We start from the raw sequence: 144,179 nt of genomic DNA, 5'->3' as shown, positions 1-144,179 counted from the left end.
TTTTTCTGTGATTTTATCAAAACTCTACTCCAAGACCTTTTCTGTTTTCTATTTTTTGCAGCAATTTTGCATGAATTGAATCAAAATGGAATGCTTTGTATTTGTTAGAATCACAAAAAAATTGCATTTTTATCAATATTAGAAAAGCTATTGCCGTCATTATTATTAGTATTATCATGTAAAAGCAAAATTTATTGGAGTTAAAATGATTCAAGTAAGAAGAAACCTTAAAATGAGTCAATCTCAAACCTAAAGAGAAGTATTTACACCCTCAAATCAACCTTTATGTGAGAATTATAGGCAAGCATGTTGGCCTTGAAGCAAACATAAATGTCCTTGGAGCAGAAGCAAAAAAAATACTTAGATTAAAACATTAAACAAATAAACGCACTATTGGATTTATTTCAAAATAAGTAATATTTATATGATAAACAGAGAAAGATTTTTTTGGATTTAACTAAATATGTCAGCTCGAAACAATGTTGGCAGTTTCGATCAAACTATTTTTTTAGTTATCTTGTTTTGTTTGTTAATGACTGTTTTTTTATTATTTGGTTTAGTAGCACTTTTATCATTAGTAGCTCTTGTAATGATTGTGGCCTCTAGAAGACGTCTTGGTTTCAACTGCTTTTTGCAAACACATATTGAACGCTGAAGGATTTTGAAATGCTTTTACAAAAAAAAAAAGAAGAAGAAGAAAGAAAGAAAAAAACGTTTTTCAGAAAGTTTTACACCCAGTTGGTTAAATGAATAATGCATTTGAAGCAACAGGGGAATAAATATCCCTTTGAACACACATTATAGAGGCACGGCCTGACAAGTAATTTTTTTTATTTATTTTATTTTACGTTGCCTGCATGAAACTGATAAAATCTCCCCCTCAAGACATTTAAATCGGTAATCACCACACGGCCCTAACATCATACAGACAATAAATTATTTAGACACATGTCCATTCAGCATCATTTTACTAATCATCTCTCAAATCACTATTTATTTACATTCTGTCCATACTTTCAGTGGTTTAATTCAGGGATGTTAAATATCATTAGATCATAACTATAGCAATAACGCCTGTTATGTAGGTTAGATCAAAGGCAGGAAGAGCATCACTACGTTTTGTATAGACATAGCTGTATTTGGGCCAATTCCTTTTGGAGTCCTCACAGTGTGGAGGTGTATTCAAAATCAAAGAACCCTTTTTCTCACGATAGAAAATATATTCAAGTCAGAATAATTAAAATAACAATAACTAATACATCACTACCATATTGTTAGAATTGTATTTCATTTCAACTTGGAGATCAGTACACAGTTAGAGCTGAACCAAACTAAAGACTCCCTTCAGCAGAGCATTCACACAGCATGCCTAATAGTGTGGTTGAGTTTGCTATGATCACAAAATTTGTCTGACAGTTCTGTTGGAGCTGTACACAACCCAATGCAACACTGTTTACCATTTGTGCATTTGTATTTAGCACTGTCCAAACATTGGGGCATTTTACGCCACTCTTGCATCAGTGAGCTTTGAATTGAAAATGTTTGTCTTCTCTCCTGCGCATTTTTGAGCTGCCAGTGAAGTCAAGAAGTGAGTTTCTGTCCTGACCAAACATCCTGCTTCCTGGAGTATCTTTATCTGGAGAGGCTGTTTTTCCGAAGAAGCCTCTGGCCAAACTATCACCAAAAGTAATTGGGGGTTCTGCCCGAATCCCAGCCCCTTTGGCTGGAATCAGAAGTGAAAGGAAAGTCACTGCAGGAAGAAAAAGTCCATCATGTTAGATCGAATCAAGTCTCTAGCCACATGAGTCAAGAATCAACATAAAAAATGTCAATGTTTGGGCTGAGAGAGAAAAAAAAAGATCTTAAAATATACATTTATTCAGAACCAGAGGAAGATCAAACAGCAAAATTGATCTGCTCTTCCTTCAACCTCTGCTCTCTGCCTCAGTGCCCTATCTCACCACTAAATCGACTTTCTGCTGAGGCCGTCTTCATAATAACCCCAGACTTTGCTGTCACCTCTCGTATGGACTCAACCCCGCCTGCTATGGCTTCTTTAAACTCTCCAGACAAAGATGTTTGTGGAGTGTCATTCAATCAAACTGTCACGGTTTTAGTTCCTTTGCTTTTGTGTTCTGGTTCTCTTTTGTTTCTGTCATGTTTTGAGTTCAGTTCCTGTTTTATTTTGAAAGGTTTCCAGTTTTGTTGTGGTTTCAAGTTTTGCTTTTGGTCCCCATCTATATTTGAGTCCTGTCTTTCCCTTCCTCTTGTGCTGGCCCATATTTTGCTCTTCCCCTGTTTTGAGTGTTATGAGTTTTGGTTTGCCTGCTTAAGCAGTGGTTTTTGGTTTGTAGTTTTGTCTACTTTATTAAACATTTCGTTCACCTGGAACTCCTGTCTCCTCCTCTCTGCCTCTGGGTACTCCCTCAACCTCCCGGCGGAACACAAACATTATTACAAATGTAGACACGGATTCTTTTTCACTCAACGCTGAGGCCTTCCGAGCACAACCTGCAGAGATCTGAAGCATGTGTGACTCATGTCACTGCTACAGGTCTGCTGAATGATAACATTTTATTTTGACTAAATGTAATCTGGTACAGTAATTCCATGCTGAGAATGTATTTGGCTTAACCCAAAAAACCACACTTATTGAAATAATGCACAGAAATTTGATTTTTGGCGAAATAAGATATTTTTTAGCCTTTTGATGAAATCCACAAAATTTTTTTTGCAATATCTTCATAAACAGTAAAGTTTATAAATAAATTACCTCGTCCAAAATGCATTTTTAAAATATGCAAGACTAGAGTATGAGATATTGTTTTGCATATGTAAAAACTTTGTTCCAGTTAATAAAATAGCAGTAATTTTTTGGAAAAGGTTGCTAATGCTACTTACAGTAATATGTTAACATCCTTATCATTCTTATTATCTTGTTAATTATTATCCAAAAACAAAAACATTGTTATGTGAAAATAACCAGGGGATTGCTTGCAGCCAAATAAAAACTGTCCATATATTTCAAGACCATTAAAACAAATAATTTCTTTGCTCTGTTTCCATCTTTTCATATGTTTCAAAGCATTTGCTTCAATTATTTTTATGCTGCACTTTATAGTTGACTATTTTCAGCCATTTGAGAATCTAAAAATGCAACTTCCCCTGTCCCAAGGAAATAGGAGCTGTGTGGTCACAGAAGAAAACATGGAGTTTGGTCCAGTGGTGCAGACAAAAGCAGCAGCTCGTGTAAAGGCAGACCTCAAATTGGTAGAGAGGAAGATCGATATCAGCAGGAAGAGATGGAGAGAATGATGGGCATCCCTGGTAACCAACTGAAGAAAATTACATTACAAACTCAAACACTGATTCATGGGGGAAAAAAAGTAGAGAAGAGGATACAAAACAGCCAAAGGGTCTGTTTATTTTTATTTTCAGAAGACAGCTAATTTAAAGGAGTCTAAGCTACATTGTTTAAATTTAGTGGAAATAATCAAGAATTGCATGTGTTCCTTGGATCTAAAGATTGTGAAAATTAAATGTGATATTTCCATACAAAAGAAAAACTGATGCTTTGCCTCCGTAAAGATAATAAAAACCTCATAATATAAAAAGATTAACATTATTTAAAAGAAATCAAGAGAAAGGACAGAGTGATGCTACTTAAGTGTTGTTTTTCTGACACCATAAGGTACACTTAAAACCTAATTTTATTTTAAAAATGTAATTAACATTAGGTACTTACATTATGAATTACTTTTTTAGTGAGGTTGAAGCGTTTTTGAGAGGTAGCTCCTCTGTCAAAATGACCGTCTGGTTTTGTTGCAAACCAGGTTGGGTGTGTAATGTGAATACGCTAACAAGGCTAACGTCTAGCAGTGTTAGACTGTGTTTCATTTCATTTTTAACGTGTTACAAGAGTTTGCATAGACAGTAATCCGTTAGTTGTATCAGTTTGTTTTTTAAGTGTTTAAACAAAGTTGAGAGTTACAGTATTGTCAATATGCTGAAGGGGCCAACGCTTCTAACATGGCTAATGTCAAGTGTGTCACAAAAAAGTTCTAGAATTACTGTGTATGCAGTTAAGAACTAATGGATTATGTCTTACTCTTTTATCCCACTCAATGCACCGTATAACTCAGTGGGTTTATATGTAATAATAGACCATTTATTGATGGTACACCTTATAACTTAGTCCACTTATAGTGCGGAAAATGCACAAAACTACAGCAATTTTCTTTGTTACTGTCCATGAAAATGTGCTTTGAAAGTTGTTTGTAGATCAGAGATTTTTAAAAGCAGAAAAAATTTCTGCTCTAATTCTGTGACCTAAGCTCCTCCTCTGGCCAGAGCCAGTCAGCGTTCCATTTCATTTAAAAAAATGCCTGCTGGCGAGTCTAATCTCTGCCTCTCCGTAGTTAATCATGTACGTTATCCATTCCGAGCCCCTTGTGCATGTGGCAGTACAGAAGCAGGTGACCAGTGGGTGGCCCCCGCGAGAGGCAGCCCAGAGGTCAGCCGGTCACTGTCCCTACGAGGCAGCCCCGCCGCGGGTCACCTGCTGCCCGCTTTCCTTGCTTTATTTATCTCTCTCTGACAGTTCATTCTTCTTTCTGTCAAAGCCCCTCCTCTTCCATCTCCCATTTTCTTCCCTCTTCTGCTGAGTTTGGCACCGGTCCTCCAGTCCCTTCGCCAAGGCTGGCTACCAAGGCCAAAGCAGAGTCGACCTCGTTGCTGCTCTACCATCCAGGTCACATGAAATCCCATTCAGGGGCTTTTCTAACAACGAGGGCCGGGCCATGAGCTTCAGCAAGGTGGTCCACAGAGTGCATGTGTTGCTCCGTGGTCCACCAGAGGGGTAATTAACTCCCTACACTGGGCTGGAAACTAGACTTCTTGGCCCCTTCAGTCTCTGTGGACTGACCAGGACACGGCATTCGCTTTCATTAGGACACCAACTTATGGAGGGAAAGCCTCAAAAACAGACAAAATGAAGGCCCTTCCTTGGCCAGTGATAAATTGTTTTGCCTCACAAAAGGGTTGGGGGTGTAAAGTATGACACTCAGAGGACATAAAGAGGATGAGGAAGTCACAAATAGAGCACAGCAGAGGAGAGGATTCTGAGATAAAAATATCTTAATGCGAAGGTACAGAAAGGCTGCTTTTGCAGCCATGTGGGTCTGCTCGGGATATATCATCAGGGGAGTTCACTTCAAGGACTTACAAAGAATTAACACTCATAAAATACAATATCCTTACAGGGAGATACTTGCTTTTTCCCTCACTTGGTCACTAGCAGAAACCAGAGTTTCTGAAGTGTGATTTCTTGCAACTCAGTTTAATCGAGGGCTTTAGAAAGTGACATGCTGAGGAGAAAAAAGATTGAAGTGAAAGTGCAATTAGGGAGCAGTATTATATAAGTTCTGTTTGATTTATAATTCAGCATTGCAGGAACCCCTGCTACTCAGGGCTAGTGCTCCTCTGAAGCAGCCTTGTGAGCAGGAGAGGCAACAGAAAAACATAGAGCGCAACATAAGGTGGATTTTTAAAAAGAAGAGGAGACTCAATTTCTCCATTTGAAATTTTGTAGGGACCTAAAATTGTACATAATAATGTCTGACTTCTAAAAAAGTGGGAAGCATGACATTTTTAAATATTGACATGAACTTTATCAAAAAAAGAAAACTGGATGAAAGTCTAGTACTTTTGTTAGAAAATGTGAGTATTGTATGTTTAAAATGAGGGAGTTTAAAGGAACTGAGCCATGACAAGATGAGTTTCCAGACAAAATGATGTTATTTTACATGGGAATAGAGCAACACTATTCTATTCCCACTCATATGCGGCTTTGATAAAGGAGGCTTTTCTGTCAGCATTGGCCTAATTTCTCCCCTTCTTCAGCTTGGTACATACTGGATTATCTTCCCGTTGGGCCAATGATCCCCTATATTCTGATGCCCTTATAAAGCTAATGTGCTGATTTTACGTTTTCAACCTGCCATGATCCTCCGCAATCCCCTCTGTTCCCCCCGATTCCTCTTTCACACTCAAGTGAGGATATGCTGACGCTTTGATCACAGTCCCCAGTTAAAGGTTTAAAACGTCTCAATTCCTGATGATTGTTGGGGCCTCTGTGGTCTACTTTGAGCATCTCCCTATGCCCCCTGTCCAAATTCAGCACTCCTAAATGAGGGGCCCTCTCTCCCAGTTTCCCATGGCACTGCTGCTTTCAAGTTCCCCTGATCGGGTGCAGCAGCTGTAAGCCCTAGATTTTGTCTCCTCCATCTTTGTCAAGCCCATTTGCCAAAGACAAAAAAGACCAAATAAGCTAGGTCTTCATCGCTGCTCTCCAAAGTAATCCCAAGATCTCCTACTTCTCTCGAAAATCAATGCAAAGGTTGGGATGAGGTGAAACTCCCTTCTTAACTCATCGTGCTCGGAAGTGATGGGGCCTTATCCCATTACTTTTTTGTAATCGTTGTGGCTCCATGATGAAACAAATTGTCCTATTTCATGCAGCCCTTTAAACCGCCGTTCAGCACAACACCCAAACACAGAGGCATCGGAGAAGATGCTGGTGGAGTTGGATTTCAAAAGCTGAATTTATTCATGACAGTTTTAAGCTTCCTCGCTGGGGACAATACATGTTTGCTGGTGTGTAAATGCATTAGCATAAATGTCCACAAAACAATCATGAGTAGAAAATTTGGAATTAAAGGGACTCATTTGGCTTTTTATAGCCCTTTCACTCTCAAACCCCATATGTGCATTTACTCTGGATCAGGTGTGTTCAGTCAAGACCTGAATTTGATGATGCCGGTCAGCAGCCACTGATCTATTGATGACTGGAAAACAAGCCCAGTATGTGGGTTGTTTTCCCTTTTCCTAACAACTTTATGTTGCTAACGCACTCGAAGGTCTCACTTGTCACCTGACTACTGCAAATCCGTGAACTTTGTCAACAAAATAGTCCAAACTGGCAATGATTACACATTGGTACAATTTAGCATGAAAACTAACATTGCACTCTCACTGAAGGCAAAAACGACAAAAATTTAGATATTTTTAAGACCATTCATACCCACTCCAATGAAAATTGTGTTTTTGTTGTTTTTAGATGTCAGGAGCAGAAAAAGAAAATGCTATTTTAAAAAGCTTGTAGCTGTGGGGTGAAAGCTACAATTGGCAGGCCACAAGCTCCCTGCCCCATTGATGCATTTTGTTGTACCCACTTGACGACAAATCGATGCATATACGTCTTTGTTTTTTCTTGTCTTAGCTCACAACTCAGATGTGAATTTCTAATGAACTCCTGCGGCTCTGGAGAAACAATGTCCTAGAAAATGACAGAATTTTAGATTTTGGCATAATCATAATCAAAAAAAAAGGCCAAAACTTTCTTTTAAAGTAATTTTTTTTAATTGAAAGAGGGAATGGTTTTGCAATAGATAAAAGATGAGTAAAATTCACAACAGCGTAGAGACAGACATTTAAATATCTTGAAGAGCACACTTCACATAAGGTCAACTTAAGAGTTTTCAGTCAAGTTAATTTTGTCACATAAGAGGAGATGAGCAAACACGCTAACAGAAATGCTAAAAGATGAGCACACCAACATCTTGTATAAAGTAAAGACTAAGTCTTTGAAAAATAACCTCACACTGTAATTACTACATACAACAAAAAAGCTAAAAGGTAAACCAAGACATGCCAACTGTCATCATGCTATTAACAGAAAAAGTTGTTTTTTGTGTGTGAATATTTCCAATGTTTGCAGTGTAAGGGGTTTACGCCGACACTTTGCTGAAATGCAAAACAAGATAGTAATGGTAAAATAGTAGTCTACACTACAAACCGTTTCTGACAGGTCTGCTGTGGTTAACCCAATCCCAACCGATCCCTCTGTGCTAACAAGGTCTGGTTAAAAAGTGGGTTAGTGCTGGGACAGCAATAATTCTGCCAGCCCGTCTTGGCTCATGTCAGCCTAATTGAGACTCCCAACCAGTGGGGTGGGATGTTCCACTACAACCCTCTGCCCTATGGTCTACCCTTATAATTAATATGTTTTTGTATCAAAGTTGAAGCATTTGCCTCCAAAATGTCCTGCGCTCAGCCCCCTTATTAAAGACCTGACCTCCAAGCAGCTGAAGGTTGCTCGACAAACTTGGCACACCCCCGAATGAAAACATCTGCTTTCCTCACAGGCAGGACCGTCATGGACCCCATGTCTCAGCTGGTTCCCACAGCCCAGCGAGAGAGAGCCCTTCCCCTGTCCTCACACACTGACCCACACATTTATAACCCCACCCCCTCTGCCGCTGAGACCTCCTTAAGGCTGTGGGCCTGCGCCTCTCCATCACCTTACCCCTGTCCACATGCAGCACTGAGCCAGTGTGGTCACTTTACTGCTGTGAGGACTGCCCCTGTCTTGTTATCCCCACATCACGGCCTGTCGAGAGGAAGAGAGAGATGAGAGGGAGGGGAGAGGAGGCATCTGCGCTGCTGCCCACAAAGCGGCGACCATTGAAACCCTGACAGAAGCATCTGTCATGCCCTGATTCCACACACTCACCTGCTGTCCGAGGGCCTGACTTGGTCTTTCCAGCTCTGTCACTCCCTCCCGCTTTCTCTTGCAGCTCCCAGCGATGCGACGGTGGGAAGCTCTTGGACGCCTCCTTTAGAAATCTTTCACAACTTGCACATTTTTTTCACCTTTACAGCAACAAACCCCCCCATCAGAACCTTTGACCTGTCTCTGTGACTACATTTTCCAGTGGCACTTCTGTCCATTTCTCAAACACGCTGAATTGTTGCCAGCAGAAAGGGGAAGGATGCCAATCCACGTGTAGGACACACTCATAAAACACACACACTCAAGGACACCATCACTCACAGGAGCCCAGAGAAGGTGCCCTTCAGGTGAAGCAGACTGGGAAACCAAACTTTTTTAGAGAAACTCAATTATTCATATTTAAACATAATTTTGACTTCTATTTTTTCCTATATGAGCCAAAAACAAATATACCAATCCATACTTTATGTTGCTAAAGTTATCTTGACTGTTCAATTTTAACAAGTGACCAATGCAGCACAATTACTGATCCGTTCAAATGGCACTGGTCCCACCAAAAGTCGCAGCGTGAACTTGGGCTCTGAAAAATGAACAAATTAGGAAGACTGATAGCAGGCAGGACTTTTTGGATCTTGGAGACAGAAGGGGTTGGGATGTTCAGACGTAACCTCGTCTGCCAGGCTGAAGGATGCCCCTTGGTAGCCATGCACACACTGTCATCTCTCTGCAGCTCTTGTCCCTGGCCTCTGCTGTACCTTTGTGTCTGAGCAGACAAACCTCTGAGCTGGCTGGATTCCAACACTGAGGTCTCTCACCTCACAGGCTGGGCAGGGGGCCTGTGGAGCTTGTGTGAGCTATTCCTGGCCGTGAACTATATTTCTCTCTTTTGTCTCTTCCGCCTCCTCTGGCCGAGTCTGACCTCTTCTTACTGATCCCTCTTCTCCGGGACTCTGCGGAGAGTGCAGCTGTCCTTCAGCTGTCAGCGTCTTTGCAGCAGACACACATCAGTGTGACAAAAGAGGCTAAATCACCTTCATTTGTATTTGTATTTTTTTTGTCTTTCATGTATGTGTATACAGCTGGCAATGACATGAAGAAGACTGCAGTGTCAATATAAACTACATCTCTATCCTTCCACTAATGAAATAAAGAAAGAAAAAAAGACTACATACAAACATTATGTTGTTAACCAGCATAGATGAAGTGGGATTGCCACCAGTTTCTGGTTGATCTATAATCAGGCTTCTCAATTTAAAATATCACCAGGCTGCAAGGTTTGTTGGTTCTCTTTTCCTTCAAGGCTTTGAAATTCTGCGGCGACTGATGAGAAGTCAACACTACATGTTCCTGTTGAACCTTCACACTTGCAGAGCTTTTTTGAGGGAGGCTTAGCACTTTGAAGCTCTCCACTCTTTAGTAAAAGTGAAACCTTTGGGTGAAGTCAAGACATGTTTGTCAAAACATACAACTTCAGCCAATCCCCACCACCAAGTTATACACAGAGATTTCTTATCTAACACAAGTTTATTATCTATCTAAGGCAGCACACCTTCAGGAAGTCTTTATTTGCAATACCTCTTTGTGCCACGAGAGGTCCCTCTACACCAACTACTCAACCTGTTTACAGAATGAAAGGATGTAAGAGCTCCAACATTTTTTCCCCAAAAGTTTTCTTTATTCAGAATCCTTTTTGGGTTTCCCATTTCATTGCAGCAATAATCAAATCCAGCCATGGGGTTCCTTTGAATAAAACTCCTCTTTAAATCTTGAGAAAAGTGTTCAAAAGAACACCCAGACAGGGCCCCAGAGAAAAAGAGGAAGAAAACCATCATGTCATCTGAAAAACAACACTCAACATGCTGCATTTCTCCATACAGGAATCCGACTAAATGTAAAATGGATGGTGTCTGTTTTGCAGTACAGGGCCATCGGATTCTTCCAGATAAGATTCTGAATGTTTGAGTGCTTGAGGTGGGCTCTAGCATTTCATGCTAATCCACATTGAGAAGTTCCATGATAGAAAAGAACTGAAAGAGCCACCGTTTTCACAGAGTCAAAGCTTCACAATTAATCTGCCAATAGAAGAGAGTTGCACACACAACATACAATCATTAACAATATTAGTATTTTATCTAGCTGCAGCCTCATAAATAGACCTGCTTTCACAGTCTTCCTCATTTCCAAAAACGTTTTTTGATTAGGATTTCTCTATTACAGCAGACTATAAGGTTATGAAACTCTGCAAAGTAAATACATCTACGGGAAAATAAAATAAAATAAATTGTTGGGAGACTTCAAGAGAAAAACGATAGAGATTTTTTTTATACAAACCAAGACAAGATCAATGTCTGGAATGTATTCAAAGCCATTGTAAAAAATGAAATTGTTAATAAAAAATAAAAACCTGAAATATTAAATGAGAAAATTAAATAAATAAAAAATACCAACTCCAAGAAAATTTGGTTTACAGTTGTTAGCTGAAAATGATCATTGCAATGATGCTCCAACATGTAATTATTAAAAAATGTATTTTTGTTATAGGAGATGATTGATCAAAATAAAAACGGTTTAAAAGCTATGTGGAAATGTTTGCTTTTAAAGTACACAGGATGTCTTTTTTGCCATTCTCATTTCTTAAAGAACAGAGGTGTTTGATAACTAAAATAAAAATAGCTTACAGCCCCTCACAACCACAACTTAATATTACCGGTGCAACAAGTATATTATGGGCAATATAGGAGCTATCCAGCCGTACCGTTTTAGCCTGATGCCAGCTCAGACGAGGAAATCAAAGATCCCAGCCAGCAATGTCACGTGGGCCCCAACTGGGAAAAAGGTGGGCTATGTGGGTACTGACTGGGCATGGGTTTATTTTGGGTAAACTTTGAAGGCCCCATTAGGGTTTAGCCTACATTGGCCCCACATTGGCCCCCCACATGGGTTACCTGTTAGGGCCCTACAAAGGATCCATGTGGGCTAGAACCCATGTAGGTCAGCCAAGTAAGGCCCATATGGGTTGCATCTGGGCCATAAAGACTTGGGCTGTAACTGGGAAACTGTATGTGGGACCCAATTGGTTTGGCCCACATGAGTCCCACGCGTGGAGCCCTCATGGGCTAACCATATAGGCTTGATAAAGTGCCTGGGTGGGCGAAGAAGACCTGGTCTGTAACTGGGCCACTGTATGTAGGGCCCATGTGGTATAACTTACATGGGTCCCGTATGAGGAGCCCTCATGGGCTAACCATATAGGCCCGCCAAAGGATCTAGGTGGGTGAAGAAGACCTGGTCTGTAACTGGGCCACTGTATGTAGGACCCATGTGGTATAACTTACATTAGTCCCACATGAGGAGCCCTCATGGGCTAACCATATAGGCCTGATAAAGAGCCAGGGTGGGCAAAGAACACCTGGTCTGCAACTGGGACACTGTATGTGGGACCCATATGGTTTGGCCCACATGGATCCCACGCGTGGAGCCCTCATGGGCTAACCATATAGGCCCGATAAAAGATCTAGGTGGGTGAAGAAGACCTGGTCTGTAACTGGGACACTATATGTGGGACCCATATGGTTTGTCCCACATGAGTCACACGCGTGGAGCCCTCATGGGCTAACCATATAGGCCTGATAAAGTGCCTGGGTGGGCGAAGAAGACCTGGTCTGTAACTGGGCCACTGTATGTAGGGCCCATGTGGTATAACTTACATGGGTCCCGCATGAGGAGCCCTCATGGGCTAACCATATAGGCCCGCCAAAGGATCTAGGTGGGTGAAGACGACCTGGTCTGTAACTGGGCCACTGTATGTAGGACCCATGTGGTATAACTTACATTGGTCCCACATGAGGAGCCCTCATGGGCTAACCATATAGGCCTGATAAAGAGCCAGGGTGGGCAAAGAACACCTGGTCTGCAACTGGGACACTGTATGTGGGACCCATATGGTTTGGCCCACATGAATCCCACGCGTGGAGCCCTCATGGGCTAACCATATAGGCCCGATAAAGGATCTAGGTGGGTGAAGAAGAACTGGTCTGTAACTGGGACACTGTATGTGGGACCCATGTGGTATAACTTACATGGGTCCCACATGTGGAGCCCTCATGGGCTAACCAAATAGGCTCAATAAAGGATCTAGGTGGGCGAAGAAGACCTGGTCTGTAACTGGGCTACTGTATGTAGGACCCATGTGGTATAACTTACATGGGTTCAACATGAGGAGCCCTCATGGGCTAACCAAATAGGCTCAATAAAGGATCTAGGTGGGTGAAGAAGACCTGGTCTGTAACTGGGCCACTGTATGTAGGACCCACATGGTTTGCTATAAATGAGTACCACATTAAGAGTGCTAATGGGTTAACCATATAGGCAGGTATTTTAAAAGGTTATTTTTGTATTCTGTTACTAGACATATGCTTAAAATCCAAGAAGATGAGTAAAATGACAGAACCCCTGAAGACTCTTTCCAAATTGAATATGAATCACAGCTTTTCTAATTCTGATCAGTCCGGATGTTAACATTGGCTAAATTGATGAACCACAAATAGACGTACATTTTAATGTTTTACCATGTTTTACCCAGAGCAACCTGCATTTGCAATATTGGACAATTATGACATTTATTTTTTACTGTCCAGAGTTTTGGTAGTTTGTAGAGGAGGTGCTGAGATTTTGAGGATGGAGCAAGTCGCAATTAGATACAAGTAGGGTGACCACTTGTCCCACTTTTGGCACCATACAATCATGTAGTCTTCTGTCTGGCATTCCTATTTATTAAAAATATTTACTTTTTTCAATGGTGCTCAGTGGATCTAACACAGATTCAAGTTTTTAACAACACAGTTTAAAATGAAGTGGTAACTTTGTTTGAACATAACACATTTGTTGTGTTCCTGTCCTATTCAGTACAAGCCTGGCTTCAAGGTTCAAGATTTTTTTATTGGCCATGTATGCATGTGCAAAGGTGCAAAGGTCTCAAGGTAACGTTTTGAAAAAGAAGAATCATTGTAAAAGTTTAAACAATAAGATCAAAGAAATATTCAATCTGGTAAATGTACATAAGCATACAAGAGAGCTAGAGAGTGCAAGAACAAAAGAATAGAGGGAGATATACACTAATTTGGAGCACATTTTTTAATTACAGCAGTCCAGTGTAGGTACCAAAACTATTCGGCCTGCAATTACCTTTTGGGATCCTTTCAACTGAGGTTAACGTCACACTACGGTAACCCCACTTGGACAAACTACGTTGCGTCAAGATCTGCTCAAGCTCTATAATATTCATTTTATGTTTCCTTTTGTAACCTAAAGTTATTTTCCTTCATAAGTTGTGTGTGACATTATTCTTTGTAATGTTTAAAGAGAGGTTTTGCCACAACCCACTTTGTAAAAAGATCTGTGGCTGTTAGAATGTACCTGCTGCTCCACAAAGAGAACCGTGTCTCTGAGCAGAGCAGCTGGAGTCTCATAACTTTGTTTTTGCAGGCAGGGAAGGTGCAAGTTTAAAAGATAATGTTGCTCTGTCAGATCTCTGTATGTTCACAGGGCCCCTCATTATATCTTCTTCTATGGTAGTATGGGGCGGCCGTGGTGCAGCGGTAGGTTGTTGACCTCTGATCGGAAGATTTCAGATTTTGCATTGCCCCGCTCATGTGTCGAAGTGTCCTTGGGCAAGACACTGAACCCCACCGTAACTCTGTTTTTTAAGGTTGACGCCAGTGTTCGGCAGCGGAGCCACCACCAGTCTGTGAATGTGTGTGTGAAAGGGTGAATGGAACTGTGACTGTAAAGCACTTTGGGCCTTCAAGGAAGGTAGAAAAGCTCTGTATCCGTGTATGACATTTACCATTTACCAGTATTGTAATTTGTCCTATCACATTCTGACACGTCACCGGACCAACGGACAGCCAATCAAAAAAATGTGACGTCAGTATTAGTCCCAGGACCCTGAAGGACCTCAAACGGTAATTGCAGGCTGAATAGTTTTGGTACCTACACCTACCATACCCTACCTTAAATTCTAAAACACAGAAAACTAATGCTATATACAGTATGTTTTGTGAAACATAGCAGTTTTTAACCTTTTTTAATCCACCCAGTTTTAGTGCATACAAAATGAACCAAGACTTTTATTCCCTGTAACTTGCAATCAACAAACAACACAGATTTAATCTCAGGGCCCTGCAGAAGGGCACTTGCAACTCATCAGTGGGCTCAGGCCAGCGGAATAAGAATTGCAGGCAATTAGATTGCAGATTACAAGACATTAGACATTTATTTGGTCTTTGGTTGCATTTCAATTATTAATTTTTGACATTAGTTTAACTGTGGCTGGCTAGCTGTGGAAAAGGTGAATGTGTCATGATGCTGTCCTCTGCGCTGTGTCTCACGCTTTACAGTGTTTCTGTCTTAACAGAGTGAGCTGGGTCAGGTGAATATCTAATAATTCCCTTAGTTCATCTAATTTAGTGCATGCAATTTTAATTAATTTTTTTGGAATTATGTTTGAAAGTGTTTAAATGTGAAATTGGTTGGAACACAGCAGAATATTCCCCTTTGTAGTAACACCTTTGTGTAACAAGTGTTAAGTTTATTAGTTTAATTCCACCAAATCCATGGTAAACTGCCGTTTTCATACATTTGCACCAGAGTATTTCATCTGTCTGAGGGTACTTGAACTCACCACGAGCACGCTAGCAGGTGCTAATGAGCATGCGCATTTAAAAAAATCACACAGAAGAAACTCCAGACAGCATTCTGAATTTGTATTTTCTGTTAACCAGGTACAGATTAAGAGTGGGTTCAGATGGTAGAGCTTTTTCTGTCTAAGAAAGAATTTCCAGTTCAACAACAGAAAACTGAAGTTTTAACTAAGTTGTTGGGAAAAGCTAGAGATGTAGTGACAGTGACTTTACGTAATCTTCCATTGACTGACGACTCTCAAACACCTGCTGTTATATTCGACTTATTAAAGCAGCACTTTGGTGAGCTAGCCTACTCTGCTATGCCCATGGCTGACTTTTATGACACCAAGCCACTCCCCACCGAAAGTGTGATGGACTACTGGATCAGGCTGAACAAGGCCATCGACGTTGCTGATGAATGCCTGCGGAGACAAGGTAGAAGTGTGGTGGACCCAGGCAGGGAGGTGTCTATGATGTTCATTAAGTATTGCCCAGACCCAGTCCTTGCAAACAGGCTGAGTTTTAAATCTGCAGAAGAATGGACAACTAGTGAGGTTCAGGAGCGTATCACCATGTTCCAGCGGGAGAGTCGGGCTAGAAACCGCCAGTTCTCCACCTCGCCAAGGGTTGTGACTAGTTACCCCCAATCTGCAGCTGCTGGTGAACATGCATGTGGACCAACAGAAAAAGCAAACATAACTTCCAGTGCTCAACTGTCAAGCATGCAGGCTCTGCAGCAGTCAGTCCCTTTGCTGCCGTCATCTGCCCCACCCACACCACAGTTTTCTTCTGACCCAACAATGAATGCTTCTACCCCTGTCTTGAACCAATCTTTGCATTTGGAGGGTGTACGCTCTCTGACACGGTTATTGGACTGTTTGGTCGCTCACCACACTCCAGCATCATCAGGTTCAGGTCAGCATGCAGCCCCTGATCGCTTTCCAAGATCCTGCAAAATATGCGGTGATGCGGCTCACTCGACTCTTTCACACTGTAGAAGAAACAATCTTTGTCTGGCATGCTTCTCTCCTGGACACTGGAAAAAGAACTGCCCAAGACGGAACCAACTGCCTTTACAGAACCGTACTCAGACCTGTGCTAACCAGACCCAGCCTTCGGGAAACTAGGACACTCACGCTCGGAGAGGGGCAGTGTGAGTGATGAACCAAAAACCCTCATTGCTGAAACAGATCTTGAGCTTGTCTATGTCAACGCATGCTCCATCGCTCCAGAGGGATACCAAGTTGTAGTTCAAAAGACAACAGAAGTTCCAGCCTTTAGCGAGTTATTCTATGCCCAGGTTCAGGTTGACAATGTTGAACTGAGAGGCATGATTGATTCAGGGTCTATGGCTTGCACAGTGAGTGAAGGAGCAGTACACAAACTGTTGGAGGCAGGAGCAAAGATTGGAGATCCAAAGTCGGCAGAGCAAGTTCTTCTGGTCGGTTGTGGCGGTAAGCAGACTCATCCAAGGTGTATATATGACTTTACGCTCACTATCTATGGGATGAGGTGCATTGTTCCTGTCTTGGTTGTTCCTGGCCAGAGAGATGACCTCATTATTGGTTCAAACGTTCTGAAGAAGTTGATGAGTGTTCTTAAGAATGACAGTGGGTTTTGGAAACATGTTTCCAACGACTGCAAACACTCTCTTCCTGAATATGAACATTTCCTTGACATGATGTCCTGTTCAGTGAGATGGAGGGGGGCGGACGCTCCTTCCCTCATTGGAACAGTAAGGTTGCCTCGTGCAGTTACTCTTCTTCCACAAAAGGAACATTTGGTGTGGGGGAAACTCCCAACCTTCTCTCCTGTTTCACCAGGCAGCACCATCCTGGTAGAGCCCTGCTCTTCTAGAGCCAGACCCAGGAACATGTTGGTGGGACGTCTCGTCACCTCCATGTATGGGGACAGATGGGTTCCTTTGAAGATTACCAACCCTCTTACCAGACCGGTCATTCTCAGACGAAATTCCAAAGTTGCTGATGTCTCGACATGTGTTGCCATTGAGGATTTCAGCCTGAGCCAGAATCATTGCACCAGTGAGGTTCGAGATTCAGAATCCCAACCTAGGCCATCTGTCTCACAAAATGACCTTAAAGCCAAGCTGAATGAACTGGGATTGAGTGAGCTTGACATCGACTCCTGTCAGGCTAGCTCTCGCTCAAAGGAGAAACTCGTGGAACTGATAGAGCAGTATGAAGACATCTTCTCGCGTCACCCCCTGGATTGTGGTGAGGCAGAGGGTTTTGTTCATCGCATCCACCTGACGGACGAACGACCCTTTCGCATGCCATATCGCAGGGTGCCTCCAGCTCATTACCAAAAGCTACGTCAGGTCCTGACAGATATGGAAGAGAAGGGAATCATCCGCAAATCAGTTAGCGAATATGCATCTCCTCTGGTTATGGTCTGGAAGAAAGATGGAAACGTACGTATCTGTACGGATTTCAGATGGTTGAACGCACGGACACTAAAGGATGCACACCCGCTCCCTCACCAGGCTGACTGTCTAGCAGCTCTAGGCGGCAATACGTTTTTTAGCACAATGGACCTGACATCAGGGTTTTATAACATCCCCATGTGTGAAGAAGACAAGCACTACACCGCTTTCACTACCCCTGTTGGGCTGTACGAGTACAACAGAATGCCCCAAGGACTCTGTAATAGCCCTGCATCATTCATGCGCATGATGTTGAATATCTTTGGAGACCTCAACTTTACCAGTCTACTCTGTTATTTAGATGATCTGCTAGTTTTTGCTCCAACTGAGGAAGAAGCTCTTCAAAGACTGCATGTTGTTTTCCAGAAGCTGAGGGATAACCATCTCAAGCTGAGTCCAAAGAAATGCCATCTTCTGCGCAGGTCTGTCAAATTCTTGGGACATTTTATTGACCAAGAGGGAGTATCTGTGGATCCTTCCAGAGTGGCTATGATCTCCAACATGCCCAAAGAGTCTCTGATGGATGTTGATGGTTCTACCCCCTCCGTAAAAAAACTGAAGTCCTTCTTAGGGATGGTGTTTTTTTATCAGAGTTTCATCCCTCGGTGTTCAGCTATTGCAAAACCTCTGTTCGCTCTCACGGCTGGACAGAAGCGGAAGAGCAAACACCCTCAAATGAGAAGAGGAGTCGGGACATTCAGGAAATTGACTGAAGCGGACTGGACTCCAGCTTGTGATGAGGCTTTTGAGAAGCTAAAGAGTGCTCTCTTGAACTGTGCTGTGATGGCCCACCCAGATTTCAACAGGCCCTTTATTCTCTCTGTTGATGCATCCTTAGACGGCCTTGGTGCAGTTTTATCTCAGCTCCCTGTTGGTGAAGATAAAGCCCGTCCAGTTGCATTTGCTAGTAAAACCTTAAGCAAATCGCAACAACGATACCCTGCTCACAGACTCGAGTTCATGGCCCTGAAGTGGAGCATCACAGAGAAATTCAGTCACTGGCTTAAGGGGCACAAATTCACAGTATGGACCGATAACAATCCTTTGGTCCACGTGCTCACCAAACCAAAGTTGGATGCTTACGAACAACGGTGGGTGGCGAAGCTTTCAGCCTACGACTTTGACCTGAAATACATCCCAGGTCCTAAAAATGTTGTGGCTGATGCTTTAAGCCGTGAACCTTGTGCCTCACCCGTCAGTGACAGACTCTTGAAGGAACCATACAGCAGATTGATCCAGGAAGCTGATGGGGCTGAGGTTAACATGGTGCAAGATGCTTTCAGACTCGGTCTCCAACATAACCAGGAAGTTCAGCTCTTGCACACCACCATCGTTCCCACCCCAAACTCAGTTCATTCTCCGGAGGTTAAGGCAGTTTTCCAGCACTATGATCACTGGCAAAGAGGTGCAGAAACTCAAGCTGTTTGTCTCCTTCAACATGTGCAATCACTGCAGCACACCGATCCTGAGCCTCTGCCGTCTTTCACCTTGAGTGAAATGGAGGACAGTCAACGACGGGATGTCACAGTCTCAAAGCTGCTGCCATTTCTCATCCGCAAAGTGCGCCCCTCGAGACGTGAAAGGTCTGGATTTAATCCCAGCCAACTAACTCTGTTGAAATCCTGGGAGAGACTCGTGGTCAGAGATGGACTTCTGTATAGGGAAACTAAAGATCCAGCAACCAAGATGAAGAGGCTCCAGTTTGTCCTACCCACTGATCTCAGGAAGAAGGCCTTGGAAGGTGTCCATGATTTAGCTGGTCATCAGGGCCAGGCTAGGACTCTCCATCTTTCTAGGCAGCGGTTCTTTTGGCCATATATGGAAAGAGACGTCTCTGAATATGTCCGGTGTTGCCCACGTTGTGTTCTTGCCAAGACTCCAGAACCAGCCGCGCGTGCTCCGCTAGAGAGCATAAGGACCACTGCTCCTATGGAGCTAGTCTGTATTGACTTTTGGTCAGCGGAGGACAAGAACAAGCGTTCTGTGGAAGTGTTAGTTGTAACCGATCACTTCACGAAGATGGCCCATGCTTTTCCTTGTCGCAACCAGTCAGTGAAACAAGTTGCCAAAAAGCTCTGGGATAATGTGTTTTGCATTTATGGCTTCCCTGAGCGCATCCATTCTGACCAGGGGGCCAATTTTGAAAGCGAACTGTTGTCTGAACTCCTGCGTCTGTCAGGTGTGGCTAAGTCTCACACCACTGCCTACCACCCTATGGGCAACGGAGGAACAGAGCGTTTCAACCGCACATTAGGCAACATGATCAGAGCACTCCCTTTAAGAACAAAGCAGGAGTGGGCTCAGCAAATCCAGACATTGACGTTTGCTTATAATGCCACTGTCCATGAGACTACAGGGTTTGCCCCTTTTTATCTAATGTTTGGTCGTGTTCCCCGTCTTCCTGTTGATATAGTGTTCCGGTCAGTTCTTCATGACTCTGATGTGACTGATTTCACCACCTATTCAGCCACACTTCTCACAAACCTTGCAGAGGCTGCAAAAGTGGCACAGCAGCACGCCGTGCATCAGCAAAAACATCAGGCAAAGGGGTACAACAAAAAAATCAAGGGTGTTGCCCTCCAGATTGGCGACAGAGTGCTCCTAGCCAATAGAGGTGAACGTGGCAAGAAGAAACTGGCTGACAAATGGGAACCTACAGTCTACACTGTTGTGGCCTGTCAACCACAAATTCATGTCTACAAAATACAGGATTCGAACGGACGCTGCAAAGTTGTCCACAGGAATCTGCTGCTTGATGTAAGCTTCCTTCCTGTTGTTGAGTCACAACATCTTGGTGTTGGAGCAACTTCGGAGGGGTGTAACACAGAAAGCGTGGATCTGAGTGACCTGAATAGCCTCCTACATGATTCTCCGGAAGAGCGGACCGCTACTTGGGTTTCGTCTGGGTGTGACAACAGCATCATCGGTGGTTCAGTGAAAACTAGTCTGGGATCAGATGCGTCTGGTTCCCACAGTGTTTTGGGGGACTTTGAAGAGGATATTACCCCTGATCTCCCACCAGTCGTTGCCGGTGCTGATGGTGACTCACCAAGAGCTGATGTGACCAGTCCTCTGACTGACACTAGTCCCTTACTTGACTCATGACACAAAGAATCCAACAGTGACTATAGATCTGTACCACCAGTGAGTTCAGCCCATGTTCCAGGGTACTTTGTATCTAGAACGGGTCGCGTAGTTAAACCTGTGACCAGATTTATAGAAGTCATGATGCAGGAACCTGTGTGGGTGTGACCTACAGTTTAGTTGGGTCTTTTTCTTTTCATCTGCTGTCGATGTTTGTGTTTTATGACATTTGGTTAGTAGTTTATTTTGACCAGTGTAATTAGGGATGTAGGCTGCATCTCTGTATTCTAAAAGGGTTAACGGACTTGATCAACCTGTTTACTTCTTTTAATCTGTTAAATCAGATAGTTTTTCTATACTGATTCAAGAATTTGATTCTTGCGAAATTGGTCTCTGTTTCTTTGCACGAACCTGGTTCTCTGCCGATGTGTTGTGAATATTTGGTGGAATTCTAGGAGGGGTGAATGTAACGAGTGTTAAGTTTATTAGTTTAATTCCACCAAATCCATGGTAAACTGCCGTTTTCATACATTTGCACCAGAGTATTTCATCTGTCTGAGGGTACTTGAACTCACCACGAGCACGCTAGCAGGTGCTAATGAACATGCGCACTTAGACTGCTGGGAGCCGTGGCTGAGGTAAGACGTGAATCGCCGAGTGTCCACCCTTATTAGTTTTATTTCTTTGTAAATTGTTCATTAGTGTGTTACACTCATAACTCACAAAGTTGGGAATCGTGTGGTGTCAATTTTACGTAATTTGTGTTGTTTTATTTATTTTTGGCTGCTCTATATCAGCAGATCTGCACTGCTTCGCGTGAACTAGTTGAGGTTCGCGCCATTTTTCTTTGATGTTTAAATTAACTTTTCTTTCTTTCTTTTTTGTTCATTTTTCAATTGTTTAAGGGGGAAAAAAATCACACAGAAGAAACTCCAGACAGCATTCTGAATTTGTATTTTCTGTTAACCAGGTACGGTGCAGTTTTCTCTTTTTATCGTGTTCTTTTTGTATTACTTTACATGCTGTGGGGGGAGGTGCTAATAAGCATGAGCACTGAGACTGCTGGGAGCCGTGGCTGAGGGGGAAAAAAATCACACAGAAGAAACTCCAGACAGCATTCTGAATTTGTATTTTCTGTTAACCAGGTACAGATTAAAAGAGTTTGACTCGGCATCCAAGTGTGGTCTCTCATTCGCCTGAACACAACGCAGAGCGGAAAACTCCACCAGTTACATTTGCACTAATATGGGGCGGCCGTGGTGCAGCGGTAGGGCGGTCGACCCATGGTCGTAAGATTGCAGGTATGATTCCCGCCTTGCACGCCCATGTGTCGCAGTGTCCTTAAGCAAGACACTGAACCCCACCTTGCCTCTGGTGGGAGGTTGGCGCCAGTGTTCGGCAGCGGAGCCGCCATCAGTGTATGAATGTTTGTGTGCATGGGTGAATGGGACTGTGACTGTAAAGCGCTTTGGGCCTTTGAAAGAAGGTAGAAAGCGCTATATAAGTATACGCCATTTATCATTTAATCACAATGAGCATAAAGAGCAATTTGTTATTTTTTCTTTTACTTGTGTTAGCTTACAAAAAATAGTTTAACATCTGTCATGCAAACTTACCTGACACTACTACTGAAATAAAATGTGTTCATATGCTGGATGTAGTTTTTATAGAAAATTTTAAATGTAAATAAAATGACTTTTATATTGAAGTAGAAACCTGCCTTATTACAAAAACCTATTTTGACTGGTGAAAAGTAAAAAAAAAATAGTATGGACGTTTTAATTTTTTCTCGAAGGGGCAAGCAGGGTGGTTTAAGGAGTTCAAAGTGGTAAGCAGGCGTTGCTTATTGGCTGGTTGTTGCGTTTTGAATCTCCCGCTCATTTCCTGGTACGGCTTCAGTCAGTCGTCCTGTTCCTTCAACTCAAGGAGATTCTGCACTTCTGTCGCACCGTTCATCCAGGCCATTTATTGATATCAAGGTAAGATACCTTTCTGGTTTTGTGTTTCGCTTACAGCTCTAACTGGCAATGATAAATGTGGTTCATAAAAGCATGCGCAGCTCGGGAGTGTTGTTCTGTTCTGCAGTTGAATCCATCCACGTTACAGCGGCTTTTGCATTTGAAAGAAGCCGGTGTCACAAACGGGCAGACGACTAGTTTCCACGTGCAGCAGGTTTATTTGCAGACATGATGACAAGTAGTGGTGGGTCGCGTCACCGATCATCCAGCCAGTGTGTGTCGGCGTTTCACCGAGGCATCAAACTAGGAAGCGCATCCTAGTAACAGAGTTGTCAGTTGCCAGATTCGGCGGGTTTCCGTCCAGTTTAGTGGTTTTGATTTGGATCTTGCGGGGATAACTTGTTTTGGTCAGATATAATTTGGCCAGGTTTTGTGTGAAATGTTTTTTAGTTCGTTTTATTTTGAAAAATGACCGGAATTTCTCGGTAAAATGAATGAATACTAATCAGTCCATCGGCGAGTTTAGATCCATAAAATGCAAAATCTTTTTCGTTTTTGCTTTTTAGTGTATTATAATGTTTATTCCTCACAAAAAGACACCCAAGCGGTATTTCGACCCATTCAAGCATTTGAGTATTCCTCTAAACTCGAGCGGGTTCTCATGAGGTGACGTGACGGACACATTGAGAACGGTCCCGTTCATGAAGAGTCTGCGCTGCCGGCCCCGCCCACAGACACACACCCACTTTCTCCGATGAGCAAGAATGTTTGTCAAAAAGCGCTTTATTTTTATATTCAGAATATGCACATCCACCTTTGCAGAAGTTTGAATGTGTTTTTGTTTTCCTGGGAGAAACGCAGACACGCTGCTGAGGCCGGCTCTATCTGCCGAGATTGACGTCACACACACAGAGCGAAAGCCGGTGACTCAGAGAATGAGTCCTGTTATTTCCAGTTTGGAAAGAAACTCAGGATAATAACCGATATTTAATTTAAAAAATCATTTTGTGTGTGTGCCAAAGGTAATACTATCATATATATGGATGTTGCTTACTATTAAGGGATTAAAAATAACAGGGTATAGGCCCCTTTATTGAGTTTCTGGAAGCATTTAATAGTTTTAATTATGCTAAATATATATATATATATATATATATATATATATATATATATATATATATATATCATCCTAGAGTTACTTAAATACTTGCTTCAGGGAATGGTTATTTCAGAGTTTAGTTATTTTGTCCCTTGTGTTGGTCAGGTCACCTGCAGCTTCACTCAAGTTGTCGTGACAGACTCGCCGATGTAGATTTCATGTCAGCAGTTGTAAGTTTATTCTTAAAGTAACATTTTATTATTTATATATGTAATTAAGCTGTTAACGTTTAACTACATCTTTCTATCTTGTGATATTTTCTCTATTTAAAAAGGTTGCTGTGGTTGGAGTAATTGGGGACTCTTGGACGATGCAACCAGAAGAATGATGGGCTTCCTCATGTCCAATGAGTTGGCTCTGCAATATAACCTGTTTGGACGTCATGGAGAGAATAAGTTCTGCTAGCTGTGTCTTTTTGATGTCTTCTATGGTAATTGGATTTGAATTTATTAATCTATATTCATCACTGACAAATGATTTAGTAAGTTTAATCCCAGGCTAAAATGAATACTTTGTTTTTTGTGATTTCTTTTTAGGGGCAGTGAAGAAAAATGCCAGCACCCAACCAGTCCCACTAAAGGAAGTGGAGAAGGGCCTTTCCAAATGGTTTGTTGGAGCTCGTGACAGGGGAGGAAACCGAGCTATAAGGACTCAAAGAGACCTTGAATAACAAGCCGATGGAGCTTGTTCTCAGGAACCGTCAAGGATGCCATGAGTATTTTGTTTTACTGGATTTATTTATTTATTCGTCACATAATTGGCACACATTAAGGTTGTTGATATTGTACTGTACCAAGTGAAGTTGTTCTTTATTTTATTAAGTAACTGTAGTATGTTAGATCCTGTGTGTTATCTGTTAAACCCAGGGCTCCAGACTAACTTTTTTCACTAGGAGCACAGTGGCCCCTAACTGAAAATTTTAGGGGCACAACCAGCAAATTTAGGGGCGCATCCCGTAAATCAACATTCTAACCAAATCTACTAATTTCCACTGTATTACTTATAAAAACTTTAATAATAGATGCAGAAATTACAATGTGCTGTTTCAAATTCAGTGTCACATTTTATTCTGCACTTTTGAAGATGCAACAACAAGGTAAACTGACAGCACCATCGCTGTCATGACAGTACAAATACTAAACAAAACGGATGGAAATTTATCTTTGTGACACCAAATAGGTGCAGCCAAGATGCACGATAAGCGTGTTTGAGATCACCCATGTGGACTCAACGCTGCGCAGATCACCTGGTGTGTGACATATATTTTTGTTTTTGCTCCAACATCACCTGTTAATCATCACAAAAATATCGCGAGAAAGGGGTGGGATCAAGGGGCAAACCTACCCGGACACAGCTGGAAACTGAACTGACTGAAAGCTGCCCTACAGACTACAAAACAATGCATTATGGGACATGTGTCCTGATGGTTTTTGTAGTGGAGTGATTAATTAAAATAATTTAAAATACCAATTCATTAAAAAAGGCTACATACATCACAAAACATTAAAATAATCATAACATATATAATAACACAGATCATACTGAGGGGGAGAAGAATATTAAAACTAAATTGAATGTTAAGTACAACTCCAATTTCCTGTTCTCATTCAGTCTTGCTGCAGATTCCCCTTCATCTCACAGCCCCCCCGCCTGGTCTCCCCAACGATCCAGGCGAGGTGCCGGTTCATCTCAAACACGTCTATCGTTGCATTTTCCCCACGTATTTTTAGTGTGTCTAAAACTAATGTTGTTTTTGCTCGAGCGTGTTTAAAGTTCAAGCCCCGTTAGCTGTCACGCATGTAGGTGTGGGACATTTATTCTCCTCAGCTGACCCGACTCCCGCGGGAGCGATGAGCTGCCGTAATAACAGCCGCGCATAAACCGTCTGATGCGCCGCCGTAACCGTCACCAAAACCTAAACCTTCCACCGGGTCTGTGCGGCCCAGAGAAAAGTTCAGCACGGACTGCATGTATTTAGAAAATTACGAGCGAATAAATACGTTCTAAAGGAAAGTAAGGAACTCTTTCATGTGGTCCGGGGAGGGAGGGGGCTGTCGGGTTTCCTGCTTTCAAACCCTGTCATTGTCACGCCCCCAAGAGTCATATACCCCACTGTGATTGGTTGGTCAGCTCCGTGCACGACAATGAAAAAGTGTCATTCATACAAACTGGCGGGCTGCAGTAACATTAAACCTTCATATTAAGGCGGGGACCGCAAAATATCATCTTGGGGGCCGCAAATAGCCCGCGGGCCGCGAGTTTGAGATCCCTGCTGTACACTCTGGCACTGGTACACTAGCCGCAGGTCGGAAGAACGAATCAATAGTTCTCTTGCTCATAACTCAGACGGACATGATGAGGTTGTGATATTTGTCTCCGTTTCCTTCCCACAGATGTTTACGCGCGCTCGATTATCTCTAGGCCCCTCCCCCTCCACGCATTTAGCCACTCACAGTGGCTTTCCCTATTCTTCTCACACGCAGTGGCAGCCTCACAGACGGGTATCACGCGAGAGTGTACGTGCTCGCGTTTCATGAGTATGTGCGCGAGTGTGTGTCTGCCTGCGTGCGTGTGCGCTCGCGTCTCATTGATTATTTCATTGATCATTGACGTGCCCCTTCCACGTTTGATGTATAAAAAAATACGGAGGGTAGGGGAGGCAAATTTACTGGTCGCACATGTGCGACTGGATGTAAAATTCAGTCGCACACTCTCAAATTTTGGTCGCAAAATGCGACCAATTGGTCGCAGTCTGGAGCCCTGAAACCTTTGGGTGACCTTGCCATGGTCTTGTATATCGTTTTCATAATGCAGGATCAGGATAATTTATTTTCTTTTATTAAATTGAAGCATTTTAAAAAGCATTTTGTTGATGTCATTTGGAAAATTATGTTGTGAAACAGTGGGATTTTACAGAATCTTCTCATTTGGGTTTTAGGAAAGCTAGATGGAAAAGAAGACCCTATAATGGTTCACTGGTATATAGCACTGTAGGGAAACACAGCTGGGACCTCCATGGCAACACTGCACAAACCCACTCATGGCCCACATGGTGGCTTATTTAGGTCCCACATTAACCCAATATGCAATACTAATTGATGCATAAGTGGGGCCAAAATGGGTCATGGATGATTACCTGATTGGGCCCATCTTTGCCCTGTTTCAGTCATAATTCCAGCCCACAGAAGAAGAACTACGAGTTATGGTTAACTATGAGTATGGTTCTAATGCTACTTACCCACTTGGGGCCTACAGGAAACCCACTGACCAACCACTTCAAACCCATGTGGGCAAACACAGTTGGGGCCACCATGGAAACTGCGGACAAACCCACTTATAGCCCACATTATAGCCCATTTAGGTCCCACATAAAACCCATATGCAATACTGATAGACATATTAGTGGGGCCAAAATGGGTCTTGGGTACTTTTCCTAGTTGGGACCCATATGGGTCCTGTTTTAATCCCACTTCTAACCCACATGGGTGAAAATATGGGCCCAATATCAGTTTTAATGCTACTTACCCACTTGTGACCTACAGGAAACACACTCAGCCCCCACTTCAAGCCTATGTGGGCATACACAGTTGGGGCCACCACGGAAACTGCGGACAAACCCACTCATAGCCCACATTATAGCCCATTTAGGTCCCACATAAAACCCATATAAGATACTGATAGACACATTAGTGGGGCCAAAGTGGGTCTTGGGTAGTTTACCCAGTTGGGACCCATATAGGCCCTGTTTCAATCCCACTTCCAGCCCACATGGGCAAAAATATGGGCCCTACATGGGTTCTAATATTATTTTCCAACCTCGGGCCTATCTGACACCCACTCAGCACCCACTTCAAGGCTATGTGGGCATACACAGTTGGGGCCACCACGGAAACTGCGGACAAAACCATTCGGGGCCCACATTTTCTGCCCATTTTTAAACCATATGGGGCCCACTTGGCTTTGCTGGCTGGGATGTACATTATTTGTCCTCCATAAGGAGAAAAACACTACAAGAACATGTTGACAACAGTAAAACCACGATTTTCATTTAAGTGGGTCTTCACATTGACATTAAAAATGTTCAATAACACTCCATGTTATTGAATATAGCTAAAACATTTGATACATTACTTTAAATATAGCTAGTAGGTGGAACAATAATTGTAATCAAAACTCAATCCAATTTGGGTTGGATTACAATTTTCAGTTAATTAGTGTCAACCTAATACAAATTTTTGAGTTGTTTTTTTTAATTTATTTTTTTGTGGATAAATTCAATTAAGAGAGTAAAGAAAGTATTACTTTCCAAAAAATAATAAATTCTTAAGGTTCAAGAATTGGGCCCACTGTTAACTGAAATTTCCAAACATGTAAAGCTTTTTTTCACCAGTAGATGGCAGTAAAGTTTGGAGTACTGTACATACCCTTTTTTAACTCAAAACCGTTCTGTGGATCTGGAATGTAAAAGTAAATCATGTTCCTATTATTATTACAAAAACCTTCATCATAGTTTTTAAATAATAAGCTTGTTTTAATAACTGTTTTGCTGTGCTTTCTCATGTGCACGATTGTTAACACTAAATGATTATTTTATCAGTCTCCCACAAAGGAATACCAGTATATCTATCTATCTATGATATGGCTGTCAGGCTCTTTCTTACACAGCCTACGGGCATTAAAGACAGGAAAATCCACAAAGAAAAAGTAAAAGAAAGAATTTGAGTAATGTGGCTTAAATTCCTTGAGAGGCTACACACTTTTAAATGTTGCTAATTTTCATGGGAAAATTCAACAAACAGCTGTGTGGAAATTAATGACAATATGAACAACACATATTTTCAGAACCCGAAAGGATTCGTTTTACTCAAATAGTTTTGAGAAATAAATGAGTAATTTTCCTACATTACCCATAATGCCTATCGCCCGGAAAAGTCCTCTTCTTCTACGTTTTTTTCCGTCCTCTTGTTTAGAAACATGGCGGCGTCCGAGCAGTCGACGTTTCCAGACACAAACATCCCTGAATATGAATACATTGGCGTTAACACCAAACCGTTTCTCATCGGTTCTGTGCGAGACGAATGGATGACAAGACTGAGGCCCAAGGATTATTCATACCAACAAGAAGACAAAGACACATTTGAAGCTAACTTTGCAGAAGCGATGGGGATCAGTCAGTCACTGAGGAGGCTGAGCTCAGATCTGTCTGCAGGTAGACACAGCTACTTAGGAACGTTTTTTAAGTGTGTTTTTTTTTTTTGTAAATAAATATTTTTTTCATATAAATAAGTATTAAACTTGTACCTCTTAAAATAAACCAAGTTGCAGCAGTTAAAGAAAGCGAGTTGCGTTGATGCGCTTAAGCTAACAAACAGGAAGTGAATTACAAAAATGTCCTTTCAACTTAAAATTCATATTTTTAACATAATTTGACTCCATATCAAGCAACTAAATATTTAAGTTATTCATATAAAAACACTTGTGCATTCACTTTTGGATGAATACAGACAATTATTTGTAACACATTGTGAGTAATATAAAAAAATACAATTACAAATCGTTTTAAATAATTTTATAATCTTTGCCTTCTGTTGGAATTTTCTCAACAATCCAACAGGAAGTAGCTTGACTTCTATCAAAAAGCTAATAATAAGCTTGAGTTCATTCTCTTACTTTTGACGACTTTATCCCAATCAGATGTCACACTTATCTTTTTTTTTTCCAGCCTGGATTCCCTTCGTTGCCATGCTGAAGATGAGCTGCCTGATACAGAAGTTGTTCCTCCAGACTCAACACTGAAAACTCTGATGTAAAAACATCTCACTAATAGTTCTACTGTTTTAAGCTCCAATGCTGCTTGATGAAGTATCTGTTCTCTTTCCTCCAACAGACAAAGAAAAACAAGGCAAGATCACAAAGCTTCACTAAAGGTCAACAAGAACCGACATGATCTCTATGCTGATGAGCTGGTGGGTTACGTTAAAGTCATTCAAGCTAACTCGATGTTAGGGGATGAGAAAATTCACTTTTGTCCTTCTCTGTGCTCCGATTCCCTTAAATATGGGTACGGTTGTTGATTGACTTGCATGTGAAATCAATCTTAACCCCCATTTTTATCTGCCTCTACACAAGCCTGAGATTCTGCCAGTGTCTGCTGTGAAGGAAGGCAGACTGCTGAACCGTCCTCCAGTGTAGCAAATGTCAGACTTTCTATCAGTGATATGGTCATTTTGGTATTTTTTTTTGAGGGGGGAGAATAGGTAAAGAATGCCAGATGGCAACTTATGCAAGGGTAAGTCATACGTCGCTAGCAACAAAAACATTTGGAACGAAAACCCTTATTTAGCATTAGAAAAACCACCATAAAGCTGAGAACGCAGCATTTGCAGCCAGTGATTAGACTACGACTACAGCAGGAAGAAGCAGAGGTACAGTCAGCGTCTCTTGATCTTATGGCAGTGATGTGAGCAAAGCTACAATGAGGACACTTGGAGTGTTTGTGGAATACAAGTCATTTTTAAAAACCTGCAGAAATTGGAATCAGCAGATCAGCCTTGTTATAGGGTGAAGACATGTTTAAAAAAAATGTTAGTCCCATTTGTGCAAAGTGCAGGGCTCCAGACTAACTTTTTTCACTAGGAGCACAGTGGCCCCTAACTGAAAATTTTAGGGGCGCAACCAGAAAATTTAGGGGCGCATACCGTAAATCAACATTCTAACCAAATCTACTAATTTCCACTGTATTACTTATAAAAACTTTAATAATAGATGCAGAAATTACAATGTGCTGTTTCAAATTCAGTGTGACATTTTATTCTGCACTTTTGAAGATGCAACAAAACAAAAGCATCACTGTCATGACAGTACAAATGTATCTTTGTGACACCAAATAGGTGCAGCCAAGATGCACAATAAGCGTGTTTGAGATCACCCAGGTGAACTCAACGCTGCACAGATCACCTGGTGTGTGACATATATTTTTGTTTTTGCTCCAACATCAACTGTCAATCGAGAAAGGGGTGGGGCAAGGAGCAAAACTACCCGGACACAGCTGGAAACTGAACTGACTGAAAGCTGCCCTACAGACTACAAAACAATGCATTATGGGACATGTGTCCTGATGGTTTTTGTAGTGGAGTGATTAATTAAAATAATTTAAAATACCAATTCATTAAAAAAAGGCTACATACATCACAAAACATTAAAATAATCATAAAATATATAACACAGATCATACTAAGGGGGAGAAGAATATTAAAACTAAATTGAATGTTAAGGACAATTTTAATTTCCTGTCCTCCTTCAGTCTTGCTGCAGATTCGCTTTCATCTCACAGCCCCCCCCCCCCGGTCTCCCCAACGATCTAGGCGAGCCGCTGGTTCATCTCAAACACGTCTATCGTTGCATTTTCCCCACGTATTTTCAGTGTGTCTAAAACTAATGTTGTTGTTGCTCGCACGTGTTTAAAGTTCAAGCCCCGTTAGCTGTCACGCATGTAGGTGTGGGACATTTATTCTCCTCAGCTGAGGGAGCGGTGTGCTGCCGTAACAACCGCGCAGGACCGTTTTATGCGCCGCCGTAACCGTAACCAAAACCTAAACCTTCCTCCGGGTCTGTGCGGCCCAGAGAAAAGTTCAGCACGGACTGCATGTATTTAGAAAATTACGAGCGAATAAATACGTTCTAAAGGAAAGTAAGGAACTCCTTAATGTGGTCCGGGGAGGGAGCTGTCAGGTTTCCTGCTTTCAAGCCCTGTCATTGTCCCGCCCCCAAGAGTCATTTACCCCACTGTGATTGGTTGGTCAGCTTCGCGCACGACAATGAAAAAGTGTCATTCATTAAAACTGGCGGGCTGCAGTAACATTAAACCTTCATATTAAGGCGGGGACCGCAAAATATCATCTTGGGGGCCGCAAATAGCCTGCGGGCCGCGAGTTTGAGACCCCTGCTGTACACTCTGGCACTGGTACACTAGCCGCAGGTGGGAAGAACGAATCAATAGTTCGCTTGCTCATAGCTCAGACGCCTATATCAGGTTTTGATATTTGTCTCTCCGTTTCCTTCCCACAGATGTTTACGCGCACTCGATTATCTCTAGGCCCCTCCCCCTACACGCATTTTAGCCACTCACAGTGGCTGTCCCTATTCTTCTCACACGCAGTGGCCGCCTCGCACACAGGCATCACGCGAGAGTGTACGTGCTCGCGTTTCATGAGTATGTGCGCGAGTGTGTGTGTCTTCCTGCGTCCGTGTGCGCTTGCGTCTCATTAATTATTTCATTGATCATTGACGTGCCCCTTCCACGTTTAATGTATAAAAAATACGAAGGGTGGGGGAGGCAAATTTACTGGTCGCGCATGTGCGACTGGATGTAAAATTCAGTCGCACACTCTCAAATTTTGGTCGCAAAATGCGACCAATTGCTCGCAGTCTGGAGCCCTGAAGTGTGTTATTTGAGAAGAGTAACCTAAGACTCTTTTGTCTGTGTGAAACCATGAGCGTCTAATTGTTGGCCGGACACCAAAAACAGAGAGTGACCGGATTCCTGAAGGGGAAATCATTCTGACCATCAACGTCTACTACCCTGCTGTTTTTGAGAAGGTACATTTTAGTCGTCTCTGACTTACAGTCTGACAAGAAAAAAATCATTTTGTTTGGATTCCTGAGAAGCAGATCAACCATTAGTTCATCTTACACAGTTTAATTACATCAGATGACTCTGCTGATGAACCACTTTGAACCCAAAACCTCACCGAGCTCAGAGACGCTATCTGCTGCATCAGCGACTTGCAAGTGTGCGGCGACTTCAGCAGGACACCAGACATGGCTCCAGATTTCCTCTGCAAGGTGACTCGGATCTGACTTTACACCAAACTGCTGCAGTGATTGTGATACTTGAAAAGAAGCTTAACCTGAAGGTAATACTTTGACATATTCTGTTTCAGGATCATTTCAAGTCCGCCTTTTTTTTCTTTGAGGGAGTTTTCTACAATGACATGAGATTCCCAGAGTGCCAAGACATCAGTATGTATGTGTTGTCGTCACACATAAAGAAAAAAATCAAACTTTTTTTTTACTTTATTTTAAAATGAATTAAAATCAATAAAGTCTGTTAGTAGAAACGCTCCCAAAAGTGTTTAAACAAACTTCATAATGCAGAAGTGCATCATATTTAAAGCAGTTCTGTTGGTGAACTTTCTATTTATTGTGGTGCAGAACTACTATAAATTGGGCCAAATCCCATAACTTCCCACCATTCACACAAGCCAAGATGGAGGACACGCTGCTCCAGGATCTGAAGCTGAAGGTGGGCTTCCCGATGTACTGCCATCAGGGGATCTGTGAACATCTGGTCATCACAGACGTCCGGTCGGTGCTTCCAGTGCTGCTCAGCAGCCGCTTTCACTTGAAGAAGGCTCCACCTCTTTTCATTAGTAGAAGTGGCATTTCACTGCAGCTCCAGCTGATGCCAATAAAGTTGGATATGAAGATATTTCAGAATAAGAGCTTTTCTGTTGAATTTTCAAAGTAAGAATTTATGATTTATTAATCAAAGTTTTGTTCTAGTTACTTGAAAACATTAAAACTTAAAAAAAATCCCAATTTTATATAAATATTTTTCATACAATTTATCTAAAATGTAATAATTTTCTATTTTAAATTTGTAAATCAAATAGCTTTAGTTCTTTGACAGTGACACTGAGACTCAGCACCAAACCAAAGGTAGAAACACATGAACCACAGTGTGTGAAGGACTGAGGTACTCAATGATTAACAAAAATACAAACAAATTTGTCAAATGTGTAAACACGTTCTATCTGCAATTAATTTGTGGAAACTTCTCACTTGAAACCCGGCACAATACTTCTGGGTTACACCAAATTGATCACTCACATGAACCAGTTGGGTAAATCTATTGTTTTTTTTATCTTCTTATTCCTTTTATTTTGGGCAAATCTGTTGTTGACTTTTTGACTTACTGTTGACTTATTATTGATATATTATTATTTATTACTATTGACTTTGATTTGATTTTATTATTATTATTTACTATTAATCCATTATTATTATTATTGACTTATATATCTATGTTGTCATTATGTATTGTTATTTACTTACTATTGAATTATTGTAGGGCTTTTCTAAATCATTTAAATTACATGTCAAAGAGGTCTAAAACTTCTACATGATGAAAAATTATTTTTAAAAATTCTCTGTAATAATTTTTTTCTTTGTTAGAAGTCCTGCAACTATGTATTTTTCATTAAAGTTTGAGCTTATAAGGCTGACTGCTTCTCTTATCTCTTAATTACGCACAACAATTGAGGTATGTATGTATATGCAGTGTTTTTCGAACTTTTTTGAGACAAGGCACACTTTATCGAAATACAAAAATCCTGCGGGACACCAGTTTTCAAAAATTGAAAAAGGAGAAACTCTATATTCTGTAATCTCACATGCATTTTGTGATAATTGTGGCAGCTGTTTCTTTTTAAAAGATTTAATAAAAGTTGAGTGAGTTTTCCGTAATAATTTTCAACTAAACTATTTGAAATGTTACCCCGGTAGATGTAATCTTTCAGATACAGTTACAAAGCAGTCATATCCGTGCAGATGGGATGTTCCGAATAAACGGCACGTGGGTATTTTGTCAGTTATATAAAAAATACCAACGGCTGAAAAAACGATTCAGAGTCAGACTGACATCCCAGGCATACAGTTGGTGAGCTATATTTTTCTGTTTCATTGATTACAATTTTTTGTGTGTGGAAACTATGCTTAGATTGTTAGATGGAAAATAGAAATAGTTAAGATATATGGTTCACAAATAGTAACTTCTATATCAAGCGGATTTGTTAACAGCCGTGGCCCGTACCGACCGAACCGTATGGAACCGAACTCTGAAGTGAATCCAACCAAATTATTGAGATTTTTAGCTTATTGTTACACCCCTAATAAATATAGATATAATTTTGCTGGATGTGACATACATAGTTACAATTAATAACGACAATGCTATGCTAACAATAGATTTGTTTTCTTTTCAAACTAACGGACGCAAATCACAGAAGAAAACGCTCAAGCCAGGTGAGGTACTTGTTTTATTATTACAATTTGTTGTGTGTGGAAAGTAACTATAGTTAGAGACATTGTTTGTTAGATAAATATGCTTTTAGTGTTTTTTTTCTTTGCCCATTGTACAATAAAATGTAAGCCACCACTCAGCTTGTAGGTACTTCAACGTTAACCGTTTAATGTATTTTTGCAGAATAACAGAAAGAAATGGAAAATCAAAATCCCCCACCACCACCCCCACCCCCCCAGGAAGATAACCCCACCCCCAGGAAGATAACCCCCCACCCCCACCCCACCCAAGGAACCCCCAACCTGCCCCCAGTCGTGGGCCCAGGCCCCTGGTCTGGCACGCCGATGTGAATCGCGCGAGGCGGGACCGCAGAATCGCCAGCGACAATCAGGTGAGTTGAAAGTGTTTGCTCTAAAACACATCTTTCTCACATACGACACACCTCATTTCTCCACGATTTTTTTTCAAAGAAGCACAATTTATAGTTACAAATACTCTTTTAAAATTGATTTCAAATGAAAACAGACACATTTTAGCCTTTTTAGAGTTTTCCTCATTAAACTTTTCCCGTCTATTACACTGACCTATGTAGAAATGCTTTGTGTAGGCCCAACGTTTAAAATTTCACGTCATTTTCTTATTTAAACAATTTTATACACGCAGATTGTCTGAAGTTTTTCCTTGTGAAGTCAAATATTGTTTTTTATTCTGTCGTCAGTTTATTCTGGGGAGGCTGCTACCATTGGCGCGGAACGAGGAGGAGAGGCGCCGCCTCCGCCAAGTTTACGGTCCTAACTAAAATGGTAAGTTTGACTACTCCTGCTTGTTGCGTGTGAACAGATGAGTCGGTGATGTTATTTTTCAATCAAATGTGCATTAAAAAAGAGGAAATCTAAAAACAAAACATAAACAAAATAGAAAATAATTAAATAATAATTCAAAGAAAAGATTGACCTACAATTTTTGTTGTCTTTTATGATATTATTAGCTCATTTAAAGAAATCCACATTTTATTTAAGTCAAAAAATGATAGATTTTCTTGTTCAGCCTGATCCAGTAGTCCATCACACTTTCGGTGGGGAGTGGCTTGGTGTCATAAAAGTCAGCCATGGGCATAGCAGAGTAGGCTAGCTCACCAAAGTGCTGCTTTAATAAGTCGAATATAACAGCAGGTGTTTGAGAGTCGTCAGTCAATGGAAGATTACGTAAAGTCACTGTCACTACATCTCTAGCTTTTCCCAACAACTTAGTTAAAACTTCAGTTTTCTGTTGTTGAACTGGAAATTCTTTCTTAGACAGAAAAAGCTCTACCATCTGAACCCACTCATAAACTGAGCATTTGTCACTCCCATCACCTCTGTATATTGGTGGTTCCTTAACGTCAGACTGCATTACAAGTTTGACACCAGACAGGTTCAGCTCAGGATGACTTGGAGCTGTTTGAAAACTGCTGTGGGACTGTGAAAGAGAACTCCCAACATTGTTTTGAATCTGAGCAGCAATAGACTGACCAATCTGATTAGCCAGGTCAGATATTAAAATTCTGAGCTCAGCTCTGTGTCTTGTGAGTTTGTAACATGTAAGGGGGGGTTTACACGAGTAGAGCTCAACCTCGGCGTTGTTAACGCTCCTACCTGGGGAGTCTCAGTAACATCTTTAAACCATCCCCTCCCAAAACCCACATTCGAATTAACCGCCCCATCAGACACACATTCATCAACGTCTGGATTATGTGTCGTAAACATGGCGAGAAACCAAAATAAAACAGGACTGAAAAAATATCAGACACTACAGAATTCGAAAAAAATGCTCAACTCGACCTAATTAAATCACTAAGTCCTAAATATTAACACTCCAAACCAAACAAACTTGAAAAGCAGTGATGAGATGATCTTCCCGGTGATCGAGATGACGTCGATGCTTCTGGAATCCAAGAGGTCACGGCACCAATGTAACTTATGAGGTGCCGTGTAGGACATTATTCAGAATTAGCATTCATAAACACATATGAAATCTCTCACACACACTAGTGAAATGCTTGTATACATACAACTGAAAATATATTCATTCACATACACGTGTGAAATCTCTCACATACACATGTGAAAATGCTCTCACACACACTACTGAAAATGCTCTCACATACACTACTGAAAATGCTCTCACACACACTACTGAAAATGCTCTCACACACACTACTGAAAATGCTCTCACACACACTATCGAAAATGCTCTCACACACAGATGTGAAAATGCTCTCACACACACTATCGAAAATGCTCTCACATACACATGTGAAAATGCTCTCACACACACTACTGAAAATGCTCTAACATACACTACTGAAAATGCTCTCACACACACTACCAAAATACTCACACACATACTACTGAAATTTTCAATAGAAACGACGGAAGGCATTTCAGTAGAGACAGTTTTTTTTAAACTTTATTAGAAACGAAGTTGGTCGACGGAAGGCATTTCAGTGGAAACGAACCTGTGTCCGAATTCCTGCCCTAATCCCTAATTACAAGAACCCTATATAGTGCAGCACTATATAGTTCTCTATATAGTTCTCTGAATTTTAAAAGCAATTTGGACACCCATGCTTACTACTTTTTTCTTTCGGGTGTTGTTCATAAGGTGCTTGACACGAAAACAAATTGGCGCATTACCGCCACCACCTGGTCTGGAGGCGAACTACTCCAATTTAACGCAGAGAATGACACCTATTTGTCAGAGTAAAAACACAATAAATATGGACATTTTACAAAGACTGCTCTGTTCTGATCATGGAAAACGTGGCTGATTTATAAATAATTAAATTACAAACACTTTGGTGTTGATTTAATGTATTTGTTCATAAATAAAGCCCCAAGTTATTTATTCATGGCAATATTTATTTTTTGTTTTTATGCCGCTGAACGATTAACTGGCTCTTGCGAGGAGGCATTTTCTTCTGTAGTTTTCTCACACCTTACTAAAAATGGCTTTGAATATAGATCTGTCCGTGTTCATGGCAATAATTCAACCGTTTTTCGTGAGATCATTTTGTGCAGGAAAAAAAAACAGGTATTGGTATTGATATTATTAAAGAGATTCATGTTCCTCCTCCAGCCTCATCTTTTCATGCATTCCTCCTTTGTGTAATGTGCAACTTAATTATTAAATATATTTTCACAAATCCTGTTCGGTTAAAAGTGTGCGTGTGTCAGCGCGCAGAAAGACGGCCTGAAGCGCGCTAAACCAGCTGGTAAAGATGCAGGTCAAAGTAAAAAAAAACGTTGTAATGGTTCAACAGAGCTGAAAATCTATGAATTATTTTTTTCCTGATGGAAAAATACTTTTTTTTTTTTTAGCTTCAGCCATTTCCCGTTTTTGCTGTTCTGGCCTCAGTTGGGCATCGGCACGCAGATCTGAACACCATGCGTGTCTCACGATGAAGCTCGTTTGAGGTTCTTTTCTGCTTTATCAATTGACATCATGTCCCTGCCAGGAAACCTGCTCCTTCCTTCCTCATCCAGCGCAGTGTTGCCAGATAGAGTCACAGCTCTTTCATCCTTCTGCTGCCCCAACTATCGTGCGTGCTCTCTGTGAAATACACTGGGAGCGCGGGGAAAAATAACTCTCAGCTGCAGAGGATGTGAACAGGTGAAGAGGTAGAGAGGAGAAGCAGGTAAAGAGGCGGGGGAGGGGCTTTGGCTTCAAACCCTGTCAGAGAGATGAAAACACGGCGTCAGATTCAGACGCAGCTTTCCCTGCGGGAGTTGAAGCAGAGACTTTCCCTGGGATGATTTTATGAACTCAAACATGGAAACATGATTACCAAGTAGAACTCTTCAAAATAATAAACCTGATCTCCCTATTCTCAGTGTCTACCATGCATTGATGCACACATCGCTCCATGCAGCGATCAGACCATAACCTCTAGCTGGTAGCTCCGCCCACACGCGACCGCGGAATCAGGCTTTAAAGAACACAATTTCTAAGAGGCGGGGCGTTGCACACCCCCAACAACAGGTTAGATGACAGTGGCCATTAGGCGTCTCTACTTGGTGCTTTCACGGAGCTTCAGTACATAAGACTCCAAAAGCCGCAAAGCCTAACGTGGTCCGCTAATATATATTCATGATTCATGATGATTCCCGCGGGGGTTTTTTTCTGCCGCCCGCTCCCGCCCGCAGCACAATTCGAACCGCCCAATCACGCGATATTTTGGCAATCCCAATGCAGCCCTCTACATCGATCCACACTGGTTTTTCGTAGACACTTCTGGGAAATTTCTAGTGCAGGCTGCCGATACACATCACCATAGCAACGCTTTTGACTGCCGTTAAATCTCGCGATAATCAACCAACTTCCGTTTCTACTGAAATGCCTTCCGTTTCTATCGAAATTTTCAGTACTGTGTGTGAGAGCATTTTCAGTAGTGTGTGTGAGAGCATTTTCAGTAGTGTGTGTGAGAGCATTTTCAGTAGTGTGTGTGAGAGCATTTTCAGTAGTGTGTGTGAGAGCATTTTTAGTAGTGTATGTGAGAGCATTTTCAGTAGTGTGTGTGAGAGCATTTTCAGTAATGTGTGTGAGAGCATTTTCAGTAGTGTGTGTGAGAGCATTTTCAGTAGTGTGTGTGAGAGCATTTTCAGTAGTGTGTGTGATAGCATTTTCAGTAGTGTGTGTGAGAGCATTTTTAGTAGTGAATGTTAGAGCATTTTCAGTAGTGTGTGTGAGAGCATTTTCAGAAGTGTGTGTGAGAGCATTTTCAGTAGTGTGTGTGAGAGCATTTTCAGTAGTGTGTGTGAGAGCATTTTCAGTAGTGTATATGAGAGCATTTTCAGTAGTGTATGTGAGAGCATTTTCAGTAGTGTGTGTGAGAGCATTTTCAGTAGTGTGTGTGAGAGCATTTTTAGTAGTGTATGTGAGAGCATTTTCAGTATTGTATGTGAGAGCATTTTCACATGTGTATGTGAGAGATTTCACATGTGTATGTGAATGAATATATTTTCAGTTGTATGTATACAAGCATTTCACTAGTGTGTGTGAGAGATTTCATATGTGTCTATGAATGCTAATTCTGAATAATGTCCTACACGGCACCTCATAGTAACTGGTGGAGTTTTCCGCTCTGCGTTGTGTTCAGGCGAATGAGAGACCACACTTTGATGCCGAGTCAAACTCTTTTAATCTGTAACTGGTTAACAGAAAATACAAATTCAGAATGCTGTCTGGAGTTTCTTCTGTGTGATTTTTTTTCCCCCTTAAACAATTGAAAAATGAACAAAAAGAAAGAAAAGTTAATTTAAACATCAAAGAAAAATGGCGCGAACCTCAACTAGTTCACGCGAAGCAGTACAGATCTGCTGATATAGAGCAGCCAAAAATAAATAAAACAACACAAATTACGTAAAATTGACACCACACGATTCCCAACTTTGTGAGTTATGAGTGTAACACACTAACGAACAATTTACAAAGAAATAAAACTAATAAGGGTGGACACTCGGCGATTCACGTCTTACCTCAGCCACGGCTCCCAGCAGTCTAAGTGCGCATGTTCATTAGCACCTGCTAGCGTGCTCGTGGTGAGTTCAAGCACCCTCAGACAGATAAATACTCTGGTGCAAATGTATGAAAACGGCAGTTTACCATGGAATTGGTGGAATTAAACTAATAAACTTAACACTTGTTACGTATGTATGTATGTATGTATGTATGTATGTATGGTGTTTTTCGAACTTTTTTGAGACAAGGCACACTTTATCAAAATACAAAAATCCTGCGGGACACCAGTTTTCAAAAATTGAAAAAGGAGAAACTCTATATTCTGTAATCTCACATGCATTTTGTGATAATTGTGGCAGCTGTTTCTTTTTAAAAGATTTAATAAAAGTTGAGTTAGTTTTCCGTAATAATTTTCAACTAAACTATTTAAAATGTTACCACGGTAGTTGTAATCTTTCAGATACAGTTGCTGAAAAAACGATTCAGAGTCAGACTGACATCCCAGGCATACAGTTGGTGAGCTATATTTTTCTGTTTCATTGATTACAATTTTTTGTGTGTGGAAACTATGCTTAGATTGTTAGATGGAAAATAGAAATAGTTAAGATTTATGGTTCACAAATAGTAACTTCTATATGAAGCAGATTTGTTAACAGCCGTGGCCCGTACCGACCGAACCGTATGGAACCGAACTCTGAATCCAACCAAATTATTGAGATTTTTAGCTTATTGTTACACCCCTAATAAATATAGATAGATATAATTTTGCTGGATGTGACATCCATAGTTACAATTAATAACGACAATGCTATGCTAACAATAGATTTGTTTTCTTTTCAAACTAACGGACGCAAATCACAGAAGAGAACCCCGTCAAGGTGAGACAAATAAGGTGAGATAAATATGCTTTCAGTGTTTTTTTTCTTTGCCCATTGTACAATAAAATGTAAGCTAACCACTCAGCTTGTAGGTACTTCAACGTTAACCGTTTAATGTATTTTTGCAGAATAACAGAAAGAAATAGAAAATCAAAATCCCCCACCACCACCACCACCCCCCCAGGAAGATAACCCCCCACCCCCACCCCACCCAAGGAACCCACACATGTCCTCATTCTACATAAGTTTGTGTCTTGCGAGGAAATACGACAAATTTGCTGCGTTTTAATTATTCATTTCCATTGTATTCATTTCCATTACAAGCTGCGTGCACTCTTGAGTGCGCGACACGGCCGCCCGCCGGAGGATTTTGTGTTGGGGGGGGGGGGGGGGGGGGATTACTGCTTACGGCTTGTTGCTTAAAAGCTAACATTGTCTCTCCTCCTGTTTATTCTGCTTGAGACTGTCCGGGGTCGTGCGGTGTATGGGGCACGGACAGCTCTCCAACGAAGCCATCCCAATGAGCAGTTGGCTTTCGCTACCCCACTAAAGTGACGGTCCGGCCGGATCGTTACAATAGATATAATTTTGCTGGATGTGACATCCATAGTTACAATTAATAACGACAATGCTATGCTAACAATAGATTTGTTTTCTTTTCAAACTAACGGACGCAAATCACAGAAGAAAACGCTCAAGCCAGGTGAGGTACTTGTTTTATTATTACAATTTGTTGTGTGTGGAAAGTAACTATAGTTAGAGACATTGTTTGTTAGATAAATATGCTTTTAGTGTTTTTTTTCTTTGCCCATTGTACAATAAAATGTAAGCCACCACTCAGCTTGTAGGTACTTCAACGTTAACCGTTTAATGTATTTTTGCAGAATAACGGAAAGAAATGGAAAATCAAAATCCCCCACCCCCCCAGGAAGATAACCCCCCACCCCCACCCCCTCCAAGGAACCCCCAACCTGCCCCCAGCCGTGGGCCCAGGCCCCTGGTCTGGCATACAGCGAATGCCAGAGCGAAGGAAGCCCGCAGAGTCGCTTGGGAAAATCAGGTGAGTTTTCAGTGTTTTTTTTCTTTGCCCATTGTACAATAAAATGTAAGCTAACCACTCAGCTTGTAGGTACCTCAACGTTAACCGTTTAATGTATTTTTGCAGAATAACAGAAAGAAATGGAAAATCAAAATCCCCCACCACCCCCCCCCCCACCCCCACAGGAAGATAACCCCCCCACCCCCACCCCACCCAAGGAACCCCCAACCTGCCCCCAGCCGTGGGCCCAGGCCCCTGGTCTGGCACGCCGATGTGAATCGCGCGAGGCGGGACCGCAGAATCGCCAGCGACAATCAGGTGAGTTGAAAGTGTTTGCTCTAAAACACATCTTTCTCACATACCTTTCTCACACCTCATTTCTCCACGATTTGTTTTCAAAGAAGCACAATTTATAGTTACAAATATTATAATAATAATAATTAAATAATAATTCAAAGAAAAGATTGACCTACAATTTTTGTTCTCCTTTGTGATATTAGCTCATTTAAAGAAATCAACATTTTATTTAAGTAAATGATAGATTTTCTTGTTCAGCCTGATCCAGTAGTCCATCACACTTTCGGTGGGGAGTGGCTTGGTGTCATAAAAGTCAGCCATGGGCATAGCAGAGTAGGCTAGCTCACCAAAGTGCTGCTTTAATAAGTCGAATATAACAGCAGGTGTTTGAGAGTCGTCAGTCAATGGAAGATTACGTAAAGTCACTGTCACTATATCTCTAGCTTTTCCCAACAACTTAGTTAAAACTTCAGTTTTCTGTTGTTGAACTGGAAATTCTTTCTTAGACAGAAAAAGCTCTACCATCTGAACCCACTCATAAACTGAGCATTTGTCACTCCCATCACCTCTGTATATTGGTGGTTCCTTGACGTCAGACTGCATTACAAGTTTGACACCAGACAGGTTCAGCTCAGGATGACTTGGAGCTGTTTGAAAACTGCTGTACGACAATGCTAACAATATATTTGTTTTCTTTTCAAACTAACGGACGCAAATCACAGAAGAGAACCCCGTCAAGGTGAGACATTTGTCTTGATATTACAATTTGTTGTGTGTGGAAACAAACTATAGTTAGATACATTGTTTGTTAGATAAATATGCTTTCAGTGTTTTTTTTCTTTGCCCATTGTACAATAAAACGTAAGCTAACCACTCAGCTTGTAGGTACTTCAACGTTAACCGTTTCATGTATTTTTGCAGAATAACAGAAAGAAATGGAAAATCAAAATCCCCCACCACCACCCCCACCACCCCAGGAAGATAACCCCCCACCCAAGGAACCCCCAACCTGCCCACAGCCGTGGGCCAAGGCCCCTGGTCTGGCACGCCGATGTGAATCGCGCGAGGCGGGACCGCAGAATCGCCAGCGACAATCAGGTGAGTTGAAAGTGTTTGCTCTAAAACACATCTTTCTCACATACGACACACCTCATTTCTCCACGATTTTTTTTCAAAGAAGCACAATTTATAGTTACAAATACTCTTTTAAAATTGATTTCAAATGAAAACAGACACATTTTAGCCTTTTTAGAGTTTTCCTCATTAAACTTTTCCCGTCTATTACACTGACCTATGTAGAAATGCTTTGTGTAGGCCCAACGTTTAAAATTTCACGTCATTTTCTTATTTAAACTATTTTATACACGCAGATTGTCTGAAGTTTTTCCTTGTGAAGTCAAATATTGTTTTTTATTCTGTCGTCAGTTTCTTCTGAGGAGGCTGCTACCATTGGCGCGGAACGAGGAGAGGCGTCGCCTCCTGCGAATTTACGGTCCTAACTAAAATGGTAAGTTTATTAAAAAACGCATGAGAAAACCATCACCAGTAATTATTACACATTTGAAAAAAATAGACAAACTAGGCTTTTCAAATCAATGAATTCCTATTATTTACTCAAAAAAACACATTTTTGTCTCATTTTTAAAAAACAAATTTGCATGTGGACATTTCAGTAATAATTAGAAATGTATATTTCTGATTTGAACACCTTTTTAATTGAGTTTATGTACAAATAGAAACATTTTTCATTTTTTTGAATAGAAACATTTGTCATTTTTTGCTTAAAAAAGTTATGTTAGATCTAGAGCTGTGACGATAACCGCATCACCGCGGTGATGAGGTCATCAAAATGAGGTCCATTTTAACTGTCAAATTAGACATTTCTAAATGAATTTTGGTACACATTTACCATGGACCTTTTTTAAAATGAAATGTCAAATACCATTTTCATTATCATTTTAATTAAGTGACAGAATAAGCTGTATTGAGGAAGGAAATGATAAAGCATTTTGAAATATTGCTTTTTCTTTTTAATTTTGAGTCAAAAAATGCAGCTTCATTTTGAAAATGAAAAAGCATTTCTGTTAATCCATTTTAATTGTCAAATTAGACATTTCTAAATGAATTATGCTACACATTTACCAGAGACCGTCTTGAAAATGAAATGTCAAATACCATTTTCATTTTCATTTTAATTAAGTGACAGAATAAGCTGTGTTGAGGAAAGAAATGAAAAAGCATTTTGGTGGATTGCTTTTTCATTTTATTTTTGAGTCAAAAAATGCAGCTTCATTTTGAAAATTAAAAAGCATTTCTGGTTTTGACTTTGCGTTTTATATATGCTACATAATCGCTTCCATAGTTTCTATATGGGAAACCTTTTATCACTCTTCTTCTCTCCTCGTCGCACCCGCCTGCGCGCGCCCGCGGCTGTCACTGTCTCAGAGAAGCACGCGGCACGTGCGCACTCTACTTAAACACGCACACGTGCGCTGTTTCAGAAACACACATGTCCTCATTCTACATAAGTTTGTGTCTTGCGAGAAAATACGACAAATTTGCTGCGTTCTAATTATTCATTTCCATTGTATTCATTTCCATTACAAGCTGCGTGCATTCTTGAGTGCGCGACACGGCCGCCCACCGGAGGATTTTGTGTTGGGGGGTATTACTGCTTACGGCTTGTTGCTTAAAAGCTAACATTGTCTCTCCTCCTGTTTATTCTGCTTGAGACTGTCCGGGGTCGTGCGGTGTATGGGGCACGGACAGCTCTCCAACGAAGCCATCCAAATGATCAGTTGGCTTTCGCTACCCCACTAAAGTGACGGTCCGGCCGGATCGTTACAATAGATATAATTTTGCTGGATGTGACATCCATAGTTACAATTAATAACGACAATGCTAACAATATATTTGTTTTCTTTTCAAACTAACGGACGCAAATCACAGAAGAGAACCCCGTCAAGGTGAGACATTTGTCTTGATATTACAATTTGTTGTGTGTGGAAACAAACTATAGTTAGATACATTGTTTGTTAGATAAATATGCTTTCAGTGTTTTTTTTCTTTGCCCATTGTACAATAAAATGTAAGCTAACCACTCAGCTTGTAAGTACTTCAACGTTAACCGTTTCATGTATTTTTGCAGAATAACAGAAAGAAATGGAAAATCAAAATCCCCCACCACCCCCCCCACCCCCCCAGGAAGATAAACCCCCCCACCCCCACCCCCACCCCACCCCACCCCCAGGAAGATAACCCCCCACCCAAGGAACCCCCAGCCGTGGGCCCAGGCCCCTGGTCTGGCACGCCGATGTGAATCGCGCGAGGCGGGACCGCAGAATCGCCAGCGACAATCAGGTGAGTTGAAAGTGTTTGCTCTAAAACACATCTTTTTCACATACGACACACCTCATTTCTCCACGATTTTTTTTCAAAGAAGCACAATTTATAGTTACAAATACTCTTTTAAAATTGATTTCAAATGAAAACAGACACATTTTAGCCTTTTTAGAGTTTTCCTCATTAAACTTTTCCCGTCTATTACACTGACCTATGTAGAAATGCTTTGTGTAGGCCCAACGTTTAAAATTTCACGTCATTTTCTTATTTAAACAATTTTATACACGCAGATTGTCTGAAGTTTTTCCTTGTGAAGTCAAATATTGTTTTTTATTCTGTCGTCAGTTTATTCTGGGGAGGCTGCTACCATTGGCGCGGAACGAGGAGGAGAGGCGCCGCCTCCGCCAAGTTTACGGTCCTAACTAAAATGGTAAGTTTGACTACTCCTGCTTGTTGTGTGTGAACAGATGAGTCGGTGATGTTATTTTTCAATCAAATGTGCATTAAAAAAGAGGAAATCTAAAAACAAAACATAAACAAAATAGAAAATAATTAAATAATAATTCAAAGAAAAGATTGACCTACAATTTTTTTTTTGCAAATATCTTTTTATTGTTTTTAAACACAGGAACAAAGTTAGAAGCAGTGAAACAGCATATATTGAACAAAAATCCAAAGAAAATGAAAAATTAGTACAAGAAGGTACGTAAAGTTGTCAGGTTGAAATTTTCCTCCTAACCAGGATATTGATCACAGAGTTAACAATATGTCATAACCTTTTCTTGTTTTGTACAAAAACCATTTTTCCCAGTCCTTCAGAAATCTTTCTTCCTTCATTCTTAGTTTGTATGTAAGTCTCTCCATTGTTTGGATTTCTTCCACAATATACATCCATTGTTTGTGTGTTGGGGCTTCAGCCTTCTGCCAATTCTTAGTTATGGCTTTCTTTGCTGCCACAAGAAGAACTTTTACTAGGTTTTGGTCCGTTTTATGTACTGTTCCCTCTAAGTAACCCAGATACGTCACAAGACAGGTTTGGGGTATCTTATACCTGAGTGTTTCACATATAGCAGAGTGGATGGTGTCCCAGAAGGGCTTTATTTTCTCACATTCCCAAAAAATATGTGTCTGATTTGAGTCCTCATCCCTGCAAGTTCTCCAGCAGAGTTGCTGAGTTTTAATTAGTTTGCCCTTGATTTGTGGTGTTGTAAAATATCTTATTTGATTTTTCCAGGCAAATTCTCGCCATTTTAGTGACTGCGTAGTGGTTTGGTGAACTTTCCACATATCATCCCACTTCTCCTCTGAGATTTTCTCTCTCAAATCCTTTTCCCATTTTGCTTTGACATATAGAGTTGAACCCATTTTTGATTCCATAAGGTGCTTATATAGAACTGATATAATCTTGGGAATATTTTCACTGTAGGCCTGTATAAATGTCTTAATTATTGGGTGTACTTTGTGTTCCTCTGTTTTGATTTCCTTTTCATAGTAGTCTTGCATTTGCATATATCTGAATAGGTCCTGATTTATTAGACCATATGTGTCCTTAAGTTCCTGAAATTCTTTCATTTCACCTTTCTTTATCATTGTGCACATGGCCGTAATACCCTTGTCAGCCCATTGTTTAAATCTGTGATCAAATTGTGCAGGTCTAAATTTGTCTTCATATGCTGTCCATTTCAACAATCTGATTTCTTTACCTAATTTTAATTGTTTTATAACATAATACCAGTTCTCAAGAGTAAATAATGTTATTGAATTTAGATCTAAATGCTCTTTAGCAGTGGCTGGGACCCCGTTTTCCCCCATACATGTTTGAATTGGGAATTTGGGTGTAAAAAGTTCTATATCTTTCCATCGGGCAACATACTCTGTATTACACCAGTATACTAAACGATGTATTTGGGCAGCTCTAAAGTATTCTTTTAGATTAGGTAAGGCTCTTCCCCCCTTAATATTGGGTAGTTGTAAAGTGTGGTATCGTATTCTTGGTCGTTTTCCTTCCCATATAAATCTTGATATAAGTTTATCCCATTTTTGGAATTGGGATTGTGGGATCTCTACTGGTAAAGCTAGAAAGAGGTAAAGGAGGCGTGGTAGTATATTCATTTTTATAACATGTATTCTTTCACTTAATCCTAGAGTGTATGTGGACCATCTTTCTATGTCTTTTCTGATATTGATATTTATACGTTCATAGTTATTCTGATAAAGTTTTCCTGGGTCTTTAGGTATATTCACCCCCAGGTACTCAAGTGATTTGGCATCCCATTTTATCTTCCATTCCTTTAAACCTTGATTTGCAACGCAATTAAACATGAGTGTCTGAGTTTTATTTATATTTATTTTGTATCCTGAGCTTTGACCAAATCTATCAAAAATCTTCATCAAATTACCAAATGATTTGACTGGATCTGATAAATAGATCATAACGTCATCCGCGAACAGGCCTATAATATGTTCCTGTCCACCGATGTCTAATCCTGTTATCCTTGTGTCTTGCCTCACCATTTGGGCTAATGGTTCATTATAAAGGGCAAAGAGTACAGGGCTAAGGCAACAGCCCTGTCTAGTCCCCCGTCCGAGACTGAATCTATTTGTGAGGGATCCGTTAATTTTGATTCTACCTGTTGGTTTGCAGTAGAGAGCACTGATACACTTAATTGACTTTTCATTGAATCCAAATTTCTCCAATGTTAAATATAGAAATTCCCAATTGACTCTATCAAATGCCTTTTCGGCATCTAAACTTATTAAGGCAGCTGATAATTTTTTTTTATGTATACTGTTTATGATGAGCACGCACTGCTGTTAAATCTACCGCCCCTCCTCAGCGTCGCAGGATTTTTAACTCTTCCACTGCTGGTCGGTTTTCCTCTGCTTTTAACCAGCTCGTTGTCCCTCCCTCTGCTGCTGATGTTCTTGAGCTGAGTTCCTGGTTCAGTTCCTCCTGCACCAGCATCCTGGATTCTGTGGCTCCTCTAAAGACACTAAAGCCCCGTCCTAAACCTGAGCCCTGGTTCAATGAGAGAACCCGGGCAGCTCGGAGGGCCTGTAGGAAAGCTGAACGCAGGTGGAGGAGGGACAAACTGCAAATCTCACTACAAATCTTGAAGAATTGTTGGCATTTTTACCAGGGCACTGTAAAACTTGCTAAACAAGAGTACTCGGCTAATATTATTGTTCTTAATCAGCATAACCCACGGGTGCTTTTTAAAATGATAGACTCTGTTCTTAATCCTCCACAGGCGGTGTCCTTAGAAGCTTCCACTGACCTGTGCAATATGTTTTTACAGTTTTTTAACAATAAGGTATCAAATATAAGGGCTGACATTACTCTACCTTCCTCCGACCCTTCGACCTGTGTTCTCTGCCCAGCTGTATTTAGAGAATTTGAGCCAGCGTCTCTTCAATTTTTAAATGAATTAGTCAGTCAAAGCAAACCATCAGGTTCTCCCCTAGACTCCATACCTCCTAAGTTTTTCAAGGAGGTCTTCCCCAGCATTGCACAGACGGTCCTCTCTATTATCAACAGCAGTCTTGCTGCTGGTGTCGTCCCCTCCACCTTTAAACATGCAATGGTTCAGCCGATACTTAAAAAACCCAGCCTGGACAGTGCTGTACTGGCCAATTTTAGACCCATCTCCAAGATGCCCTATATCTCTAAACTCTTGGAGAAAGTGGTCTATTCACAGCTGGAGGATTTCTTAAACCAACATAAAATTCCTGAAGTCTTCCAGTCTGGGTTTAGACCCCTTCACAGTACGGAGTCAGCACTGCTAAGAGTCAGCAACGACATTCTCTTGGCCAATGATGCTGGAGATTATGTTGTTCTAGTTCTGCTGGACCTAACTGCAGCATTCGACACCGTAGACCATAGCACTTTAATTTCTAGGCTCCAGAACCTGGTGGGGATTCAAGGTACTGCACTGGACTGGTTCAAATCCTACCTGGCGGAAAGAACCATGTGTGTCAGTTTAGGTGGTTATGAATCCACCACAGCTCGGGTTCCCTATGGGGTCCCACAAGGGTCGGTTTTGGGACCTCTTCTGTTTTCTTTATATCTGTTACCTTTAGGGTCCATTCTAAGAAAACACGGCATTTCCTTTCATTTATACGCTGACGACAGTCAGATCTATCTGCCGCTAAAAAAGGATAATCTCTCTGTGACGCGGCTCCTGTCATGTCTCCATGACATTAAGGACTGGTTGGCCCTAAGTTTCTTGAGTTTGAATGAAAAGAAAACAGAAGTTGTAATTTTTGGACCGAATGATTTTAGTGGACCGTCCCCGATTGATCTGGGCTCTCTGACTGGTTTCTTAAAATCAACTGTTTCTAACTTGGGTGTTAAATTGGAGAGTAATTTTAGGATGGACCAACAGATAAGCTCTGTAGTGAAGTTAAGCTTTTTAAGCCTTCGCCAACTTGCTAAGGTAAAACCTTTTTTAACACCTGCACACTTTGAAACAGTAATCCATGCTTTCATCACGTCCCGGCTGGATTACTGCAACTCTCTTTATCTTGGACTCAGCCAGTCGTCTCTCTTGCGTCTCCAACGTGTTCAAAATGCAGCTGCTCGTCTTATGGTTGGAGCACGCAAAAGAGACCACATCACACCGATCCTAGCATCGCTTCACTGGCTACCTGTGCATTTTAGAATTCATTTTAAGATTCTTCTGCTTGTTTTTAAATCTTTACACGGTCTTGCCCCGCTGTACCTCTCTGAGCTTCTCACTCCCTATTCGCCGGCACGGTGCCTCAGATCAGCTGATCAGATGCTTTTAGAGGTACCGAGGTCCAGACGGAAGCTCAGAGGGGACAGAGCTTTTGCTGTAGCCGCTCCAAAGCTGTGGAATACTTTGCCGCTGGCCATTAGAGAAGCCCCTTCACTGTCCATTTTTAAAACCAGTTTAAAAACCCATTTTTATGCTCTGGCTTTTAACCCAATATGAGACCACTGTTTTTCTAACTGTTTACTGTTTTCTATAGTTTTATCTCCCTCTGTGTTTTCCCCCCCGTAACATGTTTTAATGTTTTTTACTGTTGTGTTCAGCACTTTGTCTCAACTACTGTTGTATGAAAGTGCTATATAAATAAAGTTGAGTTGAGTTGAGTGTTCTTCTTATATTATCGTGTGTTTGTCTACCTTTGACGAATCCGGTTTGGTCCTCATCTATTAAGTTTGATATAAATGATTGGAGTCTATTTGAAATTATAGAGGTGTATATTTTATAGTCAACGTTTAATATAGAAATTGGTCTGTAGTTTTGACAATGTTCCTTGTCCTTTAATGGCTTAGGAAGTACTGTGATGACTGCCTCCTTCCAGGAGGGTGGAGTTTGTCCACTTGATAAAATCCAATTGAAAGTGGAGTGAAGCAGTGGAATAATTATTTCTTCGAATTCTTTATACCATTCTGATGGAAAGCCATCACTCCCAGGTGCCTTGTTTGATTTCAGCTTGCCAATTGTTTTTTTAATTTCTTCCGTGGAAATTTCTGCTGTCATGAGATCATTTTGTTTCGTTCCTATTGAAGGTAGGTCTAATGAGTCTAGTAAGGTTTGCATCTCCTCTTGTTTTGCAGTCTTTGGCTCAGTGTATAAGTCCTCATAATAGTCCCTAAATATATTCTCAATTTCTTCTGGATTACATTTTAATTGATTTGTTTTAGGGTCTCGAATTTTATTAATGTTTAGTTCTACTTGTCTTTCCCGTATTCGTCGAGCCAACAGCCTTGTGGCTTTGGGGCCTGAGTCGTAATAGTTCTGTTGTAAGTATCTTATTCTGACCTACAATTTTTGTTCTCTTTTATGATATTATTAGCTCATTTAAAGAAATCAACATTTTATTTAAGTCAAAAAATGATAGATTTTCTTGTTCAGCCTGATCCAGTAGTCCATCACACTTTCGGTGGGGAGTGGCTTGGTGTCATAAAAGTCAGCCATGGGCATAGCAGAGTAGGCTAGCTCACCAAAGTGCTGCTTTAATAAGTCGAATATAACAGCAGGTGTTTGAGAGTCGTCAGTCAATGGAAGATTACGTAAAGTCACTGTCACTATATCTCTAGCTTTTCCCAACAACTTAGTTAAAACTTCAGTTTTCTGTTGTTGAACTGGAAATTCTTTCTTAGACAGAAAAAGCTCTACCATCTGAACCCACTCATAAACTGAGCATTTGTCACTCCCATCACCTCTGTATATTGGTGGTTCCTTGACGTCAGACTGCATTACAAGTTTGACACCAGACAGGTTCAGCTCAGGATGACTTGGAGCTGTTTGAAAACTGCTGTACGACAATGCTAACAATATATTTGTTTTCTTTTCAAACTAACGGACTTAGTTTGTTTTTTGTGTTTATACTATTTTTTATTAGTTACCAGAATGTAGCTGCTCTTCTGGTCTACGATCGCCAAGCACTCTTAAACATCGGACAATATTATGAGTTTATGTCAAAATGGACTTACAAGAACAAGACGTCAGAATCACCGCTATTGGACATACCGGCGTTCCTGCGCCGCACTCCGTTCAATCTTCCACGAAGGCAATGGTCAAGGAGACGAGGAAGGCGAAGTGGTGTTCTGGTGAAAATCAAGGCGCTCCGAAGAACGTCTAGAGGAAATATCCGACGGTGTGGACGTGACTGCAAAGTTTTGCGCTGGATCCTTCCCGTTTGGCCAGGGGCATCAGCTGACCAAGCGCACCTGCCGGTGGCGGCTCCACCTGTCCGCCGGTCTCGCCGTCAGGTCGTTGGCGTAGATTTCGGCATTCTTCGGCCGCTGAATCGGGCCTTGTCTTCAGCCACGGACGAGCTGATTGTCCGCTCAGCTCTCATAAACGCTAGATCCCTAGCCAACAAAACTTTTATCCTGAACGACTTTTTCACGTCCCGAGAGCTGGATTTTATGTTCTTGACAGAGACGTGGCTTCGGCCTGGTGAACTCACTCCTTTCTCTGAACTTTTGCCTCCGGATTGTGGATTCTTCAGCTCCCCGCGAACTAAAGGCAGAGGCGGAGGAGTCGCCGTCGTGTTCCAGTCCAGGTTTTCTTGTCGGCAGCTCCCGTCTGACCGCTTCTCCGGGATCTCTAGCTTTGAGGTCCAGCTTGTGGAGATCAGATGTGGATCCCCGGTCCTTTGTGTGGTGGTCTACCGACCACCTAAATTTAACAGTGACTTCCTGCAGGACTTTGGAGATCTTTTGTCAGCTATTATTTTAGACTACGATCGTATTTTAATTCTTGGTGACTTTAACATTCATGTGTGTTGTGAGTCCAAGCCACTAACAAAAGATTTCATGGACTTGACCGGCTCTTTTAGTCTGAACCAGTTAGTGCAGTCTCCTACGCATGCAAAAGGACACACACTGGACTTGATTTTAACTCTTGGGTTATGTGCAGAGGTTAAAGAGGTTTGTGATGCCGGGATTTCTGATCATTTACCCGTTTTATTCGAGTTCGAACTTTTAAAGCCTGTACCCGGCTCGCGCCCTTCTGCGCGCCCACGTCGCCTGATCAATGCACAGACGGCGTCGCACTTTGTAGCTGGTCTTAATGAATGTACATTTCTTTTAGATACACAGCAGCATGGAAATGTTGATCAGCTCTTAAATGATTTTAACTCTGTGTGTGAGAATATTTTAGACACTATTGCCCCTTTTAAAACGAAGCGCTGTAATTCAGCATCAGAGCCGTGGCTCAATGAACACACCCGGACGCTCAGGCGCGCTCTCCGACAGGCTGAGAGGAGATGGAAGAAGGACAAGCTCCACATTTCTTTGGAGATTTTGAAAAACTGCTTATCTGAGTATCAGGCAGCTGTCAAAAGTGCCAAGGCACAGTTTATTTCTTCTTATGTGGCGGAGAATCTCAGTAAGCCCCAAATTCTTTTTAACTCTTTGAACTCTCTTTTAAATCCTCAAGATTCATCATCATCATCCTTGACTCCTTCTTCTGCACTCTGTGAACGATTCTTAAGATATTTTATTGATAAAGTAAGTGCTGCCAGGCTTTTATCTGTATCCTGTACCCCAGATCCTGTTATTGTATCTGCACTTTCTGCTGTTTTAGATCATTTTGAACCTGTGACTCTCTCAGAAACTTCTGAGATAGTTCAGCACCTGAGACCCTCTTATTGTCCAGGGGACAGTATTCCCCCCAGACTGCTGAAGGAAGTATTCAGTTCTATCGGTCCCTGGGTAGTCAGTTTTATTAATACTTCTCTTCTTTCAGGTTGCGTTCCAGCTGCCTTTAAACATGCTGTGGTGCAACCACTTCTTAAAAAGAGCAGCTTGGATCCTTCTGTTCTCTCAAACTTTAGGCCCATATCCAAGCTGCCTTTTCTGTCGAAAGTTTTAGAGAAAGCTGTTTACCTTCAGCTACAGGACCATCTAGAGCTCTATGGCATCTTAGACAAATTCCAGTCTGGTTTTAGAGCACGTCACAGTACGGAAACATCTCTACTCAGGGTATACAATGATTTGTTTTTAACTGTCGATTCTGGAGCTTCTGCTGTTTTAATCCTTCTTGACCTTACCGCTGCTTTTGATACGGTGAATCATGATATTTTACTCTCTCGATTAGAGCAATCTGTTGGTTTGAGAGGCACAGCGCTTCAGTGGTTTAAGTCCTATTTATCCAATAGGAGTTTTTCTGTCCAACTGGGACCATTCTCATCCACAATGGTCCCACTCGGACATGGGGTTCCTCAAGGCTCAATTTTAGGTCCTATTTTATTTTCTTTATACCTGCTTCCACTTGGCTCCATCTTTGAAAAACATAATGTCTCATATCACTGTTATGCAGATGACATCCAGATTTATCTACCCTTAAAATCTGGGGGAGTCCAGTGTGTAGAGAACTTACAAAGGTGTTTAGAGGAGGTTAAAGCCTGGATGAACCTAAACTTCCTCAACTTAAATGAAAGTAAAACCGAGGTCCTTCGGTTTGGGAAAACGGACCTCCTGACAGGATGCAGCAGTGCCATTGGGTCATTAGACTCTAACCAGTCTTTTATTAGAAATCTTGGTGTTAGGTTTGGAGTTGCTGGACCCAAAAAGGCAGACGAGGACTTGGTTTGATTTAGTGAGTTTTATTGTAGGATGAAACAGATGATGTTGGGTATTGGATTTTTGGTGTTGGTCTTGGTTCTTTTGGGCTTTTGTTCTTTGGAGGAGGTTTCAGAGTTTCTTGCGAAATTTTGATCTGGAGGCTTGGGTTCTTGTGGCTTCGGTTCTGGTGGCTTTGGAGTGGACGTTGGCTTTGGCGTTGGCTTGGGCGTCGGCTTGGCTTGGTGTGGACTGTGGGCGTTAGCTTTGGCTTGACTTGGCTTGGCTTTGGATTTGGTTTGGGTTTCGGCGTAGGTTTTAGCGTAGACTTCGGCTTTGGCCTTGGCGAGGGCTTTGGCGTAGGCTTTAGTTTGGCTTTGGCTTGGATCGGCGAGTCCTTCATTAGGGCAGACGAACCGACAATGGCTGGAGGGCCAGATGGACTAAATAGGGTCCCTGATTGGATGTTGAACAGGTGTGTGAGACCGGATCATCACGCAGGTGTGCGGGGACGACCCCGACGCCTGACACTTGGGGTCATTTTAGATTGTCATTTTAAATTTGACAAACAAGTTAGTGCAGTGGTCCAGTCCAGCTTTTATCATCTGAGATTAATAAGTAAAGTGAAGCCATATCTCCCCCATGACACCCTGGAAAGGGTTGTTCATGCATTCATCTTTTCCAGACTGGACTATTGTAACTCCCTTTATTCCGGGATCGACCAGTCTCTCCTCCACCGTCTTCAGCTGGTCCAGAACTCCGCTGCCCGACTTCTAACGGGGACCAGACGGCGTGATCATATCACACCAATACTGCGCTCTCTGCACTGGCTGCCTGTTTCTTTTAGAATTGATTTTAAAATCTTACTCTTGGTTTTTAAATGTTTAAATGGTCTGGCACCTCCTTATCTCTCTGAGCTCCTGCAGAGCCATTGTCCTCGTAGAGCTCTGCGATCTGTAGACCAGATGCTCTTAGAGGTTCCAAGGACTCGACTGGTGACCAAGGGGGACAGAGCGTTTTCAGTGGTTGCTCCCAAACTCTGGAATCGTCTCCCCCTGTCTATGAGATCTGCCAGATCCTTAAACGATTTTAAATCTCTGCTAAAAACTCATCTTTTTACATTGGCTTTTAACACCAGAGAGAATGATAATTAGACAGTTTTTTTTTTTTTTTTTTTTTTTTTTTTTTTTTTTGTGTGTTTTCTTTTATTGATGATTTTATTATCATTTTACTGTGTTTCTTTGAATTTTACCTATGGTTTTAGTGTAGTTATACGTGTGCAGCACTTTGGATGTCTGGAAGATGTGAAAGTGCTATACAAATAAAGATTTGATTGATTGATTGATTGAAATCACAGAAGAGAACCCCGTCAAGGTGAGACATTTGTCTTGATATTACAATTTGTTGTGTGTGGAAACAAACTATAGTTAGATACATTGTTTGTTAGATAAATATGCTTTCAGTGTTTTTTTCTTTGCCCATTGTACAATAAAATGTAAGCTAACCACTCAGCTTGTAGGTACTTCAACGTTAACCGTTTAATGTATTTTTGCAGAATAACAGAAAGAAATGGAAAATCAAAATCCCCCACCACCTCCCCCACCCCCCCAGGAAGATAACCCCCACCCCCTCCAAGGAACCCCCAACCTGCCCCCAGCCGTGGGCCCAGGCCCCTGGTCTGGCATACAGTGAATGCCAGAGCGAAGGAAGCCCGCAGAGTCGCTTGGGAAAATCAGGTGAGTTTTCAGTGTTTTTTTTCTTTGCCCATTGTACAATAAAATGTAAGCTAACCACTCAGCTTGTAGGTACTTCAACGTTAACCGTTTAATGTATTTTTGCAGAATAACAGAAAGAAATGGAAAATCAAAATCCCCCACCCCCCCAGGAAGATAACCCCCCACCCCCACCCCACCCAAGGAACCCCCAACCTGCCCACAGCCGTGGGCCAAGGCCCCTGGTCTGGCACGCCGATGTGAATCGCGCGAGGCGGGACCGCAGAATCGCCAGCGACAATCAGGTGAGTTGAAAGTGTTTGCTCTAAAACACATCTTTCTCACATACGACACACCTCATTTCTCCACGATTTGTTTTCAAAGAAGCACAATTTATAGTTACAAATACTCTTTTAAAATTGATTTCACATGAAAAAAAGACACATTTTAGCCTTTTTAGAGTTTTCCTCATTAAACTTTTCCCGTCTATTACACTGACCTATGTAGAAATGCTTTGTGTAGGCCCAACGTTTAAAATTTCACGTCATTTTCTTATTTAAACAATTTTATACACGCAGATTGTCTGAAGTTTTTCCTTGTGAAGTCAAATATTGTTTTTTATTCTGTCGTCAGTTTATTCTGGGGAGGCTGCTACCATTGGCGCGGAACGAGGAGGAGAGGCGCCGCCTCCGCCAAGTTTACGGTCCTAACTAAAATGGTAAGTTTGACTACTCCTGCTTGTTGCGTGTGAACAGATGAGTCGGTGATGTTATTTTTCAATCAAATGTGCATTAAAAAAGAGGAAATCTAAAAACAAAACAAAAACAAAATAGAAAATAATGAAATAATAATTCAAAGAAAAGATTGACCTACAATTTTTGTTCTCTTTTATGATATTATTAGCTCATTTAAAGAAATCCACATTTTATTTAAGTCAAAAAATGATAGATTTTCTTGTTCAGCCTGATCCAGTAGTCCATCACACTTTCGGTGGGGAGTGGCTTGGTGTCATAAAAGTCAGCCATGGGCATAGCAGAGTAGGCTAGCTCACCAAAGTGCTGCTTTAATAAGTCGAATATAACAGCAGGTGTTTGAGAGTCGTCAGTCAATGGAAGATTACGTTAAGTCACTGTCACTACATCTCTAGCTTTTCCCAACAACTTAGTTAAAACTTCAGTTTTCTGTTGTTGAACTGGAAATTCTTTCTTAGACAGAAAAAGCTCTACCATCTGAACCCACTCATAAACTGAGCATTTGTCACTCCCATCACCTCTGTATATTGGTGGTTCCTTGACGTCAGACTGCATTACAAGTTTGACACCAGACAGGTTCAGCTCAGGATGACTTGGAGCTGTTTGAAAACTGCTGTACGACAATGCTAACAATATATTTGTTTTCTTTTCAAACTAACGGACGCAAATCACAGAAGAGAACCCCGTCAAGGTGAGACATTTGTCTTGATATTACAATTTGTTGTGTGTGGAAACAAACTATAGTTAGATACATTGTTTGTTAGATAAATATGCTTTCAGTGTTTTTTTCTTTGCCCATTGTACAATAAAATGTAAGCTAACCACTCAGCTTGTAGGTACTTCAACGTTAACCGTTTAATGTATTTTTGCAGAATAACAGAAAGAAATGGAAAATCAAAATCCCCCACCACCTCCCCCACCCCCCCAGGAAGATAACCCCCACCCCCTCCAAGGAACCCCCAACCTGCCCCCAGCCGTGGGCCCAGGCCCCTGGTCTGGCACGCCGATGTGAATCGCGCGAGGCGGGACCGCAGAATCGCCAGCGACAATCAGGTGAGTTGAAAGTGTTTGCTCTAAAACACATCTTTCTCACATACGACACACCTCATTTCTCCACGATTTTTTTTCAAAACAGCACAATTTATATTTACAAATACTCTTTTAAAATTGATTTCACATGAAAAAAAGACACATTTTAGCCTTTTTAGAGTTTTCCTCATTAAACTTTTCCCGTCTATTACACTGACCTATGTAGAAATGCTTTGTGTAGGCCCAACGTTTAAAATTTCACGTCATTTTCTTATTTAAACAATTTTATACACGCAGATTGTCTGAAGTTTTTCCTTGTGAAGTCAAATATTGTTTTTTATTCTGTCGTCAGTTTATTCTGGGGAGGCTGCTACCATTGGCGCGGAACGAGGAGGAGAGGCGCCGCCTCCGCCAAGTTTACGGTCCTAACTAAAATGGTAAGTTTGACTACTCCTGCTTGTTGCGTGTGAACAGATGAGTCGGTGATGTTATTTTTCAATCAAATGTGCATTAAAAAAGAGGAAATCTAAAAACAAAACAAAAACAAAATAGAAAATAATGAAATAATAATTCAAAGAAAAGATTGCCCTACAATTTTTGTTCTCTTTTATGATATTATTAGCTCATTTAAAGAAATCCACATTTTATTTAAGTCAAAAAATGATAGATTTTCTTGTTCAGCCTGATCCAGTAGTCCATCACACTTTCGGTGGGGAGTGGCTTGGTGTCATAAAAGTCAGCCATGGGCATAGCAGAGTAGGCTAGCTCACCAAAGTGCTGCTTTAATAAGTCGAATATAACAGCAGGTGTTTGAGAGTCGTCAGTCAATGGAAGATTACGTTAAGTCACTGTCACTACATCTCTAGCTTTTCCCAACAACTTAGTTAAAACTTCAGTTTTCTGTTGTTGAACTGGAAATTCTTTCTTAGACAGAAAAAGCTCTACCATCTGAACCCACTCATAAACTGAGCATTTGTCACTCCCATCACCTCTGTATATTGGTGGTTCCTTGACGTCAGACTGCATTACAAGTTTGACACCAGACAGGTTCAGCTCAGGATGACTTGGAGCTGTTTGAAAACTGCTGTACGACAATGCTAACAATATATTTGTTTTCTTTTCAAACTAACGGACGCAAATCACAGAAGAGAACCCCGTCAAGGTGAGACATTTGTCTTGATATTACAATTTGTTGTGTGTGGAAACAAACTATAGTTAGATACATTGTTTGTTAGATAAATATGCTTTCAGTGTTTTTTTCTTTGCCCATTGTACAATAAAATGTAAGCTAACCACTCAGCTTGTAGGTACTTCAACGTTAACCGTTTAATGTATTTTTGCAGAATAACAGAAAGAAATGGAAAATCAAAATCCCCCACCACCTCCCCCACCCCCCCAGGAAGATAACCCCCACCCCCTCCAAGGAACCCCCAACCTGCCCCCAGCCGTGGGCCCAGGCCCCTGGTCTGGCATACAGTGAATGCCAGAGCGAAGGAAGCCCGCAGAGTCGCTTGGGAAAATCAGGTGAGTTTTCAGTGTTTTTTTTCTTTGCCCATTGTACAATAAAATGTAAGCTAACCACTCAGCTTGTAGGTACTTCAACGTTAACCGTTTAATGTATTTTTGCAGAATAACAGAAAGAAATGGAAAATCAAAATCCCCCACCCCCCCAGGAAGATAACCCCCCACCCCCACCCCACCCAAGGAACCCCCAACCTGCCCACAGCCGTGGGCCAAGGCCCCTGGTCTGGCACGCCGATGTGAATCGCGCGAGGCGGGACCGCAGAATCGCCAGCGACAATCAGGTGAGTTGAAAGTGTTTGCTCTAAAACACATCTTTCTCACATACGACACACCTCATTTCTCCACGATTTGTTTTCAAAGAAGCACAATTTATAGTTACAAATACTCTTTTAAAATTGATTTCACATGAAAAAAAGACACATTTTAGCCTTTTTAGAGTTTTCCTCATTAAACTTTTCCCGTCTATTACACTGACCTATGTAGAAATGCTTTGTGTAGGCCCAACGTTTAAAATTTCACGTCATTTTCTTATTTAAACAATTTTATACACGCAGATTGTCTGAAGTTTTTCCTTGTGAAGTCAAATATTGTTTTTTATTCTGTCGTCAGTTTATTCTGGGGAGGCTGCTACCATTGGCGCGGAACGAGGAGGAGAGGCGCCGCCTCCGCCAAGTTTACGGTCCTAACTAAAATGGTAAGTTTGACTACTCCTGCTTGTTGCGTGTGAACAGATGAGTCGGTGATGTTATTTTTCAATCAAATGTGCATTAAAAAAGAGGAAATCTAAAAACAAAACAAAAACAAAATAGAAAATAATGAAATAATAATTCAAAGAAAAGATTGACCTACAATTTTTGTTCTCTTTTATGATATTATTAGCTCATTTAAAGAAATCCACATTTTATTTAAGTCAAAAAATGATAGATTTTCTTGTTCAGCCTGATCCAGTAGTCCATCACACTTTCGGTGGGGAGTGGCTTGGTGTCATAAAAGTCAGCCATGGGCATAGCAGAGTAGGCTAGCTCACCAAAGTGCTGCTTTAATAAGTCGAATATAACAGCAGGTGTTTGAGAGTCGTCAGTCAATGGAAGATTACGTTAAGTCACTGTCACTACATCTCTAGCTTTTCCCAACAACTTAGTTAAAACTTCAGTTTTCTGTTGTTGAACTGGAAATTCTTTCTTAGACAGAAAAAGCTCTACCATCTGAACCCACTCATAAACTGAGCATTTGTCACTCCCATCACCTCTGTATATTGGTGGTTCCTTGACGTCAGACTGCATTACAAGTTTGACACCAGACAGGTTCAGCTCAGGATGACTTGGAGCTGTTTGAAAACTGCTGTACGACAATGCTAACAATATATTTGTTTTCTTTTCAAACTAACGGACGCAAATCACAGAAGAGAACCCCGTCAAGGTGAGACATTTGTCTTGATATTACAATTTGTTGTGTGTGGAAACAAACTATAGTTAGATACATTGTTTGTTAGATAAATATGCTTTCAGTGTTTTTTTCTTTGCCCATTGTACAATAAAATGTAAGCTAACCACTCAGCTTGTAGGTACTTCAACGTTAACCGTTTAATGTATTTTTGCAGAATAACAGAAAGAAATGGAAAATCAAAATCCCCCACCACCTCCCCCACCCCCCCAGGAAGATAACCCCCACCCCCTCCAAGGAACCCCCAACCTGCCCCCAGCCGTGGGCCCAGGCCCCTGGTCTGGCATACAGTGAATGCCAGAGCGAAGGAAGCCCGCAGAGTCGCTTGGGAAAATCAGGTGAGTTTTCAGTGTTTTTTTTCTTTGCCCATTGTACAATAAAATGTAAGCTAACCACTCAGCTTGTAGGTACTTCAACGTTAACCGTTTAATGTATTTTTGCAGAATAACAGAAAGAAATGGAAAATCAAAATCCCCCACCCCCCCAGGAAGATAACCCCCCACCCCCACCCCACCCAAGGAACCCCCAACCTGCCCACAGCCGTGGGCCAAGGCCCCTGGTCTGGCACGCCGATGTGAATCGCGCGAGGCGGGACCGCAGAATCGCCAGCGACAATCAGGTGAGTTGAAAGTGTTTGCTCTAAAACACATCTTTCTCACATACGACACACCTCATTTCTCCACGATTTTTTTTCAAAACAGCACAATTTATAGTTACAAATACTCTTTTAAAATTGATTTCACATGAGAAAAAGACACATTTTAGCCTTTTTAGAGTTTTCCTCATTAAACTTTTCCCGTCTATTACACTGACCTATGTAGAAATGCTTTGTGTAGGCCCAACGTTTAAAATTTCACGTCATTTTCTTATTTAAACAATTTTATACACGCAGATTGTCTGAAGTTTTTCCTTGTGAAGTCAAATATTGTTTTTTATTCTGTCGTCAGTTTATTCTGGGGAGGCTGCTACCATTGGCGCGGAACGAGGAGGAGAGGCGCCGCCTCCGCCAAGTTTACGGTCCTAACTAAAATGGTAAGTTTGACTACTCCTGCTTGTTGTGTGTGAACAGATGAGTCGGTGATGTTATTTTTCAATCAAATGTGCATTAAAAAAGAGGAAATCTAAAAACAAAACAAAATAGAAAAAAAATGAAATAATAATTCAAAGAAAAGATTGACCTACAATTTTTGTTCTCTTTTATGATATTATTAGCTCATTTAAAGAAATCCACATTTTATTTAAGTCAAAAAATGATAGATTTTCTTGTTCAGCCTGATCCAGTAGTCCATCACACTTTCGGTGGGGAGTGGCTTGGTGTCATAAAAGTCAGCCATGGGCATAGCAGAGTAGGCTAGCTCACCAAAGTGCTGCTTTAATAAGTCGAATATAACAGCAGGTGTTTGAGAGTCGTCAGTCAATGGAAGATTACGTAAAGTCACTGTCACTACATCTCTAGCTTTTCCCAACAACTTAGTTAAAACTTCAGTTTTCTGTTGTTGAACTGGAAATTCTTTCTTAGACAGAAAAAGCTCTACCATCTGAACCCACTCATAAACTGAGCATTTGTCACTCCCATCACCTCTGTATATTGGTGGTTCCTTGACGTCAGACTGCATTACAAGTTTGACACCAGACAGGTTCAGCTCAGGATGACTTGGAGCTGTTTGAAAACTGCTGTACGACAATGCTAACAATATATTTGTTTTCTTTTCAAACTAACGGACGCAAATCACAGAAGAGAACCCCGTCAAGGTGAGACATTTGTCTTGATATTACAATTTGTTGTGTGTGGAAACAAACTATAGTTAGATACATTGTTTGTTAGATAAATATGCTTTCAGTGTTTTTTTTCTTTGCCCATTGTACAATAAAATGTAAGCTAACCACTCAGCTTGTAGGTACTTCAACGTTAACCGTTTAATGTATTTTTGCAGAATAACAGAAAGAAATGGAAAATCAATATCCCCCACCACCACCCCCACCCCCCCAGGAAGATAACTCCCCACCCCAACCCCACACCCAGGAAGATAACCCCCCACCCCCACCCCACCCAAGGAACCCCCAGCCGTGGGCCCAGGTCCCTGGTCTGGTATACAGCAAATGCCAGAGCGAAGGAAGCCCGCACAGTCGCTTGGGGAAAATCAGGTGAGTTTTCAGTGTTTTTTTTCTTTGCCCATTGTACAATAAAATGTAAGCTAACCACTCAGCTTGTAGGTACTTCAACGTTAACCGTTAAATGTATTTTTGCAGGATAACAGAAAGAAATGGAAAATCAAAATCCCCCACCACCCCCCCCACCCCCCCAGGAAGATAACCCCCCACCCCCACCCCACCCAAGGAACCCCCAACCTGCCCACAGCCGTGGGCCCAGGCCCCTGGTCTGGCACGCCGATGTGAATCGCGCGAGGCGGGACCGCAGAATCGCCAGCGACAATCAGGTGAGTTGAAAGTGTTTGCTCTAAAACACATCTTTCTCACATACGACACACCTCATTTCTCCACGATTTGTTTTCAAAGAAGCACAATTTATAGTTACAAATACTCTTTTAAAATTGATTTCACATGAAAAAAAGACACATTTTAGCCTTTTTAGAGTTTTCCTCATTAAACTTTTCCCGTCTATTACACTGACCTATGTAGAAATGCTTTGTGTAGGCCCAACGTTTAAAATTTCACGTCATTTTCTTATTTAAACAATTTTATACACGCAGATTGTCTGAAGTTTTTCCTTGTGAAGTCAAATATTGTTTTTTATTCTGTCGTCAGTTTATTCTGGGGAGGCTGCTACCATTGGCGCGGAACGAGGAGGAGAGGCGCCGCCTCCGCCAAGTTTACGGTCCTAACTAAAATGGTAAGTTTGACTACTCCTGCTTGTTGCGTGTGAACAGATGAGTCGGTGATGTTATTTTTCAATCAAATGTGCATTAAAAAAGAGGAAATCTAAAAACAAAACAAAAACAAAATAGAAAATAATGAAATAATAATTCAAAGAAAAGATTGACCTACAATTTTTGTTCTCTTTTATGATATTATTAGCTCATTTAAAGAAATCCACATTTTATTTAAGTCAAAAAATGATAGATTTTCTTGTTCAGCCTGATCCAGTAGTCCATCACACTTTCGGTGGGGAGTGGCTTGGTGTCATAAAAGTCAGCCATGGGCATAGCAGAGTAGGCTAGCTCACCAAAGTGCTGCTTTAATAAGTCGAATATAACAGCAGGTGTTTGAGAGTCGTCAGTCAATGGAAGATTACGTTAAGTCACTGTCACTACATCTCTAGCTTTTCCCAACAACTTAGTTAAAACTTCAGTTTTCTGTTGTTGAACTGGAAATTCTTTCTTAGACAGAAAAAGCTCTACCATCTGAACCCACTCATAAACTGAGCATTTGTCACTCCCATCACCTCTGTATATTGGTGGTTCCTTGACGTCAGACTGCATTACAAGTTTGACACCAGACAGGTTCAGCTCAGGATGACTTGGAGCTGTTTGAAAACTGCTGTACGACAATGCTAACAATATATTTGTTTTCTTTTCAAACTAACGGACGCAAATCACAGAAGAGAACCCCGTCAAGGTGAGACATTTGTCTTGATATTACAATTTGTTGTGTGTGGAAACAAACTATAGTTAGATACATTGTTTGTTAGATAAATATGCTTTCAGTGTTTTTTTCTTTGCCCATTGTACAATAAAATGTAAGCTAACCACTCAGCTTGTAGGTACTTCAACGTTAACCGTTTAATGTATTTTTGCAGAATAACAGAAAGAAATGGAAAATCAAAATCCCCCACCACCTCCCCCACCCCCCCAGGAAGATAACCCCCACCCCCTCCAAGGAACCCCCAACCTGCCCCCAGCCGTGGGCCCAGGCCCCTGGTCTGGCATACAGTGAATGCCAGAGCGAAGGAAGCCCGCAGAGTCGCTTGGGAAAATCAGGTGAGTTTTCAGTGTTTTTTTTCTTTGCCCATTGTACAATAAAATGTAAGCTAACCACTCAGCTTGTAGGTACTTCAACGTTAACCGTTTAATGTATTTTTGCAGAATAACAGAAAGAAATGGAAAATCAAAATCCCCCACCCCCCCAGGAAGATAACCCCCCACCCCCACCCCACCCAAGGAACCCCCAACCTGCCCACAGCCGTGGGCCAAGGCCCCTGGTCTGGCACGCCGATGTGAATCGCGCGAGGCGGGACCGCAGAATCGCCAGCGACAATCAGGTGAGTTGAAAGTGTTTGCTCTAAAACACATCTTTCTCACATACGACACACCTCATTTCTCCACGATTTGTTTTCAAAGAAGCACAATTTATAGTTACAAATACTCTTTTAAAATTGATTTCACATGAAAAAAAGACACATTTTAGCCTTTTTAGAGTTTTCCTCATTAAACTTTTCCCGTCTATTACACTGACCTATGTAGAAATGCTTTGTGTAGGCCCAACGTTTAAAATTTCACGTCATTTTCTTATTTAAACAATTTTATACACGCAGATTGTCTGAAGTTTTTCCTTGTGAAGTCAAATATTGTTTTTTATTCTGTCGTCAGTTTATTCTGGGGAGGCTGCTACCATTGGCGCGGAACGAGGAGGAGAGGCGCCGCCTCCGCCAAGTTTACGGTCCTAACTAAAATGGTAAGTTTGACTACTCCTGCTTGTTGCGTGTGAACAGATGAGTCGGTGATGTTATTTTTCAATCAAATGTGCATTAAAAAAGAGGAAATCTAAAAACAAAACAAAAACAAAATAGAAAATAATGAAATAATAATTCAAAGAAAAGATTGACCTACAATTTTTGTTCTCTTTTATGATATTATTAGCTCATTTAAAGAAATCCACATTTTATTTAAGTCAAAAAATGATAGATTTTCTTGTTCAGCCTGATCCAGTAGTCCATCACACTTTCGGTGGGGAGTGGCTTGGTGTCATAAAAGTCAGCCATGGGCATAGCAGAGTAGGCTAGCTCACCAAAGTGCTGCTTTAATAAGTCGAATATAACAGCAGGTGTTTGAGAGTCGTCAGTCAATGGAAGATTACGTTAAGTCACTGTCACTACATCTCTAGCTTTTCCCAACAACTTAGTTAAAACTTCAGTTTTCTGTTGTTGAACTGGAAATTCTTTCTTAGACAGAAAAAGCTCTACCATCTGAACCCACTCATAAACTGAGCATTTGTCACTCCCATCACCTCTGTATATTGGTGGTTCCTTGACGTCAGACTGCATTACAAGTTTGACACCAGACAGGTTCAGCTCAGGATGACTTGGAGCTGTTTGAAAACTGCTGTACGACAATGCTAACAATATATTTGTTTTCTTTTCAAACTAACGGACGCAAATCACAGAAGAGAACCCCGTCAAGGTGAGACATTTGTCTTGATATTACAATTTGTTGTGTGTGGAAACAAACTATAGTTAGATACATTGTTTGTTAGATAAATATGCTTTCAGTGTTTTTTTCTTTGCCCATTGTACAATAAAATGTAAGCTAACCACTCAGCTTGTAGGTACTTCAACGTTAACCGTTTAATGTATTTTTGCAGAATAACAGAAAGAAATGGAAAATCAAAATCCCCCACCACCTCCCCCACCCCCCCAGGAAGATAACCCCCACCCCCTCCAAGGAACCCCCAACCTGCCCCCAGCCGTGGGCCCAGGCCCCTGGTCTGGCATACAGTGAATGCCAGAGCGAAGGAAGCCCGCAGAGTCGCTTGGGAAAATCAGGTGAGTTTTCAGTGTTTTTTTTCTTTGCCCATTGTACAATAAAATGTAAGCTAACCACTCAGCTTGTAGGTACTTCAACGTTAACCGTTTAATGTATTTTTGCAGAATAACAGAAAGAAATGGAAAATCAAAATCCCCCACCCCCCCAGGAAGATAACCCCCCACCCCCACCCCACCCAAGGAACCCCCAACCTGCCCACAGCCGTGGGCCAAGGCCCCTGGTCTGGCACGCCGATGTGAATCGCGCGAGGCGGGACCGCAGAATCGCCAGCGACAATCAGGTGAGTTGAAAGTGTTTGCTCTAAAACACATCTTTCTCACATACGACACACCTCATTTCTCCACGATTTTTTTTCAAAACAGCACAATTTATAGTTACAAATACTCTTTTAAAATTGATTTCACATGAGAAAAAGACACATTTTAGCCTTTTTAGAGTTTTCCTCATTAAACTTTTCCCGTCTATTACACTGACCTATGTAGAAATGCTTTGTGTAGGCCCAACGTTTAAAATTTCACGTCATTTTCTTATTTAAACAATTTTATACACGCAGATTGTCTGAAGTTTTTCCTTGTGAAGTCAAATATTGTTTTTTATTCTGTCGTCAGTTTATTCTGGGGAGGCTGCTACCATTGGCGCGGAACGAGGAGGAGAGGCGCCGCCTCCGCCAAGTTTACGGTCCTAACTAAAATGGTAAGTTTGACTACTCCTGCTTGTTGTGTGTGAACAGATGAGTCGGTGATGTTATTTTTCAATCAAATGTGCATTAAAAAAGAGGAAATCTAAAAACAAAACAAAATAGAAAAAAAATGAAATAATAATTCAAAGAAAAGATTGACCTACAATTTTTGTTCTCTTTTATGATATTATTAGCTCATTTAAAGAAATCCACATTTTATTTAAGTCAAAAAATGATAGATTTTCTTGTTCAGCCTGATCCAGTAGTCCATCACACTTTCGGTGGGGAGTGGCTTGGTGTCATAAAAGTCAGCCATGGGCATAGCAGAGTAGGCTAGCTCACCAAAGTGCTGCTTTAATAAGTCGAATATAACAGCAGGTGTTTGAGAGTCGTCAGTCAATGGAAGATTACGTAAAGTCACTGTCACTACATCTCTAGCTTTTCCCAACAACTTAGTTAAAACTTCAGTTTTCTGTTGTTGAACTGGAAATTCTTTCTTAGACAGAAAAAGCTCTACCATCTGAACCCACTCATAAACTGAGCATTTGTCACTCCCATCACCTCTGTATATTGGTGGTTCCTTGACGTCAGACTGCATTACAAGTTTGACACCAGACAGGTTCAGCTCAGGATGACTTGGAGCTGTTTGAAAACTGCTGTACGACAATGCTAACAATATATTTGTTTTCTTTTCAAACTAACGGACGCAAATCACAGAAGAGAACCCCGTCAAGGTGAGACATTTGTCTTGATATTACAATTTGTTGTGTGTGGAAACAAACTATAGTTAGATACATTGTTTGTTAGATAAATATGCTTTCAGTGTTTTTTTTCTTTGCCCATTGTACAATAAAATGTAAGCTAACCACTCAGCTTGTAGGTACTTCAACGTTAACCGTTTAATGTATTTTTGCAGAATAACAGAAAGAAATGGAAAATCAATATCCCCCACCACCACCCCCACCCCCCCAGGAAGATAACTCCCCACCCCAACCCCACACCCAGGAAGATAACCCCCCACCCCCACCCCACCCAAGGAACCCCCAGCCGTGGGCCCAGGTCCCTGGTCTGGTATACAGCAAATGCCAGAGCGAAGGAAGCCCGCACAGTCGCTTGGGGAAAATCAGGTGAGTTTTCAGTGTTTTTTTTCTTTGCCCATTGTACAATAAAATGTAAGCTAACCACTCAGCTTGTAGGTACTTCAACGTTAACCGTTAAATGTATTTTTGCAGGATAACAGAAAGAAATGGAAAATCAAAATCCCCCACCACCCCCCCCACCCCCCCAGGAAGATAACCCCCCACCCCCACCCCACCCAAGGAACCCCCAACCTGCCCACAGCCGTGGGCCCAGGCCCCTGGTCTGGCACGCCGATGTGAATCGCGCGAGGCGGGACCGCAGAATCGCCAGCGACAATCAGGTGAGTTGAAAGTGTTTGCTCTAAAACACATCTTTCTCACATACGACACACCTCATTTCTCCACGATTTGTTTTCAAAGAAGCACAATTTATAGTTACAAATACTCTTTTAAAATTGATTTCACATGAAAAAAAGACACATTTTAGCCTTTTTAGAGTTTTCCTCATTAAACTTTTCCCGTCTATTACACTGACCTATGTAGAAATGCTTTGTGTAGGCCCAACGTTTAAAATTTCACGTCATTTTCTTATTTAAACAATTTTATACACGCAGATTGTCTGAAGTTTTTCCTTGTGAAGTCAAATATTGTTTTTTATTCTGTCGTCAGTTTATTCTGGGGAGGCTGCTACCATTGGCGCGGAACGAGGAGGAGAGGCGCCGCCTCCGCCAAGTTTACGGTCCTAACTAAAATGGTAAGTTTGACTACTCCTGCTTGTTGCGTGTGAACAGATGAGTCGGTGATGTTATTTTTCAATCAAATGTGCATTAAAAAAGAGGAAATCTAAAAACAAAACAAAAACAAAATAGAAAATAATGAAATAATAATTCAAAGAAAAGATTGACCTACAATTTTTGTTCTCTTTTATGATATTATTAGCTCATTTAAAGAAATCCACATTTTATTTAAGTCAAAAAATGATAGATTTTCTTGTTCAGCCTGATCCAGTAGTCCATCACACTTTCGGTGGGGAGTGGCTTGGTGTCATAAAAGTCAGCCATGGGCATAGCAGAGTAGGCTAGCTCACCAAAGTGCTGCTTTAATAAGTCGAATATAACAGCAGGTGTTTGAGAGTCGTCAGTCAATGGAAGATTACGTTAAGTCACTGTCACTACATCTCTAGCTTTTCCCAACAACTTAGTTAAAACTTCAGTTTTCTGTTGTTGAACTGGAAATTCTTTCTTAGACAGAAAAAGCTCTACCATCTGAACCCACTCATAAACTGAGCATTTGTCACTCCCATCACCTCTGTATATTGGTGGTTCCTTGACGTCAGACTGCATTACAAGTTTGACACCAGACAGGTTCAGCTCAGGATGACTTGGAGCTGTTTGAAAACTGCTGTACGACAATGCTAACAATATATTTGTTTTCTTTTCAAACTAACGGACGCAAATCACAGAAGAGAACCCCGTCAAGGTGAGACATTTGTCTTGATATTACAATTTGTTGTGTGTGGAAACAAACTATAGTTAGATACATTGTTTGTTAGATAAATATGCTTTCAGTGTTTTTTTCTTTGCCCATTGTACAATAAAATGTAAGCTAACCACTCAGCTTGTAGGTACTTCAACGTTAACCGTTTAATGTATTTTTGCAGAATAACAGAAAGAAATGGAAAATCAAAATCCCCCACCACCTCCCCCACCCCCCCAGGAAGATAACCCCCACCCCCTCCAAGGAACCCCCAACCTGCCCCCAGCCGTGGGCCCAGGCCCCTGGTCTGGCATACAGTGAATGCCAGAGCGAAGGAAGCCCGCAGAGTCGCTTGGGAAAATCAGGTGAGTTTTCAGTGTTTTTTTTCTTTGCCCATTGTACAATAAAATGTAAGCTAACCACTCAGCTTGTAGGTACTTCAACGTTAACCGTTTAATGTATTTTTGCAGAATAACAGAAAGAAATGGAAAATCAAAATCCCCCACCCCCCCAGGAAGATAACCCCCCACCCCCACCCCACCCAAGGAACCCCCAACCTGCCCACAGCCGTGGGCCAAGGCCCCTGGTCTGGCACGCCGATGTGAATCGCGCGAGGCGGGACCGCAGAATCGCCAGCGACAATCAGGTGAGTTGAAAGTGTTTGCTCTAAAACACATCTTTCTCACATACGACACACCTCATTTCTCCACGATTTTTTTTCAAAACAGCACAATTTATAGTTACAAATACTCTTTTAAAATTGATTTCACATGAGAAAAAGACACATTTTAGCCTTTTTAGAGTTTTCCTCATTAAACTTTTCCCGTCTATTACACTGACCTATGTAGAAATGCTTTGTGTAGGCCCAACGTTTAAAATTTCACGTCATTTTCTTATTTAAACAATTTTATACACGCAGATTGTCTGAAGTTTTTCCTTGTGAAGTCAAATATTGTTTTTTATTCTGTCGTCAGTTTATTCTGGGGAGGCTGCTACCATTGGCGCGGAACGAGGAGGAGAGGCGCCGCCTCCGCCAAGTTTACGGTCCTAACTAAAATGGTAAGTTTGACTACTCCTGCTTGTTGTGTGTGAACAGATGAGTCGGTGATGTTATTTTTCAATCAAATGTGCATTAAAAAAGAGGAAATCTAAAAACAAAACAAAATAGAAAAAAAATGAAATAATAATTCAAAGAAAAGATTGACCTACAATTTTTGTTCTCTTTTATGATATTATTAGCTCATTTAAAGAAATCCACATTTTATTTAAGTCAAAAAATGATAGATTTTCTTGTTCAGCCTGATCCAGTAGTCCATCACACTTTCGGTGGGGAGTGGCTTGGTGTCATAAAAGTCAGCCATGGGCATAGCAGAGTAGGCTAGCTCACCAAAGTGCTGCTTTAATAAGTCGAATATAACAGCAGGTGTTTGAGAGTCGTCAGTCAATGGAAGATTACGTAAAGTCACTGTCACTACATCTCTAGCTTTTCCCAACAACTTAGTTAAAACTTCAGTTTTCTGTTGTTGAACTGGAAATTCTTTCTTAGACAGAAAAAGCTCTACCATCTGAACCCACTCATAAACTGAGCATTTGTCACTCCCATCACCTCTGTATATTGGTGGTTCCTTGACGTCAGACTGCATTACAAGTTTGACACCAGACAGGTTCAGCTCAGGATGACTTGGAGCTGTTTGAAAACTGCTGTACGACAATGCTAACAATATATTTGTTTTCTTTTCAAACTAACGGACGCAAATCACAGAAGAGAACCCCGTCAAGGTGAGACATTTGTCTTGATATTACAATTTGTTGTGTGTGGAAACAAACTATAGTTAGATACATTGTTTGTTAGATAAATATGCTTTCAGTGTTTTTTTCTTTGCCCATTGTACAATAAAATGTAAGCTAACCACTCAGCTTGTAGGTACTTCAACGTTAACCGTTTAATGTATTTTTGCAGAATAACAGAAAGAAATGGAAAATCAAAATCCCCCACCACCTCCCCCACCCCCCCAGGAAGATAACCCCCACCCCCTCCAAGGAACCCCCAACCTGCCCCCAGCCGTGGGCCCAGGCCCCTGGTCTGGCATACAGTGAATGCCAGAGCGAAGGAAGCCCGCAGAGTCGCTTGGGAAAATCAGGTGAGTTTTCAGTGTTTTTTTTCTTTGCCCATTGTACAATAAAATGTAAGCTAACCACTCAGCTTGTAGGTACTTCAACGTTAACCGTTTAATGTATTTTTGCAGAATAACAGAAAGAAATGGAAAATCAATATCCCCCACCACCACCCCCACCCCCCCAGGAAGATAACTCCCCACCCCGACCCCACACCCAGGAAGATAACCCCCCACCCCCACCCCACCCAAGGAACCCCCAGCCGTGGGCCCAGGCCCCTGGTCTGGCATACAGCGAATGCCAGAGCGAAGGAAGCCCGCAGAGTCGCTTGGGGAAAATCAGGTGAGTTTTCAGTGTTTTTTTTCTTTGCCCATTGTACAATAAAATGTAAGCTAACCACTCAGCTTGTAGGTACTTCAACGTTAACCGTTAAATGTATTTTTGCAGGATAACAGAAAGAAATGGAAAATCAAAATCCCCCACCACCACCCCCACCCCCCCAGGAAGATAACCCCCCACCCCCACCCCACCCAAGGAACCCCCAACCTACCCACAGCCGTGGGCCCAGGCCCCTGGTCTGGCACGCCGATGTGAATCGCGCGAGGCGGGACCGCAGAATCGCCAGCGACAATCAGGTGAGTTGAAAGTGTTTGCTCTAAAACACATCTTTCTCACATACGACACACCTCATTTCTCCACGATTTGTTTTCAAAGAAGCACAATTTATAGTTACAAATACTCTTTTAAAATTGATTTCACATGAAAAAAAGACACATTTTAGCCTTTTTAGAGTTTTCCTCATTAAACTTTTCCCGTCTATTACACTGACCTATGTAGAAATGCTTTGTGTAGGCCCAACGTTTAAAATTTCACGTCATTTTCTTATTTAAACAATTTTATACACGCAGATTGTCTGAAGTTTTTCCTTGTGAAGTCAAATATTGTTTTTTATTCTGTCGTCAGTTTATTCTGGGGAGGCTGCTACCATTGGCGCGGAACGAGGAGGAGAGGCGCCGCCTCCGCCAAGTTTACGGTCCTAACTAAAATGGTAAGTTTGACTACTCCTGCTTGTTGCGTGTGAACAGATGAGTCGGTGATGTTATTTTTCAATCAAATGTGCATTAAAAAAGAGGAAATCTAAAAACAAAACAAAAACAAAATAGAAAATAATGAAATAATAATTCAAAGAAAAGATTGACCTACAATTTTTGTTCTCTTTTATGATATTATTAGCTCATTTAAAGAAATCCACATTTTATTTAAGTCAAAAAATGATAGATTTTCTTGTTCAGCCTGATCCAGTAGTCCATCACACTTTCGGTGGGGAGTGGCTTGGTGTCATAAAAGTCAGCCATGGGCATAGCAGAGTAGGCTAGCTCACCAAAGTGCTGCTTTAATAAGTCGAATATAACAGCAGGTGTTTGAGAGTCGTCAGTCAATGGAAGATTACGTTAAGTCACTGTCACTACATCTCTAGCTTTTCCCAACAACTTAGTTAAAACTTCAGTTTTCTGTTGTTGAACTGGAAATTCTTTCTTAGACAGAAAAAGCTCTACCATCTGAACCCACTCATAAACTGAGCATTTGTCACTCCCATCACCTCTGTATATTGGTGGTTCCTTGACGTCAGACTGCATTACAAGTTTGACACCAGACAGGTTCAGCTCAGGATGACTTGGAGCTGTTTGAAAACTGCTGTACGACAATGCTAACAATATATTTGTTTTCTTTTCAATCTAACGGACGCAAATCACAGAAGAGAACCCCGTCAAGGTGAGACATTTGTCTTGATATTACAATTTGTTGTGTGTGGAAACAAACTATAGTTAGATACATTGTTTGTTAGATAAATATGCTTTCAGTGTTTTTTTCTTTGCCCATTGTACAATAAAATGTAAGCTAACCACTCAGCTTGTAGGTACTTCAACGTTAACCGTTTAATGTATTTTTGCAGAATAACAGAAAGAAATGGAAAATCAAAATCCCCCACCACCTCCCCCACCCCCCCAGGAAGATAACCCCCACCCCCTCCAAGGAACCCCCAACCTGCCCCCAGCCGTGGGCCCAGGCCCCTGGTCTGGCATACAGTGAATGCCAGAGCGAAGGAAGCCCGCAGAGTCGCTTGGGAAAATCAGGTGAGTTTTCAGTGTTTTTTTTCTTTGCCCATTGTACAATAAAATGTAAGCTAACCACTCAGCTTGTAGGTACTTCAACGTTAACCGTTTAATGTATTTTTGCAGAATAACAGAAAGAAATGGAAAATCAAAATCCCCCACCCCCCCAGGAAGATAACCCCCCACCCCCACCCCACCCAAGGAACCCCCAACCTGCCCACAGCCGTGGGCCAAGGCCCCTGGTCTGGCACGCCGATGTGAATCGCGCGAGGCGGGACCGCAGAATCGCCAGCGACAATCAGGTGAGTTGAAAGTGTTTGCTCTAAAACACATCTTTCTCACATACGACACACCTCATTTCTCCACGATTTTTTTTCAAAACAGCACAATTTATAGTTACAAATACTCTTTTAAAATTGATTTCACATGAAAAAAAGACACATTTTAGCCTTTTTAGAGTTTTCCTCATTAAACTTTTCCCGTCTATTACACTGACCTATGTAGAAATGCTTTGTGTAGGCCCAACGTTTAAAATTTCACGTCATTTTCTTATTTAAACAATTTTATACATGCAGATTGTCTGAAGTTTTTCCTTGTGAAGTCAAATATTGTTTTTTATTCTGTCGTCAGTTTATTCTGGGGAGGCTGCTACCATTGGCGCGGAACGAGGAGGAGAGGCGCCGCCTCCGCCAAGTTTACGGTCCTAACTAAAATGGTAAGTTTGACTACTCCTGCTTGTTGTGTGTGAACAGATGAGTCGGTGATGTTATTTTTCAATCAAATGTGCATTAAAAAAGAGGAAATCTAAAAACAAAACAAAATAGAAAAAAAATGAAATAATAATTCAAAGAAAAGATTGACCTACAATTTTTGTTCTCTTTTATGATATTATTAGCTCATTTAAAGAAATCCACATTTTATTTAAGTCAAAAAATGATAGATTTTCTTGTTCAGCCTGATCCAGTAGTCCATCACACTTTCGGTGGGGAGTGGCTTGGTGTCATTAAAGTCAGCCATGGGCATAGCAGAGTAGGCTAGCTCACCAAAGTGCTGCTTTAATAAGTCGAATATAACAGCAGGTGTTTGAGAGTCGTCAGTCAATGGAAGATTACGTAAAGTCACTGTCACTACATCTCTAGCTTTTCCCAACAACTTAGTTAAAACTTCAGTTTTCTGTTGTTGAACTGGAAATTCTTTCTTAGACAGAAAAAGCTCTACCATCTGAACCCACTCATAAACTGAGCATTTGTCACTCCCATCACCTCTGTATATTGGTGGTTCCTTGACGTCAGACTGCATTACAAGTTTGACACCAGACAGGTTCAGCTCAGGATGACTTGGAGCTGTTTGAAAACTGCTGTACGACAATGCTAACAATATATTTGTTTTCTTTTCAAACTAACGGACGCAAATCACAGAAGAGAACCCCGTCAAGGTGAGACATTTGTCTTGATATTACAATTTGTTGTGTGTGGAAACAAACTATAGTTAGATACATTGTTTGTTAGATAAATATGCTTTCAGTGTTTTTTTTCTTTGCCCATTGTACAATAAAATGTAAGCTAACCACTCAGCTTGTAGGTACTTCAACGTTAACCGTTTAATGTATTTTTGCAGAATAACAGAAAGAAATGGAAAATCAAAATCCCCCACCACCTCCCCCACCCCCCCAGGAAGATAACCCCCACCCCCTCCAAGGAACCCCCAACCTGCCCCCAGCCGTGGGCCCAGGCCCCTGGTCTGGCATACAGCGAATGCCAGAGCGAAGGAAGCCCGCAGAGTCGCTTGGGAAAATCAGGTGAGTTTTCAGTGTTTTTTTTCTTTGCCCATTGTACAATAAAATGTAAGCTAACCACTCAGCTTGTAGGTACTTCAACGTTAACCGTTAAATGTATTTTTGCAGGATAACAGAAAGAAATGGAAAATCAAAATCCCCCACCACCACCCCCACCCCCCCAGGAAGATAACCCCCCACCCCCACCCCACCCAAGGAACCCCCAACCTGCCCACAGCCGTGGGCCCAGGCCCCTGGTCTGGCACGCCGATGTGAATCGCGCGAGGCGGGACCGCAGAATCGCCAGCGACAATCAGGTGAGTTGAAAGTGTTTGCTCTAAAACACATCTTTCTCACATACGACACACCTCATTTCTCCACGATTTGTTTTCAAAGAAGCACAATTTATAGTTACAAATACTCTTTTAAAATTGATTTCACATGAAAAAAAGACACATTTTAGCCTTTTTAGAGTTTTCCTCATTAAACTTTTCCCGTCTATTACACTGACCTATGTAGAAATGCTTTGTGTAGGCCCAACGTTTAAAATTTCACGTCATTTTCTTATTTAAACAATTTTATACACGCAGATTGTCTGAAGTTTTTCCTTGTGAAGTCAAATATTGTTTTTTATTCTGTCGTCAGTTTATTCTGGGGAGGCTGCTACCATTGGCGCGGAACGAGGAGGAGAGGCGCCGCCTCCGCCAAGTTTACGGTCCTAACTAAAATGGTAAGTTTGACTACTCCTGCTTGTTGCGTGTGAACAGATGAGTCGGTGATGTTATTTTTCAATCAAATGTGCATTAAAAAAGAGGAAATCTAAAAACAAAACAAAAACAAAATAGAAAATAATTAAATAATAATTCAAAGAAAAGATTGACCTACAATTTTTGTTCTCTTTTATGATATTATTAGCTCATTTAAAGAAATCCACATTTTATTTAAGTCAAAAAATGATAGATTTTCTTGTTCAGCCTGATCCAGTAGTCCATCACACTTTCGGTGGGGAGTGGCTTGGTGTCATAAAAGTCAGCCATGGGCATAGCAGAGTAGGCTAGCTCACCAAAGTGCTGCTTTAATAAGTCGAATATAACAGCAGGTGTTTGAGAGTCGTCAGTCAATGGAAGATTACGTAAAGTCACTGTCACTACATCTCTAGCTTTTCCCAACAACTTAGTTAAAACTTCAGTTTTCTGTTGTTGAACTGGAAATTCTTTCTTAGACAGAAAAAGCTCTACCATCTGAACCCACTCATAAACTGAGCATTTGTCACTCCCATCACCTCTGTATATTGGTGGTTCCTTGACGTCAGACTGCATTACAAGTTTGACACCAGACAGGTTCAGCTCAGGATGACTTGGAGCTGTTTGAAAACTGCTGTACGACAATGCTAACAATATATTTGTTTTCTTTTCAAACTAACGGACGCAAATCACAGAAGAGAACCCCGTCAAGGTGAGACATTTGTCTTGATATTACAATTTGTTGTGTGTGGAAACAAACTATAGTTAGATACATTGTTTGTTAGATAAATATGCTTTCAGTGTTTTTTTTCTTTGCCCATTGTACAATAAAATGTAAGCTAACCACTCAGCTTGTAGGTACTTCAACGTTAACCGTTTAATGTATTTTTGCAGAATAACAGAAAGAAATGGAAAATCAAAATCCCCCACCACCTCCCCCACCCCCCCAGGAAGATAACCCCCACCCCCTCCAAGGAACCCCCAACCTGCCCCCAGCCGTGGGCCCAGGCCCCTGGTCTGGCATACAGCGAATGCCAGAGCGAAGGAAGCCCGCAGAGTCGCTTGGGAAAATCAGGTGAGTTTTCAGTGTTTTTTTTCTTTGCCCATTGTACAATAAAATGTAAGCTAACCACTCAGCTTGTAAGTACTTCAACGTTAACCGTTTAATGTATTTTTGCAGAATAACAGAAAGAAACGGAAAATCAAAATCCCCCACCACCACCCCCACCCCCCCAGGAAGATAACCCCCCCACCCCCACCCCCAGGAAGATAACCCCCCACCCCCACCCCACCCAAGGAACCCCCAGCCGTGGGCCCAGGCCCCTGGTCTGGCATACAGCGAATGCCAGAGCGAAGGAAGCCCGCAGAGTCGCTTGGGAAAATCAGGTGAGTTTTCAGTGTTTTTTTTCTTTGCCCATTGTACAATAAAATGTAAGCTAACCACTCAGCTTGTAGGTACTTCAACGTTAACCGTTAAATGTATTTTTGCAGAATAACAGAAAGAAATGGAAAATCAAAATCCCCCACCACCACCCCCACCCCCCCAGGAAGATAACCCCCCACCCCCACCCCACCCAAGGAACCCCCAACCTGCCCACAGCCGTGGGCCCAGGCCCCTGGTCTGGCATACAGCGAATGCCAGAGCGAAGGAAGCCCGCAGAGTCGCTTGGGAAAATCAGGTGAGTTTTCAGTGTTTTTTTTCTTTGCCCATTGTACAATAAAATGTAAGCTAACCACTCAGCTTGTAGGTACTTCAACGTTAACCGTTTAATGTATTTTTGCAGAATAACAGAAAGAAATGGAAAATCAAAATCCCCCACCACCACCCCCACCCCCCCAGGAAGATAACTCCCCACCCCAACCCCACACCCAGGAAGATAACCCCCCACCCCCACCCCACCCAAGGAACCCCCAGCCGTGGGCCCAGGCCCCTGGTCTGGCATACAGCAAATGCCAGAGCGAAGGAAGCCCGCAGAGTCGCTTGGGGAAAATCAGGTGAGTTTTCAGTGTTTTTTTTCTTTGCCCATTGTACAATAAAATGTAAGCTAACCACTCAGCTTGTAGGTACTTCAACGTTAACCGTTAAATGTATTTTTGCAGAATAACAGAAAGAAATGGAAAATCAAAATCCCCCACCACCACCCCCACCCCCCCAGGAAGATAACCCCCCACCCCCACCCCACCCAAGGAACCCCCAACCTGCCCACAGCCGTGGGCCCAGGCCCCTGGTCTGGCACGCCGATGTGAATCGCGCGAGGCGGGACCGCAGAATCGCCAGCGACAATCAGGTGAGTTGAAAGTGTTTGCTCTAAAACACATCTTTCTCACATACGACACACCTCATTTCTCCACGATTTGTTTTCAAAGAAGCACAATTTATAGTTACAAATACTCTTTTAAAATTGATTTCACATGAAAAAAAGACACATTTTAGCCTTTTTAGAGTTTTCCTCATTAAACTTTTCCCGTCTATCACACTGACCTATGTAGAAATGCTTTGTGTAGGCCCAACGTTTAAAATTTCACGTCATTTTCTTATTTAAACAATTTTATACACGCAGATTGTCTGAAGTTTTTCCTTGTGAAGTCAAATATTGTTTTTTATTCTGTCGTCAGTTTATTCTGGGGAGGCTGCTACCATTGGCGCGGAACGAGGAGGAGAGGCGCCGCCTCCGCCAAGTTTACGGTCCTAACTAAAATGGTAAGTTTGACTACTCCTGCTTGTTGTGTGTGAACAGATGAGTCGGTGATGTTATTTTTCAATCAAATGTGCATTAAAAAAGAGGAAATCTAAAAACAAAACAAAAACAAAATAGAAAATAATTAAATAATAATTCAAAGAAAAGATTGACCTACAATTTTTGTTCTCTTTTATGATATTATTAGCTCATTTAAAGAAATCCACATTTTATTTAAGTCAAAAAATGATAGATTTTCTTGTTCAGCCTGATCCAGTAGTCCATCACACTTTCGGTGGGGAGTGGCTTGGTGTCATAAAAGTCAGCCATGGGCATAGCAGAGTAGGCTAGCTCACCAAAGTGCTGCTTTAATAAGTCGAATATAACAGCAGGTGTTTGAGAGTCGTCAGTCAATGGAAGATTACGTAAAGTCACTGTCACTACATCTCTAGCTTTTCCCAACAACTTAGTTAAAACTTCAGTTTTCTGTTGTTGAACTGGAAATTCTTTCTTAGACAGAAAAAGCTCTACCATCTGAACCCACTCATAAACTGAGCATTTGTCACTCCCATCACCTCTGTATATTGGTGGTTCCTTGACGTCAGACTGCATTACAAGTTTGACACCAGACAGGTTCAGCTCAGGATGACTTGGAGCTGTTTGAAAACTGCTGTGGGACTGTGAAGGAGAACTCCCAACATTGTTCTGAATCTGAGCAGCAATAGACTGACCAATCTAATCTAATCTAATTAATAAACGCATGAGAAAACCATCACCAGTAATTATTACACATTTGAAAAAAATAGAAAAACTAGGCTTTTCAAATCAATGAATTCCTATTATTTACTCAAAAAAACACATTTTTGTCTCATTTTTAAAAAACAAATTTGCATGTGGATGTTTCAGTAATAATTAGAAATGTATATTTCTGATTTGAACACCTTTTTAATTGAGTTTATGTACAAATAGAAACATTTGTCATTTTTTTGAATAGAAACATTTGTCATTTTTTGCTCAAGAAAGTTATGTTAGATCTAGGGCTGTGACGATAACCGCATCACCGCGGTGATGAGGTCATCAAAATGAGGTCCATTTTAACTGTCAAATTAGACATTTCTAAATGAATTTTGGTACACATTTACCATGGACCTTTTTTAAAATGAAATGTCAAATACCATTTTCATTATCATTTTAATTAAGTGACAGAATAAGCTGTATTGAGGAAGGAAATGATAAAGCATTTTTAAATATTGCTTTTTTTTTTTAATTTTGAGTCAAAAAATGCAGCTTCATTTTGAAAATGAAAAAGCATTTCTGTTAATCCATTTTAATTGTCAAATTAGACATTTCTAAATGAATTATGCTACACATTTACCAGAGAACGTCTTGAAAATGAAATGTCAAATACCATTTTCATTTTCATTTTAATTAAGTGACAGAATAAGATGTGTTGAGGAAAGAAATGAAAAAGCATTTTGAAATATTGCTTTTTCATTTTATTTTTGAGTCAAAAAATGCAGCTTCATTTTGAAAATTAAAAAGCATTTCTGGTTTTGACTTTGCTTTTTATATATGCTACATAATCGCTTCCATAGTTTCTATATGGGAAACCTTTTATCACTCTTCTTCTCTCCTCGTCGCACCCGCCTGCGCGCGCCCGCGGCTGTCACTGTCTCAGAAGCACGCGGCACGTGCGCTGTTTCAGAAACACACATGTCCTCATTCTACATAAGTTTCTGTCTTGCGAGGAAATACGACAAATTTGCTGCGTTCTAATTATTCATTTCCATTGTATTCATTTCCATCACAAGCTGCGTGCATTCTTGAGTGCGCGACACGGCCGCCCGCCGGAGGATTTTGTGTTGGGGGGGGGTATTACTGTTCTCAGTCACTCTGTAATAGAGGGCTGCATTGGGATCCGGTCCCGCCGAGTCCCGCGGGACCCAACCCAAATCTCGTGGGATTGGGCGGTTTGGATTGTGCTGCGGGCGGGAGCGGGCGGCAAAAAATAAACCCCGCGGGATCAGTGCTGGCATGAATATCTCATGAATATATATTAGCGGACTACGTTAGGCTGTGCAGCTGTTGGTTTTTTAAGGCCCGTTCACACCGGGACGAATTTCGTCGGCGATTTTCGCCGACGTTTAACGCCGCGTGACTAAACAAAGGGCACCAATGTGAGTGTGCACACCGACGCGTAAAAACGCCACACGTCAAAGCGTAAAAAAAAACAAACGCCTCGGGTTCGTTTTTTTTTTTCGACGCAACGCGTCGAAATCTATTCGACCAATGAGAATGGCGCTTTTGCACACGTGTCTGGAGCTTCTGAAGTTACAGTAAAACACAACTTGGGGGCGCTCAAACACAAAACTGCCGAACGGGATTTGTGAAAATATATTTAATATTTAAGTTGTACATTACACAAGAGGAATGCATCAAAAGATGAGGCTGCAGGAGGTCATGAATCTCTTTAATAATATCAATAAAAATACGTGTTTTTTTCCTGCGGGACGGGGGACGATACAAAATCAATGCATCTCTATTACTGTGCGGGACTAAATTCTCTGAGTTTTGCGGGTGCGGGCGGGATTGGTCAAAAATTCAGCGGGCGCGGGCGGGAGCGGGATGAAGAAAATAGTCCCGCGCAGGGCTTTACTCTGTAACACCAAACATGAACGCGCGCTGTTAGATTTCCATGAATATCACTACATTTTCTTGTTGGGAACTATTTTGTTTGCAGCAAAGTTACGTGTCTGAATAAACAACGGCGGAGCCTCCTGCCCCGCGTTCTTCATGGGTGTCAGGCTTCACGACTACCGGAGAGGTGACAAAGTGTCTGCAGTCTGTTTATTACTGGGCAATATCTAATATTCTGGGAAGATGTCTGTACCAGAGAGCACAGGCGAAGCCTCACATGCAGCCAGAGGGCAGAAGAATCAACACGCACCCCCCAACACACGTGTGCGCGCTTCTTCCTCCTAGTCCTACACAAGACGCAGCGCGCAGACACAGTCACAGTTCTACTCCCAATTCCTAAATCTGCAAGGGAAGCGATAAACCAGGCCAATTTTAACTTCATCTGGAAAAACAAAACTCATTATATTAAAAAAGGAACAATAATTCAGGATTACAGTGAAGGTGGACTTAATAGTCTTTGAAAGTTTGGATGGTATGATTAAGTTAAACTGACTTAGGTCTTTCTGCAAAATGAAAGAAATATTTGGTTTCTTATTTGTTCCAACATTTTCTCTCATCTAGGGGGCACTGAGTTCCTTCTAAAATGTGATTTTGATTACAGAAAACTTCCTATTAAACTTTCTACTTCTCATCAGCAGGTGTTACTGTACGGCAAACTCATATTCAAACATAACTTTAGTCCACATAACACTCCCATATGGAGCTGTCGGTATAATTTATGTAGGAACAAATCAATATTTTTACAAAAATTAGATCGATAATGGTATTTTGTCATTATTACATATTATGAATGATAATGGAAACATAATCTCATTGGAAACTTTTTTCCTGTAAGTTTGAATTGAATGATAGAAATCAATACAATGGAAATGCTTTGTGTGAAGCCCCAAAAAAATTCTAGTCATTTTCTTATTTAAACAATTTTATACACACAGATTGTTTCCAGTTTTTCCTTGTGAAGTCATTTGTTTTTTATTCTGTCATCAGGCTCTCCTTCGAAGGCTCCTGGCCTTAGCGACAACCGACAAGGAGAGGCGCCGCCGATTTTAATACACAGCCCGCTTTAAGAAAAAAATTGGACAAAAAAAATCTTTGTTGTTGAATTTGAAAAAGAAAATGTTTTGAAAAAACAAACTTTTGTTGTTGAAATTAAAATTTTTATTTTTGAAAAAACAAAACAAATCTTTGTTATTGAAACCGGAAAAAAATGTAAAGAAAAAAATCTTTGTTGTTGTTGAATTTGAAAAAAAACATTTGAAAAACAAATCTTTGTTTGTCGTTAAAGTTGAAAATAAATAAATTGAAAAAAAAGCAACCTCAGCAACGCTTCTTGTTCTCTTCTTTTTATTCCTTGTACACATGCAAAAGTATTGAAATTCTTTTATTATATTAGCTCATTTAAAGAAAGAAACCTTTTATTTAAGTCATACAAAATGGTGGATGTTCTCGTTCCAACTGGATACTGTAAGCCTGTAAAAGTTCACAACCAGCTTCAGCAGGTGGGGGTTCCATTGGACAAGTATTAAGGAAAATTAGTTTTAATTTTACAGGATCACCAAATATGTGCACAAGTTCACAAAATAATCCTAACTGACCAGCCAAGGTGACAACATCTTTAAAAACCTAGGTTAGTGGGACTTTCGCTGCTGCTGAATGGAGTAGACGCGTGTGTCCAAACTTTGAGGTGCTTGGTGCTGACATCCTGGACTCAGACCGTGCACAGTGCTCACTAGCTGCTAAGCCGGGGCCCTCCAGTATGTATGCATGCATGCATGCACCGGTATGCACGCATGCACCGGTATGCACGCATGCACCGGTATGCACGCATGCACCGGTATGCATCCCCCACTTTCAGACCAGCGAGCTGGTGGTGTGGACGGCTTGCAGACTTGGGGGCAATCTCTCTGACAAGGGCTCTCCTATCCATATCTTCGAGGCTTACTGCCCCGGAGGTTTTGTAGCAGCGCACCCAGTAACGAGATGTCATGAGGAAGCTTTACCAGCTTTAGCCTGCCCTGAGGTACCAGCTAAGCTATTTGTTGTGATTGTTCAAGTGGCTGAGTTTTACGTCTTTTTATATCACCAACACACGAGACACACTTTGTAGCTTCACACAGGTTCCCCTTTGATTAATCTCCCCTTCATGAACATATCGACACACAAAGGTTCCTACCCATTTGTGTCACCTGATATTATACCCCCCTTTCTTAAACGAAGAACGTCAGGGTAACATAACTAAAAGATTTCTCATCAGTAACATTGCACTGCTCCACAGTAAAGTGTTCATTCACATAACTAACATAACAAAGTAAAACCCTTAAACTGCATGCATATCACCGTAAAACCAACAAGTTCTATCTACGAGGAGTCAGATTACTCAGATCCTCAACCTGAGTGCGGGGATTATTCAACGAGCGTGAGCATCACAAACCCAGTTAGTATAAATGAGACATTTGCAAAGTTCTACTGGCCTCTTTATGCATCTGAGTGTCCACACTCCCCAGATCCAACGCCTGATAAAAATAACTTTCCACATGTCGATGATGAGGATGCTGAAATTCTAGGGAAACCCATCACTATGGCAGAAGTCTCTGAGGCCCTTGCTGGTTAGCTGGATTGAGTCTTCCCAGTTTCTGCTTGACTGAGCTCACCTGATCCAGGTGACCAGTTATAAATGCAGCGGGGTTAGCTGCAAAGCAGACGGTAAGAAGACAATTTAATCATGTCCATTTTCAGGGATCATCTCAGAAAGAATCAACAGATGTTTCAAAAGCCAAGAGAGGAAGAAAGAAAAAGGTTGGTCATGAACATTTCTACATTTTGTCTATGAAAGAGTTGGAAATCTTTCTAAGGAGAACGTTAACTACTTTCCAGAGTGACTCAGAACAAGAAAATGAAAAAGATGAAGCCCCTGCAAGTCCTGTCAGTCCATCTGGTAAGTGTGATGTGCAATGCTGACATCTTCCCGGTGTTAAAAAGGCCCATTGAAGTGCACAGCAGAATAGTTTAGATCTGCTGCAGGAGAATGGAATAACAAAGACTAAAAACTCAAAGCAGATTTCAATGAAAATGTCTCAGAATTATTGCAATTATCCATAAAGTGGAAGTATTTTCTGAATGTGTTTCTTGGTGTTTTTAGGTGGAGATCCTCTTAAACGACGAGGCAGGAAGCCCAAAAGTGAGAAGTTGCATTTGCTTCAGCAACAAGACCATCACGGATCAGGAAGTGAAATGTCAGTACCTCCCAAAAAAGAAGTGCTGCATTTCCAACAAACTTCCATATCTAATGTTCAAATGATGCAGACAAACACAAGTGTACAACTTGTCCTTCTATTGGTCAGTAAAGCTTTGCATCTTTTCTTAGGGAAACAGCAGAACCAGAGAAAAAGAGGAAGAGGGCATCGGAGGACAAGACCCACAGTGAAGAAGAAAGGAGGAAGAAGAGGGAAGGTAGTAAAGGCAAGGAGTTGGAATGCAAAGAGCCGGAAGCCAAGAAGAAGAGGCAGACCAAAGACGACGGCTCGTCTGGCTCTGACGATGACGAGGCAACTCAGCATGATCACACACACGATGACTTATGCTCATCACATGAAGACATTCTCAGTTAATATTCTCCTGCCATCCATTTTATTTTTATCTTAGGAAAACAAAGGTAATAATAAAAAACAACAAAACTCCGAAATGGACAAAGACGTGCGTCGGCAGAAAGCTGATGAAGGGAAAGAGTAACTATGTGAAGAATATTCAGTGAAATCTAAAAGCCCCCGTGTTTTTACTTTTACTTTGTAGTTCAAGCAGAAGTAGTTAGTTCACAATGGCTGATAATTCATTTCTTTATGACAGTTATTGATAGTTCCACTTGGACTTAGTTACTAAACTGCTTGATACAAAAGCAATCAGGTCTTTAGTTGAATAGCGTTCTAATTCAATCAAATTTGATTTAATATTGTGATTTGCTCTATTTTTTATAGTTTTTTTCCTTTTAGGTAAAGAGTAAAAATCAGTTGTTTGTAAAACTAGAATGTGAATTCTGCATTCTGAGTCTGTATCTGTGCTAGAACTAGGATTACATAAAGGTCACAAATGGCTATTTCATACAATTCAAAGACTTGGATGAGGCTGCAGAGGTGACGGTTCTTGGAAAAAGCAGAAATGAGAAATGAAACATACATTTTCTCCAATAATGAGACAGCTAGTGTCTTATCTTTTGCACTTCCACCTATAAACTCTAGATTATGAGAGATTCTTTTTGATTTTCAGACCAAACAAAGACGGCGCAAAGAAAACTGAGGCAGGGGTCAAGAAAAAAGGTGTGCAGGAGTTTAATCTTTTTGGCATTTCAGTTCAGAACCTAAGCGTCTGTCGTCTGAAGTCAGTAAATTTGTTTTTTCTAAGTAATTTGTCTGGTTTCTTTCCTCTACTCAGAGATGTCTACTGACATGAAGATCCAGAGGCTCCACACGCAGATCAAAATGTCCCTGAAAATAGACAACCTGGTAATCTGTTGAATCTATATCACATGCTAAAACTCCTTTGATCTTTTCAAACCAGAGTGTTACCCTGGAATGAAGGACAGCATCTTGTGCTGTTTCCTTACAGCTTAACCACATTTCCTTTTCTTTATGTTGACCTGAAATGCACTTTCATTGGTCTGATGTTGGTTCCTGCCTTTCCCCCTACCAGGATGTGAAGAAATGCTTGGATGCTTTAGATGAGATCAGCTCTCTTCAGGTCACGCCTCAGCATCTTCAGAAACACGGTGATCTCATTTCCACACTCAAAAAGGTAAACCTCTAAAGAAAATGTTTTAAATCTCATCCCACTGCTGACAAAAAACAGGATTTGTGTTTTAGATCCGCCGATTCAAAGCTAGCCAAGACATAATGGACAAAGCCACCATGCTGTATAACAAGTTCAAGAGCATGTTCCTGGTTGGAGAAGGGGACTGTGTGCTCAGCCAAGAGCTCAACAAGTCTTTAGCTGAACAGCGGCAATACGAGGAAGCAAAGAAAGCTGAGCAAGTCAAAGAAAACGCTGCAGGTACAATATATAGATTTACTGTTTTCTTTTTGTTACATTCAGATACTTCTGTGAGTTTAGAAACATCAATCTGAATCTCACTTTCTTCTTTGTTGTTGCTGTCTGATTATAAGAGTAGGACAGGAACATTTCTCAATTAGAGAAAAATGTAAGTTTTATAATTAACAAAACAATGCAGAAAACCAAAGTAAAAAAATTGTGACATTTCATCAAACAAATGGTTTTTTAGAAGTTTATTTTGGATATTGGATACAAATGTTTTTCTAGAAAAAAGCATGTTCTTTAGTGACAAATCAAGAATGAGCAGTAAGTCACATCTAAACCAGCCAAAGACCAGAAACCTTAAAGCGCCTCATGCAGTTTCCTGTCCTCTTCCAGGGGAGATCAGAAGGTCTCTGTAGTTTGCCGGCAGAGGCGGTTCAAAGATTTCCAGCCACATCCTTGCTGGAATTCAGTTTTTCCAACACAGGTCCATAGTTTAGTCAAAGGTCTTTGTTTTTGGGTTCAAAGTTTAGCTAATTGGTGTAAAATCCTTCAATTGAATGGAAGTCTGGAGTGCTGCATGTGTTATCACATGCTTTTCTTTCTGTGGTAGTTAGAATTGTGAAATGACATTTCATCAAGACTGAAGTGGTGATTGTTTCAGACTCTACTGACAAGATGACCAACGGTGAGATGAGTCCTGCAGAAAAGAAGGAAGAGATGGAGCAGGAGAAGTTCCTGGAAGACTCCTCAGCAGCAGAGAACCACAGGTGTTTGATGGAAAACTTCAGTGTTAAATAAATGGATCCTAAATGTTAAAGGACATTTGTTTTAGGCTTATCCTGTTATATTAGTGCCTACACTTTATTACCAAAAGTATTGGCTCAGCCATCCAAATGATCAGAATCAGTTCTCTAATCACTTTGTCCAGCCACAGGTGCATAAAATCAAACACTTTGGCATGCAGACTGTTTTTACAAACATCTGTGAAAGAATGGGCCGCTCTCAGGAGCTCTGTGTATTCCAGAGTGGAACTGTCATAGGACTCCACCTGTGCAACAAATCCCAGTGAGAAATTTTGGTGGAGGAGGAATTATGGTGTGGGCCTGTTTTTGCAGGACTACTTAGACTACTTTCCTTCCTTTTTATTGTTTTATGTCGGAACGGGACTTTTCATCTGGAGGAGGGGGCGTATGTGACAGTCTTTACTTCCGCATTGGTGTTTGGATGACAGGTTCATGACGTAAGGTGACAAGGCTGTGTGAATGAAAAGGAGAATAAAGGCTACACCCAAACACAATGAGTTATATCGCCAGAGGAGACCACGTGGCTCCTCATGGGAGGAGAGCACCGTCATCTTGGAGTTACTGCTGCAGTGCATGCATGGGAACATTGCTCCACCACCTTCAGCCAGGCTTCCCAAGTGGGCGTTTCTCCTCTAGCTCAGTGTTTTTCATCCTTTTTTGAGCCAAGGCACACTTTATCCTTGACAAAAATCCCTTGACACACCAGCATCCAAAAATTTAAAAAGGAGAAACTCTATGGTCTGTATTGATCTAATGTCCCTCCACAATCTCACTTGCATTTTTGTGATAATTGTGGCAGAAAAAACTGGAAGTTGCAGCTGTTTTTTTCTAAAAGATGTAATAAAAGTTAAGTTGGTTTTCAGTAATAATTTTCAACTAAATTATTTGAAATTTTACCCTCTTCCCCGTTCGAACGGTAAAAAACTGAGGGTTCGAACAGGGAAGTGAAACCTGAAGGAAGATCCGCCTTCCACGGTCAGAAAGGTCATTTCAGTTCATGTTCAACTGCTGTTAGGTGACGGAGGTGACAGTGCGTATGTCCACAGAATCAGCATGCCTAAGGCAGACATGAGGTTCCCCCCAGCCCCCCATCTCCTTACGCTCTTTGGATTTGTTGTCATCATCAATGAAGGGAAAAGAGAATTGGATAAGTCGAATGCTGCGTGTCGACATTGTTACACAAAGATAGCGAATGCCACATTCATTTTTTTTCAGGCCAGTGTTAAGTTTTTGATTTCTGGCAGCTAATAGGTTTTCTTATTTTATGAAGCAGATCACCTGAATAAGTCAGTTTTATTTATTTTTATATAAAACCAATAAATGCATTTTGCAAGTAATTTTTTACTGCCTTTTTTGTACTGAAAAAAAACAAAAATAGATAGAAAAAAACTTTATTAATCTCCCAAGGGAGAAATTCAGGCGTCCGACAGCAAAACACAGACAATAAATAACAATAAAATAATAGTTCATAAATAGTAGTTCATATCAGATTTGTTAAACAGCCGTACCGAACTAATTACACCCAAATGTGTATACATACATACATACATACATACATACATACATACAATCTATATTAACAGGCTATCATTCTAACGGCAGAAAGATGATAAATTTGTTATTCTGGGAAATGTATATAACTCTGCAGCACAAAACAAAATCACGTTTTCAGACTTTACAAGCTCTGTTAAGGAACTTAACCAAAGATATCCTAACAGTAATCTCATCATTGGAGGTGATTTCAATATGGTGGAAGATGAATACCTTGACAGATTTCCTTCAGCATTTCAAAACCATCATTATAATCCTCCTCTTCTTCATTTATGTAGAGATTTCAATGTTTCTGATGTCTGGCGCCGTGATAATCCTGATGTTCAAGCGTTCCCCTGGTTTAAACCAGACGGATCTGCTAAATCTAGGTTGGATTTTTGGTTGACATGAAAATCAACAGAATTTTACATCAATAGCTAAAACTTCAGCTGCACCATTAACAGACCATTCTATGATCAAGCTCATTATTCAATCTCGCAATAATCCTAAAAGCAAAGGTTACTGGAAGTTCAACGCTAGTCTATTAGAGGAGGAATTTTATTCTCAGGCGATTATAAATGAAATCCAAAGGATAACTAACGACTGACAGTTCACCACTCAGAGGGAGAAATGGGAATTTTTCAAATTCAAAGCAAGACAGATTTCAAAAACTCATAGCAAAAGATTGAGCAGAGATGGTAAACAAAAAGAAATGGAAATGATCAGAGATATGAACTCTATTTGTTGTAAATCTCTATTGAGTGAAGTTGAGAAACAGAGAGTTGCATTCCTGTAAACCTCTCTGGATAATATGAACATCTCTAAAGCCAAAGGTGCTTTTATTAGATCTAGAGCTAAATGGGTTGAAGAGGGAGAGAAAAGTTCAGCTTACTTTTGTAGACTGGAAAAAAGGCGACAAGGGAAAAATGCTGTTAACAGATTGCTAATTAATGGCAGAGAAAGTACAAATATGGAAAACATGAAGAGAGAAATTTTCCAGTTTTACAGCGGGTTGTACTCTTCTTCTTATTCATTTCAGGATGCTGATCGCTTCTTCAACCACATCAAGGGTTTGGCTCCTAAAGTGGATGAAAATTTTAAACAAGTGTGTGAAGCAGAAATCCCTATGGAAGAAGCAGAAAAAGCCATGAGAAGTTTAGCTGTAGATAAATCTCCAGGATCTGATGGACTTATCATGAACCTTTACAGACATTTTTGGGAACACTTGAAAGAGCAGTTTCTGTTGGTCATAAGTTGAGTTGAACATCCTTCCAACTACCATGAAGCAGGGTGTCAGTACCCTGATTCCTAAACCTGGGAAAGACGCCAGACTAATTGATCATTTGAGATCAATATCCCTCCTCAACAGTGATTATAATATTCTAACCAACATTTATGCATCTAGATTAAAAACAGGACTGAATCAGATCATCTCAGACACACAATCAGGGTTTTTAAAAGGACGTTCAATTCACAATAATAGTTCTTGATTTGATTGACTATATCAATAAATTGAAGATGATGGCTTCATTTTATTTTTAAATTTCTTTAAAGCCTTTGACACGGTTGAAAATGTTATCAATACTTGTAAAAAAGCTCTGGTTTCTGTAAACTCAATTTCCTGGGAGAACAGTTAGCCATCACTCAGCTGGCAGACGACACGGCCACATTCAAGAAAGACAGTCATCAAATACCAGAGATCATTCAGACTGTGGATTTCTTCTCTAAAGCATCTGGTTTAAAACTAAATCTCAGCAAATGTGAATTGTTGCCAGTTCACTATTCTGATCAGTCAGTTCTTCATAACACAGCTGTTAGGACTGTTGTGAAATATCTTGGTGTTCATATTACCAAAGATAGTCAAACAATGGAGGAAATGAACTTATGGAAAACTTTAGAGGAATGTAATGTCAATTTAAACATGTGGTCACAGCGAGATATTTCTATTCTGGGCAGAGTGTTTCTCACTAAATTAGAATGTTTATCCAGATTCATTTATCCAGCATATTCACTCCCAATTCCTAAATCTGCAAAGAAAGCAATAAACCAGGCCAAGTTCAACTTAATCTGGAAAAATAAAAATTATTACAAAAAAAAAGGAACTATAATTCAGGATTACAGTGAAGGTGGATTTAAAGCCATAGACTTTGAAAGTTTGGATGGTATGATTAAGATAAATTGGTTTAGGTCTTTTCTGCAAAATGGAAGAAATATTTGTTTTCATATTCCTTCAAACATTTTCTCTCATCTAGGGGCCACTGAGTTCCATCTAAAATGTGAAAAAACTTCCTATTAAACTTTCTACTTCTCATCAGCAAGTGTTACTGTACGGCAAACTCACATACAAACATAACTTTAGTCCACATAACACTCCCACATGGAAGTGTCGGTTTAATTAATGTAGGAACAAATCAATATTTTACAAAAACTGGATTGATAACGGTATTTGTTCATTACTACATATTATGAATGATAATGGAAACATTATCTCACTGGAAACTCTTTCCAGTAACTTTAAAATAAATGATAGAAAACAATAGAACAACGTGATCAAAGCAATCCTTCAGACTTTGATCAAAATGTCCTCCAGTCTGGTTCAAAATGTTCAAGTTCTGCTTTTATCTCTGCTGTTCGATGGTCGACCGTTTAATTCAAAACTTCCAAACTCATTTATACGATCTTTGTTTGTTAGATAATTGTTTCCAACATCTTACAAAAATCTTTCTATATCACGGCGTTACACAAGAGAGGAAATAAGCAAGTAAAGATCTCAGTTTATTAAATATTCAATTTTCCCAAAATACAAAGAAATCCATTTTGAAATAATGAATGCAGTCTATCCATGCAAGGAACTGCTACACATACGTTTTGGTTTTCCTGAAAATAACTGTTCTTTCTGTGACATAAATATTAAAACACTTGATAATATGTTTTTTGAATGTATGTATTTTTACAGTTTTTGGGAGGATTTCTTTTTTTGGTGCTCCTCAAAGTTTCCCTTTGTCAAAGAGATCATGTATTTTTTTGTCTTTCAAGTACATACATACAGCTGGCAATGACATGAAGAAAACTGCAGTGTCAATATAAACTACATCTCTATCCTTCCACTAATGAAATAAAGAAAGAAAAAAGACTACATACAAACATTATGTTGTTAACCAGCATAGATGAAGTGGGATTGCCACCAGTTTCTGGTTGATCTATAATCAGGCTTTTCAATTTAAAATATCACCAGGCTGCAAGGTTTGTTGGTTCTCTTTTCCTTCAAGGCTTTGAAATTCTGCGGCGACTGATGAGAAGTCAACACTACATGTTCCTGTTGAACCTTCACACTTGCAGAGCTTTTTTGAGGGAGGCTTAGCACCTTGAAGCTCTCCACTCTTTAGTAAAAGTGAAACCTTTGGGTGAAGTCAAGACATGTTTGTCAAAACATACAACTTCAGCCAATCCCCACCACCAAGTTATACACAGAGATTTCTTATCTAACACAAGTTTATTATCTATGAATTGAGGGTTTTTTAACCCCGAAGGCAGCACACCTTCAGGAAGCCTTTATTTGCAATACCTCTTTGTGCCACGAGAGGTCCCTCTACACCAACTACTCAACCTGTTTACAGAATGACAGGATGTAAGAGCTCCAACATTTTTTCCCCAAAAGTTTTCTTTATTCAGAATCCTTTTTGGGTTTCCCATTTTATTGCAGCAATAATCAAATCCAGCCATGGGGTTCCTTTGAATAAAACTCCTCTTCTAATCTTGAAAAAGTGTTCAAAAGAACACCCAGACAGACAGAATTCATTCATTCATTTATCTTAACCGTTTTTTCCCTCACAGGGTCACGGGTCTGCCGGAGCCCATCCCATCCACTTGTATATGATATGGCTGTTGTGTATTGTTATGCCATTGGTTAAACATAATTCTGTTAAAGAACTACAGGGTCGCATTGTTATGACGTCACAGTGGTGCGGGGGGCAGCAGGAAGGAGATGCTAAATGTGTTGACAGGGTGCACAAAAGCAGCAGAAAGTTTAAAACCAAATCACATCCAGACGTCAAACAGAGCAAATCGTGGAGGCCTCAACACAGTAAACCAAATGCACAGTGTCATAAGTGCGGCAGCTCGTCACCCCATCCAAAACGTGAGTGTCCAGCTAATGAAACAGTATGTCATGCATGTGGAAAAAAGGGACATTACATGAGAGTGTGTAAAAATAGGAAGACTTTGAGTGAAGTGGAGGAAGATGTCAATGCCTTATTCCTTGGCAGTGTTACCAGCAATGGAGAGTCGTGGATGGTAAACATAATCATAAACAACAAAAGTGTGTCATTCAAAATAGACACAGGAGCTGATGTCACAGTATTGCCACTTCAGGTGTTCAAAGAAATCTTCAGAGACAGTTGCCCACCCACTCTTCAAAAACCAACCAAGCCTCTGTTTGGACCTGGAAGAAAGCCTTTGGAAGTCCTGGGGTTCACAGAGATGAGACTAAGGAAATGAGCTAAAGAAGCAAGAGAGGATGTGTACATCCTGAAACACCTGCACACAGCATTGCTGGGGAGACCTGCTATTCACAAGTTGGAGTTAGTTACTCGAATAGACACTCTCAGCATCGAAACACTAAAAGTCAGCTACCCAAAGCTGTGCAGCGGTCTTGGTGAAGTGAAGCAGCCATACAACATCAAGTTAAGACCAGATGCTCAGCCCTTCTCATTAAAGACACCTCGGAGAGTTCCATTGCCGCTCATGGACAAAGTGAAGCAGGAACTGTCCCGCATGGAAGACTTAGGTGTGATAACCAAAATAGAGGAGCCAACAGACTGGTGTTGTGGCATGGTGGTGGTACCCAAAAAGAAAACAGACAAGGTGCGTATTTGTGTTGATCTCACACACTTCAACCTTTCTGTGTGTCGAGAAAAATACATCCTGCCATCAGTGGAAGAGACACTAGGCAAATTGGCTGGAGCCAGGATTTTCAGCAAATTGGATGCTAATATGGGATTTTGGCAAATTCCCCTTACAGAAGAGTCAGCCAAATACACCACCATTATTACACCTTTTGGCCGTTACTATTTTAGGCAGCTACCTTTTGGCATTGCTTCTGCTCCTGAACATTTCCAGAACAGAATATGAAATGTTTTTTTTTTTTGCATGTTTGATTTTGTTTTATTCTTTAAAACATCCAAACTGTTTGGTGTTGGCTGTAATGGATACTAACACTTGGCATCATTTGACTGCTATAACGATGATTTCAAAACATTTGTTTACATTTATTATTTATAGGTGTGTTTATTATTTTTTGTTTGTTTGTTTGGCCTTCAGATGCTTATTAAGGCTAATTTCTTTCAAATATTTCCTTTTTCTGCTTGTTTTAGGGTTAGTTGTTAGTTGTTTTGTGCTTGAGCGCTTTAAAAAACCGTGGAGTTCATTTTGGGGTGTTCTGTGGTTGTGATTCGGTTGAGGTTTAGATGAACTCTGAACCCGATCGATTTTAACCCTTCTAACTTCCACTCCTGTGTTTAGTTCTTTGGGTCTGAAGTCTCTTTGTGTGAGCTGTCTAACATGCTTTTGATGCCTCTGCTCGCGTGTCAGAAGCTCCTCGTCAGACTCACTCTTTGGTTTTCTGCAGGGCAGCAAAGTCCAGACCAGGGTGGGCCTCCTCATGCTGCTGTGCACATGGATCAGCAACTGTCCCATTGCTGTCACGCACTTCCTGCATAACCAGGATAACGTTCCCTTTGTATCCTTCATCACAACCTTTTTACCTTCTCCCCCCTTTGACCTCTGAGTCTACATTTCTGCTTAAATGCATCTTCACATCAAATCCGACCTCTGAGTGTAAAGAGCACCCATGTGTTTATTGCTGGGGAGGGAGCCCCTGTCCTCCACTGGCTTCTCTGCATGAGCCTTGACTCTGAGTCCTGCAGCTGACGGCTCAGATCTCTGAGAACCTGGGAGAAGACGAGAGGCTGGTGCAGGGCCTTTGTGCGCTGCTGCTCGGCATCTGTATCTATCATAACGATAACTCACTGGAAAACTACACCAAGTACGTGTCTTTGAGTCACTTTAACATTCTGTTAGACTCGATGTTTGAATGAAAACACAGATTTTCTTCCCGTCGTCTTCAGGGAGAAGCTAAAGCAGCTGATTGAGAAGCGCATCGGAAAGGAGAACTTTGTGGAGAAGCTGGGCTTCATCACCAAACATGAACTGTATTCGCGGGCGGCCCTAAAGCCGCAGCCCGTCTTCCCGTCGCCGGAACAGATGCTGTTCGACCACGAGTTCACCAAGCTGGTCAAAGACCTGGAAGGTCAGGGAGGCCGCCGTCCTCATGTGCAAGTGATGGTTTGAGTCCCAGTTGACGTAACGCTGCTCATCACAGGGGTGATCACCAAAGCGGTTCACAAGTCCAGCGAGGAGGACAAAAAGGAGGAAGAGGTGAAGAAGACGTTGGAGCAGCACGACAACATCGTAACTCGATACAAGGAGCTGATCAGAGAACAGGTTTGTCCAAATTTGGCCTCTAAAAATGTTGCCCATTAGTCGTGGATTTGCTGTAGTCTCCAGATAACATCAGAGTTTGGACTGTGTGACTCAGGATGCTCAGATCCAGGAGCTGAAGGAGCAGGTAGCAGCTCTGTCCTCCCAGCACGAGCAGATGCAGGCCACTGTCGCACAGCAGCTATCCCAGATCCAGCAGCACAAAGACCAGTACAACATCCTGAAGCTGAAACTAGGTCAGTCCTCGTCCAACACGCAAAAGCTCACTCTGACACTTTTACAGTTTCTATAACCTTTTTGTTGGTTTAGAAATGATGGAGACATTCATGTCTGATCATTTTTGCTCTAAAGAGCAGCTTATGTTATTAAAGGAAATTCATTTTCTTGTCTCTTATCTGCCTTTGAGGGAAAAGCTTCCACTGTAGCTGAAGACTGGATTTGTAGGGTTTTTATTTACACTTTGAAAGGTTTGAGTCACACGTCCCACAGAAAAAGTCACTTTTCCCTGAGCTTTTTCAGATTTTTAGTTTTTGATGATGGCTTTTGGTATGAAACGTTGCTGATTATTGTAGTCCTTTTTTCCTGTTTTCCAGAAATGTAAAAGAAAGTCACTTCTTGGTTTTCAAAGCTTAACTTTGTTCCGTCTGTTGTGTTGCAGCAGAAGCTTTTTATTGCAGTTAAGACACAAACATGAATAACAACACAATTTGCCATCAACTCCTGTGACCAATCACCTGCTTCCTGGCCCTTCTAGGCATTCTGGGTAGTGTAGTCATATCACATTACATGATATTTGTTACTGTGCCTGATTGAAAAAAAAAACAGCCAGTAATCTTAAAATATTTTCTTGATTTCCTTTGATGGTAAATAATATTTTCAGTCTGTAAATTCTCCCAATTGTCTTAATGGTGGTGTAGTGGTTAGCACTCTCGCCTCACAGGAGAAGGTTTGAATCCTGGCCGGGTTCTTTCTGTGTGGAGTTGGCATGTTCTCCCATGCATGTGAGGGTTTTGTGGCTTCCTCCCACAGTCCAAAAAGCGTCTTCATAGGTTCACTGATGACTCTAAAATGTCCCCAGGTGTGCTTGTGTGAGTTTGTGTACCTGCAACAGACCGGCGACATGTTCAGGGTTTTAACCGCGCCTTTGGCTTGTGACCCAAAAAAAGGTTTAGCAGCTTCTGATGATGGAAGAAAATTCTCCAAATCAAAGTCTTGTTTAGCCTTTTAGAGTTCAATGAGACAATTTTGAGCAGACATTTTGATTTGAGAGATAAATCTTCATGTCTGCGAACCACAGCAGGTCTATAGTGCTGAATCAGCAGCTTCTATCTGACTCTCCTGTTTGTTTAAACAGAAACGGTGTTCCCGTCAGCCCTCTATAGAAATGAGACTCGTTTTACCTCAGAATTTAATCGATGCTTTAAGAACAGGTGTGTGGTATGTCTGAAGGATTGGAGTGTTTTGGTATGTAATCATGTGTATTGTCATCTTCAGGTAAGGAGAGTCCGAGTCAGGGGGACGGCTCCCAGCAGAACGGACTGCAGACCGAGGAGCTCTCTCAGCTCAGAGAGGAGCTGGACGAGCTCCGCAAGCAGCACGCAGTCCTGCAGACGCAACTCGCCGAGCGAGACGCACTAATCACCACCCTGGTTAGTAGATCTAGAAGATTGAGTGAGTGTGTGAGTGAGTGAGTGTGTGTGTGTGTGTGTGCTGGGATGAGGAGGATTCTAAAAACGTCATGAAATAAACCAGTAAATAAAATAATTTCTGCTGATTTGAAAAGTGACATTTTTGTTCAGATCTGAAGAAAAACCATTGCATCCGTTTTTGTCACCAGCTGTAATCTACTTCAATTTGAAGGTTTAAATGTCTTGAAATGTGATTCCTGGTATTTAATGTTTATTTATTTCATTGTAACTGTAGCAGTCGAGCTCCCAGACGACAGAGAGCCCGGCAGGAGGATCAGACAACACAGAGCTGCTGCAGGTGAACTGGGACTTTTTTATGTGCTGATACGAGTTTGCTCCAGTTAGTACATGAGAACAACGCCAAACTGTAAAAAGATCCGGGTTATGTCATGTCTATCATGGAGACTTTAAAAAAGCACGAATACAGATACGCCACAGGGCAGTGTGCTGAGCCATCATCTTCTTCACTTTGCTCCCTGTTTTTACTTTGAAAGTCCTAATGGATGTGGACCATCAGAGCAAGTGGTGCTCGGACACAAACCTCATGGAAAAAGCTTTCAAAAGCAGACCTGAAGGATCTCCTGGTTCAGATCATTGCAGATCCAGTCTTGATGGTAGAAAGAAGAGTTTACTGACTATCACCAGCTGGTTAAGACTTCTCTGCAATAAAGGTGTAAAAAACACAAACAAACCCCAAACTGCCTCCCTCCATCCTGTGAACATCTGCAGGAGCTCAGTTTGTCTTGACTGTTTGTCTGTCCGCTGCTGAAAGACCGGATCTTTCCCTAGAATTGTTGGAGTTGAGCATTTCAAACAATCTAAAAAGAGACGATCAGAACAGATGAACAGTTTGAACCGTTTCCATCTGGCAAACCGTTCAGAGCGCTAAAGTCTGGGACTAATGCTTTCTAAAGTCGTGCATTTTAACATAACTAAAATACTGCTATATTTTTCACAAGTGATCGTTTTTTTGTTAAGTCGCAAAGTCGGTTTGGTGAGATTTTTTTATCATTCTCACTGATCAGCTATCTGCTCAGTTTCAGTTTAGCTGTGTGAGACTTTGATCTCAGAGCTATTTAATACCCCGCCTGTGGTTTTTACACAAACCACCTGGGGCCTGTTTCAGAAAGGAGGTTAAGTGTAAACTCTGAGTGCATTAACCCTGAAATCAGGGAAACCCTGGGTTTTCTGTTTCAGAATGGGAGGTTTGTTAAACCAGAGAAAGCAGATTAAGTCAAACCCGTTTCTGAAAGAGAGGTAACTTATACTCGGAGTCAGTGTCCATGGTTACTTATGCTGTGAACCTAACCTGGTCGGGAGCAGGTTTTACTCTGTAAACTCAAAGTTTCTGCCGGTCCCCTCCCCTTTTTAAAGACGAAGCGGTATGTTTCGCTTTAACCTTCATTGCCCAAATGTCCGTCACACAGAGACGGTCTAAGTGACAAGAATGGCTTGTTCTTTCTTGGAGGACCCAATAGACGAGGAGGCTGCATTAATTCGTAGAGAATTATATTTACCTCGTACGAGGATTTTGAGAAGACTCGATTTTTTGTCATTTCCCCTTACGTTTTTGTTTGAGCGTTACCGTTTTTCGTTGCAGTCAATTACATATATACAATGAAAACAACATTAGATATGTATTGCTATGTAGATGTTTCATATGTCAAATATTGTCAACAAAGCCTACATCCATGACATGCTCAAATTTGACCTGATTGAATCATGTTTTTATACTTCATTTTTAGCTGCTGCCATGTTCTTTTAATTCCTGCAGGATTGCATCTACATGAAAATGAAATCAGGGACATTGAATTAGATTAATGTAACAATTACTTTTTGGAAACACAATTTGCTAGTACTGCTTACTTTCTTATTCCCATATAAACCTATACCACTTGATCAATACAAGGGTAGTGTTGCAGCGTGTGTGTGCTGAGCGGGGTGCGATCCACGAGAGAGAAGGGGAGGGGCGATTGCAGGTGCAGATGGGTGGGGGGGGGGGGCGTGAGCACGGAGCGGAGGTGTGTGCTTGGTATATATTGTGTGTTCGGAGGACGGAGCACTTAGTTAAATAAAGAGAAGGTGTCATTCCCAGAATATCTGTTTTGGAGTCATTCTTAATCCGCTCTGGAGGTTGAGGGTTTCAAACGGGAAGTGAACCCCGAAGGAGAATTCCCTTCGGCCCTGAAGGAAATCTCCCCTGCGCTTCTGACCACGGTCGGAAAGACGAGAGAAAAGAAAGGAGAAGTCTTCGCGCAGCGAAAGGTTCAACAGTAGACAACAGTTCACTTTTAAAAACACAATTGCATGTATTAATATTAAACTGACCAACGTTTGCAAGAGGGGAAGGTTAACAAAAAAGTCCTCTAAACATTACCGAGATTGATTCTGTACACTATGCAGCATTTCATGCATTTACACCAGGAATGACACTTCAAAAGTACACCTAAATATCACCCTTTTTTATTTCACTCCTTACGCTATTTAAGAAGTTATTACAGCCAATATTTTTTAACAATGATTTAAATGCAAACTTAGGCATTAACTTGAGCAGCTATGTTTTCCCACGCTAACTGTCTCTGTTTTGCAGATGCAGCGGTGTTGCTTTTCTTCTGGAATATATGCTCATATTCACTGTAACTCTGCAGCAGCACGTCAAGTTCAGCTGGAGAAAAATACGCAGACCTCTTTTTTTCACGGTTGCCATGGTGACTCGTGATATCTGCGCTCCATTGATAATGGCTTCTTATAGTCGCGGTGCGCACGCTCACCTCCGAATCAGTCCACTCAGAGTTGATTGACCTAACGTGGATCAGCTTCTCTGAAACAGAAAACTCAGAGTTGTTAATCTCCCGATTGACCAACTCAGAGTTCAAGTTCAACCTCAGAGTTGGTTGAACCTCCTTTCTGAAACAGGCCCCTGGTCTGAGAAAGTCTGTAGTTGTTCCAGCAGGAGGAGTAAACTCACCGCCTGTGAGGCATGACTTACAGAGGTACCTTTGGTGCTGAACCTTTATTTAACTCTCAGGAGTCTAAGGTGGAATTCAAAGTTTTTGTCTCCTTTGGAGTTTGATGTTTTCACCTTAAAAACTGTTGGTCATTTTTTTTCAGTACGACTTTACCAGGGTGTTTTAGTTGTCATTTTGCTGTATGGTATTAACGCATTTGACCTGAAATCATACTAAAAGAAACCCAAACTCATGCAGATTTATTTTTTTAGCTTGAAAATACAAATGTTTTGTATAATTTATGATTAACTATGTAGACATTGGGCAAAGCGTTCAATGCAAACAAACTGTCAGACCTTTCAGTACAGATATGGGTTCAACCAACTCTGAGGTTGAACTTGAACTCTGAGTTGGTCAATCGGGAGATTAACAACTCTGAGTTTTCTGTTTCAGAGAAGCTGATCCACGTTAGGTCAATCAACTCTGAGTGGACTGATTCGGAGGTGAGCGTGCGCACCGCGACTATAAGAAGCCATTATCAATGGAGCGCAGATATCACGAGTCACCATGGCAACCGTGAAAAAAAGAGGTCTGCGTATTTTTCTCCAGCTGAACTTGACGTGCTGCTGCAGAGTTACAGTGAATATGAGCACATATTCCAGAAGAAAAGCAACACCGCTGCATCTGCAAAACAGAGACAGTTAGCGTGGGAAAACATAGCTGCTCAAGTTAATGCGAAAGTTTGCATTTAAATCATTGTTATGAAATATTGACTGTAATAACTTTTTAAACAGCGTAAGGAGTGAAATAAAAAATGGCGGTATTTAGGTGTACTTTTGAAGTGTCATTCCTGGTGTAAATGCATGAAATGCTGCATAGTGTACAGAATCAATATGGGGGGAAAATGCATTTAACGTCGGTAATGTTTAGAGGACTTTTTTGTTAACCTTCCCCTCTTGCAAACGTTGGTCAGTTTAATATTAATACATGCAATTGTGTTTTTAAAAGTGAACTGTTGTCTACTGTTGAACCTTTCGCTGCGCGAAGACTTCTCCTTTCTTTTCTCTCGTCTTTCCGACCGTGGTCAGAAGCGCAGGGGAGATTTCCTTCAGGGACGAAGGGAATTCTCCTTCGGGGTTCACTTCCGTTCAAAACCCTCAACCTCCAGAGCGGATTAAGAATGACTCCAAAACAGTTATTCTGGGAATGACACCTTCTCTTTATTTAACTAAGTGCTCCGTCCTCCGAACACACAATATATACCACGCACACACCTCCGCTCCGTGCTCACCCCCCCCCCCCCCCCATCTGCACCTGCAATCGCCCCTCCCCTTCTCTCTCGTGGATCGCACCCCGCTCAGCACACACACGCTGCAACACTACCCTTGTATTGATCAAGTGGTATAGGTTTATATGGGATTAAGAAAGTAAGCAGTACTAGCAAATTGTGTTTCCAAAAAGTAATTGTTACATTAATCTAATTCAATGTCCCTGATTTCATTTTTATGTAGATGCAATCCTGCAGGAATTAAAAGAACATGGCAGCAGCTAAAAATGAAGTATAAAAACATAATTCAATCAGGTCAAATTTGAGCATGTCATGGATGTAGGCTTTGTTGACTATATTTGACATATGAAACATCTACATAGCAATACCCAATGTTGTTTTCATTGTATAAATGTAATTGACTGCAACGAAAAACGGTAACGCTCAAACAAAAACGTAAGGGGAAATGACAAAAAATCGAGTCTTCTCAAAATCCTCGTACGAGGTAAATATAATTCTCTACGAATTAATGCAGCCTCCTCGTCTACTGGGTCCTCCAAAAAAGAACAAGCCATTCTTGTCACTTAGACCGTCTTTGTGTGACGGAAATGTGGGCAATGAAGGTTAAAGCGAAACATACCGCTTCGTTTTTAAAAAGGGGAGGGGACCGGCAGAAACTTTGAGTTTGGAGAATAAAACCTGCTCCCGACCAGGTTAGGTTCACAGCATAAGTAACCATGGACACTGACTCCGAGTATAAGTTACCTCTCTTTCAGAAATGGGTTTGACTTAATCTGCTTTCTCTGGTTTAACAAACCTCCCATTCTGAAACAGAAAACCCAGGGTTTCCCTGATTTCAGGGTTAACGCTTAGCGTAGCTAGCAGTGCTAATACGGAGATCGGTGCAGAGTCTCTGGTGCAGCAAATACATTCATTTCTCACATCTAAAGGAATTTCCCTGGATCTCAATACCATCGAGACCTGCCACCTGCTCCCCAGGATAAAGGAGACGGATAAACCAGCGATCCTCATCAGGTTTGTGAATCACAAACACAAGCTAGCTTTGATGAATCAACGCAAAAATCTCAGAGGATCTGCTGTTTATCTGAACGACTATCTGACTAGAAGGAATGCTGCAATCTCAAAACATGCACGGCTTCTCAGGAAGCGTAAGCAGATTGAGAACACTTGGGTTAAAGGCTGCAGGATTCATGTCAAACCACTCGGTCCACTGGACCGGGCCAAGGTTGTGGTTGTGAACATCATGAAGGACTTTGAGAAGTGCTTGATTACGGTTGTCTGAAACAACGTGGAGTAATAAATCAAAGAGCCAAATAATTTCAAGAAATATGACGCCTGGATTCCTCACTTTCTCCATACGTCTGACGTCACCTGAATAACAGCAGAGTTCTGACCTGCAGACAACTTGACCTCAACTTTCACCGCAGCTGATATCAGCTGAAGGATATGGACCTGAATCTAATGTCTGCAGACATAGCATCGAAGAGAAATGTAAACTGTTTAAACCCAGAAGATCGGCTGTTATCAGTAAAAGAAGAAATGCCAACCTTGGACAATTCGACAGTTTATGGACCCTTTTTATTTTTTCCCCTACAGCATTACTTTATTATAAAAAAAAAATAAAAAAACAAAAAAATATATAAAAAGAGTAAAACAAATGATTAATCACTTTTGAAAATTGTTAAATTGATTGACTTTTGATATTACTTCACTAGCTCCTAAAATTGATAAATTGATTCAAAAATCTTTCCTAATGTATCATAACTTTGCACGTTTTTAACTTTTGATACTTGATGAAATTTTGCTATGAAAATTCCTGAAACAGTGTTGTGTCTATTTTACTGATATAGTATTATGTTTTAAAGCATATGAATGACTTTTAAAAGTAACATAATTTGCATATATTTCAGATGACTGATCTGCATTTGTCATGTTGATTTCTAAAATAGTTATTTTTGACGTAGTACTTAAGTAATTCATCTTTGGCATGTGCTTTATTGATACCTTATGATTGTTAATTCTGTCTGATAAAACCCAGGAACCGGATATTGATAAATCATGTAATGAAATGGTTATAGTATAACGGGGTGGGATTATATAAGTTCGCTTCCTTCCACTCCCTTTCAAGCAATATTTATTAATTATGTTTAATTATCCTAAGTTTGATTAGTTACTGTATGAATGTATAACTGATGATTAAATTGCTTTTGTGTATTACTTCTATTTGATTGCTTGAAATAAACCATTTCAAATCAAAAATCAAATCAAAATATTTGGCGAACATTAAAGCCATTTTTAAGCAGCCAGAAATGCCTTCTCAAATTCTCTGAAATTCACAGACTTTTACCCATAATCCTTTCATCAATCCCTTTCCAAGAAAAGACTGGTTAATGCTAGACGTGTCAGGTTTTAGACACAAATAGTTGTATTTCTTTACAGTCACCAAGGCGCTAATGGGAGTTCCTTGTTTGTCTTCTGTTGCTGCAGGAGCTGGAGGCTATTTTTGTTTAAAAGGAGAAATTGTTTTTTTTGTCGATAAAGTTTAAGTTTTTTCAAGAGCCCTCCCCAACCTGTGCGGCGCGTAGCGGAGAGATAGGCCTGTTTAGGGCAGAGACAGCAAGCACGCGCAGCAAAGTAGCCATTAGCTGAAAAACTACGGTGAAAAACTAAAATAACGGTGCAAACCTGTTGTCGAGCCAGACCGGAAGAGGGGTGTGAGCCAAATAAGATTTTATGCCATTACGAGACGAGTTTTGGTGAGTTTTGTTTTGTATTTTGCCTACTTTTGTGGCGTGGGTTTTGCCGTGATGAGGCGAGCCCAGTTGAGACCAATTTAAGTTGTGAAAAGACGACAAAACAGTACTTTTGAGTTATTTATAATTTTTTTTTGACACTTCGAAACATGAATGTATTTTATTTGATGTATTTTGGGTATATTTTGTGTGAAAAGAAGCTAATTTTGCAAGTAGAGTTGGATGTATGAAAAAGAAAAAAGAGCAGCCGCCATTTTAAGTTCTAAAGAGTCACGTAGCCTTCTAGTGCGGCTCCGCTTTCATTTTGGAGTGGTTTTATTTTGCATATGGACTAAAATTATTTTTATGGCCTGTCCTGCAGGCCAGGTTTTTGATTCCCCCCCGAGAGTAATTGGGAGATGGTTCCGGACCGGATCGTTCTGGACTTCTCCTGATCCATGGATGGCGAGCCTACCCAAGGAGCACAATAATCCGGACTGGCTGTAGAGCATCACGTGGTCCTTTACTTTTCCTCACTACTACAAAATCTCTGCCAAGGTCGCGGTAGGAGATTGAACACTAACTGTGGATCCAATACACTTTAAAGGAGCACTACCAAAAACTGGATACATCTGCTAACAAACTTTAAAGGGTTTTGCTAAGCAATTGGACATTTAGAAAAACAGTTCTTTGTTTGCTTTGCATATTGAATTGTCTTTTGTTTGATATCTGATATTTTGTAACTTTAAAGGATACTTTTGGTGTAAATTTAAAGTGACAAAACTGATTTTAAAAAAAGTGAAAAGGGTAAATACAGTGAACTCAAAAGAAAGCTTAAAACTAAATTTAAGTTAAATAAATTTAGTTCTGTAACTAAAATCCCTTTAAACTAAATGACCGGTCATCTTTAATTAAAATAGATTGAAACTGAAATTAACTTGAACAAAACCTTTTATTTGAACTTTAACTGAAAAAGTAAAGGAACAAAACAACATAAAGGGTGTTTAAGAGGTGTCTTAACATTACTTAAGAACCATATTTGTATGTTTATTGTTGTTTGTCAATTGTTCAGTAAACTGCCGGCTTTTTCTTTTCCATTCTACCTTTTATATTGATTCTTGGCTCTTTTATTCAATACACACCACTCCGTGCGAACCTATATCTGGTCCAGTAGCTTGACTACCTCTGCCTAATAGCATAGGTGCTACAAATACTTGGCGAGCCAGCCAGGAGTGGTTCGTATATAATTTTCAGAGCTCAAATTTGACTAAGAACTGAACAAAAAATGGAAGCCGTGCAACGAAGTAATGTTAAGATGCCAAACTCACTTCTTATTACTGGTTTAACTGACACTGAATCTGATGAAGAGCTTTTTGACTTCCTCAAACAATATGGGTCCATTCAGACAATGGTACCTGTAGATCCCCCGTGTCCAGAAAAGGGCAAGCAGTCCTTTCTTGAGTACGCGTCCAGTGCACCAGTGCAGGCATTATCTAGCTTACTGCCATACAGATTCTCACCCAAGAACAAACCTGACATACTTTACCTTGTCGAGGCATTAAGCTCAGTTTACAGCCCCGTAGTTAGCAAGGCAGCTACTCAGACTTACCTGACTGAACTGAGAGACATTGCAAGACTGATAGGTAAAGACTTTGCAGACTTACTAGACGAACTTTCCTCTACAAGCCAAGTAGTTAACCCTGACGAAAATGACTCAGGTGACCGCCAGGACTCACCCCAAGTCCCTGACACGAATGCTCCTCTCAGTCCTCTGCAAGAGAACCCACCAACTCTTGAACCAGTCCACCCACTGATCCAAGCTCCAGTTGAGAATCCCCCACAAGTGCAGGTCAATGTTAAGACACCCACTCTCAAACCTTCTGAAGTAAACCCACCAGAGCTTCAGAAAGTAATAGTGGAACATGTGCTGAGAACTGAAGACTTCAATGCTCAGATGAACACTCCTTTCAGATTGAGACCCTTTTCAGGGCGCTGTCCCCACCCAAACAACGAAGTCGACTATGAGAGCTGGCGCTCGAGTGTGGAACTCCTTTTAAAAGACCCCAGACAGCCTGATTCATGCAAATCCAGGAGGCTCTTGGAAAGTCTCTCTTCACCTGCTGTCGATCTGGTAAAGCACATACCTACCGAGTCACCTCCTTCCACCTACTTGAAAATACTCGACTCTGCCTTCGGTACGGTTGAAGATGGAGACGACCTCTTTGCCAAATACTTGAACACTGTGCAGAATAATGGTGAGGCACCATAGTCTTACCTCCAGCGTCTTCAAGTCATGCTGAACACCACGTTCATAAGAGGTGGTGTTCCTGCTGGTGAACTGGACAAGCAGAAAAGGCAAATTCCACCTAACTTTTCCGAACTTCTTCTCATGCTCCGGACTGCTGAGAAACAGCACTTGAATACAACAAAACCAAAAGTGTTTTCCAACTACCAAGGCGCTCAGTCCCAAAGTCCAGAGCGAGATACATCAAAAACTGTTGACCCCCTTTCTGAAATACAAGACCTCAAGAAGCAGATCGCCAATCTGCAGTCCCATCTTGCATCTCTAAAGAACAAAAAAGACTCAAACAGTAAAGTAAAGTCAAAATCCACAAACTCGACCAAGACAAAAGTCCCCCCTGAAAGCCTTAAAACTCCAAAGCCACAGCCTTCAGAACAAAAATCAGAACCTCATCCAAGAAATCGTCCAAAGCCCTGGTACTGCTTCAGATGTGGGGAGGACGGGCACATCAAGCCCAGTGTGAAAATGAGCCAAACTCTCCCCTAGTTGCTGAAAAAAAGAAACTCTTAAGAGATAAGCAGATAGCATGGGACAAAGTGAATGGACAAGAACCTACTTTTTTAAACTAAAGAGGGCTCCAGTTGTGGGACAAATTGGAGCTGAAGCAAAGACAAAGAGTCCCAAGAAAAAGAAACGCGTCTTGAACTTCCACACACAGGCTGAAATGTCACTTTCTCTTCCAAAAGGTCTTGTTGGAGCGAAGTGCACTGCCAAAGTAGCCATTGACGATCAAGTGTGCAGCTGTCAATTTTTTTTTCAAATTCAACAACAAACGAACAACAAAGATTTTTTTCTTTACATTTTTTTCCGGTTTCAATAACAAAGTTTTTTTTTTGTTTTTTCAAAAATAAAAATTTTAATTTCAACAACAAAAGTTTGTTTTTTCAAAACATTTTTTTTTTCAAATTCAACAACAAAGATTTTTTTTTCCAATTTTTTTTTTTTCAACTTTAACGACAAACAAAGATTTGTTTTTCAAATGTTTTTTTTCAAATTCAACAACAAACAAACAACAACAAAGATTTTTTTCTTAACATTTTTTTCCAATTTCAATAACAAAGATTTGTTTTGTTTTTTCAAAACAATTTTTTTTTCAAATTCAACAACAAACGAACAACAAAGATTTTTTTCTTTACATTTTTTTCCGGTTTCAACAACAAAGTTTTTTTTTGTTTTTTCAAAAATAAAAATTTTAATTTCAACAAAAAAAGTTTGTTTTTTCAAAACATTTTTTTTTTCAAATTCAACAACAAAGATTTTTTTTTGTCCAATTTTTTTCTTAAAGCGGGCTGTGTATTCAAATCGGCGGCGCCTCTCCTTGTTGCTTGTGGCTAAGGCCAGGAGCCTTCGAAGGAGAGCCTGACGACAGAATAAAATCAACAAATGACTTCACAAGGAAAAACTGGAAACAATCTGCGTGTATAAAATTGTTTAAATAAGAAAATGACTAGAATTTTTTTGGGGCTTCACACAAAGCATTTCCATTGTATTGATTTCTATCATTCAATTCAAACTTACAGGAAAAAAGTTTCCAATGAGATTATGTTTCCATTATCATTCATAATATGTAATAATGACCAAATACCATTATCGATCTAATTTTTGTAAAAATGTTGATTTGTTCCTACATAAATTATACCGACAGCTCCATATGGGAGTGTTATGTGGACTAAAGTTATGTTTGAATATGAGTTTGCCGTACAGTAACACCTGCTGATGAGAAGTAGAAAGTTTAATAGGAAGTTTTCTGTAATCAAAATCACATTTTAGAAGGAACTCAGTGCCCCCTAGATGAGAGAAAATGTTGGAACAAATAAGAAACCAAATATTTCTTTCATTTTGCAGAAAGACCTAAGTCAGTTTATCTTAATCATACCATCCAAACTTTCAAAGACTATTAAGTCCACCTTCACTGTAATCCTGAATTATTGTTCCTTTTTTAATATAATGAGTTTTGTTTTTCCAGATGAAGTTAAAATTGGCCTGGTTTATTGCTTTCCTTGCAGATTTAGGAATTGGGAGTAGAACTGTGACTGTGTCTGCGCGTTGCGTCTTGTGTAGGACTAGGAGAAAGAAGCGCGCACACGTGTGTTGGGGGGTGCGTGTTGATTCTTCTGCCCTCTGGCTGCATGTGAGGCTTCGCCTGTGCTCTCTGGTACAGACATCTTCCCAGAATATTAGATATTGCCCAGTAATAAACAGACTGCAGACACTTTGTCACCTCTCCGGTAGTCGTGAAGCCTGACACCCATGAAGAACGCGGGGCAGGAGGCTCCGCCGTTGTTTATTCAGACACGTAACTTTGCTGCAAACAAAATAGTTCCCAACAAGAAAATGTAGTGATATTCATGGAAATCTAACAGCGCGCGTTAATGTTTGGTGTTACAGAGTGACTGAGATCAGTAATTCCCCCCCCCCCAACACAAAATCCTCGGTTGGGCGGCCGTGTCGCGCACTCAAGAATGCACGCAGCTTGTAACAGCTTATTCTGTCACTTAATTAAAATTAAAATGAAAATGGTATTTGACATTTCATTTTCAAGACGTTCTCTGGTAAATGTGTAGCATAATTCATTTAGAAATGTCTAATTTGACAGTTAAAATGGACCTCATTTTGATGACCTCATCACCGCATTGATGCGGTTATCGTCACAGCCCTATATCTAACATAACTTTTTTAAGCAAAAAATGACAAATGTTTCTATTCAAAAAAATGAAAAATGTTTCTATTTGTACATAAACTCAATTAAAAAGGTGTTCAAATCAGAAATATACATTTCTAATTATTACTGAAACGTCCACATGCAAATTTGTTTTTTAAAAATGAGACAAAAATGTGTGTTTTTGAGTAAATAATAGGAATTCGTTGATTTGAAAAGCCTAGTTTTTCTATTTTTTTCAAATGTGTAATAATTACTGGTGATGGTTCTCTCATGCGTTTATTAATAAATTGTATGAGTATTTGGCAAAAACCTTAAGTTGGTTTCAGGCTTGAAGTATCCAGTAGAAACAAGAAAATCTATCGTTTTTTGACTTAAATAAAATGTTGATTTCTTTAAATGAGCTAATAATATCATAAAAGAGAACAAAAACTGTAGGTCAATCTTTTCTTTGAATTATTATTTAATTATTTTCTATTTTGTTTTTGTTTTGTTTTTAGATTTCTTTTTTTTTAATGCACATTTGATTGAAAAATAACATCACCGACTCATCTGTTCACACAACAAGCAGGAGTCAAACTTACAATTTTAGTTGGAACCGTAAATTCTCAGGAGGCGGCGCCTCTCCTCCTCGTTCCGCGCCAATGGGAGCAGCCTCCTCAGAAGAACCTGACGACAGAATAAAAAACAATATTTGACTTCACAAGGAAAAACTTCAATCTGCGTGTATAAAATTGTTTAAATAAGAAAATGACGTGAAATTTTAAACGTTGGGCCTACACAAAGCATTTCTACATAGGTCAGTGTAATAGACGGGAAAAGTTTAATGATGAAAACTCTAAAAAGGCTAAAATGTGTCTGTTTTCATTTGAAATCAATTTCAAAAGAGTATTTGTAACTATAAATTGTACTTCTTTGAAAAAAAAATCGTGGAGAAATGAGGTGTGTCGTATGTGAGAAAGATGACATGTTTTTGAGCAAACACTTTCAACTCACCTGATTTTCCCACGCGATTCTTTGGTCGCGCCTCGCCCGAAGTATGGCGGAGTGCCAGACTAGGGGCCTGGGGACAGGGTTGGGGGTTCCTTGGATGGGGTGGGGGTTGGGGGTTATCTTCCTGGGGGGGTGGGGGGGGGGGGGGATTTTGATGTTCCATTTCTTTCTGTTATTCTGCAAAAATGCATGAAACGGTTAACGTTGAAGTACCTACAAGCTGAGTGGTTAGCTTACATTTTATTGTACAATGGGCAAAGAAAAAAAACACTGAAAGCATATTTATCTAACAAACAATGTATCTAACTATAGTTTGTTTCCACACACAACAAATTGTAATATCAAGACAAATGTCTCACCTTGACGGGGTTCTCTTCTGTGATTTGCGTCCGTTAGTTTGAAAAGAAAACAAATATATTGTTAGCATTGTCGTTATTAATTGTAACTATGGATGTCACATCCAGCAAAATTATATCTATTGTAATGATCCGGCCGGACCGTCACTTTAGTGGGGTAGCGAAAGCCAACTGCTCATTTGGATGGCTTCGTTGGAGAGCTGTCCGTGCCCCATACACCGCACGACCCCGGACAGTCTCAAGCAGAATAAACAGGAGGAGAGACAATGTTAGCTTTTAAGCAACAAGCAGTAAGCAGTAATACCCCCCAACACAAAATCCTCCGGCGGGCGGCCGTGTCGCGCACTCAAGAATGCACGCAGCTTGTAATGGAAATGAATACAATGGAAATGAATAATTAGAACGCAGCAAATTTGTCGTATTTCCTCGCAAGACACAAACTTATGTAGAATGAGGACATGTGTGTTTCTGAAACAGCGCACGTGCCGCGTGCTTCTGAGACAGTGACAGCCGCGGGCGCGCGCAGGCGGGTGCGACGAGGAGAGAAGAGTGATAAAAGGTTTCCCATATAGAAACTATGGAAGCGATTATGTAGCATATATAAAAAGCAAAGTCAAAACCAGAAATGCTTTTTAATTTTCAAAATGAAGCTGCATTTTTTGACTCAAAAATAAAATGAAAAAGCAATATTTCAAAATGCTTTTTCATTTCTTTCCTCAACACAGCTTATTCTGTCACTTAATTAAAATTAAAATGAAAATGGTATTTGACATTTCATTTTCAAGACGTTCTCTGGTAAATGTGTAGCATAATTTATTTAGAAATGTCTAATTTGACAGTTAAAATGGACCTCATTTTGATGACCTCATCACCGCATTGATGCGGTTATCGTCACAGCCCTATATCTAACATAACTTTTTTAAGCAAAAAATGACAAATGTTTCTATTCAAAAAAATGAAAAATGTTTCTATTTGTACATAAACTCAATTAAAAAGGTGTTCAAATCAGAAATATACATTTCTAATTATTACTGAAACGTCCACATGCAAATTTATTTTTTAAAAATGAGACAAAAATGTGTGTTTTTGAGTAAATAATAGGAATTCGTTGATTTGAAAAGCCTAGTTTTTCTATTTTTTTCAAATGTGTAATAATTACTGGTGATGGTTCTCTCATGCGTTTATTAATAAATTGTATGAGTATTTGGCAAAAACCTTAAGTTGGTTTCAGGCTTGAAGTATCCAGTAGAAACAAGAAAATCTATCGTTTTTTGACTTAAATAAAATGTTGATTTCTTTAAATGAGCTAATAATATCATAAAAGAGAACAAAAACTGTAGGTCAATCTTTTCTTTGAATTATTATTTAATTATTTTCTATTTTGTTTTTGTTTTGTTTTTAGATTTCTTTTTTTTTAATGCACATTTGATTGAAAAATAACATCACCGACTCATCTGTTCACACAACAAGCAGGAGTCAAACTTACAATTTTAGTTGGAACCGTAAATTCTCAGGAGGCGGCGCCTCTCCTCCTCGTTCCGCGCCAATGGGAGCAGCCTCCTCAGAAGAACCTGACGACAGAATAAAAAACAATATTTGACTTCACAAGGAAAAACTTCAATCTGCGTGTATAAAATTGTTTAAATAAGAAAATGACGTGAAATTTTAAACGTTGGGCCTACACAAAGCATTTCTACATAGGTCAGTGTAATAGACGGGAAAAGTTTAATGATGAAAACTCTAAAAAGGCTAAAATGTGTCTGTTTTCATTTGAAATCAATTTCAAAAGAGTATTTGTAACTATAAATTGTACTTCTTTGAAAAAAAATCGTGGAGAAATGAGGTGTGTCGTATGTGAGAAAAATGACATGTTTTTGAGCAAACACTTTCAACTCACCTGATTTTCCCACGCGATTCTTTGGTCGCGCCTCGCCCGAAGTATGGCGGAGTGCCAGACTAGGGGCCTGGGGACAGTGTTGGGGGCAGGTTGGGGGTTCCTTGGAGGGGGTGAGGGTGGGGGGTTATCTTCCTGGGGGGGTGGGGGTGGTGGGGGGGATTTTGATGTTCCATTTCTTTTTGTTATTCTGCAAAAATGCATGAAACGGTTAACGTTGAAGTATCTACAAGCTGAGTGGTTAGCTTACATTTTATTGTACAATGGGCAAAGAAAAAAAACACTGAAAGCATATTTATCTAACAAACAATGTATCTAACTATAGTTTGTTTCCACACACAACAAATTGTAATATCAAGACAAATGTCTCACCTTGACGGGGTTCTCTTCTGTGATTTGCGTCCGTTAGTTTGAAAAGAAAACAAATATATTGTTAGCATTGTCGTTATTAATTGTAACTATGGATGTCACATCCAGCAAAATTATATCTATTGTAATGATCCGGCCGGACCGTCACTTTAGTGGGGTAGCAAAAGCCAACTGCTCATTTGGATGGCTTCGTTGGAGAGCTGTCCGTGCCCCATACACCGCACGACCCCGGACAGTCTCAAGCAGAATAAACAGGAGGAGAGACAATGTTAGCTTTTAAGCAACAAGCAGTAAGCAGTAATACCCCCCAACACAAATCCTCCGGCGGGCGGCCGTGTCGCGCACTCAAGAATGCACGCAGCTTGTAATGGAAATGAATACAATGGAAATGAATAATTAGAACGCAGCAAATTTGTCGTATTTCCTCGCAAGACACAAACTTATGTAGAATGAGGACATGTGTGTTTCTGAAACAGCGCACGTGCCGCGTGCTTCTGAGACAGTGACAGCCGCGGGCGCGCGCAGCGGGTGCGACGAGGAGAGAAGAAGAGTGATAAAAGGTTTCCCATATAGAAACTATGGAAGCGATTATGTAGCATATATAAAAAGCAAAGTCAAAACCAGAAATGCTTTTTAATTTTCAAAATGAAGCTGCATTTTTTGACTCAAAAATAAAATGAAAAAGCAATATTTCAAAATGCTTTTTCATTTCTTTCCTCAACACAGCTTATTCTGTCACTTTATTAAAATTAAAATGAAAATGGTATTTGACATTTCATTTTCAAGACGTTCTCTGGTAAATGTGTAGCATAATTTATTTAGAAATGTCTAATTTGACAGTTAAAATGGACCTCATTTTGATGACCTCATCACCGCATTGATGCGGTTATCGTCACAGCCCTATATCTAACATAACTTTTTTAAGCAAAAAATGACAAATGTTTCTATTCAAAAAAATGAAAAATGTTTCTATTTGTACATAAACTCAATTAAAAAGGTGTTCAAATCAGAAATATACATTTCTAATTATTACTGAAACGTCCACATGCAAATTTATTTTTTAAAAATTAGACAAAAATGTGTGTTTTTGAGTAAATAATAGGAATTCGTTGATTTGAAAAGCCTAGTTTTTCTATTTTTTTCAAATGTGTAATAATTACTGGTGATGGTTCTCTCATGCGTTTATTAATAAATTGTATGAGTATTTGGCAAAAACCTTAAGTTGGTTTCAGGCTTGAAGTATCCAGTAGAAACAAGAAAATCTATCGTTTTTTGACTTAAATAAAATGTTGATTTCTTTAAATGAGCTAATAATATCATAAAAGAGAACAAAAACTGTAGGTCAATCTTTTCTTTGAATTATTATTTAATTATTTTCTATTTTGTTTTTGTTTTGTTTTTAGATTTCTTTTTTTTTAATGCACATTTGATTGAAAAATAACATCACCGACTCATCTGTTCACACAACAAGCAGGAGTCAAACTTACAATTTTAGTTGGAACCGTAAATTCTCAGGAGGCGGCGCCTCTCCTCCTCGTTCCGCGCCAATGGGAGCAGCCTCCTCAGAAGAACCTGACGACAGAATAAAAAACAATATTTGACTTCACAAGGAAAAACTTCAATCTGCGTGTATAAAATTGTTTAAATAAGAAAATGACGTGAAATTTTAAACTTTGGGCCTACACAAAGCATTTCTACATAGGTCAGTGTAATAGACGGGAAAAGTTTAATGATGAAAACTCTAAAAAGGCTAAAATGTGTCTGTTTTCATTTGAAATCAATTTCAAAAGAGTATTTGTAACTATAAATTGTACTTCTTTGAAAAAAAATCGTGGAGAAATGAGGTGTGTCGTATGTGAGAAAGATGACATGTTTTTGAGCAAACACTTTCAACTCACCTGATTTTCCCACGCGATTCTTTGGTCGCGCCTCGCCCGAAGTATGGCGGAGTGCCAGACTAGGGGCCTGGGGACAGTGTTGGGGGCAGGTTGGGGGTTCCTTGGAGGGGGTGAGGGTGGGGGGTTATCTTCCTGGGGGGGTGGGGGTGGTGGGGGGGATTTTGATGTTCCATTTCTTTCTGTTATTCTCCAAAAATGCATGAAACGGTTAACGTTGAAGTATCTACAAGCTGAGTGGTTAGCTTACATTTTATTGTACAATGGGCAAAGAAAAAAAACACTGAAAGCATATTTATCTAACAAACAATGTATCTAACTATAGTTTGTTTCCACACACAACAAATTGTAATATCAAGACAAATGTCTCACCTTGACGGGGTTCTCTTCTGTGATTTGCGTCCGTTAGTTTGAAAAGAAAACAAATATATTGTTAGCATTGTCGTTATTAATTGTAACTATGGATGTCACATCCAGCAAAATTATATCTATTGTAATGATCCGGCCGGACCGTCACTTTAGTCGGGTAGCGAAAGCCAACTGCTCATTTGGATGGCTTCGTTGGAGAGCTGTCCGTGCCCCATACACCGCACGACCCCGGACAGTCTCAAGCAGAATAAACAGGAGGAGAGACAATGTTAGCTTTTAAGCAACAAGCCGTAAGCAGTAATACCCCCCCAACACAAAATCCTCCGGCGGGCGGCCGTGTCGCGCACTCAAGAATGCACGCAGCTTGTAATGGAAATGAATACAATGGAAATGAATAATTAGAACGCAGCAAATTTGTCGTATTTCCTCGCAAGACACAAACTTATGTAGAATGAGGACATGTGTGTTTCTGAAACAGCGCACGTGCCGCGTGCTTCTGAGACAGTGACAGCCGCGGGCGCGCGCAGGCGGGTGCGACGAGGAGAGAAGAGTGATAAAAGGTTGTCCATATAGAAACTATGGAAGCGATTATGTAGCATATATAAAACGCAAAGTCAAAACCAGAAATGCTTTTTAATTTTCAAAATGAAGCTGCATTTTTTGACTCAAAAATAAAATGAAAAAGCAATATTTCAAAATGCTTTTTCATTTCTTTCCTCAACACAGCTTATTCTGTCACTTAATTAAAATGAAAATGGTATTTGACATTTCATTTTCAAGACGTTCTCTGGTAAATGTGTAGCATAATTTATTTAGAAATGTCTAATTTGACAGTTAAAATGGACCTCATTTTGATGACCTCATCACCGCATTGATGCGGTTATCGTCACAGCCCTAGATTTAACATAACTTTTTTAAGCAAAAAATGACAAATGTTTCTATTCAAAAAAATGAAAAATGTTTCTATTTGTACATAAACTCAATTAAAAAGGTGTTCAAATCAGAAATATACATTTCTAATTATTACTGAAACGTCCACATGCAAATTTGTTTTTTAAAAATGAGACAAAAATGTGTGTTTTTGAGTAAATAATAGGAATTCGTTGATTTGAAAAGCCTAGTTTTTCTATTTTTTTCAAATGTGTAATAATTACTGGTGATGGTTCTCTGATGCGTTTATTAATAAATTGTATGAGTATTTGGCAAAAACCTTAAGTTGGTTTCAGGCTTGAAGTATCCAGTAGAAACAAGAAAATCTATCGTTTTTTGACTTAAATAAAATGTTGATTTCTTTAAATGAGCTAATAATATCATAAAAGAGAACAAAAACTGTAGGTCAATCTTTTCTTTGAATTATTATTTAATTATTTTCTATTTTGTTTTTGTTTTGTTTTTAGATTTCTTTTTTTTTAATGCACATTTGATTGAAAAATAACATCACCGACTCATCTGTTCACACAACAAGCAGGAGTCAAACTTACAATTTTAGTTGGAACCGTAAATTCTCAGGAGGCGGCGCCTCTCCTCCTCGTTCCGCGCCAATGGGAGCAGCCTCCTCAGAAGAACCTGACGACAGAATAAAAAACAATATTTGACTTCACAAGGAAAAACTTCAATCTGCGTGTATAAAATTGTTTAAATAAGAAAATGACGTGAAATTTTAAACGTTGGGCCTACACAAAGCATTTCTACATAGGTCAGTGTAATAGACGGGAAAAGTTTAATGAGGAAAACTCTAAAAAGGCTAAAATGTGTCTGTTTTCATTTGAAATCAATTTCAAAAGAGTATTTGTAACTATAAATTGTACTTCTTTGAAAAAAAAATCGTGGAGAAATGAGGTGTGTCGTATGTGAGAAAGATGACATGTTTTTGAGCAAACACTTTCAACTCACCTGATTTTCCCACGCGATTCTTTGGTCGCGCCTCGCCCGAAGTATGGCGGAGTGCCAGACTAGGGGCCTGGGGACAGGGTTGGGGGTTCCTTGGATGGGGTGGGGGTTGGGGGTTATCTTCCGGGGGGGGTGGGGGGGATTTTGATGTTCCATTTCTTTCTGTTATTCTGCAAAAATGCATGAAACGGTTAACGTTGAAGTATCTACAAGCTGAGTGGTTAGCTTACATTTTATTGTACAATGGGCAAAGAAAAAAAACACTGAAAGCATATTTATCTAACAAACAATGTATCTAACTATAGTTTGTTTCCACACACAACAAATTGTAATATCAAGACAAATGTCTCACCTTGACGGGGTTCTCTTCTGTGATTTGCGTCCGTTAGTTTGAAAAGAAAACAAATATATTGTTAGCATTGTCGTTATTAATTGTAACTATGGATGTCACATCCAGCAAAATTATATCTATTGTAATGATCCAGCCGGACCGTCACTTTAGTGGGGTAGCGAAAGCCAACTGCTCATTTGGATGGCTTCGTTGGAGAGCTGTCCGTGCCCCATACACCGCACGACCCCGGACAGTCTCAAGCAGAATAAACAGGAGGAGAGACAATGTTAGCTTTTAAGCAACAAGCAGTAAGCAGTAATACCCCCCAACACAAAATCCTCCAGCGGGCGGCCGTGTCGCGCACTCAAGAATGCACGCAGCTTGTAATGGAAATGAATACAATGGAAATGAATAATTAGAACGCAGCAAATTTGTCGTATTTCCTCGCAAGACACAAACTTATGTAGAATGAGGACATGTGTGTTTCTGAAACAGCGCACGTGCCGCGTGCTTCTGAGACAGTGACAGCCGCGGGCGCGCGCAGGCGGGTGCGACGAGGAGAGAAGAAGAGTGATAAAAGGTTTCCCATATAGAAACTATGGAAGCGATTATGTAGCATATATAAAAAGCAAAGTCAAAACCAGAAATGCTTTTTAATTTTCAAAATGAAGCTGCATTTTTTGACTCAAAAATAAAATGAAAAAGCAATATTTCAAAATGCTTTTTCATTTCTTTCCTCAACACAGCTTATTCTGTCACTTAATTAAAATTAAAATGAAAATGGTATTTGACATTTCATTTTCAAGACGTTCTCTGGTAAATGTGTAGCATAATTTATTTAGAAATGTCTAATTTGACAGTTAAAATGGACCTCATTTTGATGACCTCATCACCGCATTGATGCGGTTATCGTCACAGCCCTAGATTTAACATAACTTTTTTAAGCAAAAAATGACAAATGTTTCTATTCAAAAAAATGAAAAATGTTTCTATTTGTACATAAACTCAATTAAAAAGGTGTTCAAATCAGAAATATACATTTCTAATTATTACTGAAACGTCCACATGCAAATTTGTTTTTTAAAAATGAGACAAAAATGTGTGTTTTTGAGTAAATAATAGGAATTCGTTGATTTGAAAAGCCTAGTTTTTCTATTTTTTTCAAATGTGTAATAATTACTGGTGATGGTTCTCTGATGCGTTTATTAATAAATTGTATGAGTATTTGGCAAAAACCTTAAGTTGGTTTCAGGCTTGAAGTATCCAGTAGAAACAAGAAAATCTATCGTTTTTTGACTTAAATAAAATGTTGATTTCTTTAAATGAGCTAATAATATCATAAAAGAGAACAAAAACTGTAGGTCAATCTTTTCTTTGAATTATTATTTAATTATTTTCTATTTTGTTTTTGTTTTGTTTTTAGATTTCTTTTTTTTTAATGCACATTTGATTGAAAAATAACATCACCGACTCATCTGTTCACACAACAAGCAGGAGTCAAACTTACAATTTTAGTTGGAACCGTAAATTCTCAGGAGGCGGCGCCTCTCCTCCTCGTTCCGCGCCAATGGGAGCAGCCTCCTCAGAAGAACCTGACGACAGAATAAAAAACAATATTTGACTTCACAAGGAAAAACTTCAGACAATCTGCGTGTATAAAATTGTTTAAATAAGAAAATGACGTGAAATTTTAAACTTTGGGCCTACACAAAGCATTTCTACATAGGTCAGTGTAATAGACGGGAAAAGTTTAATGATGAAAACTCTAAAAAGGCTAAAATGTGTCTGTTTTCATTTGAAATCAATTTCAAAAGAGTATTTGTAACTATAAATTGTACTTCTTTGAAAAAAAATCGTGGAGAAATGAGGTGTGTCGTATGTGAGAAAGATGACATGTTTTTGAGCAAACACTTTCAACTCACCTGATTTTCCCACGCGATTCTTTGGTCGCGCCTCGCCCGAAGTATGGCGGAGTGCCAGACTAGGGGCCTGGGGACAGGGTTGGGGGTTCTTTGGAGGGGGTGGGGGTTGGGGGTTATCTTCCTGGGGGGGGTGGGGGGGATTTTGATGTTCCATTTCTTTCTGTTATTCTGCAAAAATGCATGAAACGGTTAACGTTGAAGTACCTACAAGCTGAGTGGTTAGCTTACATTTTATTGTACAATGGGCAAAGAAAAAAAACACTGAAAGCATATTTATCTAACAAACAATGTATCTAACTATAGTTTGTTTCCACACACAACAAATTGTAATATCAAGACAAATGTCTCACCTTGACGGGGTTCTCTTCTGTGATTTGCGTCCGTTAGTTTGAAAAGAAAACAAATATATTGTTAGCATTGTCGTTATTAATTGTAACTATGGATGTCACATCCAGCAAAATTATATCTATTGTAATGATCCGGCCGGACCGTCACTTTAGTGGGGTAGCGAAAGCCAACTGCTCATTTGGATGGCTTCGTTGGAGAGCTGTCCGTGCCCCATACACCGCACGACCCCGGACAGTCTCAAGCAGAATAAACAGGAGGAGAGACAATGTTAGCTTTTAAGCAACAAGCAGTAAGCAGTAATACCCCCCAACACAAAATCCTCCGGCGGGCGGCCGTGTCGCGCACTCAAGAATGCACGCAGCTTGTAATGGAAATGAATACAATGGAAATGAATAATTAGAACGCAGCAAATTTGTCGTATTTCCTCGCAAGACACAAACTTATGTAGAATGAGGACATGTGTGTTTCTGAAACAGCGCACGTGCCGCGTGCTTCTGAGACAGTGACAGCCGCGGGCGCGCGCAGGCGGGTGCGACGAGGAGAGAAGAAGAGTGATAAAAGGTTTCCCATATAGAAACTATGGAAGCGATTATGTAGCATATATAAAAAGCAAAGTCAAAACCAGAAATGCTTTTTAATTTTCAAAATGAAGCTGCATTTTTTGACTCAAAAATAAAATGAAAAAGCAATATTTCAAAATGCTTTTTCATTTCTTTCCTCAACACAGCTTATTCTGTCACTTAATTAAAATTAAAATGAAAATGGTATTTGACATTTCATTTTCAAGACGTTCTCTGGTAAATGTGTAGCATAATTTATTTAGAAATGTCTAATTTGACAGTTAAAATGGACCTCATTTTGATGACCTCATCACCGCATTGATGCGGTTATCGTCACAGCCCTATATCTAACATAACTTTTTTAAGCAAAAAATGACAAATGTTTCTATTCAAAAAAATGAAAAATGTTTCTATTTGTACATAAACTCAATTAAAAAGGTGTTCAAATCAGAAATATACATTTCTAATTATTACTGAAACGTCCACATGCAAATTTATTTTTTTAAAATGAGACAAAAATGTGTGTTTTTGAGTAAATAATAGGAATTCGTTGATTTGAAAAGCCTAGTTTTTCTATTTTTTTCAAATGTGTAATAATTACTGGTGATGGTTCTCTCATGCGTTTATTAATAAATTGTATGAGTATTTGGCAAAAACCTTAAGTTGGTTTCAGGCTTGAAGTATCCAGTAGAAACAAGAAAATCTATCGTTTTTTGACTTAAATAAAATGTTGATTTCTTTAAATGAGCTAATAATATCATAAAAGAGAACAAAAACTGTAGGTCAATCTTTTCTTTGAATTATTATTTAATTATTTTCTATTTTGTTTTTGTTTTGTTTTTAGATTTCTTTTTTTTTTATGCACATTTGATTGAAAAATAACATCACCGACTCATCTGTTCACACAACAAGCAGGAGTCAAACTTACAAATTTAGTTGGAACCGTAAATTCTCAGGAGGCGGCGCCTCTCCTCCTCGTTCCGCGCCAATGGGAGCAGCCTCCTCAGAAGAACCTGACGACAGAATAAAAAACAATATTTGACTTCACAAGGAAAAACTTCAATCTGCGTGTATAAAATTGTTTAAATAAGAAAATGACGTGAAATTTTAAACGTTGGGCCTACACAAAGCATTTCTACATAGGTCAGTGTAATAGACGGGAAAAGTTTAATGATGAAAACTCTAAAAAGGCTAAAATGTGTCTGTTTTCATTTGAAATCAATTTCAAAAGAGTATTTGTAACTATAAATTGTACTTCTTTGAAAAAAAATCGTGGAGAAATGAGGTGTGTCGTATGTGAGAAAGATGACATGTTTTTGAGCAAACACTTTCAACTCACCTGATTTTCCCACGCGATTCTTTGGTCGCGCCTCGCCCGAAGTATGGCGGAGTGCCAGACTAGGGGCCTGGGGACAGTGTTGGGGGCAGGTTGGGGGTTCCTTGGAGGGGGTGAGGGTGGGGGGTTATCTTCCTGGGGGGGTGGGGGTGGTGGGGGGGATTTTGATGTTCCATTTCTTTCTGTTATTCTGCAAAAATGCATGAAACGGTTAACGTTGAAGTATCTACAAGCTGAGTGGTTAGCTTACATTTTATTGTACAATGGGCAAAGAAAAAAAACACTGAAAGCATATTTATCTAACAAACAATGTATCTAACTATAGTTTGTTTCCACACACAACAAATTGTAATATCAAGACAAATGTCTCACCTTGACGGGGTTCTCTTCTGTGATTTGCGTCCGTTAGTTTGAAAAGAAAACAAATATATTGTTAGCATTGTCGTTATTAATTGTAACTATGGATGTCACATCCAGCAAAATTATATCTATTGTAATGATCCGGCCGGACCGTCACTTTAGTGGGGTAGCGAAAGCCAACTGCTCATTTGGATGGCTTCGTTGGAGAGCTGTCCGTGCCCCATACACCGCACGACCCCGGACAGTCTCAAGCAGAATAAACAGGAGGAGAGACAATGTTAGCTTTTAAGCAACAAGCAGTAAGCAGTAATACCCCCCAACACAAAATCCTCCGGCGGGCGGCCGTGTCGCGCACTCAAGAATGCACGCAGCTTGTAATGGAAATGAATACAATGGAAATGAATAATTAGAACGCAGCAAATTTGTCGTATTTCCTCGCAAGACACAAACTTATGTAGAATGAGGACATGTGTGTTTCTGAAACAGCGCACGTGCCGCGTGCTTCTGAGACAGTGACAGCCGCGGGCGCGCGCAGGCGGGTGCGACGAGGAGAGAAGAAGAGTGATAAAAGGTTTCCCATATAGAAACTATGGAAGCGATTATGTAGCATATATAAAAAGCAAAGTCAAAACCAGAAATGCTTTTTAATTTTCAAAATGAAGCTGCATTTTTTGACTCAAAAATAAAATGAAAAAGCAATATTTCAAAATGCTTTTTCATTTCTTTCCTCAACACAGCTTATTCTGTCACTTAATTAAAATTAAAATGAAAATGGTATTTGACATTTCATTTTCAAGACGTTCTCTGGTAAATGTGTAGCATAATTTATTTAGAAATGTCTAATTTGACAGTTAAAATGGACCTCATTTTGATGACCTCATCACCGCATTGATGCGGTTATCGTCACAGCCCTATATCTAACATAACTTTTTTAAGCAAAAAATGACAAATGTTTCTATTCAAAAAAATGAAAAATGTTTCTATTTGTACATAAACTCAATTAAAAAGGTGTTCAAATCAGAAATATACATTTCTAATTATTACTGAAACGTCCACATGCAAATTTATTTTTTAAAAATGAGACAAAAATGTGTGTTTTTGAGTAAATAATAGGAATTCGTTGATTTGAAAAGCCTAGTTTTTCTATTTTTTTCAAATGTTTAATAATTACTGGTGATGGTTCTCTCATGCGTTTATTAATAAATTGTATGAGTATTTGGCAAAAACCTTAAGTTGGTTTCAGGCTTGAAGTATCCAGTAGAAACAAGAAAATCTATCGTTTTTTGACTTAAATAAAATGTTGATTTCTTTAAATGAGCTAATAATATCATAAAAGAGAACAAAAACTGTAGGTCAATCTTTTCTTTGAATTATTATTTAATTATTTTCTATTTTGTTTTTGTTTTGTTTTTAGATTTCTTTTTTTTTAATGCACATTTGATTGAAAAATAACATCACCGACTCATCTGTTCACACAACAAGCAGGAGTCAAACTTACAATTTTAGTTGGAACCGTAAATTCTCAGGAGGCGGCGCCTCTCCTCCTCGTTCCGCGCCAATGGGAGCAGCCTCCTCAGAAGAACCTGACGACAGAATAAAAAACAATATTTGACTTCACAAGGAAAAACTTCAATCTGCGTGTATAAAATTGTTTAAATAAGAAAATGACGTGAAATTTTAAACGTTGGGCCTACACAAAGCATTTCTACATAGGTCAGTGTAATAGACGGGAAAAGTTTAATGAGGAAAACTCTAAAAAGGCTAAAATGTGTCTGTTTTCATTTGAAATCAATTTCAAAAGAGTATTTGTAACTATAAATTGTACTTCTTTGAAAAAAAAATCGTGGAGAAATGAGGTGTGTCGTATGTGAGAAAGATGACATGTTTTTGAGCAAACACTTTCAACTCACCTGATTTTCCCACGCGATTCTTTGGTCGCGCCTCGCCCGAAGTATGGCGGAGTGCCAGACTAGGGGCCTGGGGACAGGGTTGGGGGTTCCTTGGATGGGGTGGGGGTTGGGGGTTATCTTCCGGGGGGGGTGGGGGGGATTTTGATGTTCCATTTCTTTCTGTTATTCTGCAAAAATGCATGAAACGGTTAACGTTGAAGTATCTACAAGCTGAGTGGTTAGCTTACATTTTATTGTACAATGGGCAAAGAAAAAAAACACTGAAAGCATATTTATCTAACAAACAATGTATCTAACTATAGTTTGTTTCCACACACAACAAATTGTAATATCAAGACAAATGTCTCACCTTGACGGGGTTCTCTTCTGTGATTTGCGTCCGTTAGTTTGAAAAGAAAACAAATATATTGTTAGCATTGTCGTTATTAATTGTAACTATGGATGTCACATCCAGCAAAATTATATCTATTGTAATGATCCAGCCGGACCGTCACTTTAGTGGGGTAGCGAAAGCCAACTGCTCATTTGGATGGCTTCGTTGGAGAGCTGTCCGTGCCCCATACACCGCACGACCCCGGACAGTCTCAAGCAGAATAAACAGGAGGAGAGACAATGTTAGCTTTTAAGCAACAAGCAGTAAGCAGTAATACCCCCCAACACAAAATCCTCCGGCGGGCGGCCGTGTCGCGCACTCAAGAATGCACGCAGCTTGTAATGGAAATGAATACAATGGAAATGAATAATTAGAACGCAGCAAATTTGTCGTATTTCCTCGCAAGACACAAACTTATGTAGAATGAGGACATGTGTGTTTCTGAAACAGCGCACGTGCCGCGTGCTTCTGAGACAGTGACAGCCGCGGGCGCGCGCAGGCGGGTGCGACGAGGAGAGAAGAAGAGTGATAAAAGGTTTCCCATATAGAAACTATGGAAGCGATTATGTAGCATATATAAAAAGCAAAGTCAAAACCAGAAATGCTTTTTAATTTTCAAAATGAAGCTGCATTTTTTGACTCAAAAATAAAATGAAAAAGCAATATTTCAAAATGCTTTTTCATTTCTTTCCTCAACACAGCTTATTCTGTCACTTAATTAAAATTAAAATGAAAATGGTATTTGACATTTCATTTTCAAGACGTTCTCTGGTAAATGTGTAGCATAATTTATTTAGAAATGTCTAATTTGACAGTTAAAATGGACCTCATTTTGATGACCTCATCACCGCATTGATGCGGTTATCGTCACAGCCCTAGATTTAACATAACTTTTTTAAGCAAAAAATGACAAATGTTTCTATTCAAAAAAATGAAAAATGTTTCTATTTGTACATAAACTCAATTAAAAAGGTGTTCAAATCAGAAATATACATTTCTAATTATTACTGAAACGTCCACATGCAAATTTGTTTTTTAAAAATGAGACAAAAATGTGTGTTTTTGAGTAAATAATAGGAATTCGTTGATTTGAAAAGCCTAGTTTTTCTATTTTTTTCAAATGTGTAATAATTACTGGTGATGGTTCTCTGATGCGTTTATTAATAAATTGTATGAGTATTTGGCAAAAACCTTAAGTTGGTTTCAGGCTTGAAGTATCCAGTAGAAACAAGAAAATCTATCGTTTTTTGACTTAAATAAAATGTTGATTTCTTTAAATGAGCTAATAATATCATAAAAGAGAACAAAAACTGTAGGTCAATCTTTTCTTTGAATTATTATTTAATTATTTTCTATTTTGTTTTTGTTTTGTTTTTAGATTTCTTTTTTTTTAATGCACATTTGATTGAAAAATAACATCACCGACTCATCTGTTCACACAACAAGCAGGAGTCAAACTTACAATTTTAGTTGGAACCGTAAATTCTCAGGAGGCGGCGCCTCTCCTCCTCGTTCCGCGCCAATGGGAGCAGCCTCCTCAGAAGAACCTGACGACAGAATAAAAAACAATATTTGACTTCACAAGGAAAAACTTCAGACAATCTGCGTGTATAAAATTGTTTAAATAAGAAAATGACGTGAAATTTTAAACTTTGGGCCTACACAAAGCATTTCTACATAGGTCAGTGTAATAGACGGGAAAAGTTTAATGATGAAAACTCTAAAAAGGCTAAAATGTGTCTGTTTTCATTTGAAATCAATTTCAAAAGAGTATTTGTAACTATAAATTGTACTTCTTTGAAAAAAAATCGTGGAGAAATGAGGTGTGTCGTATGTGAGAAAGATGACATGTTTTTGAGCAAACACTTTCAACTCACCTGATTTTCCCACGCGATTCTTTGGTCGCGCCTCGCCCGAAGTATGGCGGAGTGCCAGACTAGGGGCCTGGGGACAGGGTTGGGGGTTCTTTGGAGGGGGTGGGGGTTGGGGGTTATCTTCCTGGGGGGGGTGGGGGGGATTTTGATGTTCCATTTCTTTCTGTTATTCTGCAAAAATGCATGAAACGGTTAACGTTGAAGTACCTACAAGCTGAGTGGTTAGCTTACATTTTATTGTACAATGGGCAAAGAAAAAAAACACTGAAAGCATATTTATCTAACAAACAATGTATCTAACTATAGTTTGTTTCCACACACAACAAATTGTAATATCAAGACAAATGTCTCACCTTGACGGGGTTCTCTTCTGTGATTTGCGTCCGTTAGTTTGAAAAGAAAACAAATATATTGTTAGCATTGTCGTTATTAATTGTAACTATGGATGTCACATCCAGCAAAATTATATCTATTGTAATGATCCGGCCGGACCGTCACTTTAGTGGGGTAGCGAAAGCCAACTGCTCATTTGGATGGCTTCGTTGGAGAGCTGTCCGTGCCCCATACACCGCACGACCCCGGACAGTCTCAAGCAGAATAAACAGGAGGAGAGACAATGTTAGCTTTTAAGCAACAAGCAGTAAGCAGTAATACCCCCCAACACAAAATCCTCCGGCGGGCGGCCGTGTCGCGCACTCAAGAATGCACGCAGCTTGTAATGGAAATGAATACAATGGAAATGAATAATTAGAACGCAGCAAATTTGTCGTATTTCCTCGCAAGACACAAACTTATGTAGAATGAGGACATGTGTGTTTCTGAAACAGCGCACGTGCCGCGTGCTTCTGAGACAGTGACAGCCGCGGGCGCGCGCAGGCGGGTGCGACGAGGAGAGAAGAAGAGTGATAAAAGGTTTCCCATATAGAAACTATGGAAGCGATTATGTAGCATATATAAAAAGCAAAGTCAAAACCAGAAATGCTTTTTAATTTTCAAAATGAAGCTGCATTTTTTGACTCAAAAATAAAATGAAAAAGCAATATTTCAAAATGCTTTTTCATTTCTTTCCTCAACACAGCTTATTCTGTCACTTAATTAAAATGAAAATGAAAATGGTATTTGACATTTCATTTTCAAGACGTTCTCTGGTAAATGTGTAGCATAATTTATTTAGAAATGTCTAATTTGACAGTTAAAATGGACCTCATTTTGATGACCTCATCACCGCATTGATGCGGTTATCGTCACAGCCCTATATCTAACATAACTTTTTTAAGCAAAAAATGACAAATGTTTCTATTCAAAAAAATGAAAAATGTTTCTATTTGTACATAAACTCAATTAAAAAGGTGTTCAAATCAGAAATATACATTTCTAATTATTACTGAAACGTCCACATGCAAATTTATTTTTTTAAAATGAGACAAAAATGTGTGTTTTTGAGTAAATAATAGGAATTCGTTGATTTGAAAAGCCTAGTTTTTCTATTTTTTTCAAATGTGTAATAATTACTGGTGATGGTTCTCTCATGCGTTTATTAATAAATTGTATGAGTATTTGGCAAAAACCTTAAGTTGGTTTCAGGCTTGAAGTATCCAGTAGAAACAAGAAAATCTATCGTTTTTTGACTTAAATAAAATGTTGATTTCTTTAAATGAGCTAATAATATCATAAAAGAGAACAAAAACTGTAGGTCAATCTTTTCTTTGAATTATTATTTAATTATTTTCTATTTTGTTTTTGTTTTGTTTTTAGATTTCTTTTTTTTTAATGCACATTTGATTGAAAAATAACATCACCGACTCATCTGTTCACACAACAAGCAGGAGTCAAACTTACAATTTTAGTTGGAACCGTAAATTCTCAGGAGGCGGCGCCTCTCCTCCTCGTTCCGCGCCAATGGGAGCAGCCTCCTCAGAAGAACCTGACGACAGAATAAAAAACAATATTTGACTTCACAAGGAAAAACTTCAATCTGCGTGTATAAAATTGTTTAAATAAGAAAATGACGTGAAATTTTAAACGTTGGGCCTACACAAAGCATTTCTACATAGGTCAGTGTAATAGACGGGAAAAGTTTAATGATGAAAACTCTAAAAAGGCTAAAATGTGTCTGTTTTCATTTGAAATCAATTTCAAAAGAGTATTTGTAACTATAAATTGTACTTCTTTGAAAAAAAATCGTGGAGAAATGAGGTGTGTCGTATGTGAGAAAGATGACATGTTTTTGAGCAAACACTTTCAACTCACCTGATTTTCCCACGCGATTCTTTGGTCGCGCCTCGCCCGAAGTATGGCGGAGTGCCAGACTAGGGGCCTGGGGACAGTGTTGGGGGCAGGTTGGGGGTTCCTTGGAGGGGGTGAGGGTGGGGGGTTATCTTCCTGGGGGGGTGGGGGTGGTGGGGGGGATTTTGATGTTCCATTTCTTTCTGTTATTCTGCAAAAATGCATGAAACGGTTAACGTTGAAGTATCTACAAGCTGAGTGGTTAGCTTACATTTTATTGTACAATGGGCAAAGAAAAAAAACACTGAAAGCATATTTATCTAACAAACAATGTATCTAACTATAGTTTGTTTCCACACACAACAAATTGTAATATCAAGACAAATGTCTCACTTTGACGGGGTTCTCTTCTGTGATTTGCGTCCGTTAGTTTGAAAAGAAAACAAATATATTGTTAGCATTGTCGTTATTAATTGTAACTATGGATGTCACATCCAGCAAAATTATATCTATTGTAATGATCCGGCCGGACCGTCACTTTAGTGGGGTAGCGAAAGCCAACTGCTCATTTGGATGGCTTCGTTGGAGAGCTGTCCGTGCCCCATACACCGCACGACCCCGGACAGTCTCAAGCAGAATAAACAGGAGGAGAGACAATGTTAGCTTTTAAGCAACAAGCAGTAAGCAGTAATACCCCCCAACACAAAATCCTCCGGCGGGCGGCCGTGTCGCGCACTCAAGAATGCACGCAGCTTGTAATGGAAATGAATACAATGGAAATGAATAATTAGAACGCAGCAAATTTGTCGTATTTCCTCGCAAGACACAAACTTATGTAGAATGAGGACATGTGTGTTTCTGAAACAGCGCACGTGCCGCGTGCTTCTGAGACAGTGACAGCCGCGGGCGCGCGCAGGCGGGTGCGACGAGGAGAGAAGAAGAGTGATAAAAGGTTTCCCATATAGAAACTATGGAAGCGATTATGTAGCATATATAAAAAGCAAAGTCAAAACCAGAAATGCTTTTTAATTTTCAAAATGAAGCTGCATTTTTTGACTCAAAAATAAAATGAAAAAGCATTATTTCAAAATGCTTTTTCATTTCTTTCCTCAACACAGCTTATTCTGTCACTTAATTAAAATTAAAATGAAAATGGTATTTGACATTTCATTTTCAAGACGTTCTCTGGTAAATGTGTAGCATAATTTATTTAGAAATGTCTAATTTGACAGTTAAAATGGACCTCATTTTGATGACCTCATCACCGCATTGATGCGGTTATCGTCACAGCCCTAGATTTAACATAACTTTTTTAAGCAAAAAATGACAAATGTTTCTATTCAAAAAAATGAAAAATGTTTCTATTTGTACATAAACTCAATTAAAAAGGTGTTCAAATCAGAAATATACATTTCTAATTATTACTGAAACGTCCACATGCAAATTTGTTTTTTAAAAATGAGACAAAAATGTGTGTTTTTGAGTAAATAATAGGAATTCGTTGATTTGAAAAGCCTAGTTTTTCTATTTTTTTCAAATGTGTAATAATTACTGGTGATGGTTCTCTGATGCGTTTATTAATAAATTGTATGAGTATTTGGCAAAAACCTTAAGTTGGTTTCAGGCTTGAAGTATCCAGTAGAAACAAGAAAATCTATCGTTTTTTGACTTAAATAAAATGTTGATTTCTTTAAATGAGCTAATAATATCATAAAAGAGAACAAAAACTGTAGGTCAATCTTTTCTTTGAATTATTATTTAATTATTTTCTATTTTGTTTTTGTTTTGTTTTTAGATTTCTTTTTTTTTAATGCACATTTGATTGAAAAATAACATCACCGACTCATCTGTTCACACAACAAGCAGGAGTCAAACTTACAATTTTAGTTGGAACCGTAAATTCTCAGGAGGCGGCGCCTCTCCTCCTCGTTCCGCGCCAATGGGAGCAGCCTCCTCAGAAGAACCTGACGACAGAATAAAAAACAATATTTGACTTCACAAGGAAAAACTTCAGACAATCTGCGTGTATAAAATTGTTTAAATAAGAAAATGACGTGAAATTTTAAACTTTGGGCCTACACAAAGCATTTCTACATAGGTCAGTGTAATAGACGGGAAAAGTTTAATGAGGAAAACTCTAAAAAGGCTAAAATGTGTCTGTTTTCATTTGAAATCAATTTCAAAAGAGTATTTGTAACTATAAATTGTACTTCTTTGAAAAAAAATCGTGGAGAAATGAGGTGTGTCGTATGTGAGAAAGATGACATGTTTTTGAGCAAACACTTTCAACTCACCTGATTTTCCCACGCGATTCTTTGGTCGCGCCTCGCCCGAAGTATGGCGGAGTGCCAGACTAGGGGCCTGGGGACAGTGTTGGGGGCAGGTTGGGGGTTCCTTGGAGGGGGTGAGGGTGGGGGGTTATCTTCCTGGGGGGGTGGGGGTGGTGGGGGGGATTTTGATGTTCCATTTCTTTCTGTTATTCTCCAAAAATGCATGAAACGGTTAACGTTGAAGTATCTACAAGCTGAGTGGTTAGCTTACATTTTATTGTACAATGGGCAAAGAAAAAAAACACTGAAAGCATATTTATCTAACAAACAATGTATCTAACTATAGTTTGTTTCCACACACAACAAATTGTAATATCAAGACAAATGTCTCACCTTGACGGGGTTCTCTTCTGTGATTTGCGTCCGTTAGTTTGAAAAGAAAACAAATATATTGTTAGCATTGTCGTTATTAATTGTAACTATGGATGTCACATCCAGCAAAATTATATCTATTGTAATGATCCGGCCGGACCGTCACTTTAGTCGGGTAGCGAAAGCCAACTGCTCATTTGGATGGCTTCGTTGGAGAGCTGTCCGTGCCCCATACACCGCACGACCCCGGACAGTCTCAAGCAGAATAAACAGGAGGAGAGACAATGTTAGCTTTTAAGCAACAAGCCGTAAGCAGTAATACCCCCCCAACACAAAATCCTCCGGCGGGCGGCCGTGTCGCGCACTCAAGAATGCACGCAGCTTGTAATGGAAATGAATACAATGGAAATGAATAATTAGAACGCAGCAAATTTGTCGTATTTCCTCGCAAGACACAAACTTATGTAGAATGAGGACATGTGTGTTTCTGAAACAGCGCACGTGCCGCGTGCTTCTGAGACAGTGACAGCCGCGGGCGCGCGCAGGCGGGTGCGACGAGGAGAGAAGAGTGATAAAAGGTTGTCCATATAGAAACTATGGAAGCGATTATGTAGCATATATAAAACGCAAAGTCAAAACCAGAAATGCTTTTTAATTTTCAAAATGAAGCTGCATTTTTTGACTCAAAAATTAAGTGAAAAAGCAATCCACCAAAATGCTTTTTCATTTCTTTCCTCAACACAGCTTCTTTCATTTAATTAAAATGAAAATGGTATTTGACATTTCATTTTAAAAAAGGTCCATGGTAAATGTGTACCAAAATTCATTTAGAAATGTCTAATTTGACAGTTAAAATGGACCTCATTTTGATGACCTCATCACCGCGGTGATGCGGTTATCGTCACAGCCCTAGATCTAACATAACTTTCTTGAGCAAAAAATGACAAATGTTTCTATTCAAAAAAATGAAAAATGTTTCTATTTGTACATAAACTCAATTAAAAAGGTGTTCAAATCAGAAGTATACATTTCTAATTATTACTGAAACGTCCACATGCAAATTTATTTTTTAAAAATGAGACAAAAATGTGTGTTTTTGAGTAAATAATAGGAATTTGTTGATTTGAAAAGCCTAGTTTTTCTATTTTTTTCAAATGTGTAATAATTACTGGTGATGGTTTTCTCATGCATTTATTAATAAACTTACCATTTTAGTTAGGACCGTAAATTCTCAGGAGGCGGCGCCTCTCCTCCTCATTCCGCGCCAATGGGAGCAGCATCCTCAGAAGAACCTGACGACAGAATAAAAAACAATATTTGACTTCACAAGGAAAAACTTCAGACAATCTGCGTGTATAAAATTGTTTAAATAAGAAAATGACGTGAAATTTTAAACGTTGGGCCTACACAAAGCATTTCTACATAGGTCAGTGTAATAGACGGGAAAAGTTTAATGATGAAAACTCTAAAAAGGCTAAAATGTTTCTGTTTTCCTTTGAAATCAATTTTAAAAGAGTATTTGTAACTATAAATTGTACTTCTTTGAAAAAAAATCGTGGAGAAATGAGGTGTGTCGTATGTGAGAAAGATGACATGTTTTTGAGCAAACACTTTCAACTCACCTGATTTTCCCACGCGATTCTTTGGTCGCGCCTCGCCCGAAGTATGGCGGAGTGCCAGACTAGGGGCCTGGGGACAGGGTTGGGGGCAGGTTGGGGGTTCCTTGGAGGGGGTGAGGGTGGGGAGTTATCTTCCTGGGGGGGTGGGGGTGGTGGGGGGGATTTTGATGTTCCATTTCTTTCTGTTATTCTGCAAAAATGCATGAAACGGTTAACGTTGAAGTATCTACAAGCTGAGTGGTTAGCTTACATTTTATTGTACAATGGGCAAAGAAAAAAAACACTGAAAGCATATTTATCTAACAAACAATGTATCTAACTATAGTTTGTTTCCACACACAACAAATTGTAATATCAAGACAAATGTCTCACCTTGACGGGGTTCTCTTCTGTGATTTGCATCCGTTAGTTTGAAAAGAAAACAAATATATTGTTAGCATTGTCGTTATTAATTGTAACTATGGATGTCACATCCAGCAAAATTATATCTATTGTAATGATCCGGCCGGACCGTCACTTTAGTGGGGTAGCGAAAGCCAACTGCTCATTTGGATGGCTTCGTTGGAGAGCTGTCCGTGCCCCATACACCGCACGACCCCGGACAGTCTCAAGCAGAATAAACAGGAGGAGAGACAATGTTAGCTTTTAAGCAACAAGCAGTAAGCAGTAATACCCCCCAACACAAAATCCTCCGGCGGGCGGCCGTGTCGCGCACTCAAGAATGCACGCAGCTTGTAATGGAAATGAATACAATGGAAATGAATAATTAGAACGCAGCAAATTTGTCGTATTTCCTCGCAAGACACAAACTTATGTAGAATGAGGACATGTGTGTTTCTGAAACAGCGCACGTGCCGCGTGCTTCTGAGACAGTGACAGCCGCGGGCGCGCGCAGGCGGGTGCGACGAGGAGAGAAGAAGAGTGATAAAAGGTTTCCCATATAGAAACTATGGAAGCGATTATGTAGCATATATAAAAAGCAAAGTCAAAACCAGAAATGCTTTTTAATTTTCAAAATGAAGCTGCATTTTTTGACTCAAAAATAAAATGAAAAAGCAATATTTCAAAATGCTTTTTCATTTCTTTCCTCAACACAGCTTATTCTGTCACTTAATTAAAATGAAAATGGTATTTGACATTTCATTTTCAAGACGTTCTCTGGTAAATGTGTAGCATAATTTATTTAGAAATGTCTAATTTGACAGTTAAAATGGACCTCATTTTGATGACCTCATCACCGCATTGATGCGGTTATCGTCACAGCCCTAGATTTAACATAACTTTTTTAAGCAAAAAATGACAAATGTTTCTATTCAAAAAAATGAAAAATGTTTCTATTTGTACATAAACTCAATTAAAAAGGTGTTCAAATCAGAAATATACATTTCTAATTATTACTGAAACGTCCACATGCAAATTTGTTTTTTAAAAATGAGACAAAAATGTGTGTTTTTGAGTAAATAATAGGAATTCGTTGATTTGAAAAGCCTAGTTTTTCTATTTTTTTCAAATGTGTAATAATTACTGGTGATGGTTCTCTGATGCGTTTATTAATAAATTGTATGAGTATTTGGCAAAAACCTTAAGTTGGTTTCAGGCTTGAAGTATCCAGTAGAAACAAGAAAATCTATCGTTTTTTGACTTAAATAAAATGTTGATTTCTTTAAATGAGCTAATAATATCATAAAAGAGAACAAAAACTGTAGGTCAATCTTTTCTTTGAATTATTATTTAATTATTTTCTATTTTGTTTTTGTTTTGTTTTTAGATTTCTTTTTTTTTAATGCACATTTGATTGAAAAATAACATCACCGACTCATCTGTTCACACAACAAGCAGGAGTCAAACTTACAATTTTAGTTGGAACCGTAAATTCTCAGGAGGCGGCGCCTCTCCTCCTCGTTCCGCGCCAATGGGAGCAGCCTCCTCAGAAGAACCTGACGACAGAATAAAAAACAATATTTGACTTCACAAGGAAAAACTTCAGACAATCTGCGTGTATAAAATTGTTTAAATAAGAAAATGACGTGAAATTTTAAACTTTGGGCCTACACAAAGCATTTCTACATAGGTCAGTGTAATAGACGGGAAAAGTTTAATGATGAAAACTCTAAAAAGGCTAAAATGTGTCTGTTTTCATTTGAAATCAATTTCAAAAGAGTATTTGTAACTATAAATTGTACTTCTTTGAAAAAAAATCGTGGAGAAATGTGGTGTGTCGTATGTGAGAAAGATGACATGTTTTTGAGCAAACACTTTCAACTCACCTGATTTTCCCACGCGATTCTTTGGTCGCGCCTCGCCCGAAGTATGGCGGAGTGCCAGACTAGGGGCCTGGGGACAGTGTTGGGGGCAGGTTGGGGGTTCCTTGGAGGGGGTGAGGGTGGGGGGTTATCTTCCTGGGGGGTGGGGGTGGTGGGGGGGATTTTGATGTTCCATTTCTTTCTGTTATTCTGCAAAAATGCATGAAACGGTTAACGTTGAAGTATCTACAAGCTGAGTGGTTAGCTTACATTTTATTGTACAATGGGCAAAGAAAAAAAACACTGAAAGCATATTTATCAAACAAACAATGTATCTAACTATAGTTTGTTTCCACACACAACAAATTGTAATATCAAGACAAATGTCTCACCTTGACGGGGTTCTCTTCTGTGATTTGCGTCCGTTAGTTTGAAAAGAAAACAAATATATTGTTAGCATTGTCTTTATTAATTGTAACTATGGATGTCACATCCAGCAAAATTATATCTATTGTAATGATCCGGCCGGACCGTCACTTTAGTCGGGTAGCGAAAGCCAACTGATCATTTGGATGGCTTCGTTGGAGAGCTGTCCGTGCCCCATACACCGCACGACCCCGGACAGTCTCAAGCAGAATAAACAGGAGGAGAGACAATGTTAGCTTTTAAGCAACAAGCCGTAAGCAGTAATACCCCCCCAACACAAAATCCTCCGGCGGGCGGCCGTGTCGCGCACTCAAGAATGCACGCAGCTTGTAATGGAAATGAATACAATGGAAATGAATAATTAGAACGCAGCAAATTTGTCGTATTTCCTCGCAAGACACAAACTTATGTAGAATGAGGACATGTGTGTTTCTGAAACAGCGCACGTGCCGCGTGCTTCTGAGACAGTGACAGCCGCGGGCGCGCGCAGGCGGGTGCGACGAGGAGAGAAGAGTGATAAAAGGTTGTCCATATAGAAACTATGGAAGCGATTATGTAGCATATATAAAACGCAAAGTCAAAACCAGAAATGCTTTTTAATTTTCAAAATGAAGCTGCATTTTTTGACTCAAAAATTAAGTGAAAAAGCAATCCACCAAAATGCTTTTTCATTTCTTTCCTCAACACAGCTTCTTTCACTTAATTAAAATGAAAATGGTATTTGACATTTCATTTGGATGGCTTCGTTGGAGAGCTGTCCGTGCCCCATACACCGCACGACCCCGGACAGTCTCAAGCAGAATAAATTGGAGGAGAGACAATGTTAGCTTTTAGGCAACAAGCCTGTTTATTCCAGCACACATACATCCCAAACAGCATGGACGGTCACTTCAGCTTCCAGCCCTCTGACTCAAGGTTTCACCCTTAAGCTCCCCACTTCCCATGAGCCTTTGGGGCTGAAGGCAGCGCTAACCCCCGGGTCGCTACACTATCTATATTTATTAGGGGTGTAACAATAAGCTAAAAATCTCAATAATTTGGTTGGATTCAGAGTTCGGTTCCATGCGGTTCGGTACAGGCCACGGCTGTTAACAAATCCGCTTGATAGAAGTTACTATTTGGGAACCATAAATCTTAACTCTTTCTATTTTCCATCTAACAATCTAAGCATAGTTTACACACACAAAAAATTGTAATCAATGAAATAGAAAAATATAGCTCACCAACTGTATGCCTGGGATGTCAGTCTGACTCTGAATCGTTTTTTCAGCCGTTGGTATTTTATATATAACTGACAAAATACCCGCGTGCCGTTGATTCGGAACATACCATCATCACGGATATGACTGCTTTGTAACTGTATCTGAAGGATTACAAATCCCGGGTAACATTTCAAATAGTTTAGTTGAAAATTATTACGGAAAACTAATTTGGAATTTGTTGCCCTCTAGTGATAAAAGTCATTAGGAAGATTTGTTTTAACCCTTGTGCTATCTTAGATGACCCCACCCTTACATTGACCTGTTCTCCCTACCATGACAAAGGTGGATAAAGGTGGAAAGATTTCATGTAATTCATGGACACCAGTGAAGATCACAAATCATTGAAGAAAAAAGGTTCAGAGCACTGTCTAGTGGGTCTAGAGGCCCACTCCCGATGGTAAAGTGATAGCACAAGGGTACCAAAAACAACTATTTTATTTTTAATTAAATCCAGCTTTCTAGTTTAGCATTACCTTGCCTTTTTTAAGTTCTTGCTGTTTGTTATGCAACAATTGTGATCAAATTAAAGATGTTTTACTTTGCTTGATAGTCAGAGCGCTTCTAGACACACCTGTCCACACTGGAGGTTATGAAAGAAGTCCGACGACCCTGGACTTCTTTTTTTAAACACTGCAGAAGAGAAGAAAATTAAAACGTTTTTGCTATGGAACCGTCCTACATAAATGAATCTTCATAGATAAGCTGCAGTAGAGGTTTCCCCTGGAGGAAGACATTTATTTGAACTTGTTTTAAAAATAAAATACTGTTTATCAGGCCTGACCTTAGTAGATTAATATATTCTTGAATATACCGGTAGTCAGATTCAAGAAAGGCTCTTCAGAAGCATCATAGCTAGAACAAATGTCTTTTAATGGCGTTTCTCAAAACCTATTACTGGGCCCCCTTTGTATTCATCTACAAACTCATGTAGGTGCTTCAAGTAAGAACTGAAACATTAAACCAATAAAATATTATTTGTTTTATACATAACCCATTAAAAGAAGACTGGGGCTGGGGGTTAATTTAGACAAAAATGTTTTACTAAATTAATCAAATCAGATGGAAAAATACCATTATAAAACATGAATGATGTATTAGACATTTTTTAAGTAATCCTTTGAAATACAAATAAAAAAGAGAAAAAAGAGAAAAAACAAACATAAGATGTTCTATTAGATGTATGAACTGCTTTGATAATCTTAAATCAAGATACAATCAATATAAGTCTCACTTTGGATTTATTAAAATTTAATAAACAAATAATCCTCCATACAGTGATGACAGTCTTCCGGGAATTCCCGGAAATCCGGGTTTTTGAGCAAACCGAACGTACTTTCCGGGAAATAAAGACCTGATCTCTACGGACAAATCGCTTTCCGGATTAGAAAATGGTCTGAAATCAGCTAATTTAGCTTTATTTTCTATATTTCTCCGCAGATCGCTTCCTCTATGGTCGTGGCCATCTCTCGTCTTCCCGGCCTAATTGACCAATGACGGGACGTTTTAGTTGCTTTCGGATGCGTCGACGGGTCTGATTGGCTCTGTCTGCACCACGTGGTCAGCGTGACTTGCTTCCCTAGAGACCAAAACTGGCGGACCCACGCTAAACTTTCACAAACACATCTGAAGAGTTTGCGATCAAATTTGTGTTAAAATAATGGCAGGCATCGTCATTATTGAGCGTGGTCACGACCTCAGTTGTGAGAAGACGATAAAAAACAAATTGAAGTGGTCTTGGCTGGAAAAAAAAAAAGATTTTTAAGGTAGTGTAGGTCAAATACTTTTTTGTGTAAAATAATCTCAAAACCACATTTTGAAATAATTTCAATTTTAGTTTTGAGTTTCAGTTTTTATTTTGAATACATTTCTCTATCTAATTTATTTGTATTTCCTAATTACCATGATTTAGTTCAGTATAGTTAACATTAATTATAAGTATTTGATGGTTTGGACCCGCATTCCCTTAAAAAATAATGTTTACAATGTTTTGTTTAGTTTGTATGTTTGTTTTGATATTTCCCAGATTACTTAGTATTGGTGTTAAAGAATTGATGTATTATGTTATAGAATTATAGTTTAAAGCAGATCCCATATTTTGATGTAATTATAGTTTGAGAAAACAGTGCAAGTGGATGTTGTACATCAGTCATTTCTAAAGCAGAAATAATGTATAAATAACTGAGGTATTTTCATAGAATATCAGTTACTGGTGTTCTTTTTGCCATTTGGGGCTTTGATGTTACTATATTTTAGCAATTGTATGTTTTGCAGCTTTAAGGAAAAGCGTAGATTGTAGGATTGTGTTACTTTGAGCAATTTTCCAAATTCTTTTTTAGGACCAGCAAGTCCTTAATGGAGAGTCAAACTAGGGGTTTGAATGACAAATCATGATGCTCCAATTAGTCTTAGTTTCTTGATAAAGAAGTGAATAACTAGCTGCCAGAATGCACCAGAATGCATCTAAGACCACGTATTTTTCCAAAATTTCGCTCTGTGCCCGCCATATCGCTCAAAGAAAAGTTCAGGGATTTTTTCCTTGCCTGACTTTCATCACTGTCCATAGGGCCCACATTTAGATTATTTTATTCATTTCAAGGTGGCTCGTAGATTGATAAATTACACAATATCATACAGAAGCTGGATACCAGTACTGAACAAGAACGCTGCAAAAAGAATCCATTTCTCTGACTGGTGGATGTTTGCAGCATGTTGCAGAGCGGCTGGCCTGAGCTGTGAAGGGGGAACGCAACTCTATACTTGGAATGCCGACGTCACCCCGACAACGAGGGCGGAGCAATCCAGGATGCAGAGGCGTGGCGTGTCGCAGGTAATCCTCACCGGCGCATCCGTCACTTTTCTAATCTGGGCTCATAAATTGGGCATCATGACGACCCCTCTGTGTTAAAATGAACACTTCTGCTCATTTACTTGATTTTATAATGAACAAAAAACATAATGAATAAAGTCGATGAGATGAAAGCACTGAAATTGCTAAACGCCACTGAAAGTGGAACTGTTGGCAAACTTTAACAGAAAAAACAAGTGCATGTAATGCGCCAAGACAAAGGAAAATGAAGACAGCGCGGCAGCTGGGAAAGAAACTGCTTCCATGTCTAGTGTTGAGTTTCTTCTGATGCGTTTCTGCAAAGTCTTTTCTCCCTCCATTCTTTGTTATTAATCATCTTCATCCTCCTCCTCGTCATCATCATCTGACGTCTGGTCCTTGGTGTCGAGGTCGTCTTCATCTTCCACCTGGAAGGAGAGAGCCAGAGTCTAACTACAGCAGAGACGACACAAAGCTGAGTGACATCTTTCACCAGCTGAAACAGCTCACTGAAAGTCAGAAGAAAACCGTCAATGGCGCTGCTGAACACTGACGCCGACCTAAAACCACCATGTGCCTTGCCCAAGGGCACTTCGACAGATGGGATGGCAGACCGGGAACTGAACCTGAGGCTCTCCAATCAACCTACAAAACGTTTTCAGAAGAAATGATCCGAAGCGACCTTTAAATTTGGTTTACTGCTCAAGTTAACCAGGAAGTCGACAGAAAAACCGCTGAGTGTGACTTTGTTTCAAGTGACAGATATCGTTATTGTATTTTAAAATCTTTGTGTTTTGCTGATTCTGATCTCCTGTTTTACATTAAGCTATAAATGTTGGTGATTAAATGCTTATTTGCATGAATAATAAAATTCATTAATTTTATTATTATTTGCATTTATTTTTATTATTATTACATTCTTTTTACTTTGTTTATTATTTTAACTAATATAATATATATATAATATTATCTTATTAGTTTTATTCTTTCTTTGGGAAGCACTTTGAGATGCTATGAAGCATGAAAAGCGCTATATAAATAAAGTTGAAATAAAGTTGAATTAAATGTTAAAGGACATTTGTTTTAGGCTTATCCTCTTTTTCCATTAGTGCCTACACTATATTACCAAAGTATTGGCTCAGCCTTCCAAATGATCAGAATCAGTTCTCTAATCACTTTGTCCAGCCACAGGTGCATAAAATCAAACACTTTGGCATGCAGACTGTTTTTACAAACATCTGTGAAAGAATGGGCCGCTCTCAGGAGCTCTGTGTATTCCAGAGTGGAACTGTCATAGGACTCCACCTGTGCAACAAATCCCAGTGAGAAATTTTGGTGGAGGAGGAATTATGGTGTGGGCCTGTTTTTGCAGGACTACTTAGACTACTTTCCTTCCTTTTTATTGTTTTATGTCGGAACGGGACGTTTCATCTGGAGGAGGGGGCGTATGTGACAGTCTTTACTTCCACATTGGTGTTCGGATGACAGGTTCATGACGTAAGGTGACAAGGCTGTGTGAATGAAAAGGAGAATAAAGGCTACACCCAAACACAATGAGTTATATTGCCAGAGGAGACCACGTGGCTCCTCATGGGAGGAGAGCACCGTCATCTTGGTGAGGTCAAGTTACTGCTGCAGTGCATGCATGGGAACATTGCTCCACCACCTTCAGCCAGGCTTCCCAAGTGGGCGTTTCTCCTCTAGCTCAGTGTTTTTCATCCTTTTTTGAGCCAAGGCACACTTTATCCTTGACAAAAATCCCGTGACACACCTGCATCCAAAAATTTAAAAAGGAGAAACTCTATGGTCTGTATTGATCTAATGTCCCTCCACAATCTCACTTGCATTTTTGTGATAATTGTGGCAGAAAAAACTGGAAGTTGCAGCTGTTTTTTTCTAAAAGATGTAATAAAAGTTAAGTTGGTTTTCAGTAATAATTTTCAACTAAATTGTTTGAAATTTTACCCTCTTCCCCGTTCGAACGGTAAAAAACTGAGGGTTCGAACAGGGAAGTGAAACCTGAAGGAAGATCCGCCTTCCACAGTCAGAAAGGTCATTTCAGTTCATGTTCAACTGCTGTTAGGTGACGGAGGTGACAGTGCGTATGTCCACAGAATCAGCATGCCTAAGGCAGACATGAGGTTCCCCCCAGCCCCCCATCTCCTTACGCTCTTTGGATTTGTTGTCATCATCAATGAAGGGAAAAGAGAATTGGATAAGTCGAATGCTGCGTGTCGACATTGTTACACAAAGATAGCGAATGCCACATTAATTTTTTTTCAGGCCAGTGTTAAGTTTTTGATTTCTGGCAGCTAATAGGTTTTCTTATTTTATGAAGCAGATTACCTGAATAAGTCATTTTTATTTATTTTTATATAAAACCAATAAATGCATTTTGCAAGTAATTTTTTACTGCCTTTTTTGTACTGAAAAATAAAACAAAAATAGATAGAAAAAAACTTTATTAATCTCCCAAGGGAGAAATTCAGGTGTCCGACAGCAAAACACAGACAATAAATAACAATAAAATAATAGTTCATAAATAGCAGTTCATATCAGATTTGTTAAACAGCCGTACCGAACTAATTACACCCAAATGTGTATACATACATACATACATAAATATACACACACACACACAATCTATATTAACAGGCTATCATTCTAACGGCAGAAAGATGATAAATTTGTTATTCTGGGAAATGTATATAACTCTGCAGCAAAAACAAAATCACGTTTTCAGACTTTACAAGCTCTGTTAAGGAACTTAACCAAAGATATCCTAACAGTAATCTCATCATTGGAGGTGATTTCAATATGGTGGAAGATGAATACCTTGACAGATTTCCTTCAGCATTTCAAAACCATCATTATAATCCTGTTCTTCATTTATGTAGAGATTTCAATGTTTCTGATGTCTGGCGCCGTGATAATCCTGATGTTCAAGCGTTCCCCTGGTTTAAACCAGACGGATCTGCTAAATCTAGGTTGGATTTTTGGTTGACATGAAAATCAACAGAATTTTACATCAATAGCTAAAACTTCAGCTGCACCATTAACAGACAATTCTATGATCAAGCTCATTATTCAATCTCGCAATAATCCTAAAAGCGAAGGTTACTGGAATTTCAACGCTAGTCTATTAGAGGAGGAATTTTATTCTCAGGCGATTATAAATGAAATCCAAAGGATAACTAACGACTGACAGTTCACCACTCAGAGGGAGAAATGGGAATTTTTCAAATTCAAAGCAAGACAGATTTCAAAAACTCATAGCAAAAGATTGAGCAGAGATGGTAAACAAAAAGAAATGGAAATGATCAGAGATATGAACTCTATTTGTTGTAAATCTCTATTGAGTGAAGTTGAGAAACAGAGAGTTGCATTCCTGTAAACCTCTCTGGATAATATGAACATCTCTAAAGCCAAAGGTGCTTTTATTAGATCCATAGCTAAATGGGTTGAAGAGGGAGAGAAAAGTTCAGCTTACTTTTGTAGACTGGAAAAAAGGGGACAAGGGAAAAATGCTGTTAACAGATTGCTAATTGATGGCAGAGAAAGTACAAATATGGAAAACATGAAGAGAGAAATTTTCCAGTTTTACAGTGGGTTGTACTCTTCTTCTTATTCATTTCAGGATGCTGATCGCTTCTTCAACCACATCAAGGGTTTGGCTCCTAAAGTGGATGAAAATTTTAAACAAGTGTGTGAAGCAGAAATCACTATGGAAGAAGCAGAAAAAGCCATGAGAAGTTTAGCTGTATATAAATGTCCAGGATCTGATGGACTTATCATGAACTTTTACAGACATTTTTGGGAACACTTGAAAGAGCAGTTTTTGTTGGTCATAAGTTGAGTTGAACATCCTTCCAACTACCATGAAGCAGGGTGTCAGTACCCTGATTCCTAAACCTGGGAAAGACGCCAGACTAATTGATCATTTGAGATCAATATCCCTCCTCAACAGTGATTATAATATTCTAACCAACATTTATGCATCTAGATTAAAAACAGGACTGAATCAGATCATCTCAGACACACAATCAGGGTTTTTAAAAGGACGTTCAAT

At 40.0% G+C, this 144,179-nt stretch overlaps 2 protein-coding genes, 5 long non-coding RNA genes and 1 other non-coding gene across 15 annotated transcripts; all 8 read left to right on the top strand.

The window, feature by feature from the left end:
• The first annotated feature begins 21,037 nt into the window (after positions 1 to 21,037).
• On the top strand, positions 21,038 to 42,275 carry LOC110014056 (uncharacterized). 7 transcript variants are annotated; one of them, XR_013657885.1, is made up of 17 exons: positions 21,038 to 22,761; positions 24,005 to 24,069; positions 24,174 to 24,329; positions 24,436 to 24,614; positions 28,870 to 29,108; positions 29,622 to 29,705; positions 29,787 to 32,497; positions 32,596 to 32,743; positions 32,842 to 32,924; positions 33,113 to 33,203; positions 34,966 to 34,984; positions 35,166 to 35,373; positions 35,701 to 35,785; positions 40,942 to 40,997; positions 41,343 to 41,373; positions 42,044 to 42,062; positions 42,244 to 42,275. It is a non-coding gene; the product is annotated as an uncharacterized LOC110014056 (transcript). The 7 variants fall into 7 exon arrangements; XR_013657886.1 differs by lacking the exons at positions 42,044 to 42,062; positions 42,244 to 42,275 and having other exon boundaries at positions 21,039 to 22,761; positions 32,842 to 32,920; positions 40,942 to 41,373; XR_013657884.1 differs by lacking the exons at positions 42,044 to 42,062; positions 42,244 to 42,275 and having other exon boundaries at positions 21,039 to 22,761; positions 40,942 to 41,373.
• Positions 42,276 to 45,843: 3,568 nt separating this feature from the next.
• LOC144994355 (uncharacterized) lies at positions 45,844 to 46,465 on the top strand. The gene is made up of 2 exons (XR_013657877.1): positions 45,844 to 46,055; positions 46,383 to 46,465. It is a non-coding gene; the product is annotated as an uncharacterized LOC144994355 (long non-coding RNA).
• A 17,357-nt stretch (positions 46,466 to 63,822) lies between these two features.
• Positions 63,823 to 69,059, top strand: LOC111948873 (uncharacterized). The gene is made up of 4 exons (XR_013657876.1): positions 63,823 to 63,978; positions 64,307 to 65,759; positions 66,088 to 67,259; positions 68,856 to 69,059. It is a non-coding gene; the product is annotated as an uncharacterized LOC111948873 (long non-coding RNA).
• Positions 69,060 to 69,203: 144 nt separating this feature from the next.
• Positions 69,204 to 72,945, top strand: LOC111948852 (uncharacterized). Its single transcript, XR_013657875.1, has 4 exons — positions 69,204 to 69,359; positions 69,688 to 71,140; positions 71,469 to 72,635; positions 72,741 to 72,945. It is a non-coding gene; the product is annotated as an uncharacterized LOC111948852 (long non-coding RNA).
• A 3,698-nt stretch (positions 72,946 to 76,643) lies between these two features.
• On the top strand, positions 76,644 to 78,726 carry LOC111948841 (uncharacterized). Its single transcript, XR_013657874.1, has 3 exons — positions 76,644 to 76,814; positions 77,143 to 78,315; positions 78,421 to 78,726. It is a non-coding gene; the product is annotated as an uncharacterized LOC111948841 (long non-coding RNA).
• Positions 78,727 to 85,171: 6,445 nt separating this feature from the next.
• Positions 85,172 to 89,780, top strand: LOC105357989 (uncharacterized). Its single transcript, XM_078951987.1, has 11 exons — positions 85,172 to 85,275; positions 85,352 to 85,411; positions 85,490 to 85,550; positions 85,755 to 85,848; positions 85,980 to 86,160; positions 86,258 to 86,340; positions 86,876 to 86,925; positions 87,041 to 87,111; positions 87,299 to 87,400; positions 87,469 to 87,655; positions 88,302 to 89,780. Coding segments are annotated over exons 4-11 (813 nt in total). The 5' UTR covers positions 85,172 to 85,275; positions 85,352 to 85,411; positions 85,490 to 85,550; positions 85,755 to 85,846; the 3' UTR covers positions 88,439 to 89,780.
• Positions 89,781 to 95,383: 5,603 nt separating this feature from the next.
• LOC111948728 (general vesicular transport factor p115-like) lies at positions 95,384 to 104,906 on the top strand. Its single transcript, XM_023962986.2, has 8 exons — positions 95,384 to 95,710; positions 95,898 to 96,016; positions 96,099 to 96,280; positions 96,353 to 96,474; positions 96,569 to 96,707; positions 97,966 to 98,120; positions 98,395 to 98,457; positions 104,883 to 104,906. Exons 1-8 carry the CDS (start codon positions 95,633 to 95,635, stop codon positions 104,904 to 104,906), a joined length of 882 nt encoding a protein of 293 aa, XP_023818754.2. The 5' UTR covers positions 95,384 to 95,632.
• Positions 104,907 to 104,916: 10 nt separating this feature from the next.
• On the top strand, positions 104,917 to 140,994 carry LOC111947743 (uncharacterized). Of its 2 annotated transcripts, XR_013657861.1 has the most exons (4): positions 104,917 to 105,151; positions 105,510 to 105,691; positions 139,992 to 140,113; positions 140,546 to 140,994. It is a non-coding gene; the product is annotated as an uncharacterized LOC111947743 (long non-coding RNA). The 2 variants fall into 2 exon arrangements; XR_002873673.2 differs by lacking the exons at positions 104,917 to 105,151; positions 105,510 to 105,691 and having other exon boundaries at positions 135,782 to 140,113.
• The last annotated feature ends 3,185 nt before the right edge of the window (positions 140,995 to 144,179 follow it).

Source organism: Oryzias latipes, chromosome 1, assembly GCF_053564925.1.
Source record: "Oryzias latipes strain Hd-rR chromosome 1, Olatipes_Hd-rR_3.1".
NCBI lineage: Eukaryota > Metazoa > Chordata > Actinopteri > Beloniformes > Adrianichthyidae > Oryzias > Oryzias latipes.
This window is presented reverse-complemented; position numbering and strand designations above follow the sequence as displayed.

Coding starts and splice junctions, on each gene's coding strand:
- LOC111948728 (XM_023962986.2), top strand. CDS start 95,633: ATGCTGCTGTGCACATGGATCAGCAACTGTCCCATTGCTGTCACGCAC. Junction 95,711..95,897: donor ACCAGGATAACGTTCCCTTT/GTATCCTTCATC, acceptor TGAGTCCTGCAG/CTGACGGCTCAGATCTCTGA. Junction 98,121..98,394: donor ACGCACTAATCACCACCCTG/GTTAGTAGATCT, acceptor TTGTAACTGTAG/CAGTCGAGCTCCCAGACGAC.
- LOC105357989 (XM_078951987.1), top strand. Junction 86,341..86,875: donor AAAGCTGATGAAGGGAAAGA/GTAACTATGTGA, acceptor TTTGATTTTCAG/ACCAAACAAAGACGGCGCAA. Junction 87,401..87,468: donor TCATTTCCACACTCAAAAAG/GTAAACCTCTAA, acceptor TTTGTGTTTTAG/ATCCGCCGATTCAAAGCTAG.